At 39.1% G+C, this 104,410-nt stretch overlaps 6 protein-coding genes across 13 annotated transcripts; 4 read left to right on the forward strand and 2 right to left on the reverse strand.

Moving 5' to 3' along the window:
- The first annotated feature begins 24,629 nt into the window (after nt 1–24,629).
- syf2 (SYF2 pre-mRNA-splicing factor) lies at nt 24,630–39,294 on the forward strand. Its single transcript, XM_057859540.1, has 7 exons — nt 24,630–24,681; nt 24,961–25,059; nt 25,542–25,667; nt 35,258–35,375; nt 36,635–36,725; nt 37,283–37,381; nt 38,960–39,294. Exons 1-7 carry the CDS (start codon nt 24,664–24,666, stop codon nt 39,123–39,125), a joined length of 717 nt encoding a protein of 238 aa, XP_057715523.1. The 5' UTR covers nt 24,630–24,663; the 3' UTR covers nt 39,126–39,294.
- On the reverse strand, nt 38,521–47,230 carry rsrp1 (arginine/serine-rich protein 1). 5 transcript variants are annotated; one of them, XR_009067160.1, is made up of 7 exons: nt 47,019–47,230; nt 45,137–45,648; nt 44,872–45,050; nt 44,512–44,557; nt 44,285–44,375; nt 43,729–44,107; nt 42,608–42,693 (listed from the first exon to the last, which is right to left on the reverse strand). XR_009067160.1 is itself a non-coding variant. In XM_057859537.1 (5 exons), exons 2-5 carry the CDS (start codon nt 45,639–45,641, stop codon nt 42,535–42,537), a joined length of 921 nt encoding a protein of 306 aa, XP_057715520.1. In that variant the 5' UTR covers nt 45,642–45,648; nt 47,019–47,226; the 3' UTR covers nt 38,521–42,534. The 5 variants fall into 5 exon arrangements, 3 of the variants coding, with proteins under 3 accessions (XP_057715520.1, XP_057715521.1, XP_057715522.1); XR_009067159.1 differs by having other exon boundaries at nt 43,729–44,375; nt 47,019–47,229; XM_057859537.1 differs by lacking the exons at nt 44,285–44,375; nt 44,512–44,557 and having other exon boundaries at nt 38,521–42,693; nt 43,729–43,806; nt 47,019–47,226.
- Nucleotides 47,231–47,636: 406 nt separating this feature from the next.
- Nucleotides 47,637–49,067, forward strand: mgst3b (microsomal glutathione S-transferase 3b). The gene is made up of 4 exons (XM_057859548.1): nt 47,637–47,895; nt 48,027–48,149; nt 48,375–48,447; nt 48,667–49,067. Exons 1-4 carry the CDS (start codon nt 47,770–47,772, stop codon nt 48,765–48,767), a joined length of 423 nt encoding a protein of 140 aa, XP_057715531.1. The 5' UTR covers nt 47,637–47,769; the 3' UTR covers nt 48,768–49,067.
- A 154-nt stretch (nt 49,068–49,221) lies between these two features.
- Nucleotides 49,222–60,094, forward strand: tmem50a (transmembrane protein 50A). 3 transcript variants are annotated; one of them, XM_057859547.1, is made up of 7 exons: nt 49,222–49,405; nt 54,092–54,197; nt 54,487–54,599; nt 58,356–58,423; nt 58,914–59,006; nt 59,228–59,288; nt 59,380–60,094. In XM_057859547.1, the coding sequence occupies exons 2-7, from the start codon at nt 54,096–54,098 to the stop codon at nt 59,423–59,425; spliced, it is 483 nt and encodes a 160-aa protein (XP_057715530.1). In that variant the 5' UTR covers nt 49,222–49,405; nt 54,092–54,095; the 3' UTR covers nt 59,426–60,094. The 3 variants fall into 3 exon arrangements, with proteins under 3 accessions (XP_057715530.1, XP_057715527.1, XP_057715528.1); XM_057859544.1 differs by lacking the exon at nt 49,222–49,405 and adding an exon at nt 53,041–53,613 and having other exon boundaries at nt 59,380–60,093; XM_057859545.1 differs by lacking the exon at nt 49,222–49,405 and adding an exon at nt 53,515–53,659.
- Nucleotides 59,232–64,177, reverse strand: rhd (Rh blood group, D antigen). 2 transcript variants are annotated; one of them, XM_057859532.1, is made up of 10 exons: nt 64,033–64,177; nt 62,965–63,151; nt 62,741–62,891; nt 62,501–62,648; nt 61,771–61,943; nt 61,559–61,696; nt 61,359–61,486; nt 61,202–61,281; nt 60,277–60,350; nt 59,232–60,175 (listed from the first exon to the last, which is right to left on the reverse strand). In XM_057859532.1, the coding sequence occupies exons 1-10, from the start codon at nt 64,175–64,177 to the stop codon at nt 60,149–60,151; spliced, it is 1,251 nt and encodes a 416-aa protein (XP_057715515.1). In that variant the 3' UTR covers nt 59,232–60,148. The 2 variants fall into 2 exon arrangements, with proteins under 2 accessions (XP_057715515.1, XP_057715514.1); XM_057859531.1 differs by having other exon boundaries at nt 61,359–61,696.
- An 8,284-nt stretch (nt 64,178–72,461) lies between these two features.
- Nucleotides 72,462–98,155, forward strand: maco1b (macoilin 1b). Its single transcript, XM_057859530.1, has 11 exons — nt 72,462–72,893; nt 74,557–74,698; nt 77,448–77,574; nt 78,877–79,000; nt 79,712–79,890; nt 80,725–81,268; nt 93,202–93,360; nt 93,532–93,714; nt 93,816–93,936; nt 94,080–94,254; nt 95,994–98,155. Exons 1-11 carry the CDS (start codon nt 72,814–72,816, stop codon nt 96,194–96,196), a joined length of 2,037 nt encoding a protein of 678 aa, XP_057715513.1. The 5' UTR covers nt 72,462–72,813; the 3' UTR covers nt 96,197–98,155.
- The last annotated feature ends 6,255 nt before the right edge of the window (nt 98,156–104,410 follow it).

The raw sequence follows: 104,410 nt of genomic DNA on the forward strand, positions 1-104,410 counted from the left end.
CATTCTCGTTTGTGTTCTTTCATTGCAAACAAAATAAATGAAGATATTACTACCAAAGCTCTTGTAATTGCAACCATTTCCTGGGAGAAATTGAGCATTATCTGACAGAATTGCAGGGGTGCCAATACTTTTGGCCAGCAGTGTATATTATAATCATTTGTAATAGCTAAGTCTTTTTTTTTTAATGACCCAAAATAGTCACTTGCCCGAAGGGTTACAGGTCTTAATTGTCAACTTTTGAATGGAAGTCCACCACAGTGACCACTGTACCTGAAAGTGTTAAAGAATAAACAGGGCAGTGAGGTGTGTGCCTTGATGTGGATCAGAGGCTACTGCATATCCAGCCATGTCCAAGGGGCCTTTACCTTTCAATGCCTCTTACTGTGTAGCCCCAACCTTTGCAGACTGGATAACTGAAACACCTTGGCAGCTTAAGTAGAAGCACCTCTGGGAACCTGATAGTGGCCCTTGGCTCAGAGGAGCATTTAACCTGGCCAGTGTCAGTGAGATGAATGGTCACTCACCACAAGACCTGACCCTTCCGCATACATGTTATATTCATCTCTACATTTTTGCTCTCAGATAGTTTAAATGTACAATTTCTCTCACTTTGCCCTCATGTGCACTCCTCATCCATCCTATATCCTCTCTTGGGTGTTTGTGGCTGCGGTGCCCTCAGGAGTGGCCGGGCGATACGGAGGATTTACTGTAGGGCCAGTCCGCATGCGAACAACACCAAACACACTAATGAGAGTGAGACAAAGCCACAGGCCACAGACATCCAGTAAACAGCAGACCACAGTCCACAAGATGTAAGCTCTCTCCTCCATTTCAACATGCAGGTATTGAACACAGAGGCACCACCTTTCTCCCAGAGTTTCTTAGTGCTTTCACTTACTTGCTTAATTGACTCCAATGGGCTCATATTCCTTGGTGAGTTTACATTGAGGCAGGGTCTAGTTCTTTCTTTTTATTTTAATATGCAGTGTTGTTTTTAGCAGCCCTTTAATTTTCATCTTAGTCTTTTGGACGAAAATACTTATTATTAGTCTTAGTCATATTTTAGTCATTTAAAAAAATGTGTTCGTCTAGTTTTAGTTAATGAAAACTCAGACAAATTTCATTTAGTTTTAGTCAGCAATTACTCTAAATATTTTGTCCATAAACTTCAAAAGTTTCATTCCATGAATGAATACATTAATAAATAAATAAATGACTTACAACACGTTCGAATGGACATTGACAGACGAGCATATAATTGTGGAGTCTACAAGGACATAACCATCTTTGTGATAATAATACACACTCAGCAGGAAAAAAGTTAAAAAAAATTCAATTAATTAAACTTACCTGGATGCCATGAATTGTATGTAAAAAGTTTCCCAAGAGTTAAATCCTAATGCTAATGCTACAAGTTACATTTAATATGTGATGATCACTCAACACAGACCTTTAAAGGCTAAAGCAACATTGCATATCTAGCCAAGATAAGAAAACGAAACTTACCAAGCAGCACCTGACATGTGTCTCACAAAAGTCTGGAGCCTGGAGAGGACACAAGCTTATTCACCGGCCGGTGAGTAAGCGTGTGTGTGGGGCAGGGGCGCAGCATGTCACATGAGTGACCTGAGCAAACACTGCTATGATGCGTGCTGACTACACATACGATAAGAAAATGTCACTTTGTGAGCTTATGACGGAAACTATGACCAAAATTCTCGTTCTCGTCTCGTCAGACAAAAACTGTTATCCGTCTCGTTATGTTTTAGTCTCCCAAGACACATTTTTAGCTCGTCATCATCATGAAAAAACAAAATATTTCCATTTTCGTCATCGTTGATGAAAACAAAATTGCTGATATGAATAGTGGAACCTCCAAAGGGACAAGCAGTACATTTTTGTGTTCGATTGAAATATTCCATTCCATTCACAATTTATTTTATTTATCTATTCAGTTAATGGAGAAAGTTTGAATCCGTAATAAATCAATCCACCTCTTGGGGTAGAGTATGTTTTGTTTTGAAAAGTTTGTTTTGAAATTAAAATTTGGAAGTCAGAGTTCGGCTGTATTTTATATTTAAAACTGAACAGTAATTCAATTGGGAAATGAATATCAGTTCCTTTCAGACACTCTAATGAGTTTAGACTGGCATATGCAGATGTTTTCATTGGGTCATAAATGTTTCTCCCCCCGTGAGTCATCACCTTATCGTGGTGGAGGGGTTTGCGTGTCTCAATGATCCTAGGAGCTATGTTGTCTGGGGCTTTAAGCCCCTGGTAGGGTCACCCATGGCAAACAGGTCCTAGGTGAGAGGCCAGACAAAGTATGGCTCAAAAAGACCCCTTATGATGAGCAACATTAATGAACCCCAGTTTCTCTTGCCCGGACGCGGGTTACCGGGGCCCCCCTCTGGAGCCAGGCCTGGAGGTGGGGCTCGAAGGCAAGCGTCTGGTGGCCGGGCCTATCCCCATGGGGCACGGCCGGGCTCAGTCCGAAAAGGCAACGTGGGTTCCCCTTCCCATGGGCTCACCACCTGTGGGAGGGGCCAAAGGGGTCGGGTGCGTAGGGAGTTGGGCGGCAGCCAAAGGCGGGGGCCTTGGCGGTCCGACCCCCAGCTGCTGAAGCTAACTCGTGGGACATGGAATGTCACCTCTCTGGCAGGGAAGGAGCCTGAGCTGGTGTGTGAGGCAGAGAAGTTCCGACTAGATATAGTCGGACTCTCCTCCACACACAGCTTGGGTTCTGGTACCAATCCTCTCGAGAGGGGTTGGACTCTCTTCCACTCTGGAGTTGCCCATGGTGAGAGGCGCCGGGCAGGTGTGGGCATACTTATTGCCCCCCGGCTTGGCGCCTGTACATTGGGGTTTACCCCGGTAGACGAGAGGGTAGCCTCCCTCCGCCTTCGGGTGGGGGGACGGGTTCTAACTGTTGTTTGCGCTTATGCACCGAACAGCAGTTCAGAATACCGACCCTTTTTGGAGTCCTTGGAGGGTGTGCTAGAGAGCGCCCCCTCTGGGGACTCCCTCGTTCTACTGGGGGACTTCAACGCTCACGTGGGCAATGACAGTGAGACCTGGAGGGGCGTGATTGGGAGGAACGGCCCCCCCGATCAGAACCCGAGTGGTGTTCTGTTATTGGACTTCTGTGCTCATCACGGTTTGTCTATAACAAACACCATGTTCAAACATAGGGGTGTCCATATGTGCACTTGGCACCAGGACACCCTAGGCCGCAGTTCGATGATCGACTTCGTAATCGTGTCATCGGACTTGCGGCCGCATGTTTTGGACACTCAGGTGAAGAGAGGGGCGGAGCTGTCAACTGATCACCACCTGGTGGTGTGTTGGCTCCGATGGTGGGGGAAGATGCTGGCCAGACCTGGCAGGCCCAAACGTATTGTGAGGGTCTGCTGGGAACGTCTGGCAGAATCCCCTGTCAGAAAGAGTTTCAACATCCACCTCCGGCAGAACTTCTCCCTTGTCCCGGGGGAGGTGGGGGACATTGAGTCCGAGTGGGCCATGTTCCGCACCTCCATTGTTGAGGCGGCCGATCAGAGCTGTGGCCGTAAGGTGGTTGGTGCCTGTCGTGGCGGCAATCCCCGAACCCGCTGGTGGACACCAGCGGTAAGGGATGCCGTCAAGCTGAAGAAGGAGGACTATCGGGCCTTTTTGGCCTGTGGGACTCCGGAGGCAGCTGACAGGTACCGGCTGGCCAAGCGGACTGCGGCTTCGGCGGTCGCCGAGGCAAAAACCCGGACATGGGAGGAGTTCGGCGAGGCCATGGAAAACGACTTCCGGACGGCTTCGAGGAAATTCTGGTCCACCATCCGGCGCCTGAGGAGGGGAAAGCAGTGCACCATTAACACTGTGTATAGTGAAGATGGTGTACTGCTGACCTCGACTCGGGACGTCGTGAGCCGGTGGGGAGAATACTTCGAGGCCCTCCTCAATTCCACCGACACGCCTTCCTTTCAGCAAGCAGAGTCTGGGGACTCCGTGGTGGGCTCTTCGATCTCTGGGGTTGAAGTCACTGAGGCGGTTGGAAAGCTCCTCGGTGGCAAGGCCCCGGGGGTAGATGAGATCCGCCCGGAGTTCCTGAAGGCTCTGGATGTTGTAGGGGTGTCATGGCTGACACGTCTCTACAACATCGCGTGGACATCGGGGACAGTGCCTCTGGATTGGCAGACCGGGGTGGTGGTCCCCCTTTTTAAGAAGGGGGACCGGAGGGTGTGTTCCAATTATAGAGGGATCACACTCCTCAGCCTCCCTGGTAAAGTCTATTCAGGGGTGCTGGAGAGGAGAGTCCGCCGAGAAGTCGAATCTCGGATTCAGGAGGAGCAGTGTGGTTTTCGTCCCGGCCGTGGAACAGTGGACCAGCTCTACACCCTCGGCAGGGTCCTCGAGGGTGCATGGGAGTTCGCCCGATCAGTCTACATGTGTTTTGTGGATCTGGAGAAGGCGTTCGACCGTGTGCCTCGGGGAGTCCTGTGGGGGTGCTCCGGGAGTACGGGGTACCGAGCCCCTTGGTAAGGGCTGTTCGGTCCCTGTACGACCGGTGTCAGAGTTTGGTCCGCATTGCGGCAGTAAGTCGAATTCGTTCCCAGTGAGGGTTGGACTCCGCCAAGGCTGCCCTTTGTCACCGATTTTGTTCATAATTTTTATGGACAGAATTTCTAGGCGCAGCCGAAGCGTTGAGGGGGTCCGGTTTGGTGACCTCAGCATTGAATCTCTGCTTTTTGCAGATGATTTAGTGCTGTTGGCTTCATCAAGCCGTGACCTCCAACTCTCACTGGAGCGGTTCGCAGCTGAGTGTGAAGCGGTTGGGATGAAGATCAGCACCTCCAAATCCGAGACCATGGTCCTCAGTCGGAAAAGGGTGGAGTGCCCTCTCCGGGTCGGGGATGAGATCCTGCCCCAAGTGGAGGAGTTCAAGTATCTTGGGGTCTTGTTCACGAGTGACGGTAGGAGGGAGCGGGAGATCGACAGGCGAATCGGTGCGGTGTCTGCAGTAATGCGGACTCTGCACCGGTCCGTAGTGGTGAAGAAGGAACTGAGCCGAAAGGCAAAGCTCTCGATTTACCAGTCGATCTACGTTCCTACCCTCACCTATGGTCACGAGCTTTGGGTCGTGACCGAAAGAACAAGATCCCGGATACAAGCGGCCGAAATGAGTTTCCTCCGCAGGGTGTCCGGGCTCTCCCTTAGAGATAGGGTGAGAAGCTCGGTCATCCGGGAGGGACTCGGCGTCGAGCCGCTACTCCTCCGCATAGAGAGGAGCCAGCTGAGGTGGCTCGGGCATCTGGTTCGGATGCCTCCCGGACGCCTCCCTGGAGAGGTGTTCCGGGCATGTCCCACCGGCGGGAGGCCCCGGGGACGACCCAGGACACGCTGGAGAGACTATGTCTCTCGGCTGGCCTGGGAACGCCTTGGGATCCCGCCGGAGGAGCTGGTTGAAGTGGCTGGGGAGAGGGAAGTCTGGGCTTCCCTGTTAAAGCTGCTGCCCCCGCGACCCGACCCCGGAACAAGCGGAAGATAATGGATGGATGGATGGATGTTTCTGGACCACATATTCTGCATAGCAACAAGTGGCTACGCTCATGTGTAATGTGACCAAAAACAAAATAGAAAATTGTCTTCCTAGGGAGTTAATAATATTTTTTTGTTGTTTTATTAAAAAGTCATACATGTTTGGTTTTATACGGGCAATATATAACATTGCTGATAGAATTTTAGTATGCAGGTATGTAGCCTACCTAAGTGGTTGGTACACCATAATTTCTTTTCTAATTGTCTTTTCAAACGGCCCAACAAGCATCGAACAGTATTTGATTGTTGAATCGGGCATTAGGAATAATCAATCTCCAGCTTGTCTAAAAGGCTCTGCCGCCATATGCTTCCATTTACTTTAGCTCTCAGTCCTGAGCCGGGGTTAAGTGAAACTACCTGCTGCTCTGTGTCGGGCGATTATTTGCTTTGTCCGCAGCACTGCCAGATCATAAAACACTTTCACCACGCATGCTCTCGAAGTCCCAGAGGTTCATTATTGTTACGCCCTGACATGTAACAGTTTATAGGCACATTTTAATGCGGTGCTGTGACAACTCGCCTTGGTCAAAGGCCAGCATTTTAGCAGTTTATATGAGATCCTTTTTGCCAAAAGATGCCCCTCCTCATACATATTCACAATAGTGATTTTTGTGAGTCTGGAAGTGATACAGTAAATAATAAATAATGAGGTTTCCACTGGCAAATGGGATGTGACATGAAAGAGAACTGGAGGCCTGGCTCTGGTTTCCTGTATGAACGATTGTTAATTAATGTAGCAGACGAAGGTCATCACTCTTCTACGCTCTGAGAATGCCACAAATAGTTCTGGGACCTCATTCATCTGGACGCAACATTGCTATGCATTTTTAAGAATTTGTGTCCATCAGTGGATTTGCAAATTCACCCTTTTTCTATTCTGCTAAAAGGGTCACGTTTGAATTTATTCCAAAGCCCATGCTTACTGACCTCAGGCGAGATGCAGGTTACAGCCTAGATTGGTTGCCAGCCATTTGCCAGGCACATTTGGAAATCCTCTTTTTTTTTTTCTTTTTTACGCCACAATGATGCACAAAGAAAACAGAGAGATCAAGGATTTTTCACCCTCTATTAGTTAGAGGAGCCGTCCATACTGCAAGGTTTCCAAAACCGCAGGTGATTAGTCAACGTCTCTCCGCTTGACTTCATTTGCAAGATTGGAAGATCAAAAGGCCATGTAGATCTTCTAAGATGATCTATAATCACTCAAGACTCCAGAAAGATCATTAAATGCTGTAGTATGAGTGTCTTTGCCCCACTGCCAGTTCCAAATTTCTGCTCCCTTTAGCAGACGCCACTCATGGGGAAACATTGGCGCCTCCCATAGACTGCGATTAAAGTAAATGAATGAAATAAGATACAAGGAAATTGAAATGATTAGTTTTTATAGTAACCACGACGACTGGCAAGGCCCCCAGAGCTTCAGAAAAGGAACAGCTGAGCCAATACAGCAATTGCATTCAACTGTAAATTAGGGTAGACGAGCAAGCAAAGAGGGTACTCTATAATAGCGATGGAGCAACGTAAGACAAAAATTACATTCACTATGCATTCCAGCCCAAGGGTTTCACCATGAAACACAGTCAGCTTTCAAACACTCCAAAATCCCCTAAACAATGTCTGGTTTTGATCACAGACAGACATTGACATTTCTGTCACACAAGAATGTTATTCCCGGCAAAACATCATTTTGACTTAAATTTCAGTCTGAGGCAGTATGTTTGAAATGAAACTGAAACAGTGCTGAAGCCTTGAACTTTGACCATATTTACAGTAAAGACAAAAAACGCACACTGGTTGACTTCCAAGTTGTTGTAATTTCCATAAGATTTATTTATCCTCACGCGATGGATAAAGTATCTATCTGTCTATGTAATAAAGTAACTTTGAGGGAAAAAAACTGTCGCCATAATTAAATTAATTGCTTTTTTACCGTTGCAATAGTCCAATCTACTGAAAATGAATACAAGCATTAGTTTTTCCATATCTTGTTTAGGGAGAAGCCCCTAATTCTGGCTAAATTTTTAGGTGGTAATAAACAAATTTAGTGACACTTTAGATGGCTATCAAATTTTAGGTCTGAGTCAATAACTATGCCAAGATTTCTGACTTGATTTGTAGCTGTAAGTGACATTGGGCCAAGGTGCCTGTTTATCTTTGACCTTTCTGTTTTTAGCCCAAAAATGATCACTTCTGTCTTCTCTACATTTAGCTGGAGAAAATCATTGATTTTATGAATGCATTTACTCAGGGAGACTAAGGGACAATAATCATGCTGGGACACAGAAATGTAGAGTTGTGTGTCATCTGCACAGGTGTGATAGGAGATGTCATACTATTCCATGAACTGAGCTAGGGTCTTGAGTAACATTTTACCTTAAATCACTTTTATAAACTAGACCAATAATTAGAAGTTTATCACTGTAAATATTAATCTATATACTGTATTCATTTATGCATTCATTTTCCAAGCCGCTTATCCTCACAAGGGTGGCGGAGGTGCTAGAGCCTGTCCCAGCTAGCTACGGGTAGTATGTGGGATACACCCTGAATTGGTTGCTAACCAATCGCAGGGCACAATAAGAAAAATAACCATTCGCTCACACCTACGGACAATTTGGAGTGTTCAATCAGACTACCTTTGGGATGTGAGAGAAAAGTGGAGTCCCCGGAGAGAACCCTCACAAGCACGGGGACAACATGCCATTTCCACACAGGAAGGTCAAAGCCCGGGATTGAACCCTTGACCTCAGAAGTGTGAGAGGTGGACGTGTTAACCATTCAGCCACCATAATCTATATATTTTTTTCAATTTGAATTTTAAACATGTGGATAAAGGCTGTTCTCTTGAACACAATGCAAACACGAGTCGAAGCAGTTTGCATGTGTGAGGTTGGCATGGTTCATACGCTTTCATTCCACATGGTTAAAAAAGTTGGGCTGTTTGTGGTCCTCTCCTGAAAGAGTCCGTACTGACATTGGTGTGCAGGTTCAGAAGATAGTATTTACGTCACCTCGACCAACATATGCTCTGCAAGCACAGACAGGGAAAGTATGACTTGGCCATAAAAGGAGCATTTTTCACAAACATTTTGGGAAGCATTCAGATCCAAACCTTCAAATGATACGTTTTGCTATCCTCTGACCCCAGTTCGACGGGGACATGTGAGTTTTTCTGTTTTATGTGTCCAACTGATGGGTTTCCCCATTGAGTACTCCGCAAATAATTAGACACTTTGGAAAACCAAAGCGCGTGCTTGCAGACACAACACCAGGGCAATACGTATGAGAAATCCCCAACCTCAAATATAACATGTAGAACCTGAATTTGGACAATGAATCTGTCATATGGCAATTACAGACTTGCCCAGTCAAAGTGAAAAAAGGGTGGTATCATTTATAAAGCATACTTGGCCAGTCCTCATGGAGTAGCAATTTCAGACATGAGTAAAACTATAAATACTTCACATTAGCGAATGTTTCTCACATCCTTTAAATAAAAATAAAGCAGTGTAAAAGCATTATAATCTTGTGGTTATTAAAATGAAAAACACTGCAATTGGGCAGCTTAACCATGAAGTTAAATGGTATATCCATTAGTATACTACATGTAATAGTCACTCATCGTAATCTCAGTAAAACAAATATTTTTCAATATGCATTTCCATTGCAACTGCACCCTTCATATCCTAAATACCTGGGATTACCACTACAGTGCACCAATGGGGATTGTGTGATTTGTTCCTCTCCACATCTCTCATCACCTGTTTCCTCTCTAGAAGCCACACTTTAGGCGCCACTGGGGCCCAGCTACTTTTCCACCTTGCAGCATAACTACAAAGACACCGGCCTTACAAGATATCTGTGGGCAGCCATAGCGAAAAGAGAAGAGGGTACTTTTTTTTCTTAAACACAGAGGAACAAAAGTTAACACACATTGGCCCTGTGAAAAGCACTCCAGTAAGTCAAAACAGCTGCATAGAAGTGTGTCTTGCTGTGGGGCTTTGTGTGGGTGTGGATGTCATGGCTGATTGCCAAGTTGGAAGCTTCAGAGATTCATACTAGGGCACAAAATGTCGCATGCACTAGTGGCCAAACCAAAACCACCATGACCATAGGGGAAGTGACATCATTCGCTATGGTTTGGCAAGCAGCTATGATGGCATTATAATAGTGATGGCCTGACACTTGAAAAACGATCCAGAAATTGGTTAACCACTGAGGAAAAGGCATGGGGCCATGATGAATGATGAGAGAAGGAGGTGAATGTTATTTAAGCTGTTTGTAACCATACAGGTACTACAGTACTATCAGACCGCGATCGACCATCCAGGAATTTATTTTGAATTATCAGGACATATAGAGACATTTATTTTGCGCAAACCATAAATTCCAATGATTATGGTGAGCTCCCATGTGGCACATTTCATCATATGCTGTATAACAAGATTGTGGTTGCTAAAAGCACTGGATAAACCCAAATAGCTTTGGTGGTCCTTTAAGATGTCATATCCATGTTCAGACACTGAGGGATCTTTATAACTTCATTAAAAATAATAAATAAAATGAAATCATACACCCTTTTATCAAAAGATGAGAGGAAGTGGTGATTCAATGAATAATGTTTTTAACGTCATGCATCCATTTTACTAAGTTTCAAACAGATACAATTTTAAGGCGGTCAAAATTACTAATGATAGTCAGCACTTTCTATCTAGCTACGTACCTGCTCTTTTCCAAACCGTTTATATGCTGTAACGTATCACTGGAATATGTTTTACTCAATTTTTCTACCTACGTAGCATTTCTTTACCAACAAAGTCTAGCCAGAAGCCATTCATTTACGAATGTGATTGCACTGTAGTTTACATATTTAAATGTTCAGATATTAAGATTTGAATGAGAAAAAATAACATGCTTTTTATCTCAAATATTTTGTCATAATCATTTGTTTCAGATGTACTGTAATTATTTTCTGTATAAAAATTAATTTGGTGTTCAAAAAGTCTTTTTTTCAAACTTGAGTCTTGATAAAGAGGGTGTTGTGTTATAATCAGGGCTGTCTTATATTCGGGCTAATAGGGTAGTTAATGACAGAAATCTGGCCTGTGCCTTTTGACTAATCTAAATAGAGACTTGCGTACGTCACCCTCTAGTGGTTAGCCGCCATGACTGAAGTGTTTGCACACCTTTAGCAGCTCAGCATCAGTCAGTGTAAACAGTAACGTTAGCTGCTGTTGACTGTGTTCTGCAGGCAGCGACGTCTTTGGACATCTTTTTGATTGGGAAAAGGCCACCTCCTGAACCACAAGAGAAGCCTACAACCAAGTTCATTCTGCATAATATGTGGCTAAAAGCTAGCAAACGAGGCAACAAATGCTAATGCACTGACAGCATCATAGCTTGTGGCGAACCGTATTGCTAAAGTCAAGAAACCTTTCACAACTGGAGAAGAACTCATTATGCCTGCAACCAAGGATATTTGCCGTCAAGTTTTAGGAGAGGCCGCTGTTAATAAATGTTGATTAAGCATATGGTGAGTTACATTTTCCCTGCAATTAATGTGTTTTTAGCCTCGTTTTGTTATTTTGAGAGGCCGCTGTTAATAAATGTTGATTAAGCGTATGTTGAGTTACATTTTCCCTGCACTTAATGTGTTTTTAGCCTCGTTTTGTTATTTTATATTTAATGTAATTTTCTGCCACACATTGCCCGTCCATGAAAAAAAGGCTCATATCATACTGGTCCATGGTGTGAAAAAGGTTCGGGACCACTGGGCACAGTATAATAAAACAGTTCATATAGATGAAGTAGTGCTGAGAAAAAAAATATACAATTTTTTTATCAGATATTGTAAGCAGTTACTCACAGTGTTACTATTTAATTGAGTATTCTTTCCAACGAATGCTTTTTTACTTGCACTTGAGTACATTTTTGGATGTCTACTTTTACTTGAGTAATGTTATTTAGAAGTAATACTAGTCTTACTGAGGTAAACGTTTTGGCTACTCTACCCACCTCTGCTACAAACACACGTCACAGTTTTGGAATGAATGTGAGTTTCATGTTTTGAGTACTCATCAGTCACCTCTTGAATATTCTGGAAGATAAATGGAAATAAATTACCACTAACTCTCTGCAAAATCTTCCCAGAGTAGTGAAGTGATTAAAGCTTAAGTGTATACCTACTTTACTGTTTTGTTTTGTTTTTTAACTTTCAGATGGATTAGTTAAAACATGTTTTTCCCTACTGTTTCCTACTTACATTGAATGTTACCGTGATGCAACAAACTTGCAAGAAGAATCATTTGAGTGCATGTTCAGATTTTTGCCTTCAGGATGCTGAGGCACTTTACATTCATTGCCGGTGTTTTTCCTGAAGCATCCCAAATGTGTGTTTATATGAAAGATTCAATATTATTGGGATGTCTGAGCTGAATTCAATAGATTCTCCCTCTTTCAGCTACGCCTCTGCTGCAATCCGATATGACAACAGGAGATGGGCATGATCATTCTCTCTGGTGCAGTCCTTTCTAACTTCATCATAGGGGCGCAGCAAACCCCGCGAGGGGCCATGAGAGTCTGAAAACACCCCGCTCCATTACTCAGGCCGAGCGAATAACCTGGAGGTGGAGGGCTCCCTCAGAGGCTTTTGGCTTTAATGGACTCTGTTAAACACATTCTCTCTGCATATTACTTTTAGGCTTGACCCCTATCTGGTTTCAAAAGACTCAAGCTTGTTGTGCCCCATGTTGATCTTTTTTTTGCTTTTTCTCCATTGGTAATAAAAATATTTTTGTTTTTCTTTTCTGTACAAGTAGGGTAACTTTTAAAGATTTAAAAACAGACCGCTTGACTGAAGTTTCTTTAGTTACTAAACTTGCTACTCCATCCAAGAGTGTGAGATTTTAAAATTATATTGATCAAGGGTAGAGCCTAGCTAACAAAAAGTGGTTAGGTATGTTATTCTTCTTTGTCCCACAAAATGGAAGAGACTGAATGATCAGTTCCACTTCCAGTTCTAGCCAATTAGGCATGCACTTCCATATGCCGCTTACCCCAAGATGTGCATTGTCAGCAATAATTTTTCATTTTAACTTGGTAATGGTAAATGTGTTGACTAATGTATAATATATAATGTTCCAATCTTCTCACATACTTCCACATGCCCAATCACTGTCTCAGTGGACAAAAATAAATACAACTGAGCTGTCTTCATGCCCATGTCTACGGAGTTCAAGAGGTACAGTCCTGCTTCTCCACCCTTTCACTTTGATATCCCATCTTGCATGCCTACATGTGTGTATTGTTTTTTTTTTTCTGTAGTGTGCAGCAAAGGTTATACTGCTGAGAATGAAAGTTTAATTACTGTATTTTCCGCACTACAGGGCGCACCTAAAAACCTCAAATTTTGTCAAAAGCCAACAGTGCGTCTTATCATCCGGTGCACCTTATATACAAATCTTATATACACTGCTGGCCAAAAGTATTGGCACCCCTGCAATTCTGTCAGGTAATGCTCAATTTCTCCCAGAAAATGATTGCAGTTACAAATGCGTTGGTAGTAATATCTTCATTTATTTTGCTTGCAATAAAAAAAGCACAAAAGAGAATGAAAAAAAATAAATCATGATCATTTTATACAAAACTCCAAAAATGGCCCAGACAAAAGTATTGTCACCCTCAGCCTAATACTCGGTAGCACAACCTTTTGACAAAATAACTGCAAACAACCGCTCCCGGTATCCAGCAATGAGTTTCTTACAATGCTCTGCTGGAATTTTAGACCATTCTTCTTTGGCCAACTGCTCCAGGTCTCTGAGATTTCAAGGGTGCCTTCTCCAAACTGCCATTTTCAGATCTCTCCACAGGTGTTCTATGAGATTCAGGTCTGGACTAATTGCAGGCCACTTTAGAAGTCACAAGTGCTTTCTCTCAAACTATTTTCTAGTGCTTTTTGAGATGTTTTTTGGGTCATTGTCCCACTGGAAGACCCATGACGTCTGAGGGAGACCCAGCTTTCTCACACTGGGCCGTACATGATGCTGCAAAATTTGTTTGTACTCTTTAGACTTCATAATGCCATGCACACGGTCAAGCAGTCCAGTAAAGCAACCCCAAAACATCAGGGAACCTCTGCCATGTTTGACTGTGGGGACCATGTTCTTTTCTTTGAAGGCCTCGTTTTTTTCCTGTAAACTCTATGTTGATGCCTTTTCCCAAAAGCTCTACTTTTGTCTCATCTGACCAGAGAACATTCTTCCGAAACGATTTTGGCTTTCTCAGGTGAGTTTGGCAAACTCAAACCTGGCTTTTGTATTTCTCTGGGTCGGAAGTGGGTCTTCCTGGGTAACCTACCATAGTCCCTTTGCATTCAGACGCCGACGGATAGTACGGGTTGACCCTGTCTTTCCCTGCAGGACAGCTTGAACTTTTTTGGATGTTAGTCGAAGTTCTTTATTTACCTTCCGCACAAACTTTCGTTGAAATCTCACGTCAATTTGTTCTTTCCGTCCACATCTGGGAGGTTAGCCACAGTGCCATTGGCTTTACACTTATTGATGACACTGTGCACAGTAAACAACGGAACATTCAGGTTTTTGAGATGGACTTGGAGCCTTGAAATTCCCCAACCTACCTCACGAGTTTGCTTCTCAACTCGTCAGACAGTTCTTCGGGTTTCTTTCTTTTCTCCATGCTCAATGTGGTACACGCAAGGACACAGGACAGAGGTTGAGTCAAGTTTAATCTATTTTAACTAGCTGCAAGTGTGATTTAGTTATTGCCACCACCTGTTATGTGCCACAGATAAGTAACAGGTCCTGTTAATTACACAAATTAGAGAAGCATCACATGATTTTTCAAAGAGTCCCAATACTTTTGTCTGGCCCATTTTTGAAATTTTGTGTAAAATGATAATGAAAAAAAAAATCCATTCCCTTTTGTGTTTTTTCATTCAAAATAAATGAAGATATTAATACACAATCATTTGTAGTTGCAATCATTTTCATGGAGAAATTGAGTATTATCTGACAAAATTGCATGGGGGGCAATACTTTGGGCCAGAAATGTATGAATCAATTTTGAACCACAAAGGTCTCACAGCAACTCAGAGCACAGCTCCTTATAATGGATGCATAACGTAACCCCAGCCTCTACTGTAGCGTCTATTCTATGCGCCTTATCATGCTGTGCGCCTTATAGTGTGGAAAATTAGGTAATAACCAACTGTAGGAAAAATTTCAGGATCATAAAGTCAACTCTATTTTTTTTTTTTTTTTTTAGAAGACAAATACAAAATAATGCCAACAGTTTTTGCAAGACTACTTATTCTTTTTTGTCAAACAATATGTATTCAAAGCTTGTTTCAAACCTCAAACGATCATTGAGCGTAAACCCTTATTTTCAGTGATATCGCGAAACATGTTTAACCCAAATAAGTAATCCTTGACATTATCCTGGGTTGAAAGTCACACCACTTGGAAAATGGTTAAATACAAATGTTATGCCTCACAAAATTCTTAAAGCATATAGAGGATCTTTTCAATCCTGAAATAGCTCAGTTGGTAAGCCATTCTAACCACAGAGAAATGGCTCGTTTATCACTACAGCGATTCACAATAGTGTTGCTGTTGACACTTGTTAGATATGGCGTTGGCTTTCTCATCATCAGATTTAAAGTTGGAGAATCACTTCCTTGTGGTCAACATTATAGGAGTCTACCAGTATTTTTTTTTTTTACATTAAACAATTTGTTGGTTCTCATCAGAGCAGAGGTTTTGCTCGGGAATTTATGTTGGTGTTTCTGTACACATGAATATGGATCTCCTTGTGATAGTTTTTTGTTTTTGTTTAGAGTCAAATAGGGGACAATTTGTAGAAGACCGTTTTCTTACACAGCTGTTTGTCCTGGGGTTTTTCTCTGTTATCAAACTTTATCAATAGTGCATTGTTTGGTCAACTGAGAACTGCAGTACTGCAGAAGCTAATCATTTCTCATTACACTTTTAGGCCCTGCTCATGGGAAGTCATTGCCCTAAAGGGTATCATGGGGAGTTGTTGTTTTAAATTTTTTTAACTGCTCTGTGCTTTCATCTAAAATGAGAGCCCCTGTTGTTTTTGTTTGGTAGAAACCAAAGATCATTCGAATTTTGAAGATCAACCGTGAAATGAAATATTGCTTTTTTTTTTTTTTTTTTTTTCTTAATCTGATGTTCAGTAGATTTAGTTGACAGAAAATATCAGGGAAAAGTCTCCCTCTCCTGGATAATTTTGGGTTTGACATGTAGAATCTGGTTTGTAATCGACTGCACCGTACACCTTGATACGTACAGTACAAACCCTGAGTACAAATACATAGTTTCAGAACAATATTAGGTAACATTGTAGAAACTGTTCTTTACTGTACAGTATAATAATATTCAAACTACAATAGTTTGTTAATACATTCCTCTCTTTCAGTGTAATATATACAGTATATATATACATATATATATACACATACGCGTGTATATATGTATATATATATATATATATATATATATACATATATATGCATATATGTATATATATATATATACATATATACACGCGTATGTATGTATGTATGTATATGTATATATACGTATATATACATATATATACACATGTATATATATATGTATATATACGTATATATACATATATATACATGTATATATATATATATGTATATATACGTATATACACACACACATATATATATATATATATATATTAGGGCTGTCAAAATTACCGCGTTAACGGGCGTTAATTAATTTTTTAAATTAATCACGTTAAAATATTTGACGCAATTAACGCAGATGGCCGGCTCAGACAGATTTAAATGACAGTGCAGTGAAACGCTCACTTGTTGTGTCTATGGAGTTTTGCCGCCCTCTGCTGGCGCTTGGGTGCGACTGATTTTATAGGCTTCAGCTCCCATCAGCATTGTGTAATTATTGACATCAATGGCGGGCTATTTGTTTATTTTTTGATTGAAAATTTTACAAATTTTATTAAAACGAAAACATTAAGAGGGGTTTTAATATAAAATTTCTATAACTTGTACTAACATTTTTTTTTTTTTTAGAACTACGAGTCTTTCTATCCATGGATCGCTTTAACAGAATGTTAATAATGTTAATGCCATCTTGTTGATTTATTGTTATAATAAACAAATACAGTCCTTATGTACCGTATGTTGAATTTATATATCCATCCTTATCTTTCCATTCCAATAATAATTTACAGAAAAATATGGCATATTTTATAGATGGTTTGAATTGCGATTAATTGCGATTAATTAATTTTTAAGCTGTAATTAACTCGATTAAAAATTTTAATCGTTTGACAGCCCTAATATATATATATATATATATATATATATATATATATATATATATATATATATATATATATATATATATATATATATATATATATATATATATATATACATATGAGACCCTCAATTTGGCCAACTCTCAAAATTGTCCAAAATGCATGTGTGATACATCATTGGAAAGCTTAAAATCTCACTTTTCTGGGGGAACAAAAATTTTGAACAGGAAAGCATTTCAAAAAAAAAAATTTTTATTAAACACCAAAACCCTAATTGGAGGCGAGAGCAGAATTAAAGACGCCACGATTTTAACGATATATTATCGTGTACTTACCTTGTTTCGATCCAAAAACTCCATATAGGGTGTATCACTGAGTGTCAAGACACAGCTGTGAATGGCCACAGCCGGATTTTTTTTTTTATTTTATGGGTGAAACATGCTGATATGACAAGGGTCGCGATGCAGAAATTGCAGACAACAAGGAGTGGTTGAGATTTTCTTTTTCATATAGTTACCCTTTTAAACATTATTCTTCAATTTTTTTTGGGTTTTTGTTTGGATCGATTATTTATCATCTAACATATCGGGGAAAATGCGGCAGTAACAAAAAAAAATACAATTACGTGATAGTTATGAGGTAGATATCTGTAACTTTTTTACAGACGCCAAATTTGTCATTATAACGTAATTCGTTTAAAAGTTTAAAATATGCGAGTGAATAATTTTTTGTTTTTTTAAACTAAAATTTAGACATCAATTAATGATTCTAAGCTAAAAATGACAGACATTTTGAAAAACAAATATAATTACTTACCTTCTTTTTATGGTTAGGTTAAGACAAAAGCGGTTGCGCGACGTCTGTAAACGGGAGTTTTCAGGGTAAAACGGACAAATTAAAAATAGTTCGAAGGCTTAGTGCGCCATGAATCTGCTAAGGCAGCATAAAGACATTTTGTTCTATCAAACACAGCAGTTCTTTTGGCTTAAAATACTGTACATCAGTTTCTTTTAAAGAGGAGTGCAAGAGCAGAAACTGCTTTTTCAGTCTTGTCTGTGTTTTTCGCCACATATATATATATATATATATATATAAAATATAAAATTTTTATTCATTTAATTATTTATTTACTTTTTATTGACAGAACGTTTTTACGCACCTCTCACATGCATGTCTACTCAAGTGTACTTCCCTCTTATAGTCCCATTTGGCCACCCGCTTAATAGTCATTCAAACTTTTTATTGCTGCCCTTAGAGTTTATATTGTTGTTGTACTTTTGTTTTGATCAGTAATTATGATCATAAAGATGGTGGATCATTGCATTGGATGACAACTCAGGAGACGTCTATGTGCCCGCAATGTACGGGCTGTGTCCCTGTGGTTGCCGCTAGTGGAAAAACCATAATGGCCTTTAATTGGAGGTTTAATTGTATGTGGTGGGGCAAAAGCATTGGCTACAAAACGGGTGGTATTTGAGTGCATAGATACGTGCATCTTCTGTCTAATAAGTTGTTGACATTCACCAAATTGACTTCTCCTTCTTGCCTGTGAAAGGCAAAAGAAGCAAGTCACATCCCAAATTAAAAATGTTATGGAAGATATAATATTAGCAATTTTTGCCAGTGGGAAAATATGTTTACTAGTGAGTAAAAATCGTATATACACGGTTATTTGTAATCACACAAAGATATGTCTGGTGCAAGAAGCTTTATATGGCTAGTATTCGAAATACCTCAGTGCCCTCTGGAAATGTAGTACAGCAACAGAAGCACACACATCAATAGGATGCATTTTGTCTGTCGGAATGACTGATAATCTGATGTGAAGATTGGTTCCAGATGAAAATGTGTTTAGTGACATACGACTATGGAAGATATTAGGAGATCACCTTTAAAACAAATGAATGCTGCAACATTTTGCCGAAACAGAATTATCCTGAATGCTCATAGCTAATATCATGTTAATTCGACACCCAAAATGGCATACAATGTTGCTTAAAACCATATTCAACCAAATCATTACCGTATATCTTCAACAGGATTAACTTTGTTACTTATTTTGAGTATGGCTGTGTACTGTCAACATACTTATAAATCCACTGACGAGGTTCTGTTTTCAGTTCTACTGGCTTGTGGCAGAGTCAACAGATTTAACTGCTTTAATCCATATAACCTGGTAAAAGATTCAGGGTTTGCTTGCAGTGGGAGGCTGATCTAAGGCCTTGTTCAGTCTGAAAGACAAATTCTGATTTATAGCCATCCACATTGAAATTGGAAGGCTCTTTTGTAGTCTGAACACCCATAGCAAAGCAAAATTGAAGATGAGATCTTGTTCATATCTCATTTACATCTCTGAGAAATGAATCAGCAATAATCGAGACCAGAGTGTTTTTTTCAGTTTTCTCAAATCTGTCTCATGAGTCAAGTTTCATAGTGAGCATTACATGAGAAGGTCTTGAGAATAGTTCTACTGGCACAATTTTTCAATGAAGTCTCACAGTTGTCCCCTTTCAAGATCTCACCAAGAGACAACTTGTGTCAATTAAAATGTGTCTCAATTTTATCTCCTTACTTGGAGTCACGATCTCAGTAATGTCTCAGTAAAATATATGGATGAGCAAAGTATTTTATTTCTTCAACTTGCCTCAAAGCTGCCTCTTTTACTGATCTCGCGGAGCAACCTTATATTGTGCCAGTGACAAATATTGCTCAATTTGATCTCCTTCCAGTATGCAATTGCTCATTTTGGGTTTTCAAGATTCTTTCATTGTAAGAAAGAGTAGTGTCTGCTCTGACATTTCCAATCACATCTTAATTCATCTCATGCCAAAATCCGAGAAAATATTATAATTGGTCAAAAAATTAAATAACATCTGGTTCATTTGGTTCATCTTGTTCAATGTAAAAATTAGAGATGAGAAGACTGAAAGTTTAACACAAAATAGTGTGTAGAACCTTAGTCCTCTTGTTTGATGACGTAATCAAAACAGGCAACACGCTGGCTGACGACGTCTCGTTGAAACAACTGGCTCACAGGCAACATGTCTGAGATTTGGAAGTTTTTTTTTTAAATATCAAAGAAATATATACTAGTATATATTATTAAATGAACCAAAATATAATAAATTTTCTTCATCGCTGCTGCACACACTTTCTGAGGTTGCTTTCCATTGATGAGCGGCATCATATCGAGCACAGTGCATGTGAGCCCGTGCGTGGATCAGTGGTAGAGAAGTTGTTCCCCAACTCAGAGGTTGGAGTTCAACTCTCTGTCCTGATTAATTCATCTAAGTATCCTTGAGTAAGACACTGAACCCCACGTTGTTGTGTCAAAAGCAGGTAGATGAGGATGTAGTGTCAAAGTGCTTTGAGTGCATGAAAGGTGCTGTACAAGTGTAACTCCATTTTTAATTAAGAGAATTTCGCTTCTCAAATCTGGTTTTCTCAAATCAATCTCCTTTGTCTCAATTATGTCTTTGCTCATTTTGACTCATCACTTGCTCCTAAGGGTACCCTTGGGAGCACAAACTCAGAAACAAATAAGCAGAGAATGAGATAAATTTGAGATGATCAAATTCGTCTTACGAGACAAGATTAAGCAACAGATGAGTAGCAAATTTTTGCTATGGGCAGTCACAAAGCACAGAAATCTGATTTTTGTGAGATGGATTGAAACCACATACGGAAGGTAGTTTCATATACAATATATATAGATGCCTCTCAGTCTGAAGAGCTCAGATTGGTTTTGACTGTCCATGACGTCACTCTAAGCCAGATGATGACTTCATTGCCAGAGAAACCTGTCAGGTGTGTCAATGATGTGCTCCAGTCTGAACAGACCCAGATCTTATTTGGACACTTGTTAAAAATAGTGGGAACAGTCAGCCCTAAAAATCAGATTTGAGGAGGAATCCGATTGGAATCACATACAGTATGCCTGCTGTCGGAACGCAGCCTAGATAGCAGAACACTGTAGTCCTGATCCCTTTGAACTAAATTTTTCTGTATTCTAAAGCAATTTTTATCAATGATGATTTGTTAGGCTACAGTAAACTTTTCCATTTTGTCTCAGGCTCCAGAATTTGGCAGCATTTCTGGAGGCAAATTAAATATTTTTGTTTGGTGAAATCTTAACTGCAACAATTAACGATGTCTAATGACAACACTTTTCCGAAGTGATTACGTGACCCAGTTGCAGCCTCATTTTCCTAAAGTCAATTTTGTATCACGCTGCCACATAAGTGGTCAACGTTCTAGGACAGCGGTACCCAGCTCTGGTCCTCTAGAGCCCCTATCCAGCTTGTTTTCCATGTCTCTCTCGTTTGCAGGACTTGATAACGATCCTGATTATTTGATTGAGACATGGAAAACAAGCTGGACAGAGGCTCTTGAGGACCAGACTTGGGCAGCCCTGTTCTAGGATATTCAGTGTGTTACAAATCTAGAGTGCCTTTATAGTGTAAGGATAATTCAGCAACTCAACATTTTTTTTTTTTAAATTCTAGCATTCTGTTAAAAGTCAAAGTCAGCTTTATTGTCATTTTCTTCTGAATGTGTTGTTTAAAATACAACAAATTGCAAACATAATTCTTATTTAGGATATAAATAATATAAATTACAGCAGCACGGCATAGGGTTAAGCACATCTGCCTCGGTGTGGTTCTAACTAAGGCGTTAGATAGAGAGAGAGGAAAAAAAAAGGGCTGCGGGTGTGCAAAGAAAAAGATGAAACAAATCAAGTTGTCCCTGGTCACGATCACGTTGGCACCAGCGGGGAAAACTTGGGTGAGATGGAAAACAAGACGCCATCTTAATGTTCCATTCATGTCTGCAGTGCCTCAGCACAAGTCCACTCGACTCCCCAGACTTACTTTGACACATTCACACAAATGCACACTTGCAGCGCGGGCTAGAGTTTGTGGTTCCACTCCAATGACAAGAGGCTGTAGTCAGGGTGGCGACGCTTCAGGAGGAGCTCCTCATCTTGGAGAGGCATGTTTGCGTTGGCCTGGAATTAATAACTTTTCATTTAGTGCGGAAATGACAGGAATAGTAATTAAGGAAATGGAATGATTTTATTGGCCATGATGTTTGTATTAACTTCCAGATGTGAAGCAGCTGCTTGTGCAGTAAGCTGCCTGATCCCCACCCCCCCATGTACAATCTGGATATTTTTTTTTTTTTATTAAGAATAACTTAATAGCACCAGTCAAGTATACTGTTAGGTGCATATTACTGTATGTAATGATCTGAATGTAAGAAAATGTAACATGCTTTTTTGCATTCAAACTGATAAATTCAGTTTGTGTAACATGTGATGGCTAAGTCGCTCCATGAAGTCTGTTCTGTTTTCATGAACGTGTCCCTCAAGTGCAATTTATTTGCAGATATAATGTTACTTTTTGCTTGACTTGTAAAGTTAATATTGAAGAGTGGCTGTTCAGCAATTTTGGGTGGCCTCCACAAGCACATGTGAGATCCATATCATACTGCACTAAAGTTCACTACACACTAAATGGCAGTGACATTATTCCCAGAATCCCTATATTGCCTGGCACAATGCCTCAGCGTATTTAAAATTATTATCAGGCCATACTCCACAATATTTTTTAAGCTCTTCTGATTTGTTTAATGTGCCTTACCCAAATAAAATATACTGTACAATAAATTATGAGCTACATAAATTGTGCAAAAGAGATAAGTTTCTGGCCTCTATTACTGAAAAGTGAAAAACCAAGGAGATGAAGCGATATGTGTATGAGTGCTTGAGCTGCAAAATACTGTATGAGCGAAAACCATGAGTAATGACTTCATTAAAGATGAACACAATGTAACACAAACAATTCATATCTGGATATGCAAAATGATAAATCACATCTCATGCTGTCTATTAATTGGAATGTTGATGACATACCAATTTTTTGACCACTTTCTGCTTTCAAAATCAGGGCACATTTTGGGACATTGTTTTTCATGGTAATAGACAAAGCGTCTCTATTGCTCTAGCCAGAGATGGCAGTGATGTGCACCCATCTGGTTTCCACTGAAAATTCATCACTCCATTAACAATGCCTGTGATCTCAAGGACACTTTAATCCAAGACTGTAACCTCAATTTAATTACATCCTGCAGAAGAGCTCTATTAGTGCAATGCAATCAAATGCGGATTGCATCCATTTGGCAACTCAAATATGCTCAAATGGCTTTTGAAAGTGTTTACTTTTGTCAGTGCGTTGACTCATATTTGAACACCAGTGAATACGGCCCAAGAATATAACTAATACTTATGCTTTTTCTGGGCAAAAACTCATTTACTTGATAGGATGATTGATAATAGTTTTTTCCTTTTCTGAACTAGTTTTTCTTATGGCACGTTCCTGCATACTTTACCTTTTCATGCCTAACTGTACTGCCTTCAATAATGCATGTCTGTCTTTCCTTTCAGCATTTCATTATTTTTCTTTCTATATTTTTTTTAATTAGAAAAGACACATAGATAATGTCCGGATTTAATAACAATTGCAGGCAAAAACACAATGGATAAGTGTAAAACACTTGGTTTCTTCTTGAATTGACCAATACATAGATCACTATATAATGTACACAAGAGGAAAAAAATGTCATAATCTATGTTTCCACACCGAATTTCGTCTAGCAGCCTTTTCCGTTCAAACCTTTCTGGAATACTAACTGCTCGATACACACTTTGTATTTCAGTTTTAAATCCATAAATATGTGGGCAGATGCTAGCATTACAATCAGAACTAGCCATTTTAAACTTTTTTTATTAAACTTATTATAGTTTTAATTCTAATTATATTATACAGTACTAGTATGAATTTACGGTATAACTTTTTTTGAAATTGGACTATATGTGGAAATGTCCTTTGTGACTCCACATGTTTAGTTATTAAAAGTTACAATGATGATGTATTGTGAGTTTGACACACCTCAGATTTGATTTTATAGATAATGTATATAGAATGGGGCTATCAAATGGCTCAAATAGTGGAGCCCAGAGATCAAAGCAAACATGGATAGTGATTTTAGATTTTAAATTTAAATATTTTACTTGCACTGTAAGTTCCTTTAGTCATTTTGGTAAACTGACTTTTTCAGATTTATTTTAAATGTACCTTTAATGAATACATTATGCAGTATCATATCATGTAACATTACATTTACACTATATTATGTGAGTAATACCTAGAAGTAGTATGACTAATTTAAACACTATAAAAATATAGAGTAACAAGTGATAAACAGTAATAAAGCAATTTAGTGGCGGGTTATTGCATCAAGTCAACTAAACAAATAAACAAAATAAAAAATATTTATATAAAAAAGATTGAATATGAATCAGGTCATTTTGAATTTAGCAATTATTATTATTCATGCTTAATAATGCGGTATTCAAAGTAAATGAATAAACAAGTATTGTAGTTAATTCAATAAACATTGACCAACAGAGAAGACAAGGAAGCCCATCAAAGAAGATGGGGGCTGGGGGTTAAATTAAAAAGCGCACAATGAATTTCTTTTTACTCGATACAGGTATTCCGCAACGTGTAATTTATTTAAAAACGTATGAATGATCTATAGTCGTGTAAAAAAACATATAATAATAATAATAATAATAATAATAATACTGTATTCTTATTTTGCGCAATATCCGCTTACGACACTTCCGGTCTTCCTCCTTCGGTGTGTAGAGCAGCAATGGCGTCTTGTAGTGAGGTTTGTGTTTTTTCTTGCAATTCAGCTACCTTTGACAGACAGTATTTTACTTATGTTGTCCGGACATACCTGTGTAACGATAAGATTTTCAATCGGTGATATTATATGTTCTTACTGGATAATTATTGGAAGTTTAGTGTCGTGGCAACGTTGCAATGCTAATGGCGTCTGAGCTCATCTTATTATCAATACGACACGTTCTTAAACGATCTACATTTAATTTCGTCAATATATATTAAGAGTTGTTTAATATATTAACTGTAACCGTATACTTTGCAGGAGAAGACTACACCCGCTGAGGGGGATCTAACCGAAACCTTCGCTTCTTCAAAAAGAGAGGACAGACTTCGAAAGTTTCGCGAGTTACATTTCAAACGGGTAAGACTACAGTGTTGTTTTCTTTTGTCAATCCATCACAAAGTAACCATTGTCTCTCCATTGTTCATGCTTTATGATCATTTTAAAATGTCTGACTAAAATGTACCAAATGAATCCGTTGTACGCCTTCAAATCTTTTATGTAAAGTTAAGCCACGCCCCAAAAGCTAAAAACGTTATTTAGAAACTGAGTTGTTTGGTCGTTAATGATTATTACTGAACATAATTTGGTTTATTGGAACTCACTCAGGATTGTCATCAAAACATAACATTGTGACATCATTGGCAGACCTCAAAACAAACTGTGCGGATGCTTTTCTGATAAACCATTACTGATACACCATTATACAAAATCCCTTGTTGCACAAATAAACTGTTGACGTTCAAACAGAAAAATGGTAAAAACTGAATTTGAACTTGAACATCAACAAACATGCAATTTCTTATGATGGTGATCTGAAAAGTTTTCTATATCTTCTACAGAATGAAGCACGCAAGCTCAATCACCAGGAAGTTGTTGAGGAGGATAAGCGACTGAAGCTACCCTCTAACTGGGAGGCTAAAAAAGCCAGACTTGAGTGGGAACTTGCCGAAGATGAAAAAAAAAAGGTATGCAACATGGGGTTCCCCCATGGTCCTTTTAAATTCTCAAATACAATCAGGTCCATAATTACTTTAACGTCAACAAAATTCAACAAAACAGGATTACCTTTAACTGCAGGCTTTAAAGTGCCCGTGACACGAAAAAGCATTTTTATTTCATAATACACGTGGTATTTTATGCCCCTGAATGATATGGGCCGCTTGGATGTGTGTGGAAGCGATCGCTATTTTTATTTAGTTTTTTGAATCCCGCGCCATGAAAATGAGTGACTTCCGGCTTCGGTCTTGCATTGAGGAGGAGGGCGCTGTGACGTGTACGGTAGAAGACGTCCTCTTCACGCTACAGTGTACTGTTGTGTATGAGGACGAAGGATTCAGCTGATTTTGCGGATTAATACGTTTATTTTTCGCATCACGCCAGCCAAACGGCTGCAGAAAAATCATTCTGTATGAGGGAGAGGCGTATGCGCCTTTTTGGAGTTTCAAAAGGTTCCCATTCACCGTGGATATTTACTGTGGGACCATTGGACTTACGTGAGTAAACATCTTGTTTTGTATTATGTCAAATACGAATACAGCGATTACAAAGTAAACACTACAAACTTCCTTTAAATGAAGGACTACTTACGTTTGATCATTCATAGGCATGTAAAAAGCTCTCCTAATGCTCATTAGCAGCAGCACGTTAGCTAGCTGCACAACAACTCCAGCCACCCTCCTCCGGGGAACGAACTGTAAATTGCTCTCCGCCGGGCGGTTTGCCGATCCACGGAGACAATCGACAACCGAATCGTCATGTCAAATAATCCAGGATAGTTATGTATGATTTTCCGCTTCGAAGACTTTGAAACATCACTCGGTTCGGGTTAGCATGTCGGCTAGCTGTCACGCCTTCTGGTTTGTTTACATTCTCTGAAGCCGGGGAAGGGAAATGACATATGTCCGATTTAGGTGTCATAAAATATCGTTCGGGAGGTGCCACAGTAAAGGTGAAGTCGACAGTTTTGACCATAATGGAGTAATTTTGCCATGTCGTCCTGAATGAATGCCTTTTTATTATTTCATATTCCATTCAGCACAAAACTGTTATTTGTCATGACCATGCCATTTATTTAACAATTAGGGAAAATACTTAGATAAAAAGAATATCCTGTAAAAATATTGAAGTAAAGAGACAGAAACAATGACATTTTGCCGCTCTCTTCATCGCGTTTTCCTCGTTGTGAATAGTTCCCCCTCGACGGGCTGACTGGTCCTTGTCAACCCATTTATATAGCTATTGGTGAAAAATACTTGGATTAAAAGAATATCCTGTAAAAATATTGGAGTAGAGAGACTGAAACAATGACATTTTGCGGCTCTCTTCGTCGCGTTTTCCTCGTTCTGAATAATTCCCCCTCAATGGGCTGAATAGTAAAACCGATAAGCCCAGTCTACCGCTGACGTCATCCACCTGTTGGGGACGCTAAAGCCCTATAATGGTAGGCGTGGCTAACCGGCCGATTAAAAGACTAATTTCTCGTCATCTGTGCTTTGCTAAATTGTTGTATATAGTTGAATCGTCTCAAAATATGATTCTAATTCACATAATAATGCCATTTAAGACTTTTTTTCTTGTGTCATATGCTCTTTAAGCTTTTATATGGTAGAGTATATAGGGTGTTCCAAAATGGTTGACCCCATTCTAAATGTCCATATCTCGGAAACTACTTGATGAATCTTTATGAAACTAAATACACTTTATGTTGAAGGTCATTAGTTTTATTAGTTGGATTTACAAAGAAAAGTACAAATATTTGTTGGCTCTATGACAGATTTTCATAAATGTTCAATATGAGCGCCGCCTGTGATTGCACACATCGAGTCGGTATTTGAGCTCGTGCCAAACTCGCTGTAGCATGTCTTCGGTAACAGTTTCCAGTGTAGCTGTCATTCTCTGTTTTGTTGTTTAATTGGTGCCTTCTTTGCAAAATTTGTGAAGTAGGCACGCTGCACTGTCTTCGGTGACTGAGTCTGAGCATACTCTTAACACGCAAAACGCCTTTTATTTTGAGGTGAACAGCGTTTCTTAACCTGAAAACATGGAAATGCCAAACGTGACACACAAAAACTTGAAACGTTTGTACACAAGCTGTGAAATTTTGAGGTAATTCCAACGAAAGTTGTCAAAATTATTGGCCAATGAAATGGGGTCAAACATTTTGGAACACCCTGTAGTTCCAAACAGGTTTTAGTTGTTAGAGGCACCAAAAATTCAGTGGTCGAAAATTTTTGGCTGAAATGTGACGAAAAATGCTGTATCGACTGACCCTTTTTTTTGGTAGAAATAGCATTACCGAAACTGGCAGTAGGTTTGGCCCTGACAAAAAGCTTGGCAGAGTGCGCTTCCTTTGCTGCTACAAGCAACATGTCAGTTGAAATAAGGTGTTTTGGTTCGGCAAAGGTATTTGCACTTACAGTGGAACAACACGTATTTCATGCGACTTTAACTTCCCTACCTGTAGATCATCTCTCTTCTTCCCCTAGTGCTTCTCAATTATTTTCTGTTACGCCCCACCCAGAAAGGCATAAACGTTTAGAAAGGCGTAAACGTTTCGCGCCCCTCCCCAACTCTCTGCCGCCACTGTAAAAAGTATCATTTGTCTCTAAAATTATTATTATAAGGACACCTCTACATAACATTGTGTCCTTTTTAATATTAAAGAGAAAAAAGCAATATAGATCAACTTAAAGTACAGTGGTACCTCGACATACGATCGCTTCGACACACGATCGCTTCGACATCCGACATAAAATTTGACCCGCCATTTGTTTCCTCATCCGACGACATGCTCTAAATACGACGATCTATGACAGCACCACAGTTTCTTAGTTTTCCCGCAAGACGAGACGAATGGCAGATTTTCTTGAGAGGAATCAACATAAGTTCCAACAATGCTTGTGCAGGTGGCGGAAAAAAGGTGATGCTTACCGTTACCACTGACATGAAAATAGATACGATAGAAAATATGAGCGTGGGGTGTGCATCCGTGATATGACATCCGTAATATGGCTCGCTCAACAATACAGCCGTAGACTGTCTATGACGGTCCTCCTCCGTTCACCAGCCTTTGTAAGTTAAGGTGGCAATGATTATTGTGGTAACATCGCCAAAGAAATCGCCAGCTTTGTCAGGTTTCTAATCATTTATTCCATCAACTTGTGCCTAGTGTGCCCCGTAACAAGTAAACCAAGTGAAAGTGAAACTAAAAAGGCTCACTCAATCAAGTCAGCCACGCAATGCGTTCAGGTACACCACGCAAACACATTCGCCACAAAGTCCTGGAACGAATTAACTTCGTATGTAGAGTTACCACAGTATATAAACTTTATTAACATTGTTTTGTTTGTAACAGAAAAGACAACGTGAATCAATTTACCTGAATTAAAAAAAAATGTCACATCCAAACTACACTCAAGGTACATTTTTTGACTATTTGATACAAAGATAAAATTTAATAAAATAAATGAATCAGAATAAATTGAAATTGATTAGCAACATTAACTCATGACGGCAATATGCAAAACAATTTGACCGAAAAATAAAAATAGAACAAAAACGACAGTGTCGTTGGACAGAGGGACAGTTTTTATTTTTGCTGCAGGCAGTATCAGCTCCTTCGCTATGGTGTGGGTTTATTTTGCACAGAGCAATTTGGTATGCCACCTAATACGATGCTAACAGTGCTCACTGGGACTTATGTAACAATGACAAAGCGGGAGGATTTTTTGCCAATAATCGGCACGCTATCCCTGATAAAAAACAAAAAAACAAATTAAGCGGCTTATCAGTGCGATTGGGGTCTAATATCTTTAAGTGACGTCTTCACTGATTGGGTTTCCTGCTGTCCGCTGCCAACATATTTAGACAGTAAACAGACTGGTCTTTCCTCTTCTCCCAATGTATTAAAAGTCAAAGCCAAACGTAGCTCTTATTTCTAGCGCCCTTTGCTGTGTGCTCTTGTTTGTTTAAAAAAAATACTGCACACACTCTGAAAATGAGAGCGCCACTGCCACCCACTGAGTGGATGTGCAATTACACACACAAAAACATCAGACATGCGGTCTGTTTTCATCAACTAAGTTTTCCATGGTTTATAGATAATATTTGTGTAACTAAATAGTAAAAAATACCAAGCAAAGGTCATTTTTTTTTGACAATTTAATTCACAGGCACGCATGCACACATCAGTTAAAAGCAGCAAGTACTTATTTTCGTTTTTGTTGAGCCATTTTTTTTACCCTTAGATTGCATCAAAATACTTTTGGCGCGTGTTTCCCTCTGATACCTTTGAAGCATTGTGGTAGCTTTCAAGCAGAGTGTTTCTGTTGACCATATTAACCACCTAGTGTATTTAAACCACCCTTACTTGATATTATTACGTTTAAGTATTTTATTAAGGCATTTTTTAGTACTTTCTTCCTGTATTTCTCTAAACAAAACAAGCTGAAAGTGCACTGTAGTACTTAGCAGTGTTTTCCACCAATGAACGAGACTATGGCGGTCGTTTGGGCCCGCCACAGTCTCGTTTGCCCCCCCCCCCCCCCCGCGCCGAGAAAAAAAAAAAAAAAGATAATAATCAGATTCCTCAGTCAGCCGATTACACAGCTGTAGCCCACTCCACTCTACTACCCGCGCGAGCGAGAGTGCGCGTGTGCGTGCGTGCACACACACAGACACACACGCCAACAGGTCGCGCTCATAGACGGGACTACTAGCCTGGTACACCAGACTCATAGCTGTGCTATGCAGGCATGAAAATCTCTCACCTTTCGGCGAAATTCGCCGTTTTGAAGTCAAAAAGGGCGACCTATGTGAATTGCGTAGATCCGAGGAGAAATTCTTTTTTTGGGGGGGGGGGGGGGGGGGGGGTCGGGAGGTTTTATTTAATTGTTATTATTATTATCATCATGTGATTAACTTAGTACGTAAACTGAGCACTTAAGAAATCGGTTATTTAAAAAAGTGACACTTGGTCAGCAAATCCTTCTAGATGCTTCGCTGACGAGAACCAATCATCTGCCCAAGCTGCGTTCCATTTAGGGCTGTCCCAAACGACTAATTTTCTCCCGAATAGTCAGCCGACTATTTTTACGATTAGTCGACTAATCTAATACTTAAAAAAATTTTTTTTTTTTTTTTTCTAATTTAGCTATGAAATTTTTGTTGACGCTTATCAATTCACAAAAAACATATTGGAACACTTAAATTATTTATTAAAGTACAAATAAACACGTAAATAACAATAATAAATCACAAATAAACAATGAGTTAAAATGCTGATATAATTAACTAGTGTAGCATCCCGATTAAAAAGATGGTCTCTTAAACTGATGGTTGACAACTTTTATTCCATCCTTGATGTAATCACACTGTAAAAGCTACGGTGCACACAAATAAAACAACACAATTAGAAATTAACGAAAACTTTTCACCTTTTTCCTTTTAAACCTTATTTATATATCAATGAATTGCCTATATGAATTGCCTTTACCTTAATTTATTACCTTACTATTGACAATCTCTCCCTTAAGTGCAATCACTGTATATACTGTATATATTTATGACCTTTTAACCTTATATAATTTTCTATACCATAAAATAAACCATAACATGAAATAAACCTTTCAGTTAGCATTAAGAACAATACTAATAGCACTTATAGGCCCATTGTCAATGAAGCATTATTATTTAGTAAGGCGACAGCACCCTCTGGTGTACAAAAAATGAAAAAAAAAATTTACAAACTAGGTTACGGCGCTTGAAGTGTTTATTCACGGCCGACGTGCAGCCAAGCTTGGCATTGAAGAGACAGGACGGAAGAGTGTACGCTCCTTTGTTTCTTTGAAATAAGTCAATGTTTTGGACACTCTGGTGCGCTTTTTTGGCTTTGTGCCGCTTTCCCCGCTTGCATACAGAGCATCCGACATTCTGAACTTTCCGCGCATATATTTTTTTAACCCTTCATTAACCGTCGACGGGATGTTGTGCTCGTCGACGGATTTACGTCATCGATGACGTCGACTAGTCGGAACAGCTCTAGTTCCATTATTCCAAACGCGCGCACTCCTTACGTGTACATGGGAGTGCTCGGAGAGCCTTTGGTTGCATTGCAAAGCTGCGAAAACAAAAAGCAGGCCTTATCCACACCGGGGCAGACCAGAGCGCAGCATACACACTTGCCTGTATTTGCCAGCAGATTGAATTTGGTGAGTAATGGTTTCAGTCGTTTTCACATTTTGCGATATAAAAAAGTTACTGCCATTCGTTGCAGCTTGCGTTGAACACTGCCAGAGCTAGCCAAACCTCCCATGAAAAAAAATAGCTCCCGTTAAATTGGCGTCAAGCTTGTGTATTTAGCGGTAATATAAACGAAGAAACACACTGTTGAGTCAAATTAAGCGGCATGCTCTCGGATGAAGGGGGGCGCCTCGTATCGCTCCCGTCGCCACCTGAGACGCGTTATTTTCGGCTGGGACTTGAGATGACGGCCGGTGTCTTGCTCTTTAAAGCTTTTCAGAAATACAGGGATCCCTTGTTTTTCGCGGTTAATGGGGACAAGAACCCGCCGCAATAAGTGAAAACCGCGAAGTAGCCCCCCCCCCCCCCATTTTTTTGTGCGTGTTCAATGTATTTATTCAGATTTTACATTGGAAAAAAGATACATATATATATAAGACATGTTTTTTCACCTTTTTCACCAAAGTATCATTTATAAATGGTTTTCAAGCACTTCAAAATGTAAGAATTATGATAAGTTTTAAACATGTTACTGCCCCACCGAATTATTTTTAAACAAGAATAAAGTAGTAAGAAAATGCTTGGCTTTATTAAATGCTTCATCGTGAGTCTACTCAAACCCTCTCAGGCTTTGTTAAACGGTGATTGACACATGTGCAAAGTTTTTCTTTTTATATATATTTTTTTTGTCTGAAGCAACTTATTTGATTGAATAATAAAGACACAAATGTCCTAGCCAAAATGTGGCCCAAACGCGAAACAACATTACTTCAATGGAAAATGTTTTTTCAATCAAGAAAAATAGTTTTCAAATGCTTTTTTTGTCTCATTTATTTTTGCAATCAAAAACTTTTTTTTTTTATTGAAGTGACTTTTTTGGGATTAAAAGTATATACTGTATTTTGATTGAAGCAACTTTGTTTTTGATAGAAGTAACTTTGTTTTTTGATTGAATAATAAAAACACAAATCTACCTCCATCGTTATTGAGAGAGAAAGAAATTAAGAAAGCTTAAAAACTAAAAGCCACCGGGGAGTCTGTTTTTTTTTTATTTTTTTAAATATTTATATTTCATTACATAGACATGCCTCGTAGGGAAAGGAGATTGAGGGATAAAAAAAGGAGTTGGATGAGGCTGCTAAAGGCAGTGGATACCTCATCAGCTGGGTGAATAGCAGACCTGGTAAGAACAAGTTTGCAAGGATAGTCGGGTATTAAATACAATTATAAACACAATTACAATGTTATTTTTCTATAAGATTTTATGTCATTGCTTTATTAATCATTAGGTGCTAGAGTTGTTAAGTATGGATAATAATGAAATAATAGTTTTGAGAAAACTGTGCTGTTGGTGGCGCAGTGACCATCTGATGTGGTTTGTTCTCAGATGAACAAGTTGAGGAAAGAAGTTTTGATGCAGAGGTTGAAGGAAGAAAAGAGGCAGACTGACTGAGTCACAGCCAGAAAGTGTTGATGACAGTTTTGATTTCTATTCACTGTTGCCCCCTCCCAATCAAAGTATGTCACAGTCGCAGCCAATTATTATCTAAAGCTGGTTAAAATTGAAGTTATGTTGTTTTAAGGTGTATTAAATACTTGTTCATGTGCACCTTTTGATCTACGAGCACCCGCCCCTCCACCGGTCTCTGCACGGCCCTGCTGAAACGCAGTGTGGGTCGACAGAGCTCAATATTTTGTTGGGGTGTACAGTGTACTGGAACGTGTTTCCTCCACACCCTTCTCACCTTTTTAACCCCTGACCCATTTTCATGCCTGGCTATGAGTATGAGTCTGGCCACCATTCAGCAGAAAAAAATTTCCAGGGCGGAGCCAGCCACAGCAAATAGACAGCGGAGCGGACCAATCAGCGACGGGCTGACGCGACGTCGGTAAAGCGACTAGTAACTAGCGAGAGACATTTCAACATATTCAACGTGGCTAGCGTGAGACAGACTGTTGGTTTTAGTGACTCTATGTGTTTTTGGTCATGTAAAATCGAATTTACCGCGGATTGGAACATATTGCCGCTGAGTCTGGTGTACCAGGCTACGGGACTACTGTCTGCTGCATTCTGCTGCATTTGGCGCGATCCGGCGACACCGCATACAGCAATTTATATTACATTCAGTGGTCTAAAAATGCCCTAAAAAGATACACCAGGCTTGAAAATGTACACACACACCCTACCCTGAGGGTCAGAGACCCTCCTACCACAGTCTCCTAAAATCCTGTGGGAAACACTGACTTAGGGTGTCAAATTTGCCATTATTAGGACGTTTCGCCTCTGTAGGATATTTTGGCAGAGCAACGGTATTAACAGGGAACGTGTAGCAAACAAAATTTTTAAGAACAAGAATTTTATGTGTAAAAACAACATGAGCATTGAAATGCTCAAAAGAAGTGAACCCTTTCTTTATAAGAGGAACAACTTTACTAAGTCCAGCTGCAGTTAGTTTGTTATCCAGAGGCGATGAGGGTTCTCGAAAAAAATGTTTTTAATGTCGATGCACCTGCTGCTAGCCTTAATCTTTTATGTTTCACGCTCTCGGCGTGACGTTCTATGGCTTATTTGCTCCTGCTGGTCACGTCCATGTCACGCAAAGTGTGCAAAAACCGTGGAACGTTTCTCTGTTGCTTTTGGCTTGGAAATCGTACTCTTTCGTCCATTTTATGTTAAGAGATATCTGCTGTTTTGGCATGTTGGCTAGCACTGTTGTGAAATTTCTGCGAGGAAATGATGTCGTCAGATAGTCGCAGGTGAAACTTTGTTTTCATTTTATTGAACCAATGATGTAAGACGTTTTTAGCTGCAGCCACTGTTGGCTAATCACACACCAGTTCTGACAACCGTGGAGATGAGTTGCGTCACATAAGCTGAACCGCGGCCCATTTTCTACAAAAGCCGGACAAATAGCGTTCGGCTAATGCTTTGTGCCGGACACATCACTAAAAAGGCTTAGTGTCTGTCCTAAGACCAGACAGGTGGTCACCCTAAACGGCGGCCAATGAAACAATTTATTTTACTGCCTCTAAACAATGTGCGTGCTACAGAGGTGTGAACCAATGCTGTAATACAGAGGGTGCGTGGATTAAAAAGATAATGTTGTATTTGTGAACGTGCGGGGCTTCGGCGAGTCATCCAAATATCTTCCGCAGTGTATGTGCTTGTTGATGCTTTACAGTATTTGTTTTGCGAGCTCTGCTCCACATGTGCCTCGCTACCTGTGTTAAAGAGTTGGCAAATTTTCACTTTTAAATACTTAGTGTCAAATCCTTTGCAGTCAATACAGCCTAAAGTCTTATTTTTTTTCCAAAGGCTTGTGCGGCCAAAGGTGAAGACTACAAAAGAGTGAAACTCCTTGATATCACTGCCGATGATGCAGAGCGGTGGGAGAGAAAGAAAAAGAAGAAGAATCCAGACACGGGATTTGCAGGTTAGGGGCCGTTCAAAACTTGAATGATTAAAAACTTTTCAAAATGTTTTGGTAACACTTTATAATAACTATCCGTTTTACTAGTTAATAGATCAATAGTAAACTGTTGATAAATGATTTATTGTTGATTTGTAAAGTGTCTGTTAACAGTTTGTTAAGCATTTACAGGGTGTTCTTAACCTGAAACACAGTTTGTGTAGAAACGTTTCAAGTTTTTGTGTTTAACGTTTAGCATTTCTATCTTTTCAGGTTAAGAAATGCCGTTCACTTCAAAAGAAAAGGCATTTTGATAAGGCATTTTGCAGGCAGCGCTCATGTTGCACATTTATGAAAATCTGCCATTGAACCAACGAATATTTGTACTTTTCTTTGTATATTTAACCAATAAAACTTATGACCTTCAACATAAAGTGGATATAGTTTTATTAAGGTTCATCGACTAGCATGGGCATTTAGAATGGGGTCAACCATATTGAAACACCCTGTAAATGCTTAACAAACTGTGAACAAATACTTCACAAATCAACAATAAATAATTTATCAACAGTTTACTAATGATCTATTAACTAGTAAAACGGATAGTTATTATAAAGTGTTACCAATGTTTTTTTTTTTTTTTTTTGTCTTGACCATTTTTACTATGCCTAAAATGCATTGAGTTGCAGCCATGCTACTGGCTGATTAGAAATTTGCGTTAACAATCAGTCACTGAGTGTATTTTCTCATTTAGTTCAGAACAGAAACAATTTTTCATTTCTAAATTATCTAATAATATTGTGAACATTGACAGATTTCTAATGACAATGTGACATTTTAGAATCCGCCTCAACATTGTTAAGTACTGTGTTTGGGGAAACAAACTGATGCAGGGAAGTATCCTCACCCAGATAGAACAGCGCCATTAAAGCTGATGTCTTTTGGTCAACCAGCAACACGTGATGCTAGCTGTACTCATCACTTAATGAGTAATTATCCATGTCTGTTAAGTTCAAATACTTGTCTAAAGATAGCTGTTACATGAAGCTTCAAATTGAGCTGGTGGCACATTGCTTTATTGACTAATTCATATTGATTTGCTCATATAAATGCCACTTTTGAGCTGTGTGTTATTGCTAACTTATGCATATGTGGGTGCACACACTAGCACTGACAAGTCTTGGTATAGCTACGATCCTGTTACAAGTTATAGCCACAGAATCTGCTAGTAAGAGTGAACTCTAATGTTTTCTCTCTCTCATATGCCATCACTTTTCACCCAGGTTATGCTGAGGCCCAGTTTAGGCAGTATCAGAGGCTCACCAAGCAGATTAAACCTGACATGCAAAACTATGAGAAACAGCGAGAGGAATGGTGAGTAGGTGTTCAATATTTGCAAGTGTCCAGCAATACCGTATCCGTGTCAAGGAACGTGACCTCTGGCCATTCTTGAATTTTTTCTTAATCTGATTAAAAAAAAAAAAAGATGAAATATGAGCACATTCCTGTTAACATAACCATATCTGGCCAACCATAATCAATCCTAAGGATTTTGCTTGGCTTAATTATCTTAATATTCATTCCATCACATGTGCACAAAGTACATCTTGTACATAAATGACTCTACCAAAGTTTTAGCCTGAGGATAGTGTCATCCTGACGCTACACTGTAATTTAAAGAATTTAAACTCTACATCTCCGGCATGCACACGAAGGTCAAAAAAATGCCTGTAGGGTTTTCCTCCTTTTTAAATGTTGCCGCATGCAAACCGTGAAGGATGCACCGGCTCATTTTGCCCCTAGCCACCCCATCATCTTTCAGCAGAATGACCAAGATCACAATGGTGGTATAGAGAAGCCAGTTTAAGTATGCTAAAATGCTGATTAGCAATGGCTCTGTATTTCTAATTTCTTTTGCTTTTACCCTGCAGTGGTGAGGACTTCCACCCCACATCCAATAGCTTGATACATGGCACTCATGTTCCTTCCCAGGAGGCCATTGACCGCATGGTGGAAGACGTCGAGAAACAGTAAGTTCCAGTCAAAAAACTGCAAAGGCGAGATGTTCTCAACCTCATGTCATTAGGAACCCCTGCCAGAATTGTTAACCATTTCCCACCATTGACAACAACAGCCGTCAATTCATTTAACCCTATAATGCTTGACCCCAAAAATTATCAACAAAAAATTCAAGATTTTTTTTTTTATTTGAAAGCTTTATTTGATCCTTAAACATGATATATATTTCTTTTGATTAATTAGATATGTTATCTAATTTGTATCATAAATGATACATTAAGCATTACATGCAGTTTTCGTGGTAAAACAAATATACCGTAATTTTCGGACTACTTCACTTCAGTGAGGTCCAGAAATGCTTGTATCAAATGTGATACATTTGGAGGACTGGCTGTGAATGCACGTTTCAGTGCCATTGACGGTGCTAGATGTCAAATCCATTTTGACTGGCAGGGGCGATCTGAAGTCACTTCGGGTGTAACAATATGGTGATATATCATGAATGATACATTGTGTCCCTATAGGTTAGAGATATCCTCCTGCCAAAAATCAATATATTATCTTGAAAATTTGTCACTGTTAAAAGAACCAACAGTTTACTACCAAATTTTTCCTTTATAGAGTTTGTCTCTGTTAACTCACTGGCTGCCATTGTTGGTGCTAGACGAGTGTGGTTGTACACACACACTCATAAATGGAATGTGTTAACAATTACTATTCAAACTTCTGTTAAGATGGCATCAGCACACAATTGCCCTATTCAAGTGTCTAATTAAAAGCAAATATATTTCAGATTTTGTAATTGGCTTTTACATGTGTTTGCTGCAAAGTCAACACTACCAAGTAACAGAACACCATACTAAAGTGAAGGGTACTATTATACCTTAATGCCACACGTCAATACACTTGCTTGTACTGGACTGTCTCAGGAAATTAGAATACACAATATTCAAATTTTTTGAGACAGTCCTGTGTATATATACAGGACTGTCTCAGGAAATTAGAATACACAATATTCTAATTTCCTGAGACAGTCAGGAAATTAGAATATTGTGTATTCTAATTTCCTGAGACAGTCCAGTAAATAAAACCTTTCAATAATATTGAATCCCACCAACAGCTGCTGTTTACTTTGGTTAGCCACATACCAAAGTGTCAAAAGCATTACTACTATGCTTAAAAATCCTTGCAGATGGACCAGATTATACTATCCCCTCGGAACTCCTTTGGGCTGTTCTGATGCTTGTTTTGGTAAGGCAACTGTGTACAAATGATGTATTTGGTAAATAAATGTAACAAGGCAGGCTTTTAAAAGTATTTGACATTCAACAAAATATTAAACAATTTAGGGATGTATGACGAAGTACATAAATTGGGTTTTCTGAAGCAATTGACACCTTATGCAAGTAGCTGATAGAGGCCAATGGTCCTTTTGAAGGGATGATCAGGAGGAGTTGCTTGATTTAACCACTACCCTGTTAAAGGAACTGGTTGTGTTTTTACCATTTCATCTTTTCTGAAAGGACTTAAGGTTTTATCAGTGTTTTGTTTAATCATCCTCTTAAGATGTGTATTTATCTGTTGTGCAGGATTGAAAAGCGGTCCAAATATAGCCGACGCAGGGCCTACAACGACGACGCGGACATTGATTACATTAACGAGAGGAACGCCAAGTTCAACAAGAAGGCTGAAAGATACTATGGCAAATACACTGCAGAGATCAAGCAGAATCTGGAGAGAGGCACTGCTGTTTAAGTTTGAATCATGAACTCTTAAAACTGAAGTGTCTTGCTTTTTGTTGTAGATATATTGCATATTTTTCCGTTATGATGTATTTGTTAAATGTTGTGTGTACGGTATAAGAACACGCATTGAAGTATTATTGCCCTTATTTTTAAATAAACAAGTAAACCACTTTCAGTGATTCTTGAGTTGAGAACACAAGTTTTTTGTTTTGTGTGTGGTCTCATGACTGACATTTTGAGCGTGAGAATTGACTACCATTAAAAACATCGAACCTCGAGGCTTGTTGGCTGGCAATTTCTAGCTGACAAATCTGTTTGATGTAGGTGCACTGTGGTAACAACCAACAAGAGCTTAATTCAATTCATTATCATCTACACCATCTCTGTCTGACCAACGTGCCTGAGGCAGGAGCCTTGTGACTGGTAAGATTAATGGCAGGTCATTCCCATGCCCCAAACACACTTCCACTCATCCAAATTTGTTTGATAATGGGGGCATGCTACCTTCGACAAGGGCACACGGAGTTGACAGGCCTTGTTTCTTTCTACATGGTGAGATGAGTTTTCCATTTCTACATGGTGAGAAGAGTTTTCCACTAAATATTCAATTGTGCACATGGTTCATATGACAATTCACTTTCACTTATGTTTTTGCCAGTTTCTCACATTCTTTCCACCTCCTGCCATTAGTGTACCCCTACTAGATAACCACTGATTTGAATTACTTGGCGACTTCGCTACAAAGATTTGGGTCGCATGACTCTTGTCAATGGCTCTTAAACCGTGTATGAATGCAATGAAATATTTTTTTTTCTACTTGATAGTTTATTTAAAAAGCTAACATCAGCTAACCTTGAGCAGTTAATTTAGTTACTATATTTTAGATAAGTGATGATTTACAGCGGGGGATGGCTGATGAGAAATTAAGAAAAACGACATGGAATGCAAGCGTGGCTGCCGCTATGCTTAATAGCAACTATGGGAAAATAGTGACGTTTAGTGGACATGATAGAAACTGCAAAAACGTTCAGTGTGTTGAGACTGGTTGGCCCAATCACAAATTCAAACTCCTAGAATTGGAAGGTGGCAGAGAACCTCATGACTTTTGAGTGTACTATATTGTGTGATATTCGTCTATCCCCCCCCCCCCCCCCTCCACACAGGGGCGCTGTATGGGGTGCAACTCAAGTTGTTTAAGTGGTTCAGAATATTTTGCAGATAGTGCTGCGGAGCATCTGGAGTTTCTTTTGAAAACCCATCAGTGGTGTTGTCCGAGAGGTCCTCCAATGAAATCCATTCTTGTTTAGTGGATTACATATAGCTTTTCATTGGTGTGCAACAGACTGATGAATATCAAGGTTTATAGAGACAAGTCAAATCGCTTCACCTTCATGCATGTTAAAAAGCTTCAGTAATACTACACAATTAGAGGGGTCTTATATTTTTGCCAGCATGACATTCGACACCTGTGAGGGATCCTATTTTGGTGAAGGATTATTACTTACGAATTTAAGATGTGTCAACGTCTGAAACCAAAACGGGGGTCAGCAACCCGCGGCTCTAGAGCCACATGCGGCTATTTAGCGCTGCCCTAGTCGCTCCCTGAAGCTTTTTAAAAATTTTGGGAAAATGTAAAAAGGGGGGATTTTTTTTTATTTATTTATATGGTTTCTGTAGGAGGACAAACAAGGCACATTCTTCCAATTCATTAATATTGTAATGAAGTTAAACTTGAGGCAGCTTTGTACAACAGAGTATGCACTGGGCACGTGGTGCGTCATTCTCTGCAGGATGCACTGCAGGGAAAATAGATGTTTACTAATGAAGGCTCATTATGTATCTGTAGCCAACTTTTTTTTTTTTGATGGTAGGCTAATATAGCTAATATGGATACAGACAGCATGTGTTGCCTCCATTATAACTTAAAGGCTTTTTTTTTTTTTTTTTGCGGTTTCAGACGTTTTTTTTGGCCCAATATGGTTCTTTCAACATTATGGGTTGCCCACCCCTGGCATAGATGAAAAAGTAATAATTGCTTGTTCAAAACTGCTTCTCCAGCACTTTCCAGGACCACATGGAGGCTAAAGGAAATGTTTCCCCATTGACTGAATGGACAATAGATTACACAATTGTCCCTATTATCACTTATAAGTAGAGGATTTAAATTCTTTGACAATTACTATATGTTGAAAAAAAAAGGACAATGTTTTAAAGTCTTTGACAGAATTGCTATATGTTGAAAAAAAAGGACGCTTGAAAAATGTATATTTATACAAATTATTTTGCCACAAAAACTGACTTGTTCCTATCTAACAAGAATCCTGGCAGTATCATTACCTCTGAGGCCTTTTGTGGTTAAGCACAGCTTTCAACATTTTGGGTTGCAGACCCCTGGCATAAATGAAAAAGTAATAGTTGCTTGTTCAAAATTGCTTCTCCAGAAGTTTCCAGGACCACATGGAGGCCAAAGGAAATGTTTCCCCATTGACTGAATGGACAAGAGATTACACAATTGTCTCATCACTTATCAGTGCAGGATTTAAATTCTTTGACAGAATTACTATATGTTGAAAAAGGGACAATGCTTGAAAAATGTATATTTATACAAATTATTTTGCTACAAAAACTGACTTGCTCCTATTAAACAAGAATCCTGGCAGTATCATTATCTCTGAGGCCTTTTGTTTGTGGTTAATCTATTCCATATTTTTAAACTTAAAAGATAACCAAAAAGTACAAATATTTCCACTGGGCAGAAAAAGGTGCAACGCGTCAATAATTGGCCAGGTCACCTGTGTGGCCACAACCACAGCATCTTATAAAGGAACCCAATTCGGCCATTTTTACTCAGGAAGATGGGTTTTTCAACACACTTCCTAAAACTTAACCACAGGATATGCCAACACCATGTGACACCCCATTGAACAGGCTTGCCTGCACTGCAGCTCGCTAGGTTCCTAGTTCAAGATTACAAATTTAGAAAATTTGTTGTACTTTGTCCATCACTTCCACAATTTATGCTTATGGTTTTAAGTTGTTTCTTTACCGTCAGCCTCTATGAGCAGTACAGCAGACCAAAGTCTCAAGCATCTCCATTGTATGCCTTTCAAATCTTGAATGCAGATTTTTAATCTAATTTCAGGCTGTATTTGACATTGTTTTTTTTTTTTTTTCTTTTACACACATCGCAAGGTAATTATTCTAGAGCTCTCACAATTGACACAAAGGTTTTCCATCAATAAATACTTTATTTGAACAGCAAAAATACAGGACTAAAGGGAAAGAAATAATCCCACCTCAATGATTTCTTCACTCCTTCCAAATTATATCTCAAATCATCTGAAAGAAAATGTCACTATGAAACAACTGGTATTTACAAAATATTTACAATATGTTCAGTGTCCTCTTGGTGTTCCACTTTATTTTGACTTTTTGCGGACTTGTTTACGTGCCCTGAAGGACTTGCTGTTCATCACTGGGACCCAGTGGCCATAGGGCATGCTGCTTTCATAGGTGTCCTCTCTGGGTGTTACCTTGACAGTAGTTGGTACAGCGATGGTCGGCTTGGCCACACAATTCTAGGGGAAGACAACCATATTGAAATGAAACCTACTACTACCATAGCTCTCTAAATGTTACAATTACAACTGCAGTTTAAACAATAATACTGAAGTACAGCACTTTAGCGCGTCTGTATTCCACACTTTGAGAATCACTGCTCTAACATGAAAGGGGGAATGTCAAAGGCTACTGAAACATTTGCTTCATAGTTTTTTGTTTGTTTTTAAACAATATCCTGTCATCCACACCAATCTTCTCTGGATTAGTTTCTTCACAGGGTAGTTAGCCATTTAATTTTAGAATCTTCATTGCCTACAAAGAGTTTTTACATAAATTTAACACTGTCACAAAGTGCGCCGTAGCCAGCCTACGGTCTTTTACATGTTGGGAGTGTATTTGTTGAAGTACGCTTGGGAAAATTTTAGATCAGTAACAACTTTGGACAGCGGTTTTGCAATGATTTGACGAGCAACTGACAAAAAGACCTACAATTTTTTGTGCATTCTTGTTTTGTTCCCCACATTACTGCAAAGCCTAGTAGTATAAGTCGCTGAGGCAATGGTTGCAGCTGTTGAGTATGATAGACAAATTCAGCCTCTAAACTCAAGTAGCAGCAGCAACCAGATTTATCGAACCGTAGGTCAGTTTTGTTTATAAAGGTCCTTTCATTCCAGCTGTTTAGTTTTGGACAGAGTTTGTTGTGGTTGTGACAGCTCTAAGGTGATACACAGTTTTTTTTAATAGGACGCGCACTCCAGCAGTCTCGTCTTTTCTCGATTTAACACTGGTACTTTTGAATTTCGATATGCTGATCACGTTCACTTCCCACAAGGATCATCGGCGATGTTTTTGTTAAACCTAATGGTTATGTAATGTGCCTCCATTTTCACGCATAAACATATGTACTCGGTGAAAATATGGGCTCAGCTTTTCCTAAATACTGCTTAAGCACCTTTGTGGTCAGATATAACGTTATATGTGGAACACCCTGTATAACCTCCATATTATATAATGAACAATATTGGCGTGCCGGAATGTCTACGGTCACTTACATTGATGCTGAAAGTGATGGTTTTTGTTTTTGTGGTCATCTTTGGATTGATGATAATGGCCTCTGCTTCATTGCTCTGCTTTAGAAAGACAAGAAAAGCAGAGCTAGTTATGGGTACAGTAAGTATTGAAGATTGAACTTAAGACAATTCTAGCTTCTGACAATATAAAGCACTTGTACTGCATAAAACCACATGCACATTTACTCTTGTCACGACCAACTTCTCGGCAGACGCCTCATGTACCAACTTATCTTTGGCATATGGAGACGACTTCTTCATCTGGTTCTAGTTTTCTTGACAGGAATAGTCACTATAAAGCACACGCCCGCGCTCCATCAGCAAGCGGTGGCTTCTGATAAATAACGATGACCCATTTCAACTGCAAACCATAGATACATTTGTCATGTCAACACAGTACTTCCCGTAGAACGCAGTGAATCAGTCCTCTAAATTTGCTTGTCTTATAGTGTACATTTTTATGTGTGTCATTTATGTGTGCTAATCCAGGTACAGAATAGAGAACGCAGTGTGTGTAGGACAAGAATCATCAATCAACCTTTTACGCAAACTTATTGTCGTCACCCAAGTCACATGACAGCCTTTTATTCCCAGGTGCCGATGAGTGAAGAAGATCACTGTCATGTTATCTACGAAGACAGGAATAAATACAGAAAGTATGTGCATTCCCTCAGGATTCCAAAAGGTCAATTCAATAATCAGGAAATACATCACAATGCCTTTTTTTTTTTTTTTTTTTTTAATTTAAATATTGTGTTGACTTACACGCACACACCAGCTGGAGGTTGTGTGGGCTTCCCCAAACGTTATTCTAGTGCAGCGAAAGCCAAAATTGACTCATTAAATTGCTAATTATAATTACAGTACATAGCAGTAGGTCTTCATTGTGTTATTCAATACACATCATTCTCATCTACTTGGACTTGGAAGTTTCCACTTCAATTTTTTAAGTACTGTAGCTGATGACATGAGGCAAACAATGTGCCTCAAATGATTGGCAACATGGTTATTTATCACTTACACCTTCAAATGATTGGCAACATGGTTATTTATCACTTACACCTTCAACAGTACCCTGACCACTCCTACTGTTTGTGTGACGCATTTAGCAGGGCTGACACCCACCTGTGATGACATCTTTTCGGGTCGTGGTCTCACCCTTGGCTCAGACTCTGGTAACACCCAGTCAGGCTCCTCAATTTGCTCTGAGAGTATCGGTTTCACACTCTTAGGAAGCTCCAGTTTCTCCACTCCAAGCAGTTTCATGGCATTGGTTTTTGCAGCTTTTAAGAGTTCTCTCTTATCTAAGCGAGGAATAAACAGACATCAGTATGTGTAATATAGGTTATCAGTGTGGACATTTTCCCTGAAATTGGTCTGTTAAAATTACCTTCCAAACTCAAGCTGACTGAACTCCCTGAGGATCTCGAGGGGCTTCTATAGGATCTGGATCGTGATCTTGGAAACCTATTAAAATGAGCCTGAGGCCTGCTGTATCTGCTCCTTGCCAGTGAAGACCTTGAGTGGGACCTGGAACTGGAGTGTCTACGGTGCCTGTGATACCTGTCCAGTGATGGTGAGCGACTGTAGGATCGAGAGTGTGCTCTGTAGTGGCGTGAGGAACGGTGGCGGCTGCGGCTGTATCTACGATGATTGCGACAATGGGAATGTCTGTGGCAGCGAGGATGAGAGCGGGACCTGGAACGAGAGGAGGAACCACCGCTGGATGAAGACCTGTGACGGCCCCTGTCACTGCCAAAAGACGAGGCAGGGCTGCTTTCATAACTATTCCTGGAGTAGTAGGATGAGGGGCTGCTCTGATCAAAACTTCCACTGGTCCCATCACTCTGGTGAGAAAGGGCCATTGTCAGGTGAGAGTCTTCTCCCTTGGTCATTGTCTATCTGGAATGGGGGAGAAAAAAAAACTTTTGTAAGTCATTTGTTGCCATTGACCACTATTCTCATTAAATAAATTAAATTGGGAGGGTTATCAGTGAATGATCTGGTTTCAGTGACATTTAGGGTGATGGACTGAATGAACGAGTAAGGACAGCATTGTAGATTTTCCCCTGTGGGTTCAAGACAGCAAACAATATACTGCTGCCTTCGTGTGTGCTGGGAAAGCGGACGCTTCCTGCTTGCTAATTGATCATTACAAGTACGTCCCGTTTATGTGCTTTTGTTGTCATAGCAAGGAGGAAAAAAAAAAAAAACATGCCGGACAGGGACATCATTTTGGTTTGTTCCGTGGGCAACTTGCTGACAATGGCATATACTGTATCCAAGTACATTTACATGAGTGTTCCACTCAAGACAGCCAAACAAGTGCTAACCTGTTTCTTTCGCTATGTGAAACTAAAAATGATCGCAAAAATATTTTCATAACTCTGTACCCTACGTTATTATGAAGACATAATCCAATAAGCACATCGACGATAATTCTTCAACAATTTATCCGCAACTCCTTGCTCGGTCTCCGCCATTTTGAAAAGTATAATGTCGTCTTATCTCGGAAACTCTGGTATCATAACATTCCCAGGTTTCCCGTAGAAAATACGACTTGAGGGGGCGGTAGGGTTAGGTTTATAGCACTTGCAATTTTTTTGAGTCGACATTTTTTATTTACTATACTTGCACCACCGCGTGGAGGCAGTCATTGTTAATGGGTGCCGATGGTTTGTGTTGCAGCTCAGCGTGTGTAGTTCTAGTTTGCTGTAAATCCATGTGTCAAAGAGTGTGAAATTAGTAAACCATAAGAAAACAACTTTTGTATGTCGTATAAGCAACACGCCCGCGCATTCTTATATACAAAGTGTGCGACCTGGTTACTTGTTCTGTCCGCGTGAGCGTAACATGTGTTGCGGAAAGTACTAGAAAATTCCAGGTTACGCAAGCTAGCGATAGCTGTAGCTCTAAACATGACATGCTTCGAAAATCCTGACCAGGTTTTTGCTACTTCTGGACCAGCATACAAACATTTTTAAATACAACTCCTAAACACTGACGCATTCTTATATACGAAGTGTGCGACCTGGTTACTCGTTCTGTCCGCGTGAGCGTAACGTGTTGCGTAACAGGAAAGTACTGGAAAATTCCAGGTTACGCAAGCTAGCAATAGCTGTAGCTCTAAACATGACATGCTTCGAAAATCCTGACCAGGTTTTTGCTACTTCTGGACCAGCATACAAACATTTTTAAATACAACTCCTATACACTGACTCACAAAATTACTATTACCAAACAAAAAAACCAAAAACTTTTAAAACCCTTACCAGTCTGTCGCTTGACTGTAACGAGTATCAGGGTGACGACGTTAACAAATGTACACTGCCTTCCGCAAACTAGCCGATGAATCTAAGATCATAAACAATTGTTTAGGATTATTAAAAGTGCACAAGCTCCGCCGTCGACGTGTTGCTGTTCGAATGACTGGACTAGGACAGTCCAACGAGATTTGAGCGTGTGGAAAATTCCAATCACGTGATTCTTCTTTGTGACGCCCTCTCCTGGCGAGATGTCCGAAATCGTTTAAACTCGTTGTCATAAAAAATAAGTATGTCACTCCACTTCAAAATAGATGTTCACCATTTTCACTTTAACACGAGTATATTAAACGATCTGTCGTATGCATCGTCCTCGAAACGAGAAACAAGCTCACAGTAAAGGCTGAATGCACAGGGCGTGATGTGCGAGCAAAATTCACACTCTGTTTTGTGAATACAGCAGGAGCAGGTCATCAAAGGACGTCAAGAATGTAAATATTGAAGGCTATTCGGCTTCGACATAATTAAAAATATATATATAAGTGCCATCGCCCCGTCCCTAATGGGGAAAAAAATAAACAAAGCTTATGGAAAGTCTCGCGATAAGGCGGGTTAGGTTGCTGAAGCAGATGTCGCGATATTTTATAAACTCGATTTAAGTAACTACGCGATCATACCTGTCTGGTAGCCTTGTACTCGAACGCCTTTATCTCTGAAGAATTCTGTGCGATCTGGAAGTGCACCTAACAATTGACCAGGGATGGATATTCTAACTGTCTTGCCGTCCAATTTTGGATATGTCATATTCACTTACATCTACAGCTGGATTATGCTTGCATATCTAGCTATAAAAGTTGGAGGAGCCAGGAAGAAGTACGACGTTAAGGTAATTTTTTATTCATTTCAGTGGACTTGTTTTCTGACAATGCGAATAAAGATAGAGATGCATTTTGTTGCTTGTTTTTATGAATAAATGTATTGTTTTCTTATGAACTATTCATGTCACTTGTGTTGTAGTACCCTACAATGTACAGTGACAAAGAGCAAGTGTTCAACTGCATCCAGAGAGCCCATCAGAACACCCTTGAGGTTTACCCTCAGTGGCTTGTTTTCCAGACCATCGCAGCCCTCGTCTACCCGGTTTGTTATATTTTTTCTATGGTTTTTAAAGACACTTTTCAGAATTCCTTAAATTCAACCATCAGCCGTGTGAGCGCCATATGTGGGGCGGCAAAAGTTAATCTTTGCTCTCTGATACGATTTCTAATGATAACGGCCTCAAGGCAAAGGCACTGTCACAATGACGAAGCAGATTTTTACTGCTCTGGATTGTAATATTCTATTTTGTTGATTCCCTTTCTTTAGTTATCAGCATCAGTGTTGGGAGCTATTTGGGTTACCAGTCGGTTTTCATATGCCTGGGGCTATTACACTGGAGGTAAGTCTGATATTTTCAAATTATTGTATTTTATGATATTTATACAAATTAGAAATAAACTCTTGGTTTATTTACCAAAACTCTCATAAAATTGCTAATTTTACAGATTGATCGGATGAGTTAAGGTTGAGGACACAGAACTGTTGAAATTTAGGAAAATCACGAAAACAAAACAAAAAAAGTCCTTTAAAATGTGAAATGCTGTCTGTTTCGTTACAGATCCCGCTAAGAGAATGAAAGGTGCCTATGGCTATATTGGATACTTTGGAGTCATCTTTCTGTCCATATCTGTAGCCTTGCAGTTGCTTCGAGTTTTTTGAAATCTTTGTCACAAAATATTCCTTTCATCTTTTACTCAGTTATACTGAGTAGCATGTTGCTCTCACATATTTTAGTTTGTAACACTGAACTACAGCTATTGAAAAAACATCTTATAGTCTAAAGATTGCACTGTTTTGACTGATGGATTGACATAATTACTGTAAATTCAAAGGAGAGGACAACACCTTTATGATTTGTTACCATCAGAAGTAATATTGTTTCATATATTGAATCAAAACATTGCATTTTTCTGATGTGTAATAGTGGAGAAAATAATTAAAAGGCAGTATTTCCTGGAAGTGGCTTCTCACCATCGCCAGTCAGTGTTGATATTTTTTAAGCCAGTACTGTCCTTAACCCATCAAGTATGAGTATCCCAGATTGTCCGCTATTCCTCGTAATGTAATACCCATTGCTCCATGAGCGGGTACATTGAATTAATACTCACTTTAATAATTGTTCTATACATTAATTTTGCTCGGAAACTAATTTCAGGTTTCGGCTGTACAAACAGGACGGTGAGAAAAGAAGGCCTATTTAAAAGATGACTGCATGATGTAGGTAGTAGACCCAAGAGGTGAAACTGCCTTTGTCTGTGTCATAGGATAGAGGAGAAAGATCGCAGCAAATTGAACAGGTACAGTACAGTGGTATGCATAAGTTTGGGCACAGCTGATAATTTTTAAGATTTTCCTTTGTAAATCACTTTGAAACAAACAAGAAAAAATCAGTAAAAATACATCACAGCAAATGAACAGTAATATTTGAGAAGTGAAATGAAGTTGATAGGATAAACAGAAAGTGGAATAATCATTGAAACAAAAATAGGCCAGTGTATAAATGTTGGCACCCTTGTAGTTTTATTGATTAGAAACTAGTTAGTTGAGTAATCAAGTCAAATTTTGTTTATTAAGCTGACTGATTTTGGCCTACATACACATGTGTAGTCAAACATAAGAAAGGGTATTTATAGCAGCAAATTGCGCTATGCATCATCTCTGAAGAGTGGAAACATGGTAGCCTCAAAACGACTGTCAAATGATCTGAAAGAAAAGATTATTCAATGTCGTAGTGAAGGATATAAAAAGTTGTCAAAGAAATTTCAGCGGTCAGTTTCCACTGTGAGGAACATAGTAAGGAAATGTTAGCCCACAGGCTCTCATAAGCAGAAGCGAAGGCTTATGAGAAGAGTACAATTGAACCCAGAGACTAACTCCAAAGACCTACAACATGATCTTGCTGCAGATGGTGTCACTGTGCATCGGTCAACTAGTCAGCGTTGTTCGCGCTAGGAGATGCTGTATGGGAGAGTAATGCAGAAGAAGCCTTTTCTCCACACTTGCCACAAACAGTCACTTTAGGGGTGCCAAAGCACATTTTTTTAGGTGTCGCGGAACGGAGGGGATCGCAGCGCAGAGCCACAATGACACGATGGTTGAGATTTCTAAATGTATTTATTCAAATGAGACTGATAAAGGCTGGGCAGGCAAGAAGCAGACAACACTCGGGGGAACACTGGGTCCAGGTCTCGACGTGAGCGTGTAAATAGTTCCTGGGATATAAGAAAAATACATGAGCTGGGGATAAAAAAAAGCAAATACTCAAAGCAGGTGAGATGCAACTGACACCAAAACCAGACAAGTTTATCAGGCGACAAGGTTGAGCATCCACTGGCTTTTAAATGGTTGCCCTATTTGTGAATTCTCTCATTTATCCAGGTCATCATTCACAACTTGACTCTTGGCACTGTCTTTGAAGGTATTTTACCTCTCATCCAAGCAGGCTTTATCACCATGCTTAGAAACTAAGAATTCTTGCAACATGCAAGTATTTATTCCACTTTCATGGATTTATCCTTTATTTTCAATGCCACTTGTCATATTTTTAGGGAAAATACAGCATTGTAGTACGTTTTGTCAATTGAAATTTGACTAACATGCTATAGGACATCTTCAGGGGTCAAGTGGGAAATTTTTACAAATTCTCTTCATTTTTAAAATAAAACTTAGAATTTTGTTCGTAAATCTATGCCAGCAATGTATAGTAAGAGAACCATATATTGATACATAAGGTGTGAAAAAGTATGCTAAATTGCCATTGAGTTTCGTTCTGAGACGTGTGGTAATCTAATGTTCACCATTTTTTTATTAATTGGTGATGGCTCTGAGTTATTTTTTTTCATATGTAAAATGGATGGCACTGACTCACTGCCTTGGCTTAAATAAAGGCTGGCACCAAAGGTCCATGCTGTAAGTTTCCTCATCGTTCGCAACTTGAGGACTCAAGCATATGCAGTTTAAGGAGGGGCCAGGGGGCCCCCCGGTGGCCTAAAAGTGTCATTGCATGTAATTGACTTCCCTATATATGATTTTAAAATAAAGAGTTTTCCGGTAAAATATTGTCTATTAAAATGGTAAAGCAATAAAACAACAAAAATGAATGAAATTAACAAAAAATATATATATAATGGGTAAAAGTTATTTTTCGCACAGATCATGTGACTAGCATCTTAGATGGTCATTTGCTTTGGCAATGGTTAGCCAAAACCACCTGAGGACCGAAAATGGATATACGTAATTTTTTCAAACCTAAACTTTCAAAAACGATAACAACTACTGAGCAAGAACCAAGGATTCAAAATGTGGACCATGAAACGCCAGAGAGAACCGCCAAAATAGTGAGCGGAGTTTCAATTTTACCCCACTAAAGACGTTAATTGTACAACTAACTGATCCACCACCGGTGGGCGTACCATATTCAATAGATAACGTTCTTGGCGAAAATTATTGGTGTCCTAAGCAGCCTGATTTAGAATTCCCCTAAAAAATGATGGGGAAAAAAAAGAAAAAAAAAACAATCATTTTCAACTTATTATTATAATAAATATTCTTGTAAGTTAATTTTACTGCTGACACTGCGTTTCGGGGTCATCAACATGTTGTGCCCCCTACCCCAAAAGTCAAACTCCGTCTATGAGCTCAAGTCTTATTTAGAAATTACAGTCTGCATTCTTCAGCTTCTGTCAATATATTGTTTGTAATTAGGCTCGAGCGTATGACGTGGCACTCGCGAGGTTTCCGCCGCTATCGCCATTGTGGAAGCGAGAAACATAAGCAATGAGGCATTTCAACACAGGTCGCTCTTTAAAAATGGTTGGAAATTATTGTGGGGTAAAGAATTGCAACAACCGATCGAATAGAAAGGAGAATGTACAGCTCGACGGAACACCATTGAGTTTCTTCCGGATCCCTACATGGAGAAAAGGCGAGGGAAAGCTCATATCTGAACTTACCAAACGTCGAAGAATGGCATGGGTGGCCTCGATCAGAAGGAAGGGCATAACGTTTGATTCTCCAGTTACACACTGAGTTTGCTCTATGCACTTCCACTCCGGTAAGTTAATTTCGTTTGTTTACGCAAATTTCAGTAACTTTACGCCCTAAGTCGGCCTGTTGTTAGCTATTGCTAAAGCTAAACAACTAGCATGCATACATGTGCATTGTCTTCATAAGACATAATTCATGTCGTTGCTAAATGAAAAAGCTGTAATATTTTGACGTGAGAGAGTGGCAAAGAATTTGTACACAGGCTACATTTTATGCAGCAAAAGATTTGTACATCCGTGGTCACAGACTAATGTAAACACACATTGCCTACCTTTGCTAGAAAGATGTGTTGCCGTTTGCTATGGTCATAAAGTGAAGATCCTGCACCCATCCGCAGCAAAACTGTTCGTAGCTTTGTAGCGATTTGTAGTTTCGGAATTGCTGATGAGTGTAGTAACATATACCAAACACTAAATACAGCATGATGTCCATTTCGCGTAGTGGTGGAAGCTTGTCGACATCTTTATTCCATTTGTGTTCGGCTTGCTCGTGAGGGTCAACATTTTTCACATCCTTAAAATTGCTCACATATCTGTCCTTCGCCGTGGTAACAAGTTTGTCTCTGTATCGAACTGGCAAGTATTCCTTACTTTTTTCCATCTTTGGTTGCCGCTAAGTTTAAATGTCCCGTGATGCTTCCGCAATGGTTGCGTTGTCGCAAATCTCGCATGATCCCGTGCTGCTGTGACGTAAACGCTCGAGCCTAATATGTTTAAATAAATGTAACTATAATGAGGAGGATATCAGTATAACACCTTGATGCAAATATATATAGTTTGTTAGCTAATAACACATTGTTACTTAATATATAAATTATCCTTACATTGTACTTTATCAATTATTCCTATACTCACATGTGTTATACAGTAGGCCCTACAGTAGAAAGAAGTTGATATATATTACAAACATACTTTAAATAATATAATGGAAAAAAATATTTTTCAAATGGGTAATGAAACCTTTATTGATGGCTTTATTTCAAAAGTCCTGTGGGTCCTAATGGCCTCGTGTGACTCACATGACGTCTGAGCATACAAAGCTCATCGAAGCTTTGAATACCAGGAACTGACGATCGAAGACCGCGCAGGAAAGATCGAATAAAACCCTTTCGGAGTTGAAGGTCTGGTCACCGTGATATAAACTCTAGAGGAGGACCAGTAACCATACAATGTTGGGATTCGACTTGTTTTGATAATGTAAAAACTATAGTATGAAGGTAACGACGACAATGATAACAGTACATTAAAACACTTTTTATTCAACGAAAAACGTAATATTGTACGTTTATCATGAAATTCTGTGTTGTCCCAAAATCCTTGAAGGCACCAATATCAATAGCTGCTCAGTGTTTCCTCGCTCAACCGACTGTGTGGGTGAACTGCGCATGCGCTTGACCGAGCTCTCGGAAGCAAAGTCGGGTTGATCCAAGGGGTCCACATCAAAAAATCGAAAATAAAAGGTACTTACCCATTTCAAAACGGCTCAACAGTGCGTAATGATCGCGGGTGTGTATGTTTTCCCTTAACGCCGTCGCTGTCGAAGGGGTTTTGTGATTGTTTTTAGCGACGTCTTTGCGAGGAGGCACCTTAGAGGAAATGTTTGCTAGTATCAAAGCGACGAACAAAAGAATCCTACGTCGCAGTCGCGTTTATTTCTTCAGTCTGACACTTATTTCCATCATTGTTTTGAATGCTCTTCTCGATAAGTTCTTGTCAAATGAATGTTGAAGAGTTTCTCCTTTCTGCCTTACAATTCGTAATCACGCCGTTTTTCGTCCTGATATCTAACAAGAGTTAAGCATCATATGCACATAGTATTTTCGAACCAAGGTAGCTTTGTTTTTTGTTCTAATTCACGTTTTAGTCATTCTGTGTCTTTGCACAACTTGTTTGGTAACGAAATGACTCTTTTTGGATGTGCCTTCCTCCGTTCCTCAGAGCCATGTCAGGATTTATTGACGGAATTCGGTGTGGAGAATGCGACTGCAATGTGGATTGGGGTGAAAGAAGAAACACTGTCGCATCTATAGCTGCTGGAGCTCTGGTATTTCTCATTTTTGAAACCACACTGCCCCTAATTTTTAACTGTTAAAATCACTGTACACCTACCAACCATCGCAGTCTGATGACATCCACTGATACACAGGCATTCATATAGAAATATGTTTACTAATGTTTATTTTTTGTCAATATTGTACTGACAGTGAAATCTGGTGTATGTCACAACTAACTGTCATACATTACCAACATAGGTGTAAATGAGAAACATCTTGTGACACACTCATAGACATTTAGTCATTTTATATCATTGTTGGGCTCTTGTATCATTGCAGTTCTTTACTGGCTGGTGGATCATCATAGATGCTGCAGTTAAATACCCAGACCAGGCTGAATTTCCCCATGCTTATCACACATGTGGAGTCGTCGCAACATTGGCTTTTCTCATGTAAGAGTGCCTTTACAAACACTTTGTAACTCCTCAGATATTTTGTATTATTTGGTTTGTTGTACCGCATAGTAAAAAATTGACTACTTTTCTGTAGGTTTTTATTAAACATTTAATGTACAGATGTCAACAATCCATTTCACACAGATATCAGAAATGAGTGAAAACACTGGTATCCTTTCCAAATACCCGTTGCTAGTGAAACTGTAAAGATAGACTACTTACACACAGAGTGGGGATGACTGCTTTATATTTAAGCAGTATAGTTGCTGGGCATACTACTTGTGCTGGGTTGTTGGGGCCAAGGTTTGTTAAATCGACACATAAGAAACTTAGAAATCAAGGCTCTTTCATGATTTGGGGCCGCCAACTCAGTGGTTTAACATTCGCCGCCATGGGCCGCAAGTTGTTTTTGCTCCCCTGAAAAATGGTTGAAGTTGTTAAAATTGAGTCAATGTGAGATTGCAGGACCACATAATTCTCACGCCCGAATACTGTTTAACACAATCAATAAGTAGTAACGGCTAATCAACAAAGAATTAAAAAAATACAATTGGCTCCTAGACATGTGCCCGTATGACATTTTGACAGTATGATAACCCTAAGCAAAAACACTGCGGTTTTACGGTATCACTGTATTGCAATTATACCTCTAGAAAGTGTTATTTGGAGATGTATGGGTTAAAAAAAGCCATTGAACAGGATTTTTGAATTATTTTTTTTCACAACATTTTCGAATTGGAAAATCAACATGAATATAATGTTAAAATAAATAAATTAAATAAAAAATAAATAGCTGAAGTATTCTTATAGACTAAACCCACAGCCACAGCTCAAGTTGCTCAACAGTAGAACAAAAATAATTATTTTCCATAAAAAAGTAAAAACACATCTAAATAAATTTTATAAATATGTGTATGTATATATATATATATATATACACTCACCGGCCACTTTATTAGGTACACCATGCTAGTAACGAGTTGGACCCCCTTTTACCTTCAGAACTGCCTCAATTCTTCGTGGCATGGATTCAACAAGGTGCTGGAAGCATTCCTCAGAGAATTTGGTCCATATTGACATGATGGCATCACACAGTTGGTGCAGATTTGTCAGCTGCACATCCATGATGCAAATCTCCTGTTCCACCACATCCCAAAGATGCTCAATTGGATTGAGATCTGGTGACTGTGAAGGCCATTTGAGTACAGTGAACTCATTGTCATGTTCAAGAAACCAGTCTGAGATGATTCCAGCTTTATGACATGGCGCATTATCCTGCTGAAAGGAGCCATCAGAAGTTGGGTATATTGTGGTCATAAAGGGATGGACATGGTCAGCTACAATACTCAGGTAGGCTGTGGCGTTCCAACGACGCTCAATTGGTACCAAGGGGCCCAAAGAGTGCCAAGAAAATATTCCCCACACCATTACACCACCACCACCAGCCTGAACCGTTGATACAAGGCAGGATGGATCCATGCTTTCATGTTGTTGACGCCAAATTCTGACCCTACCATCCGAATGTCGCAGCAGAAATCGAGACTCATCAGACCAGGCAACGTTTTTCCAATCTTCTATTGTCCAATTTCGATGAGCTTGTGCAAATTGTAGCCTCAGTTTCCTGTTCTTAGCTGCAAGGAGTGGCACCCGGCGTGGTCTTCTGGTGCTGTAGCCCATCTGCCTCAAAGTTCGACGTACTGTGCGTTCAGAGATGGTCTTCTGCCTACCTTGGTTGTAACGGGTGGTTATTTGAGTCACTGTTGCCTTTCTATCAGCTCGAACCAGCCTGACCATTCTCCTCTGACCTCTGGCATCAACAAGGCATTTCCGCCCACAGAACTGCCGCTCACTGGATATTTTTTCTTTTTCGGACCATTCTCTGTTAACCCTAGAGATGGTTGTGCGGGAAAATCCCAGTAGATCAGCAGTTTCTGAAATACTCAGACCAGCCCTTCTGGCACCAACAACCATGCCACGTTCAAAGTCACTCAAATCACCTTTCTTCCCCATACTGATGCTCGGTTTGAACTGCAGGAGATTGTCTTAAACCATGTCTACATGCCTAAATGCACTGAGTTGCCGTCATGTGATTGGCTGATTACAAATTAAGTGTTAACGGGCAGTTGGACAGGTGTACATAATAAAGTGGCCGGTGAGTGTGTATATATATATTATATATTGCAGGCACTTCACTGACTTTAAAGCTCCATCTCAACATTTTTAGAGACTAGTTCATTTTCTACATATTTCTCTCTCAGTCCAAGTTACGATGCAGGGATGTGAGTATGTTTACCTTTTCTGGGTTAAAATATCACTACTACTATTAATATTAATTAGTTGAATTTTAATACTGAGCGAGCAAGAGACCGCGTGTGTGTATGACTCGTATCATTATTTACACATTATACACACCCACCCTCTCTCAACACAGAAAGTCACCAGAGAGAAATAACACCACATTATGAAAGTGTTATTTTGAACAATTGTTTACAATGGCGGAAGACTTTACAAAAGTACGCTTATAGTGAGGATAGTGAGGAAACAAGTTAGCCGTCTTGGCATGCTAACTAGCCACGTTAATAGCTTCATTAACAAGCTTACATTATATAGTATTTGTTTTACCATCGCTAGACACGCGAAACGCGCTGGGGTGAATTCGTAGCTGGTGGGAAACGTTCATGACAGCGTTAACTTCATGATGGAGGTGTTGCCTGCACGTCGGCTGTCCTTCCTGCTCTAAGCAGCTGCCTTCTGTTCCTTTTGGGTAGCCCAAAACAAAACTCCCATACTAGAATTTTTTTAGGGGTTTTTGAAAAGGCACTGATGTAGTTTCGACAGCAACAGCAGCGACAACAGAGCTACAACCAAAGGGGGAGGAGTAAGCGCTGCCGCTCCAAGCCATTTCTCGCTGCATTTTTGGGACATAAAAAATAGCTAATACCGTACTACTGTATGAGGGGAATATTTTAGTGGTTTTGAAACCGTGACATTTTTATACCACGGTAAACCTTAAAACAGGTAACCGGCACATGCCTATTGGCTCCATTTACTCACCTCTGACGAAGGCACACTGGATCTAACAACATAAATGACAGTCTAACTCTGGACAGTTTGTAAAATTATTGATTCATCAACCCAACATGAGTGTGGCAGTGAAATCTCTCTTTTGCTCTAATCACTGGCGCTCGCGCAACCACACATTACACACAAACAAGGACCCAAACGGGCCTGCAAATAGCTGCCAGAAAAAATCGATTATCAAATTAGTTGGCAACTTATATATTGATCAAGTTAATCGATTAGTTGTTGCAGCCTTACTTTTATCAAACCAGTTGGTCGGACAACCCATTTTACACTGATAAATATCTGACTGGCCTAGGTGACCTATGCTGCATTTGAATGCCAAAGCGAAGACTTCCATTAAGAGGCGTACATTAATTGCCCTAAAAGAAAAAACCTTCATCAACATTTTCAAATGCACCTAAATTTTTCACTCTTTAAAAATCAATACCACTTCCTGATGCATTCGGACATTGCTCTCACAAGGTCTTTAACAGAAGGTAGACTAGCTCTGCATCTCCCTCACATAATATTATTGCATCCAATGTCTGCTCGCCCTCCAGTGCTTTCTTACTGGTCAGTTGGTACACACATCTTTCCACCTTATCTTTGTTTCGATTAAAATACCTAGCTGTTACAAAAACACTCAACAGTTATTGTTACTAAAAGTTTGTTTACATTTTCTTTGTTTAGGATAAATGCTGTGTCAAATGGCATAGTGAGAGGTGACAGCTACAGCGAAGGTTGCATAGGACAGACAGGTAAGTAAATGGGCAACATGAGCAAATAAACGTTTACTGGAACTTTATTCTGTAAACTGCATGCCCAAACAAATCCAGTACAAGAACTTTATCAAACTACAAGAATGATGTTGATTAGTCTTGATTTACATGAGATGTTTTTATATTTTGGCTACCTAGTGTATGTGGATAATTGTGACAACATAATAACATCTCAGTGTATTATCGCTTGGTACGTAATACTTCAACAACCCCAATAATTAAGACTTATTGTGAGACTATTACATTTATTATTGTGTCAATAAAAACGGAACATTCTTAAGCTTTTTTTGTTCAAATACAGACATTTCATTAGCCACGAACAACCATCCATCAGTAAACTATCTCACTAAATTGTGCGTGTTTTATCAAATTTTACAGCAGTGGATTTTGTGGCAATCCTCATATTCTAGTACAACCTATTCAAGCAACAGCCAACCAGAAGCACAGCCTTTCTTATCTTACTTTGCAGGCGCTCGTGTGTGGCTCTTCATTGGCTTCATGATGGCTTTTGGATCCCTCATTGCCTCAATGTGGATCCTGTTTGGAGGTTTTGTAGTGCCTCGTAAGTGAACATTAAGTTTTGTTGTGTTAAATTTCAAATTTTTAACAACAAAGTAGTTTGCAATTTGTTATGAAGATACTTTTTTCCCAAAACAAAGTAGTTACTAAATGATTGCAATTCTGCTGTTGAGTTGCATTTGTTTTCTTTTTAATAATAAAGGTATCTAAATACATTTATTTCCAAAATTTCGTTTTGAATTCTGTCATTCTTTGTTTTTCCAGAGAAGCCAGTTGTGTACCCAGGTATTGCGGTTTTTTTCCAAAATGCATTCATTTTCTTCGGGTAAGTGTATAAGCCGTAGTGACATGTTTACTACTATTTTGATCTCCATGAAGTACTTGAACTGATATCACCCACCTTTATTATTCACCAGGGCCCTGGTATTCAAGTTTGGACGCACAGAGGACCTGTGGCAATAACTGACTGTGTGTATTTGGCCGTCATTGTTATACACTGCTTTTTTTGTTATATGAAACAAAATGCCCCAGGCTTCAGTGGTTATTCATCACCTTATATGTAGCCTTTTTAGCATTCGAGATTGACATTTAATTTATATTTTTGTCGCCATTTTAAAAGGCTAAATCATAACCAAGCACAATACATAGGCTCATTGACAGATGAACTGTTGCACATTTTGAAATGTGTATCTGCCCTGTGCAGCTGCGTTGTTGAAGATGGTATAAAACTTGTGTTTAATATGTATTTTGGGAATACTAGGGCGAAACCTGCTGTGGGTATGCTAATGCTTCCCATCATTTTATATAACTTGTCAGCTGAGTGAAAACAATACATTTTGTGGTGTATAAAATAACTGGGGGAATTACCGTGATAATACGTACTGACAAAACTTGTCATGAGAGATTGTTTTTCACTGAAAGAACATCAAGTGAGCTCTGAATCTCGTCATGCGAATTTATTGTAAAATAGTCATGGGCTTGCATAGCTGAGTTGAGGTCATCATTTGTCACAACTGTCTGGTAGATTTACTTGCTCGATGTGCATCCATTTCTTATGTTTCTACAATGGACCTAGTCTTTGGCTACCTTGGCATAATTAAACAATCATATTGAGCAGGAAACCCATTGTGTGTTTGGCTTTTGTAAATCTGGTGTACACTTGAATCAAGGGTCAGACTTCTCAAGTTACTTGCGAACTGCAAGATGCTCAAACTGAAAAACAAAAGTTGGTCTTTGAGGTTGCACTTATGAAACATTTTTCTGACCAACACATTGTTTTTTTTGTTTTTTTTTTTACACAGATGTTTTCTTACCATCCAGAAAGCCTGGTCATCAAAACATTTTTTATCTTGGGGGGGTCTCCAGATGTCCCACTTAAGTAGTACCCCTTCGAACATAACCAGATGAAGAGAGAAAAATATAAGCAACTTGTATTAATTTGGCACTTAAAATTTCGTCCCCATTCTTTGTACTGCTTATCCCCACTAGGGTGCAGATGTAATGAAGCAACTCCCAGCTGACTTTTTTTTTTTTTTTTTTTTTTTTTTGCAAAGGGGGGCTACACCCTGAACTGGTGGTCAGCCGAAACTCTTTGACCACATACACAGTGACTGGGTTTGTCTGCAGCAGACTAAACTGTGTGCTGCTCATGTGAAAAGTCCTTAATTATGAATGAAATAGCAAAGCTTGCGCTCATAGACATGCGCAAATCTGTGGGGGTCAAGTTAGTATCTGTGAACAACTAAATTACGAACCTACATTTTACAATGTCCACAAATTCTACTTTTGAATGATAATAAGAAATGGAACACCCCGCATCTAACTATCAATACGTGATTTATTTGTCTACATAAATTATATGGGTGCTTGCTTCAACATGCCAAAAGCCATGAGAGAGCTTCATAATAGAAACGCTAGTCACCAATACAGCCATTTGCCCAGCAGCCAATGAAAGCGAGATAAAAAATTAAATGTTCAAATTTGATCCAGTCAGGCACATAATGGGAATCTGATTATTTACATAAGCAAGAAGAATGACAAACTAAAATAGCTTGAATAAGGACATACAGGACATTTTCAGTGGAAATTGACAGTATGACATCGAAGGTTATGAAAAAAAATGATATAAAATATTAAAGAGTGTTTTAAATTTTGGCTTGTTATCATGAATTACAATGCTCTAAAATTTGACCAATCTGGTTTACCTCAGGAACTACATTGAATGAATACTAATGGTACCTGTTATGATCCCCATGGTCAGGCTTACAGTTATTGTGATAAGGAGAACACAAATGTGAAATACAGCAAACCGGATCGCCCTGCAAACGACAGACCATTTACGTAGTGGCATGTTGTGCGAGTGTGAAAATGTACCATTGTGCCAAGGAATTCTTACGTTGTGTGATCATCAGACTGTTTAATCTGCAGAAGGAGGTGTGTCAGCCATCCCAGTAGGCCAGGCAGTCCATGTGTGCTCAGAACACTACACGTATCATGACACTCGAAGGCAAACAGCATGTGGCTCTGATTAGGAAAACACAGTATGGTATAAGGTAGACTGATGATAAATTGACACATGAATACATTGATCACCACCTTGAGGTATCGGAATCCAGTGGTTGACACAGCAGCCGCAGTCAATCCAATTGTCATGGCCTCCCATGGGTAACGTATCACTGACATGGAGACCCCGACAGCAACACCACCAGCAAATATGCATGACTGAAAATTGGCCTAATAGGCGAGTGACAATGCAAGCTAAATGCCCCTGTAAAGGTATTTGGCCCAAAAAAATCAATTAAACATACTGGATGAACTTTTCCCTCTGGACTGGAGAGAGCAGACACCGCAAGAGATGCTACAGCACTTACAGCCAGGGCCAGGTAGGTACTGCACACTGACCTCAATTTCCTCTCAGGAAAATGGTCGTCTACAAGGACTGAGTTAAAACTTGGCCAAAACATCCAGAGGAACACAGTACCTAGAGAACCGAATGATAAGGCACCCATAGAATTATTTCAGCGCATCCTCTGCATCAACATATAGCACCATCCTTTGCACTTCCTCTAAACCGACATTGTCATCTTTTGTGGTTCTCTTGATTTACTGCCATTGGCTGATTTATTTTCTTTTAGATTTTGCCAAAGTACCGGCATACTGTACTAATTTGCAAACACTGAACATCTGCAATGTAACGGGGTTGTTCTTTAGGTCTTGGAATAAGTTTTGGGACATTGGCACAACTCTCAACTTTTTGTCTCTACAGTAAACACTTTTGAAATGAAAATGGTGTGCTTTATTTTCATTGTAGACTCTCATCTCTAATTCATTTCACAGTATTTGGATGTGAATGCACTCAAAAAAAGTGCAAAGGTTCAAGACGTTCAATCCAAGTTTACATATTTAAACATCGATGACATGTCTGCATGAATACATTCTTATGAAATAGCATTTGTGTCCTGAAACCTCAAGTCACAAATAGCCAACACATAGACTTCACTATTAATTATTATGAAGTCTATGGCCAACAATACATACCTAACATGGAGAACAATCCAGCTTTGCGGTCAAGTTTCTCCTTCTCGAATCCCTGTTCTGATTCTTTCCGATAGAGGATCCACGTCAGAACAAGACCAAAGAATGCACCAAAGATGTGAAGTACCATGATGCAGTGTGTATTCCGTGCCTATAATAAGGCAAACATCTTGTGAATTCATTGCAAAAAGTGATTAGGCTATGCTGCTATTTTGTAAAGTCAATTAAAAGAAATTTGCTTACCGAGAGCAGAGTCTGCAGAAGCCACTCATTCAGGACAAAGCCAAACACCTCCAGTAGGGCCATTAGAATTAGCTGGACATGATTCGTTTTGCCTTGTACAGCCCCAATTGAGATAAGAACTGAGGCGGTGCACATCTCAGCAACCCCCAAGCTATGTCAAAATACTAATTAAATTAGTTTTGTAAATTATTTGTAATTAATTACTTTAAAATGTGATACAATACCTTCTCAGGCTAAGCTTAATCTTCCCACTGTAATACCAAGACTCAATACCATTTAGTATGAGTGCCCACTGGGTGGCCATGACAGCAATAAGAAAGCTGAACCCTGAGGCACTAAAACCATAGCGGACCAAAAAAGAACTCAAGAAACCAAAACCCAAAAAGACCATCACATTCAAATCCTGGAACACTGCAAAGGAGAAGAATTACCATTTTAAATAGTAGCCCCAACTACAAGACAGTCAACACATACTGTAGATACTACATATACAAGTAAATGTTAACCCTTTATAAGGCAAGTAAGTGACTGTTTTGTTTTGTTTTTTTCTAATTAAAAAAAAAACCCATAAAGACCTGGCATCCACACATGAAAACGTCACATTTTGGGTCATTGTAGGCCACAATATTAACCTTTGGTATAAAACTGGCCTATATGACCCCAAATGTGCTGTCCGCATATTTAGACATTAGGTCTAAATTATATATATATATGTATATATATATATATATATATATATATGTATATATATATATATATATATATTTTTTTTTTTTTTTTTAAATGAATATAACATTAATGGTAATATATTGTATATGATATTTTTGTGGGTAATTAAAATGATAAACAACAAATGTTTAGCACAAAATGAATGAAATTTAATTAATTAATTGATTGATTAATTGATTTTAATTATTGTATTAAATTCCATAGTATTTAAGTCATTGCTGCCACTGAGAATGATTGACGTCTAATTCATTTAAACTGGAATGACTGGCTCTGAATGCTCCTGTTTCAGACTGGGAGGGCTATCAACAATCATTCAAATCTTTCAGTCAAAATTGATTGGCTGTCTACTGACATCAATGGCAGCCAATAAGTTAAATAGTGTCCTTTAAAGGATTTAAGTATTATTGCATTGGGTGAGGACACGCCAAATGTGATTCATTTGATTTGTATTAGTTGACCATACAAAATGAGCCATTTAAGTTGTACATTTCCATTTGTTTCCTGGTGCATAAATACATTACAATATTTTCTCAAAAGTGTATTTCACATTGTAGATTACTTACCTGGGTAGAAATTGCTGAATATAATCCCATCCACATTGCTTTCTATCTCAGTGGAGAAGTAATACAATATAATAAAGCCTGTTTGCAAGAAAAGCAACAAAGGAGCCAAACGAGAGCGCACATCTGGGGCGTATTTAGGAGCCATTGCAGATTACTTTGGTACAGCAGTCGCATGTTTCACACTGATGATATGAAATTGGGTGCAGCCCAGTCTGCAACCCCTTGTTATCAGTTGCTTCATGAGCAGAGAATGAGAAAGAAAAAAAAACTACCTTTACCTCTTTGATTTAGAAAAAAAATTTTTGAATCCTTTATGGAATTTTGTTGTCATCATCATCGGTATCATTGACAATCATTGACAATTACAAAATGTGATATGATTTGCCTGAAGGAACCAAAGAAGACGACAAAGGCAGACGAGATGAAGCATATGCTTATCAGTTTCCCGTCCCCCATACAACTAAAGACGCACACTCAGGCATGGTACATCAAAACTGTAGAATAACACAGTCAACAATTTGGGTTTAGTAACTAAGCGTCCAGTCAAACAGCTCGATTAATTTTAGGACATTTTTGCATCTGTTTGCTGTGGAACATTTTGTTGTAGCTATGTGTGTGACATGTTATCACAGCTGGTGTGAGTAGCGACTCAAAATGAGGTGTACATGGTGGCAACAATTGGCGCACACAAGGTCACTGTAACAGTTTCATCAGACAGGAATGTATGAGAAAATCAAACAATATGCTGTACATATTTTATCCCAAGATTAATGTCTCCACAACGAAAACATGCTTATTATTCGTTTTATACAGTATCTTTTCCATATACTCAGTAAACTAGACAATTGAATCAGGAGCTCGGTAGACACAGCAGATAATTATGTTTTTACAATTGGGGATTAGGAGTTCAATTGTAATACATTCCAGGAGATTGTCAATCATAATTGCAACACCCCCTCCCCCTTAGATGCCTGATACTTTTGTGTCATGTTATATCCGTGCAAATTAAAGTCAGAGCCTTTGTTGTCTTTAGTAGCTAATCCTTAATGTGTTCGAGATTCTTGTAACTCCTGCCATTGATAAGTTTCAGCTACCGTCCACATCCACGAGTTGTTATACTGGTCGGCTGTGTAGTATTTACAGTTATCCAGCTATTGTAGTCAGTTGGTCAGTTGATCCTTCCCAGCATTTAAAATGTGTGAATGCAACTGGTTGCTTTTGGATGGAATACTCGATTTTTCCGGCAAATACTTGTTTATGAATAATTGTATTCATGCTCCAGTGCTTCAAAAAAAAAAAAAAAAGCTCAAAGCTCGCTGGAGCACATCCTAAGCAGCTGCTCTAAAGCTCTAGGGGGAGGGCCAGTACCGTTGGTGACAAGTACAGGTGCTGAAGATGATAACTGAAGCCATGGCTAAAACAGGGGCCAAAAACAGCAGCAGTGAGAAACAATTTGGCAGGAGGAGAATCACCTTTGTCAGGGCTAGAGAGCAGCCACAGTCACAGCCTAATTCAGCGTCAGGGCTCCTCACCTCTGCGGCGGACAGGGCGCTACAAGTAGACTTGGGCAAGCAGCTCATATTTCCAGTCCAAGTCACAACAACTTTGTTGAGGCCAGACATCATGCTTACGTCAGTATCTTCAAGGCAGGTGCTATTGTTAGAACTGACAGTTCCTTGGGAGGATTGCATAGAGGAGGCAAACGAGCAGCAGCGGGCTGAGTACCAGGAGCTGTCGAGCAATGTCAAAGAGGAGGCTGGAAGGCACACTGTGAGCCATTGAAGTGGGGTGTAGGGGCTTTGCTGGCCGCTCACTGTGCAATGTGTTCACTCTACTTGGCATCACAAAAGCAGAGAAGAGGAAGGCCATCAAGGTTGCCATGAAGGCAGCAGACCTCTGGCTCTGGATTACGAGGCGTAATCTGTGGGGCAATGCTACTGGGAAATAAACCGGGGTCTGATCAACCCTGGGTGGGTCACCAGAGGGAGGGGTTACGACGTTGAAAGACACGAAACCCCTGATGATCTCAGGGACATCACCAATAATATCTCCCAGTGCATCCTAGGATGTATCTCAGTTATGAGAAAAACAGGAACATCTTCAGACTGAATTCAAAACAGCTACTTAAAAAAATAGACAGAAAAAGTATCTATTAGACACGTGCCGTTTACCGGTTTCAAGGTATACCATGGTATGAAAATCTCATGGTTTCAAAACCTCAAAAATGTTCCTTCATATATTCCCTACGGTATTAGCTATTTTTCATGTCCCAAAAATGCATGGAGAAATCCCTCGCTTGCAGCTGCAAGGCTCAACCCTCCCCCACCGGTTGTTGCTCAGTGTCATTGAGTCAGCCGTGCTACACGATGGCTGGAGGAAGTAAAACTGAACTTTTTCCCCAATCGAAAAAAAACGAAATCGCTGGTATGGTAATACTTCAGCTGCAGAAAAGTTACAGACGGCCGCAGCTTAGAGGAAGAGGGCCAATCGACATGTGGAACATGTTTGCGGAGGGTAGCTGCCGAGGAGGCAATAAATCTAAATGATTTCGCATTTATATAACATTAAAGGTTAACAAACACCGTCATGAACGTTTCCCACCAGCTACGAGAGTTAACGCCAGCGTGTTTAGTGCATCAATCGGTGGTAAAACGTGTTTTTTTTCTCTGGTGACTGTCTGTGTTGAGAGAGTGTGTGTATAATGTAAACATGAAATGGGTCATATACAGGTGCTTTTTATGGTAAATGATTCTATTATTTTTGTTCTGATATTAATAATGCGTAGCTGTGGCTGTGGGTTTACGCTCACCTAAAGGATTGTATTTATTTTAATTAAATTTAGAATATTTCAGTTTTTCTCAGTTTCTCAGTTTTTCTCAGTTTATTTTTTATTTTTACTTTTTTACTGTAACTTAGTATTATACTTATGTTCCAGTTTGCTAAGGTTTTGAAAAATAAAAATACAGTTTAATGTTTTTTTTTTTTTTTTTTTTTTTTTGAACACAGATATCTTAATGTAACACATTTTAGAGCTGTAATGGCGTACCACAAGCAATACGTCCCTTCCGCTCATTAATATTCATGACATTAGCTACTGTTGCTAAGTAAGGACAAGCCACCGTTTGTCCCTAATAAGAAATGAATGGAAATCGTGTACGAAGGAGATGTTTACAGAGTTAAACCTACCAATTCTCTCCGAAAATGATGTGCCTGGTGCCAAATTCACTGGCAAAGATGTGGAAGAACATAAAAATGTTCTGTTAAAGAGATGGCTTTAGTGTCGAAGGCTGAAAAAGATGAAAAAAAGCGAGCCGACCTAAGCATAGCTTTAGCTTCTTTATCGATGCGACTGACAATGACATTCTCCTGTTTCAACAAGCTATCCTTTACCATCAGCCCTGTCTTTCTTATATATCCTCTGGTTGTCCTACGTCCTATCCTACGTCTCTTACCGTCTTACCGTGGGGGTAATTTAGTTAGCTTTGTGTAGCGATCGCAAATGCTACTCAGTGACAGCCAACGAACACTTTTAATTTTTTCATTGATAACACATCTTAATCCTATAATTTATTTACACTTCCCCCTTACTAAAGTTGTTTTTTTTATATATATAACAGAAACGGTAACAGTGGCAGTCAGATACCAATGTAATTCTTTTCAGGTCATTCATTGTCAGACAGAAGCAGTACGGCACAACGTTACGCAAAAAAAATAAGTTAAAAATATAAAAATGGCTTACCTCTTTGTCCTCTGAAAGACCATGCCAACCCAACATAATGTTTACTGCATATGAAACGTCAATGGATTTGCCGAGCTGGTGTTAAAGTCCGCGCAAGTTGATTCGGTCTTCACATTTTTTCCTCTCGAGTTTTTGGTTTCCGGAAACGTATGAAGAAAACATCCTTCATGTGTCGTAATGTCTAGAGTCATTTCTACAAGTTCCAAAAAAGCAATGCGTGATCGGAATGTTCGTTTTTGAAAGATTACTGGAGAAAAGTAGCACTTTTTACGTTGGGTCTATGCGAGGGCGGGGTCTATAATGTCCCACTTCAGCTTTACTTCCACTTTACAATGCAACGTCACGGACTAAAAATAGCCTGCGTGCGGTACGCCATTGCAATACCGTGAAACCATGATATTTTTGCTTAAGCTCAACAGGAGGAGAACGACCCGAACGTGCAATCCTCTGCTGTCGAGGTCCCATCCAGCCCCAAATCCTCGCACTCCAAGACGCCACCACGCCGCCAACTCCAGGCTAAGGCCCCATCCAGCCCCAAATCCTCGCACTCCAAGACGCAACCACTCCGCCGACTCAGTCAGGCTAAGGCCTCATCAAGGCCTAAATCCCCACAGTCCCGGAAGCCACCCCGCCGACGACTTAGTTTGGATGGAATAATGAGTCAACCTGATTGGGACTCCATGGATCTAGATAGCAAGGTTAACCAGTCTCTTGATCTCCTCAAGTTCATGTCTTCGCTTCCACCCTGTGCCTGTCATACCCGACAGGTGCCAGGGGAAGATGGCAACAAACCAACCAGCCTGCCCTGGAATTCTCTCGGGGCAAAGCCAAAGCACTAAAACTCTGGAACTACACGGTATTATCCTTCTATGGAGGAAGCCATGTTTGCGACACCAATATGATGTGCACCGGGTCCAGGCTGTGACAACATTACAAAGACTGTTCTGTCCCAGCAAAAGCCGGGGCCTTATGGAGTACAGTATGTATGCTCAACAATCCCAGTGGTGATAAACAACAAAAAAAGGGCTAGGCTGGTGAGAAATAAAAAACGTTCAATCAACTCTGCCAACCTGTTAAGCATAGTATGTCATTCCCAAAACTCACCAGTGAATCCAGTCTGGCATCTCCAATTGGCTCTGCTAAATCTTTCTTAATTAATGATTTTATCAGCAAACATAACCTTGACATGTTGTTCCTAACAGAAACTTGGTTAGATCAAGATAAGAGTTCGACAGTTCTGATTGAGGCAACCCCCACAAACTTCAATTTCTTTAGTGCGCCAAGAACCCATAAGAAAGGAGGTGGGGTTGCCAGTCTGATCAGGGACAGTTTTCAATGCACGAATATTTCATGTGGTCAGTTTGATTCCTTTGAATATATTGTCATTCAGCTAAAAAGCCCTCGCAGAGCTGCCTTGGTAACAATTTACAGACCACCGAAGTTTAACACAATGTTTTTTGATGAGCTTACCAAAATACTGTCTTTCGTCTGCATGGACTTTGATTGTGTTGTTTTAGTGGGTGACTTTAACATTCATGTTGATAATCCTGAAGAAGGATGTGCTAGAGAGCTTTTAAATATTTTGGATACATTTGGTTTATCTCAGCAAATACATTTGGTTTATCTCAGCATGTCACAGTTCCAACACATAACAGAGGGCACATACTGGACTTAATAATATCCAAAGGTCTTAACATCTCTGAGGTCACAGTGAGTGATGTTGCTCTGTCTGATCACTACTGCATTATGTTTAAAATGACCACCCCTGTCCATCCTCTGAAAAGGGAAACAGAGGTGATTAGGAAGCGTTACATAAGTGATAACACATGTGCGTTATTCACACAGGCCTATGCCTCATCATTAACCCCTACAATAGCTCCAGTGGAAGAACTTGTAAATAGTTTCAGTTCCAGTGTGATGACTGTAATGGACACTATTGCCCCGATTAAGACAAAAACTTTGTCAAGAAAGAAGAGGTCACCCTGGAGAAATGCCATACTAGCTATAAAACAAAAGCAAGTTTGTAAACGAGCAGAACGCAGATGGCGAAAAAACAAACTCCTAGTTTTTTATGATATCTACAAAGAGAGTCTTCGCAAATACAACCAGGAACTGAAAAATGCTAGACAATCATATTTTTCAGAGATCATTAGTAGAAACACCAACAATACTCGCACACTATTTTCTGTTGTTGACAAACTGACAAACCCACAAGCATCAATACCTCAGGAATTGGCATCTGAGGTGTCCTGTAATAATTTCGCAGCATTCTTTACACACAAAGTACTAAAGATTAGACAGACTGTGTGCAACTCCGGATTAACAAATGTTACACTAAACGCCTCCCAAAATGTCCCCCACGTCAATCTTAGACAGTTTAGCCTCCTGGACTATGCCACTTCAACAGAAATTGTGTCGAAATCAAAGCCCACAACATGCTGCCTTGACATCCGCCCTTCAAACTTTTTCAAAACTGTTTTTCATTGCATACCCCCAGACATACTTCAGATTATAAATACTTCCCTCCAAACAGGAGAGTTTCCTCAGACTTTAAAAACTGCAGTAATAAAACCTCTCCTAAAAAAACCTAATCTGGATGCCTCAACCATTAGTAATTACAGGCCAATATCAAATCTGACATTCCTGGGGAAAATTATCGAAAGGGTTGTGTTTGAACAGATCCAGACTTTTATGATGCAAAACAATCTTTTTAACTCATTTCAGTCTGGATTTCGGCCACAACACAGCACCGAGACCGTGCTTATCAAAGTCCTAAATGATATTCGTCGGAATACCGATGCAGGCAAATCATCTGTTCTGCTACTATTGGATCTCAGCGCCGCATTTGACACGGTTGATCACAACATACTACTCAGCAGATTGGAACAGTGGGTAGGGCTTACTGACACTATTCTTCAGTGGTTCACATCCTATTTACATGATAGAGATTTCTTTGTGTCAATTGGAAACTATCAGTCAGAACGAACCAAATTCACGTGTGGAGTCCCTCAAGGGTCAATTGTTGGACCACTCTTATTTAACATCTATATGCTTCCGTTAGCTCAGATAATGGAACAGTATGACATCTCGTATCACGCCTATGCAGATGACACACAACTGTACATTTCTGTGTCCCCACATGATTATAGTCCCTTAGTCTCCCTGAGTAAATGCATTCGTCAAATCAATGAATGGATGTGCCAGAATTTTCTCCAGTTAAATGTGGAGAAGACAGAGGTGATCATTTTTGGGCCAAAAAAGGAAAGGTCAAAGATAAGCAGCCAACTTAGCACAATGTCACTTACAGCTACAAATCAAGTCAGAAACCTTGGCGTAATTATTGACTAAGACCTAAAATTTGATAGCCATCTAAAGTCCGTCACTAAATCCGCTTATTACCACCTAAAAAATATAACCAGAATTAAGGGGCTTCTGACTCAACAAGACATGGAAAAACTTATGCATGCATTCATTTTCAGCAGATTGGACTACTGCAACGGTATATTTACAGGTCTTGATAAAAAATCAGTCAGGAAACTGCAGCTAGTACAGAATGCTGCAGCCAGAGTCCTCACAAATACAAGGAAGCTGGACCACATTACACCGGTTTTGAAATCGCTACACTGGCTTCCAGTGAGTCAAAGGATAGACTATAAAATACTACTGCTCGTCTACAAAACACTTAATGGCCTTGGACCAAAATACATGCTTGACTTGTTAGATTCCTATGAGACATCTAGACCCCTAAGGTCGTCTGGAACGGGTCTTCTGCATGTTCCAAGAACAAGAACCAAGCAGGGTGAGGCAGCATTTAGTTATTATGCTCCTCACCTCTGGAACAAGTTACCCAAACGTCTGAAGTATGCTCAAACTGTTAGCTCCTTTAAATCAGGGCTAAAAACGCTTTTGTTTGGCACTGCATATCCATAACTGTCTATATATTTCAACCTACCTGCCTTCTATTCCTCTTGTGCTTATCTCCATTGCTGATTTCAATGATTATTAGTAGTAGTAGTTTTTGCTTTATTTTTATTTTTGTTTTATTTTTATGTATTTATTCTTATTCTGTGATTAAATGCGATCATTTGTCTTGGTTTTTACGTTGTGTTGATTTAAATGTGATTTTTATGGTCTTCATGTGATGTAAAGCACTTTGAATTGCCTAGTGTTGAATTGTGCTATATAAATAAATTTGCCTTGCCTTGCCTTGCCTTGCCTTGCCTTGCCTTGCGGTGATCATACTGTAAGAATCTCATACCGGCACATGCCTAATATCCATATATGTAGATATGTTGGTAAACAATACTTATTTTAAGTTAATTACACTGTTATGACAGTGTCATAAACTCAAAATGACAGTATTACGTACAAGACGGTTCTAAATCTAATGATATCATGCTTACTAAGCAAAATACGTGTTTATTTTTTAAAATCAAGCATTAAATATCGTTTGAGTTCATTAATAGAAACAAAAATATATATCTACAGATACAAAGCCTAAATATACATTTTACTGTATATTTATATGTAATGACACGAGGTACTGGACATTTTCTGATTAAAAGACACCTTCGGAAATGAGCTAAACAAATCCCGCCTTCAAGTGCATCTGATTGGCCAATGAGCAATACCCGATTTGTCCACAAACAACGTGATTGGCTTATCGAGGAGACTTTACACACGCCACTGTTCTCTAGTCATGGCAGAGGGGAAGTGTTCGAGCCTTCGCCTCGCTAAATAAATGGCTCGTCTCGGTATCCGTCAAAGAGAGAGGCCTCGGTGAATAGATTGATTGGATATTACGAACGTCTGCCAACTCGAAACACGTAAAATACAGCGCGGCCAGGACACAGTGAGCCTGCGCTAAGAGCAAAAGAGGAGGTTCCCGAATACAGTCCTTTATTTATTTCTTTGTTGCCAGTCGGGAAAATAATTGCGGCGACGTATACTCCCGCACTTCATTTGTTTTCGTTGCCCGTATACTCTAGAAAACTGGATAAGATTACGGTGGTTGCTCGTAGGCCAAAGCCAAGTGGAGGAGGATGAAGCGGCGCAATGCGGACTGCAGCAAACTCCGACGGCCGGTAAAACGGAATCGAATCACCGAGGGTATATACGGCAGGTAACTTATATGGAGGTTGACTGATTTGTCGTCCTTACAAGAGCATATGGGAGTGCTCATTCAAACTGATAAGGGCTTGGTAGCTGTAAAACCAGCACGCCTGGCAATATTTATATTGATAGAAATGTATTGCTACCGCTAACTAGCTGCTATTGATAGCTTAGTGTACGCTAGTTACTCTGTTTTCGTTGTAAATCGCAGCTAGCTGTGTGTAGCTAGCACTAGGCCACACAACAGCCTGTTTTGGACAACACAACAAACCTGTCTTGCAGAGCCACATTATTAGTTCGATAACGTCTGCAGTGGACTATTTGGACCGGGCTTAATCGACCCTGACAATTTATACTGTCAGCTAAGGCCAGTTGACATCTGTGGGCCAAGAATAATTCATCCGCTTTGCTTAGGTATTTTATAGTCACCTGGATAAGGTCTTGTATACTTTATAACAACATACTACGTTACTTGGTATTATGTTTCGCTAGCTACACATTTAGAAGATTAGGCTGTCTTGCTCTTATGCTCGACTGTTGCGTGAAAGGGTTTAGGAAATTGATTGGTTGATCGCCATAGCCACACCTGACAGGTCAAACCTCTCTCGACTTTCTATATATGAACTGAGCCAAATGCTAAAGGGCAATCGTTGCACATGGTTCAAGTCCTTGAAATATTGATAAGGTACACTGCACTACTTTCATTTAACTCATGGATTTCACATTGCATGACTCAACCAAGACTCTGCAACTTCAGAAACGATGAAAAGAACTTGAACATGCAGTGCAATATTTCAACACGACCAGTTCATGTATCTCCAATTCTAATGTTTGATTTTCCATGCTGTCAGTGTCAATCAATGGTCACCAACTTGGTGCACGCGGGACCTCATTAGAAGCCTGAGTGTGTTCTTAAAATAGCTCACCAGTGATGGAATATTTATTTCCTCGGAATGCTTTAGTTGTGATCATTTGGAAATGACTTTTGGAGATTTTTAGAATTATAATTTAGAATACTGACGTTTCTCATCTTCTTTTGTAAGTCCTTGTTGTTACTTTGAGGAATCTTACATACGTGAATCTGAATTAATAATAATTACAATGAACTGTACCGTATTTTTTGGACTATTAGGCGCACCAGAATATGAGGTGATCCATCAATGAAAGAATTGACTTTCATACATAAGGCGCATTAGTGCACCAATGTACTTAATTTGTCATTTCTTTCTGATGACATTTTAATTATTGTTTTATTTATTTATTCTTCACTTTCTTTATTGCTTAATGTACAGGTTTAATCAGTGTATCATGAGTACTCTTCTGGAGCAGTATAATACAATTATGCTTCAACAAAATAGTTTCGAGGTCATTAATCACAATCAGAATTCATTCATAAGGTACTGGTTTACAAGGCGCACTGCTAATTTTGGGGGGAAATTAAGGATTTTAAATGCGCCTCATAGTCTGAAAACTACAGTAATTTGAACACATTTATTGCAGAAAAGTGTGTCCAATTGGTAGACTTCCGCATTAATCACTTTGTAAGAGGTCTCAAGTTCAACAAACAAATTGTTGGTGACCTTTACTGTAGGTGATCGCTATAACATTGTCAGTAGTCAAAATGGTTTCATTATACGTGTATTTTTATTCTCATGCATCTCCTATTTTTGCAGTACTTTCCTGTATCTGAAGTTCCTGGTGGTGTGGGCATTAGTGCTGCTGGCCGACTTTGTTTTGGAGTTCAGGTTTGAGTACCTCTGGCCGTTCTGGCTCTTCCTCCGGAGTGTGTACGACTCTTTTAGATACCAGGGGCTGGTGAGTTGATATTTATTAAACCTTCATAAAACTTGACATTCTAGATGCAAAACCCGCTTCCAGAATGAGCTAGAAATAAATTGTTTTTCCCCCATTTGAGGAGCAATTGTGCTTATCAGTGACATTATCTGAGGAGCAACAATCTAATTATGAGGTGCCATGGTGTTGAATAGACAACAATTTAAACAAGTATCATCATCACGAAGAGATGACGAAGCGTAATAATAGAAGATTGAAAAGCCATGCTGATTGCGAAGCTATTGTGACATGTAATTGCAAAACACTGGAATTAGTGCTTGGTTCACAGCTCTTTCAAAGAAGGCTGGTTGGAACCACATAGACCACGTGTTGGCAAATATGGTATTTATGTGATTTAAAAAATATATATACATATTACAATATCTTTTTAAAAGCACCAATCAGTCTAAAATTAAAATCTCTGACCACCACCAAAAATATAAAAATCCAGTATCAGATTTTGTTTTTCCCATTTAAATCAAATCAACCTGAAATGACATTAACGATATTCAAAACTCTAAATTAGGGCTGTCCATATCAAATTGTTTTAGAATCGATTATCCTTTCGATAATTTTATTGATTAATGTAATCTGGTAAAGATTTAGTTTACATTAATATGCACTGTTAATTAACCAAATATTGTTGTTTATTTGCTGTCACGCAATTATAAATTTCAATACAAGTGTAAGTCCATTTAAAAATAAACAACATCGGTGAATGTAATTTTATTGATATTACAATTAACTTCTTCAGAGCAGTTGACCTGGCTTGCGTCACATGTACAGTGGGGAGAACAAGTATTTGATACACTGCCGATGGGTTTTCCCATTGGCAGTGTATCAAATATTTGTTCTCCCCACTGTAAGTGTGCTTTACAACACGTCTTGTTGGCAGATTGTCTCTGTCCGTCTACCTGTCACATATCTAGGCAAAATAGGTCTACATGTTTTTATGGCTTTCACTTATTTTTAGGATCTATTATATTCCCTTAAATAATTGAGTAATTGGATGCCACACCCAATGGCCCGCTGGAAGAACCAGATTGGCCTTTTGCCTGCACTTAAGGGTGCTTATCAGACAGTCAGGAGTTGAGCTGGATATCAGCCCGATGTAACCAGGGTAAGATGTTGTGCTCAATTTCAATTCATCAGGGATGCACTGAAAATTCGTTAGCCGAAATATGATTAAAATTGTGGTGCCAACCTTGGTCAGAAACACCTTTTTCACTTAAACATAATTGGCTTTCCGGTGTGTTCTTTAAAACAGCGTTTATTTAACTTTTTTTTTTTTTTTTTTTATTTTTTTTTAATTGCTGTGGACCGTTTTCACATGAAGAAATATTTTGAAGAACCACCATGGAAAACCATCCAAATCAAATGTTAAATGGAAACTCAGCATTAATGTAAATGTAGCTGTTAAAATCAGTTTGAGCCCTGCTCGTTTTTTTTTTTCTTCAAGTAGCCGGCCGCTACACCTCATCTTTTTTCCCCCGTGCTGTATGGTGTGACATAAGACAGGATAATAAATATTTTTTTGTTCAGCGTTTCTATTTAATTTGTGATTTTATCATTTTTTATGCTAGACTTGGATAGTTAGCAAGTCTACTGTTCTAATTTTTTTCAGTAAAATATTTCCACACACTTGTGGCATAGTAAAGCTATGTGGCCACCTTGTGAGTTACAGCGCTGGCTCTCAGCAAATGGTTTGCAGCCTCAAAGTTGGGGACAACGTGCCTAGCTTGTAAAGTGTAAGATTTTTGTGCTTGATCATCAGCCTGAATTATCAAAAAACTCGAACAAGTTTTAAAATATTTAGTTCAGAATTCAAATGGCGAATTCCTCTTCCTCATTTAATTTTATTTTGCATATTTTTTTCTAAAATATGTAAAACTTGTTAGTATATGTACGCACATATAGGGCAACTCGCGATCCACATTGTAGTGATTGAATGATACCGTTTTAAAATCAGAAGGAGGTACTGGTAAAATCCTTTTTTTTTTTTCCAAAAAATATTCCTTCCGTTATGAAAGGGATTTGTAACAAATGATTGCAGTATTGCAACGTTTATAAAATTGATGACAAACTACAATTTTGCTATTCTGGCAAGTAACATGAAGTTGATGATTAGCTTTTGTGGGCTAGACAAAATAATGTGGCTTAGCCCAGGAGATCCATCAAAAAGAGTAAAGAGAGCAGCGATGACCCCACTTGCAAAGAGCTGATCGGTGTGCCTTTTTTTTTTTCTTCCTCTAAATGATTTTAAAGTGTTGGTGCCCAATATTTCCTAGCTCGTCTCTTTGGAACAGCAATCAAAAAGCAGGTGACTTTCAATCACCTTGTCTATTTGTGAGCCTCTAAGACTTAGAGCAATTAAAAAATGTTTTTTTTACTTGCTTTCTGAAAAAATGCTCGCAGATGCAACCATTTTGGTCGTTGTCTCGAGGCCTGTGGGAGTTGAATCTACAAGACAAGTCAAAAGTATTGCCAGATTCATTCATGCTAAAGTTGTATTTGTGAACTGTAAACAGTGTTGTGTTCCCAAAGTTTTTAGGTTAAATAGTGATGCACGAACATCTTTCTTGCGTAGGTTTGGTGTCTAGTTCCAAAATGTAGAACGTATCCAAATTAAGTGAGCTGCATCCTCAGGAAAATCGTGGGGACCTGCTTAAAGATGTCTTTTACCCTCCCAAATTGAATTGATGCTAATAACCTCTTATATTCTCCTCAACAGGCCTTCTCAGTATTCTTTGTGTTTGTGGCGCTTTCTTCGGACTTCATTTGCCTCCTCTTCATCCCAGTGCAATGGTTGTTCTTTGCCGCCAGCACTTATGTATGGGTGCAGTATGTCTGGCACACAGGTAACACCCCCTTCTGTTTTCATGGTTAAATTGCGTACATATTATAAATAACTACTGTACACATAGCTTATAATGACCAAGCATGCTCCTAAACGAACGGCAAGATGTGATGGAAAGGCTCATGGACTCTTCAGGGGTTTTAGCGAATATTCTGTTTTTTGTTTTTGTTTTTTCCAACTGAGCAAGGACAATATTTGCATCCAAAAGTCTGAAAATTATTTTTTAGTTCCTTATTCAAAAATAATCCATAACCTCTAGATCAAAGGCCCGGAATGTTAATGTATTTCATTTCTTACAAGTAAAGGCTCAAAACATATGAACTTATGCACACCTCCAAGTTGAAGACTTCTTACAAACCTATAATGCCTGTACAAGTGGGGGAAAAAAAAAAAAAAAAAAAAAAAAAGCTAAAGTTTGTTTGTGTGATGTTTGGTTTTAGAATCTCAAAACTTCCCTAAATTGCAAACAATATGTTGTTGACCAGTGTGGTCAGTTATTTATCATAATTTTAAAAAGATCAAAATTCTCCACTGTAATTGGGCAAAGTACGGCTGTCCCGATCACATATTTTTGCACCAGAGTCACCTGATTTTGAGAATCAGCCGATACAGGGTCCCGATTTGATACCGAAAAAAAAAAAGAAATTGTTTTTATTTGAACAAATGTTCCAAACATGTTACATTACTGTGCATTTTTTACAGTATTTTTCACTTTTTCCAGGAGTGTTGCCGAGTATAAAATGTATAGATTTCTGTATCTTTTGGGCAATGCCATTGTATTTCTTAATTATTTTGTTACGTTTTAGCCCCTTAAAAGTTTTTAAAAATAAATAAATAAATAAATTAGGCCTGAATGGTATTGGAAAACATTAACATTGTGATATATATTGTCAAGGCTCTTACTTACTTATGCATTAGTTGCACTGGTGCGCCTTACTTTAAGGTGCACCAGCATTAAATGTAGGCGCACCCACATTTTTCATTGCATCACCCTTAACGCCATACTTTTAATCACTCTCCATAGCGTTCATTTTCATATGAGTGAGTCCACTCAAATTCACTAACACTTTGACAAAAAAACATAAATATATTTTTAAAATTAAAAACCCGATCCTTTTCATGCGATCGGATCCTCTGAAAAATGGCGCGATTTCCTATCACGTGAAGAGAGATGAGTAAAACAAATTTAATACAAGTAAAATGAATATGGATTGCAGAGGTATACAACCTGTCAGAGTTTGAATTTATCACTTGTATTCATGTTTAATGCATGGAGATATTCTTATGCCGTTTTTGTCCTCAGAGAGGGGAGTCTGTCTACCCACTGTGTCATTATGGATCCTCTTCGTGTACATAGAGGCAGCCATCAGATTCAAAGACCTGAAGAACTTCCATGTAGATTTGTGTCGCCCATTTGCTGCACACTGGTAAGCCACTGCTGTTTCTTAACTGTTTTAGGGCTGAAAGGAATTTAATTTGCTTCTAGTTTGGTTCAATTCCAAATGTGAATATGCCACCAAAATGCTGAGCATTAATGATTATGTGAAGCCAGTTGGGGACTTGCTTTGACACATGGTGTGTGTTACATTTAATGCTGCAGACCTTTTGCGAGTTTTCATTGAAAATCACTAGTTTTTCCAAAGGTTAAGAAACAAATATACTTGAAGCATGTTTTTTAACTTGTTAACAGATCAGTGTTTCCAAATCTTTATTGAGCCATTTCACATCAAGTATATTACAAAAAAAGAAAAACCTCACAGCAGTAACAAACACAAGTGTCACAAAATATGATAAACAGGACACTTGCCATTGATTGGAATTGTGCTGCCTATCAGTCTAAGCCACTGGCACAGATAGATGAACGGTTTATGTGATAAATCATCTTTGGAGCAAGTAAATGAAATTAGATAAGTCACCATGGCGCACCTAAAGATATCTAATAGCACATTGAGTCATGGCAAAAATGGATTAAAAGTAGTGTATTTTTTACTTTGTGGTGTGTGGCCTAAGACTTTTTGGAAAAAAAAAATCTTGACAACCTGCTAATTTTTTAGTTGAAAACATTTTTTTTTCTCCTTAACAAAGATTAATTAAAAGTTGTTCAAACAATGTTGTCTTAAAATCCTTTTTTTTTGCAGCATTGGCTATCCAGTTGTGACGCTGGGCTTTGGGTTTAAGAGCTATGTGAGCTATAAGATGCGCCTCCGGAAACAGAAGGACGTGCAGAAGGAGAATGAGTTTTACATGCAGCTCCTTCAGCAGGCTCTGCCTCCAGAGCAACAGATGCTCCAAAGGCAAGAACGAGACACAGAAGAAGGTGAGATTCCAACATGCATACTACTGTATATTATCTATGCATTTTGTATACACCAAAACATTTATTTTCAAGTAATTGTAAACTGAATCGCAAAGCAGCCCTATTTTTACAACTTCTTATATCACGATTGTACTATTGTTGAAAGAAAAAGTAAATGAACTTTTTGTTAGAATAGGTTTGTCGAATGGGACCTCATTCTCGTCAGATTCGAGGTTAATAATAACAATAATAATAGCATTTTAGATGGAGAGGGGGTTGTCTTTTTTTTTTTAAATGCCTCCCCAAAAACCTCCACATATGCATGTTGAAGTTTTGAATGCACGAGTACCTCAAGAAAGGTCATTGAAGTAAGGTTTTAACAAACTTGGAATGGTGAAAAAGATGATCAACGTTCAGTCTAGGATCACAGTACTGTTTTGCCAGGAAGAAAAGGCTAAAATCATTAAACGTGCAGGTCTGATTTACAGCTAAATGAAACGCCTGTTTGAGGTTATTGGTGCTGTCAACTGACTACTAATTCTAACGTTTCAGACGTTGTCATTGCCATTTTAAATGTTGAATGACGGTGTTAAAGAGAAAATCTAAATATTTGACTTAATCAGATAACATTTAGGCAAAGTTATTTGAAAAAAAAAAACTGCTAACAATGTATATACTGTAACATTGTATGTGCCCTGCAATATTTTTTTTTCTTTTTGTTTTGAACTTTTGCCCAAAGTTGAAGTCGTAATTTCAATTATCATAACAGTTTTAATTTTTACCAGTTGTGTATAATGATGGATATAGACCTGTTTTAATATATGTGACCTCTTGTTAATCTATACGTTCTTACAGCAAATGCTAAAGGAATATCTGAAGTGGACACACCCCCAGTTTCACAGAATGGCGCCCCTGCCAATAAAAAGAACTCGGCACCTTTACCAGAGTTAGAGTATAGAGAAAAAGGGAAAGACGGAAAAGGTGGTGGGGACGCTAAAAAGCAGCACAACAGCAATAGCATCCTGCCATCATCAGTGGACTCTAAACTCCAAGAGATGGAGTACATGGAGAACCATGTAAACAGCAAGAGAACTGAACTCGGCAGCACAGAAAACTTGTTGCTTAAAGAGGACAATAATTCCTCCTGCTCATCCTCATCATCTTCCTCCTCCAAAAATTACAAAAACAGCAATGCCACAATGCTCAACTCCTCTCCCCGTGGCCACAGTGCCACCAATGGCAGTGTGCCCTCCTCTACGCCATCCTCCTCCTCCACAGGAAAGAATGAGAAGAAGCACAAGTTAGCAGTGGGAAAGGGGACTTCAAGTGGCTCCAACAGAGACCCTACAGACAACTGTATTCCCAACAATCAGCTGAGCAAGCCAGAAGCACTTGTTAGGTAAGCACACACACAATGTACAAATAATTATTCTTATAAAACCGCTATAATTATTGTTCCCAAAAGCCATTTTTGAGCACCTGAGGCACATGATGCCAGTGACTTAAAAAAAGAACCACAGTCCCCAACTAGTCATGTATATAAAAGTAACAAAAATCTTCTGTTCTCAGGGTTACCGCAGGTACTTAAAAAGTCTTAAAATGTCTCAAATTTAATATCCAAATAACCAAGGTCTTAAATTTTCATAAATTTAATGGAAAATTGCAGTAGGTATTAAATTTCCAGCCAATGCGTTTAATGCCAGAGAAATCCCTGTAATCCGCAGTAAAACTTCTAATGGTGTGTATTTGTTTTTTTTATGGTTGTGCACTAAATACGAGACTTTAAGATTAATATATGTTGTCTGCAAAACTCTGCGTACGTCAGCGACTTGAGTTGTTGCCATGATGCCATTTCCTGTTTATTCACGTTTGTAGAGATTAGCGGGAATATGCAGGGATCGGGAAGTGTAATTGTAATCAAAAATGGATGGAAGATTATTTATTTAAGAGGTGGTTGGCACCTAGTGAAAATAACAGTGTGCGGTGCAAAGTCTTGCAAAAAGACTTTTTCGTGAGGGACAGTCGGGGTCAAAGCCGCCAAGTCGCACATGAGAGGAGAAAAACACCAGCTATTTTCACAGTGAATTTTTTTTTTACTATATCAGAAATTGTTGTGGCATGTTTTTGTCCTAAATTATATTTTAAGGTCTTAAAAATGTTTTAAAACTCATTAAATTTGATTTTTACACTCACCGGCCACTTTATTAGGTATACCTGTCCAACTGCACGTTAACACTTAATTTCTAATCATCCAATCACATGGCGGCAACTCAGTGCATTTAGGCATGTAGACATGGTTTAAGACAATCTCCTGCAGTTCAAACCGAGCATCAGTATGGGGAAGAAAGGTGATTTGAGTGACTTTGAACGTGGCATGGTTGTTGGTGCCAGAAGGGCTGGTCTGAGTATTTCAGAAACTGCTGATCTACTGGGATTTTCACGCACAACCATCTCTAGGGTTTACAGAGAATGGTCCGAAAAAGAAAAAATATCCAGTGAGCGGCAGTTCTGTGGGCGGAAATGCCTTGTTGATGCCAGAGGTCAGAGGAGAATGGCCAGGCTGGTTCGAGCTGATACAAAGGCAACAGTGACTCAAATAACCACCCGTTACAACCAAGGTAGGCAGAAGAGCATCTCTGAACGCACAGTACGTCGAACTTTGAGGCAGATGGGCTACAGCAGCAGAAGACCACGCCGGGTGCCACTCGTTTCAACTAAGAACAGGAAACTGAGGCTACAATTTGCACAAGCTCATCGAAATTGGACAATAGAAGATTGGAAAAACGTTGCCTGGTCTGATGAGTCTCAATTTCTGCTGCGACATTCGGATGGTAGGGTCAGAATTTGGGGTCAACAATATGAAAGCATGGATCCATCCTGCCTTGTATCAACGGTTCAGGCTGGTGGTGGTGGTGTAATGGTGTGGGGAATGTTTTCTTGGCACTCTTTGGGCCCCTTGGTACCAATTGAGCATCGTTGGAACGCCACAGCCTACCTGAGTATTGTTGCTGACCGTGTCCATCCCTTTATGACCACAATGAACCCAACTTCTGATGGCTACTTACAGCAGGATAATGCGCCATGTCATAAAGCTGAAATCATCTCAGACTGGTTTCTTGAACATGACAATGAGTTCACTGTACTCAAATGGCCTCCACAGTCATAAGATCTCAATCCAATAGAGCATCTTTGGGATGTGGTGGAACGGGAGATTCGCATCATGGATGTGCAGCCGACAAATCTGCACCAACTGTGTGATGCCATCATGTCAATATGGAGCAAACTCTCTGAGGAATGCTTCCAGCACCTTGTTGAATCTATGCCACAAAGAATTGAGGCAGTTCTGAAGGCAAAAGGGGTTCCAACCCGTTACTAGCATGGTGTTCCTAATAAAGTGGCCGGTGAGTGTATGATGGTGCAAGAACCCAGGTTCTAAATTCAGACCGTAATTGGTGAATGATGAAGTGAAATAAATGTCAAAACATGCCCAGGAGAAGTATGGGGGGGTAGCGGGTTAATATTGAAAATGCCTGACCCCTGTGCTTGCTGACAAAGCCTTCATGGAGCACAAAGTTTTAACAAAGTACCTGGGGAAAAAAGTTGGGTTTTTTTTCTTGTTATTTGATCAAGTTATTATGTTACTGTGTTAATACTGGTCCTTCTAAAAAAATTAGCATATTGTGATAAAGTTCATTATTTTCTGTAATGTACTGATAAACATTAGATTTTCATATATTTTAGATTCATTACACACAACTGAAGTAGTTTCATGCATTTTATTGTTTTAATATAAAAAGTCAAGAAAAACCAAAAATGCCTATCTCAAAAAATTAGCACATTTCATCCAACCAATACAAAAAAGTGTTTTTTAATACAAAAAAAAGTCAACCTTCAATTAATTATATCAGCCATGCTCTCAATACTTGGTCGGGAATCTTTTTGCAGAAATGACTGCTTTAATGCGGCGTGGCATGGAGGCAATAAGCCTGTGGCACTGCTGAGGTGTTATGGAGGCCGAAGATGCTTCGATAGTGGCCTTAAGGCAGAGTTATACTTCCGCGTCAGACCTACGCTGTGAAGGAAGAACAGAGTTACGACCCTACGCCGTAGCCTGACGCGCACCTCTCGAATCTTCTAACCTTCGCGTCGCGTAGACGTGTATGATGTGGCGAAAACGGACTGTGATTGGTCCGCTCAGACTGGTTCCGGTTTAGCGCGAAATCCACCACCATTGTAGAATAGAATCAAACATTATTTTCTACACGCAAAAATGGACCAAGCCGACGGGAGTATCATCGAAGAGCAAGTCTCGTCAAGACATTATTGTGATTGCCAAATGGCATGGTCGGCGATTGGGGGGAAAAAATAAAAAATGGAAGAACCACCGAGCCGTGTATGTTCGGAATCGAGTGGCCACACGAAGCGGTGACCCAGTCGGCCAAAAACTGCCAACTTTTTATCACTTTGTCGTATTTTTGTTTGGTGCACTGCATCATTTATTGTGTACATATGTTTGTTGTGAGTCCGTGACTTATTTACGTGTCACACTTCAAGTATATGAAGAATATAGCACAGATTTGGTGTCAAAAGAGTTGTTTTGATCTTTAATTTTCAATAACAGACAGTTCACACACGATACATCATCATTGATTGAGAGTGCCTCGGTGCTTTTTATGATAACGTTAAAATCAAGGCTCCCAACGCAGTTTGGGAAGTTCCATAGACGCCAGAAATCTGCAATGGCTTCCCACTGGCTGGTTGTAGGACACTGCAAACAAATCGGGCTTGAGTGCTTTGCAGACCTTGGACGCAGTGCTCGACGCCAGTTTGAAGCTAGCCGCCACAGCTAGCTCTCTCCACCCGAGTCGAAAACTCTCTGTGCGGCATCAAAAGTCGGCCAGACCGCCTCGAAACCGTCTTCTGCGTCGCCTGCCCCTCAACATTTGTATGTTCAATATTTATTCAGTGTTGATGAGCAGAATATTTACTTTCAAGAGTTCTATCTTGCATTGTTTATTTTTTCTCCGACTAGCGGAAGTCAACAAGCATGCCCCAAAACCGTACAAACATAACGCCACACCCTTCTAGTGGCTTGGCGGTGAATTACAGAGCAACGCGTTCCCTCACTGCAGAACTATCGAATGTCGAATGACGCCGTAGTCGCTGCGCCGTCACCGCAACGCGGGAGTATAAGCTCAAGGGCTTTAAGCTCATCCACAGTGTTGGGTACGGTGGCTCTCAACTTCCTCTTCACAATATCCCACAGATTCTCTATGGGGTTGAGGTCAGGAGAGTTGGCAGGCCAATTGAGCACAGTTATGCCATGGTCAGTAAACCATTTACCAGTGGTTTTGGCACTGTGATCAGGTGCCAGGTCGTGCTGAACAATGAAATCTTCATCTCCATAAACCTTTTCAGCACATGGAAGCATGAAGTGCTCCAAAATCTCGTGATAGCTAGCTGCATTGACCCTGCACTTGATAAAACACAGTCGACCAACACCAGCAGCTGACATGGCACCCCAGACCATTTGGTATTTTCTTCCTCCAAACTCTGGCACCTTGATTTCCGAATGACATGCAAAATTTGCTTTCATCAGAAAAAAGTACTTTGGACCACTGAGCAATAGTCCAGTGCTGCTGCTCTGTAGCCCAGGTCAGGCGCTTCTGCCGCTGTTTCAGGTTCAAAAGTGGCTTGACCTGGGGAATGCGGCATCTGTAGCCCATTTCCAGCACACGCCTGTGCACAGTGGCTCTGGATGTTTCTACTCCAGACTCAGTCCACTGTTTCTGCAGGTCCCCTAAGGTCTGGAATCGGCCCTTCTCCACAATCTTTCTCGGAGTGCGGTCACCTCTTCTGGTTGTGCAGTGTTTCCTGCCACACTTTTTCCTTCCCACAGACTTCCCACTGAGGTGCCTTGATGCAGCACACTGGGAACAGCCTATTCGCTCAGAAATGTCTTTCTGTGTCTTAGCCTCTTGCTTGAGGGTGTCAATGATGGCCTTCTGGACAGCAGTCAGGTCGGCAGTCTTGCCCATGATTGCGGTTTTGTGTAATGAACCAGGCTGGGAGTTTTTAAAAGCCCCAGGAATCTTTCGCAGCGGTTTTGACTTAATTAGTTGATTCCGATAATTAGGTTAGTAGCTTCCTTAGAGTACCTTTTCATGATATGCTCATTTTTTGAGATAGGGATTTTTGGTTTTGCTTGACTTTTTTGCCAAAATCATCAATATTAAAACAATAAAAGGCTTGAACTACTTCAGTTGTGCGTAATGAATCCAAAATATATGAAAGTCTAATGTTTATCAGTACATTACAAAAAGTAATGAACTTTATCAAAATATGCTTTTTTTTTTTTTTTTTTTTAGAAGGACCCGTTATTGGTGTTAGACTTCTACCAATACTCTTTAACCTTTTGTGAGTAATGACAAAAGCATTCAGTGGAGCTGAAACGAATACTCGAGCAACTCGAGTAACTTGAGTTTAAAAACTGATCCGAGTAATTTTATTCACCTCGAGGAATCGTTTAATTTTACCATCTCTAAGCATCACATTTTGCCCAGACTACTTTTAATGCGGGACAACGCGCTGATGTCACGTGCGTAGAGGAAGAAACAATAAAATAAAAAAAAAAAAACTTACCGCAGCCGACAGCCGCTACAAACTACCCCAACGTTGCTAAAAACTATGCCCGCATGATGCTAGTGTGGTAGCAGGTAGTGTCCGATGCGTATCATAGATATCGCATGCCAGGTGTTATTATTCTTTTATTGTATTGTAGTGGTGGTGGCATATTGTATTTATTTTACTTTTAACTTTTATATTTAATTTTATGTTTTTAGATCCTTTTTACTCTAGCACTTTTTACTATCCTGCACTTTACACTTATCTTTGTTACTGTGTTGTTATGGGCGCTGGAAACCAATTTCCCTGAGGGAACTCTCCCAAAGGGATAAATAAAGTTTATTGAATTGAATTGAATTGAAATTTAGGACTAGATGCGAAATGACAGACTCGGCCGCGTCTGGGCAGCGTTAGTAAAAAGCTGCCATCTTTAAGCAGTAGACTTCTCATCCCTAATAAATATAACGTTACTGTCACTCGCTCACGTAATGTTAGCCCTTCGGAGGGCTAGGTTTCTATTGATTATGACCACTGTCGATGCGTGGCTAACGTGTCTTACATACAGGCTTATTTAATCTATAAAAACACAGCTCTGTAGAGGGATAAGGGTGTAAAATTAAAACATAATAAAGCTAACTGTCAGTTTTAGCTCAGTAGTCATTGCTGAATAAAACACCAAGTAGCACTGGTCCCTAATGTGCTCCAATACGCAGGTATCATACATTTATTTTGAACACTGCAGAAACTCAAAATCCTATCAGTACTTACAGTTTAGACTAACTTAAAACTTAACTAGAACTTAAAAATAGCTTGACACAAATGGAAATTAAATTGAAACACGTGGGAAAAACACATAGCTTTCAAGTGATGTGTGTTATCAAGCGTAATTAACATTTTTAGATAAGAAATGTTTTTTTTTAATAAGATCTAGAAGTTTTTTGAGTGAAAGCAGTGAATTTTTTTTCTAGTCACATCTTAGATGCAATTGTTGGCTGTTTTCAACAATGTACATCAAAAATAAATACATTGATTGACTGAAAATGGTTCAATATTGGATTAAATGTCTTTTTTTCTCATGTATATTTATAATTGCTCTTTACCTAAAGTTTTATCCGATTACTTGATTAATCGATAGAATTTTCAGTCGATTACTGGATTACTAAAATATTCGATAGCTGCAGCCCTAATCCAGTGTAACATCTAAACCATTTGACAAAATTCAGGGGTTTTCCTGGTTCAAATTGAAGCAGAGGTGGTAAGAGCCTGTCCATGCGCCATGACATGCATGTATTCTGGAATTTGGTTTTTACAGATGATATACTCCAAAGTTAAAAGTTCCAATGAGAATATGACTTATCATGTTCAAGCATTCTTTCCTTAAAAGTAGGGGTGCACGATATCCATTTTTTGAAACAGATACCGATATCGATAACTTCCTGCTCCTCAAAGTAGATATCGATAACCGATAATAAATATATAATTTTTTAAAAATGTATATTCACCCGAGTTTTTGAATACCTGGAGGTTTAAAAAAATTATAATGGTGGATTCAACATAGATTTTTTTTTGATCTCACCAGAATTTTCATAATGACATGAACATTATTATAAGGAACAAAACAAAGACAAGAACAGTCTTGACTTCAAATAAAGTGCCAATATTTATTTTTTCAAATAAATATAATTTGAGTCAATCAATTAGTCAATATAATTGAAGATGTGTTTCCTGAACAATGAGGACTGAACTAAAACATAAACCCAACAGGTATTGTGCTTTGTCATCAGATAAAAATATTTGGTGCTACAGGAGAGTGTTGTGGTCTTGGTCCATTAAACAACTTTCTTAACCTGGGAGACAGGTTAGGACAGCAAGCCTATCAATAACCAAAAGGCCTCTCAATAACTTACTAACTTATAACTAACACTGTAAACATTATATAGTAAAGTTTATCACTCATTCCTCATAACAAAAATATGGTAGAACAAAAAGGATTAATGGCTTGCCTTATAATCAATATAAACGGCGGTGAGTGAACCCATATTCGATAAAGTAAGAGGTTTATTCCCTGCATAGTATAAAATCCTACCAAGCATGTTAACAGGACTAACATTACACGACAATTATTATATGTATGTATAGCAAAGCACACTAGCTTGAGCTACTAGCCTTAAGCATTAGCTGGCTTCTATAACACAACAACTTATGAAGTTCTATACATATGACCCTTCACCACCGAAGTAAACATATATTGCACATCCATATGTTATAGTAAACATAAATACTTACAGACATATATTTCCGAGGTGGAAACGTAAGTAACAGAAAGTATTCACAATTGTCAATGCTACGGCTAGACACAGCACTGTGTAATGTGAATGAGTTTGTGGGCCAAATTATAGATGCAGCGAATTATTATGACCGGCAGGTGGCAGCAATGCCCCGCAAATGGTCAACTGATTTCCTAGCCAGCGAGCACAGTTCATACTGTATTATTGGTCCTATTAATCATGTTATTGGATTTATTGGGATGACATCATAGTTCCTATTATCGGACCAATAATTAGCGTGCACCAGTACTTAAAACTATATACATACACACACGTATCAGGTGCCAACTTTAAATTGAAAGCACATTTTATCCACAAATCTCGCAACCAAACCTCCTGTTTTGCATTCTGTGGAACCTCCTCATGTATTGCTTGTAGTCCAATGCTCCTGATCTAGGCCATCATCTCCTTCAGTTTGTTGCTCAGTTGTCTTCAGTGTAAACAAAACTATTCATTGTACATTAAGTATTTTTGTATTTTTTACTGATACAAACATAAAGAGTGATAGTGTTTTCAATCATATATTACAATTTTGACTGCAAGGCTTAGCTCAGCACATTCTGAAGATACAAGCCACAGAAGCACTGTTCCAGGGATTCACTCTGAATAAAAGCTTTGAAAACAAAGATGAATGAAATTATTCAGTAAAACCAGGCTGCTGAACCAGACTGTGATGTACAGTATGAGGTGAGGATGCTCTCAATGGTGGCTGTTTAGAAGCAGAGCTGTAGATGTATTCTTACTCTGAACTTCTTTCTTCTTCTTCTTTTCGGAAATGAAAGTCTTTGTTAGGCTGTTTTATGGATGTGATCAGCATTTTTTCCCCTATTTGATGATATTGCTGGTGTGGGTACCAAGGAGTTTGAATGTGCTAGTGATGGATATGGAATCGCATTTGATGAGCACAAGAGTTTTGGATGACTGCTTGTGCTGTCGACTAAGTTCTTTTGTTTTCGATATGTTAAGTCTGAGGTCTTGGTCTGTGCACCAGGTCGATTTGTGTGCGGTATCCGGTTTCTATGTTGTTGGTGATGACTCAGTCCTACTATTGTTGTGTCATCAGTATATTTGTAAATTTTGACAGAGCTTTAGTGGGATATGATCTGGTTAGTGTAGACTGACAAGAGCCAGAGTGAAAGAACATATCCTTGGTGTGCGCCCGTACTGGGGAATATAGGGGAGGATACGTTGCTGTCAATCTTCACCCTCGGTTTCCTGTTCCAGGGAAAGCTATGGGTCCAGTGATAAATACGTTGATTGAAGTTCATGTCCATTAGATTATTAAATAATTTATTAGAGTTCGAGTTATTGTAATAGGTTATACAAGGATTCCTCGCTACTTTGCGCCCTCAGTCCATCGTGGATTTTTTTTTTCCCCAATTAAAAAATACATGAATAAATAAGTACAGTAATTTTGTTTAGATGTCCCGATCAGATCATGTACAGCCTCTCACCTCTCCCTCGTTACGCTTTTCCCGCTCAACAAGCAGCTGCTTGTTAAAGTTGACGTTGAGTGACGGCTCAGAAGCTTTGATGTTGCCAGAGAAGCTTGGGAGCGCTATCTTGAAAGGCGCCAAATGTATGAGCTCATTGAACTTGTTAAACACTATTTAGTCTGCTGTCGCATCTCATTGTACATGTAAGTGAGCAGCGTGAGCGGATTTGAGTGGAATCACTTAAAGAAGCATTTAATAAAGACAAGATTTTTGCTATTTTATTTTAGTTTAAAAAATAATTCAGTGGGACAGTAACATGTTTAAAAAATAAAACTGAAATTATACTTTGGGGAAAAAAGAGGAAAACATGTCTTTTATCTATGTATCTCATTCCAGTGCTAAATCAGAATAAATACATTTAAATTTTCGATTATCGCGAGGGATCACTGTAGTACAATAAAAAATATAGGTGATGCTGTACTGAGAAAAAAAAATACACTATTGTTAAAAAAAAAAAAAAAAAAAATACCCATTTCTAGTAGTTAGTCATTACTTGAATTATTCTTTACATAGAATACCTTTTTGCTTGTACTTGAGAAAAAAATTTTGGATGACTGCTAGAGTAATATTAAAGTAATGCTACTCTTACTTGATTTTTTGCTACTTTACTCACCTTTGCATAGGACTCAAAGGGTACCCTCGCCTCACCCTGTCCTGCATTCTGACCCTAGCTATCACCAGTCCCTTGTGAATTACATTCAGATCTGACACAAATTTTCACTCTGTCACCACTAGGAGTGGGAACCTCAGGGCACCTCACGATACGATACGATTCGCGATACAAGGCTCACGATAACGATTATCTCACGATATCACGATGCAGCGATTTTCGATATATTGGTCAGAAATTGGATACATGACATTCTACGATACAACTGTTGAAACGGGGGGGAAAAAAAGATATTTAAAAATAGAAAAAAATACTGTTTAAGTCATTTATTAAACAGTGACACCTTTTCTGTGCAACATTGCTGTAAAATATAAATCTACTGCAAACTGTGCCCCTGCACATATAGAGGAAACAAACCACAACCACTGATATCGCTTGGAAAGATCATGATGAATCGCACCCTTAATTTCTTTAAAGTTTTAAATCTTTTTTAAAAAATAAATAAATAAAAAGTGCCATAGGTGTCAGCAGTTGAGCTTGGAGTGGGGCAATGATAAAATTGGTGGGTCTTTTCTTCGTATATGACCTTATTTGCTTGGTTTGAGCACTTCCACTATCTGCTTCAGCATTTAAGATGCCAGACTTGCTCAGTCACAGTCTTCCTCACCTTAAAAACAACAAAATAAAACAAAAAATATTAGCTACTTCATAGCTTTTGAGTTAAAATCCTGATTTTCTTTTTTTGTGTTGGAAGTATCGAATTAAAAAAAAATATGAATTGAATGTATAGAAATTAAAAATGCAATAATTACCTATTTTTAATATGTAAGCAACATTAATTATCATGCACATCACTTTATATATCTTGGAACCTATTCAAACCATTTTTATAGCTTATTGTATCAAAATGACAGTAATAACAGTTTGTGTAGTAAACTAGATGGAAAGTGGTTCTCAAATAATATCAAATAAATCGGTAAATTCATGTGGGCTTGTTCGATATTCATTTTCATCCAGTTTAGGGTCCTGGTTTATTTTATATCATTCAACACCAAATGTCATCAAAATAATACATGTAAATTAAAAAGTCAATTACATTGCAAAACTTTCTTACCTCAAGTGATGAAAGCTAAGCTCACAAACTCCTGTGTCCACTACGTCACCAGCTACAAGTGAAACTTATTTTTCTAAGACAATTCTTGCATACAGCAAAGTCCTTGTTCACCTTACTTCCTTTCTTGTTGGTGTAAAATCTAAAGTGTGTCCCCATGTGTGATTTGTAGCAATATTTTGCTCATTTTTTCCTCCACCGTTCTCACGGAGCTTTTTTCTTTTTTCAACCTACTTGGAGCTACATTTCTTCTTCTCTAGACGACTTGTGCGCACTTTACCCTCACCGCCACTCCCGAGCGCCCCTAGTGGACCGCCAAGGAATTGCTCAACAAACATTGAGCAGTTGACAGCATCCTTACTCCATTGTATGGCCAATATGTTAAATAAAAGTATCGATACTTGGCGGGAGCATATCGATAACCGATCGAGTTGCAAAACATCGCGATATATCGCTGTATCGAGATATTGTCACACTCTTAGTCACCACTCTGAATTATTACATTTTAACTGCCTTTTAGGTTAATTTCTCTGCTCTGTTTCCCTTGGACTTTTGACTATTCTCCTTGCGGGGTCGCATTTTAATGTCGTGGCTGATTTTGCCTGCCATATCTGCAATGCTCAAATCATAAATGTTACTCCAGCACTGAGGATTTTTAGTGTTTGAATAAACACAACATGCATTGATGCAAAAAAAAAAAAAAAGCAATATTTACCTGTTTGTACCATCTGTCAGGGGAAATTCAGGATGTCGACAGCACCAACTAGTGAGGGGAAAAACTAGATTGATTAAATTTCTTCTTTGGTAGTAATTCAGTTCTTTCTGACGAACTGTTGTTGATATAGCGCCTCCTCAGTGGCGCAATGCTGCAACTGCAGTCAAAACATGTAGCTGCTGCAGAGGGACGTCAATTGTTCAATCAACACATCTGAAACTTTTTGTTTATCAATCACTCAGGCTGGGGGTGGCACAAAATTAACTGCTGCCGGCCACCATTTCATATCAACAGGGATACCATTTTTGTGTACCTTTTTTGTGGCACATAGTCGTTGCTGAGAAGGCATTAGTTAGTATATAAATGCATAAATACTTTAAAGTTGTTTGTTGCTGTGTACTGGGGTCAACATTTGTTTGCAAGTCTGCTCATGTTCTCTTGTGGGGCAGATTGGAGCAGGACGTTAAGAAGTTGAAGGCAGATCTGCAGGCAAGCCGGCAGGTGGAACAGGACCTGCGCAGCCAGATTGGCTCTCTTGGCAGTGCTGAGCGGTCAATACGCACTGAGCTGGGTCAACTCCGCCAGGAGAACGAGCTGCTGCAGAACAAGTAAGTGGCTTAAGTATTTCAGCTTGTCGCAAAATGCGCAAGCTTGTGAGGGTTTTGGCTTATTACTTGAAGGCATATTGTATATATAAACATCAGTAATGAACAGAAAAATCCTCACAGCACTCCACATTTTTAGTAGTCAACTGTTTGCCTGTGTGTGTGGAATTGTAGGCTCCATAATGCTGTACAGGCAAAACAGAAGGACAAGCAGGCTGTGGGCCAACTAGAAAAGAGGCTCAAAGTGGAGCAGGAAGCTCGCACCACTGCTGAGAAACAGCTCGCAGATGAAAAAAAGCGTAAAAAACTCGAGGAGGCTACGGCAGCCAGGGCAGTAGCCCTAGCGGCAGCTTCCAGGTAGTTCAACATCCAAAAAGTTATTTTCTGCTACTTGATACTTTAGAAATATCTGTTCATTGTCATTTGTTGGTGTCAATTGAAGTCTTCCTACTTTTTAGAGGAGAATGCACAGACACACTGCGACGGCGGATCACAGAATTAGAAACTGAGTGTAAGAAACTAACCCTGGACAACAAGCTTAAGGAAGACCAGATCCGAGAGCTTGACTTGAAAGTCCAGGTAATACAGTAGTTTTATTTTTGAAGTATGTGGTGCAATTAATACACAATTTTGACTACTTTAAATACCACTGTTTTAAAACCTGCAATAAATGCAAAGGCTGATGCTTTCACCCTGATTGTGTATTATATGTAACCTTTCAGGAGCTTCATAAATACAAGGAGAATGAAAAAGATACAGAAGTGCTGATGTCAGCGCTGTCAGCCATGCAAGACAAGACCCAACACTTGGAGAACAGCCTTAGTGCAGAAACTAGGATCAAACTGGACCTCTTTTCTGCACTGGGAGACGCCAAAAGACAGCAAGAAATCGTGCAAGGTCAGTAGTTTTGAAGACCATGTGTCTATGTTAGCATGTCTAACATAAAAAAACCTCTACTGATTTAGTTTGCACACATTAATGACCTAATTGATGAAAAAAGTGACTTAAAACCATTATAAGTACCATATTTTTCGGACTATAAGTCGCAACTGAATATAAGTCGCACAAGCCATAAAATGCCCAACGGAGAGGCAAAAAAACATATATAAATCGCACTGGAGTATAAGTCGCATTTTTGGGGGAAATTTACTTGATAAAATCCAATACATAGAACAGATGTCATCTTGAAAGGCAATTTAAAATAAAAATACCATAGAGAACAACATTCTGAATACATGTACAGTATGATCATGTTACATGATGCAGGAACAATATAATGCGAATGTACTGTCCTCACCAGGACACTACGGCTTGGTCCCGGCTATACAGCGAGCTAAACTCCCAAAATGACGATGCTGGACGTTCGTATAATTGACTGACTTAATTTTGACCGGCGTTACACCATCATTTGAAGAGTGAAACTAAAAATAGAAATAATACAAATCAATTTTGTCCTCGATGCCAAACAGGTTCGCATCAACGTAAATAAATAATAATTAGCTGCTATCATAGCAATGACACAAACGGTTAGCATGCGTTCGCTAGCATTAGCACATCGTTCAAACAAACACACAACTGGCTCTAAGTGTCGGATCGCGGGTGGAAAACACACAACAACAACAGAAAAGATGACACGCAGGCATTGCCTCTGTAGAGATATTTTACAAGCAATAAACAATGAACGTAGGTTCGCAGCGGTGTTTTTCTCTCTCTCTCTCTCTCTCTTGCCCACTCGCTCAGAGCTGCGTAGCTGTCAGTCTTCTTCTGGCGTCTGAGCGCTCTTTTTCACGTAAACAAGTGCGAGTGCGCCCCCACTTGGGCGTGAAAGCACCACAAACTAAAAGCATGCATTTCAATATAAAAAAAGCCAATAATACAATTGAACACACATTGCCAAAGGCAGAACACGAAAGTGGTGGCAGAACACGAAAGTGGCCGGTATGTTAAGGTAACATAGCTATTAAGAGTTATTCAGATAACTATAGCATTAAGAACATGCTAACAAGTTTACCAAACCATCAGTGTCACTCCAAAACACCAAAATAACATGTGAAATGATATAATAATGTGTTAATAATTTCACACATATGTCGCTCCGGAGTATAAGTCGCACCCCCAGCCGAACTATGAAAAAAAACTGACTTATAGTCTGAAAAATACGGTAAAAGTGCGAATGCCAAATGTGAAAATGAAGTGAAAATAGCTTTGGACCAGATCTGTAAACAATTCTGAACTCAAAATTGTCTACCTATATTTATGTAAATATACTATTATCAAGCAGGTTAACTTGCTCAATAATCCTGCTAGCTTTCAAGTAAGTAGGCTACATATTGCTAAAAGGGACAGCACAAAGCAATGGATTGAGATAAGGAAGCAAAACAACAAATTTATAATGAATGCGGTTGCCAACAAGTTCACCTATTGATTTTTATCAATTTGTCATGTCAGTCCTATTTGGGATAAAAGATTGTCCTGTTTTCTGAGTTGACTCTGACAGATTTAGGCTTAAAAAATGCTGACTAGCTCATTACGCTTCTGATGCACCAGTTTATCAGGGGATGAGAAATCTAGTCTAAAAGCAGCTTCTGTCACTGTGTTTATGGGATCATTTTTGACTTCTTTGTTTGTGTCCTTAGGTCAGATGCTTCAAAAAGATCAAGAAATAAAAGATTTGAAACAAAAGATAGCCGAAGTGATGGCTGTCATGCCCAGCATCTCATACACTACTGACACCAGCAGCATGACCCCCGTTGCTCCCCACTACTCCTCAAAGTTCATGGACACCAACCCTTCCGGCTTAGACCCCAATGCCTCAGTTTACCAGCCACTCAAAAAGTGACTGTGTTGTTCTACACTTCTCTCCATTCTCCCTTTTTTTCTTTTACTTTTCCCTTGCCCAGAACCTTTCAATCTGCTCGGCATGTCTGCAGCTGAGAATGTTCTTCTTGGGTCTTTCTTTTCTTCTCGCCAGGTCAGAAGGATGTTGTATTGTGTGTAGTTAAAACAAAAGATGAAAACAAAAAAAATTAATCGGACCACATCGCCTATTTTGTTCTCTTCAGTGTTTAGTGAAACCTCACAGATTTGAGTTTGTATCTAATGTACATCTCAAGGATTTTGCTCTCTGTTCTGACTCTTGTCACATACAACTCCTGGCCATAGGTAAATTACAATTAGGCCCTTGTGAATATTCACATTTTAATTTAGGAGCGTATCACAGGATTCCCGTCAAATGGATCGTTATATATTCCACAGATGTCTTTATCTCAACGTAGCCAGAAAAATTCAAGGAATGTAGTGCAAATTTAGCACAGATTCATTAAGTGGTGTTTTTTTCTTTTTTTTTTCTTTTTAATCCACAACCAGACTGATGGTAAGCAATGAATTGTGCTGTTACCGGGTTTAGTGTATATTTTTTTAAAGATGTGCAGCTCAGTCCGTTTGCTCTTTTTCCAAAGATTCAAGCCAGATGTGTGAGGTCTTTGTCAATGGAGAGAGAGAGTCTTGCCAATATTAAAAAACCTCCTCCTCCTCACTCTCAATTCAGAACTGGTAAAATGAAAATTTAAACTTTTATAAAAGCACTTCATGTTAACAGTGCATAATCTGTTAATATTTCAGTATTCCAGCATTGCTCAAGATAACAATGCCTTCCTTCGGTAAGGACAACCCCCCCAAACAATTAAAAGAGGATTCAATTACATGATTAGTCTGAAAGCCTTTGTCAAAAAATGAGAATTTGATTCCGCGCCGTGAACTGGCACCATTGTTGCCTTTAGGCTGATTTTAGTATGTATTTTCTGGCCAATATAATACCAGAAGCTCTTGTGAACAGAAAGAAAATTTGTCTGTTGCAGAAGTTATGATTTAAATTTCAAACTTAAGAAAATGTACACTCATCCCACTAAGTGCTTTGGCATGTCACATTGTTTTTGGCCCTGTCAAAGAACTCATCTGCTGCATTTGAAACTCCTTCACTCAGTTTAGCTGATACCCCCATTTTTCAATTTAGAAATTCTTGCACTTAGAAAAGTATTCTTGTTTGAAAGGGAAAAAACTAAAATGGACCGTGCAATTAAAGAGAGTTTTGAAATGCCAAATCTTAAAATTGCTGTTACTTTAATTGATCCTCCTCAGTTGGTGTGCCAAGAAAGCAATTCTAATTTCCCTAGTTGTGTGTTCAAGAATGTATTTCAAATACATTGGATGACTAGACTTAATCAATTATTACTCATATGCAGGTTGCTGGAGTGGTGACTTTTTTGAAAATGACTAGTTGCCAGCAAAGGGACTCAAAACATCTGATTTCTACTTATGAATGTTACAGTATTTACAAATGAATTTTCAAAGTTCTTTCCTAACTACACATCGTTTTCCCTGCAGTGAGCAATTGGTTTGAGTCTGATAAGGTTTCACCATCATCTGAAATGGTCATTGTTGTGTATGTGGGTTCTCACCTTCAGTATATATATATTTTTTGGGTTTGATTGCTGTCATTGGCTTTTGAAAAAAGTGTTGTGAAAATAAGTCTAGACAGTTGTTGGTCAACTGATTGTTGAAAGTATAGAAAAGTGTTTTGTTTTTTGTTTTCTATGCCCAGTCACTGCTCTTCCCCATCCAGCTCTGACCTTGGCTGCGCTCTCGCTCTGAGGTTTACAAGGAATAAATGTTTTCTTTTTCTTGCAGAATACAAGTCTCCAAGTTTTGTTTGTGGGTGTGGCTTTTTAATAAATCACACCAATTTAAATGTGCAACTCATAAATTGTATCCTTTTGACTTTTGAAAGTGAACTACTAAGCACTGTTACAGTACACTTTCATTTAATCCACGTACATGACCATTTCCATTAAAAAAAATAAAAAATAAAAATAAAATATATATATATATATTTTTTTTTTTTACGCGCAACATTGTAATCATTAGAATATTACTTACCTGAAATAAGGTTTACGCTTGTGAGATTATGGTTTCCTTCAGCCTGACGTCTTGTAGTCTTTTGCCACTAATTATGAAGGAATTATAGAAGACCACAATTCACCAAATATCAAATTGCTTAATCTGATACCGGGCAAACTAAAAGATAATTTTGTTTTTAACCCCGATGCGCGTTTACTTGTTGCAGCCACTAAGAGGCACTATATACAAGCAAATATAGACTGACCTTTTTTAAACAGAACTCGAACATCTTAATTTGGTTTTGTAAAACACTTAAAATTGACATTTATTCTTGTTACTGGTTATTGGTGCACATGAGAAACTAAATTCCTAGACGTTCCCACCCGAGGTAACCTGTTTTGAGATTGAAATCATTTGTGCAAATGAATGAGGAATGAGCCCATGATGGACTCCATACTTTCATATCCGATTACTCATCTGATGCATTTAGACGCGATAAGGAAATACATTGCCAAAGAAGTCTTGATCAGCACAGTCACATGCAACGTTTGCCAAAAGCATTTGATAAAACTGCACAGCTGCAAAAAAAAAAAAAAAAAAAAAAAAAAAGTGGGGGCTCAAATGAGAAAGAATGTAAAAAGTGGATTATGCATAACAGATTCTTCCACTTGGAACATCTACTGCAGGGGTGTCCAAACTTTTTGCAAAGGGGGCTAGTTTTGGTGTGGTAATAATGTGGGGGGCCGACCTTGGTTTACGTCCTTTACGTAGAACAATATATTTAAGCAAATTTAAGCTAGCCCTTCTGTGTGTCACATTTGCTTTATTATTTTTTTAAATTAATAATATCAACAATCTCGCAACTAGGCTTTGTGGCGTTCTCTTTCGATTCTCGGGTTCTTGCGAAATACTGCTGCTGTGAAATTAAACTAGCTTCAAGTTGCTCTAATTTCTCGCTACGTATCTTCCCTGTAATCTTGTCGTACATGTCAGCGTGTCTTGTTTGGTAATATCGCCTCACATTGAACTTTTTAAAAACAGCGACTGTCTCAGGAAATAAGGCGGACACAGTTTTTGCGTATTTTAGTGAATAGTCTACTTTCCACCAATCCCTGAAGCGTCAGCCGTCGCAGTCAACTTTCTTTTTTGTGTTGTCACCATTTTAGAAAATTGGGAGTTAAGGGTCACATGGGGTAATGTTGCTTAGAGTGCTGCTGCCTTTTAGTGGTTAAATGAGGAGCAGCATTTAGTGTGTAAGCTACTTCATATGATGGTAGCAGTACTGCTGACCAATTAAGTCTGTGCGGGCCATACGTTATTGATTTTATGACAGAGGCTGGGGGCCGGATGAAGTTTGACCAGGGGCCGCATTTGGCCCCCGGGCCGGACTTTGGACATGTCTGATCTACTGTGTTTTGTATTAAATCCTCTGAATTTTGCTGCATGGTATATCACATTTTATTCCAACTCGCTTTGTTTGGCTGAGGTTACATTGTAGAAATGATTCTGGAAAGGGCCCCATTCAAACACTCTCAAAATCCTTGGTTTAACATCCATTTAGTAGTGTCTCCCTTAAATATGGATTCCATACTCCTTTCACCAAGTAATTTGGAAGCTATGTGTAGCCTCATTTGCTTTTGTCATACCATCTTTCATGACTATGGTCCTTCTCTTCTATTTAAGACAACTTAATTATCATTGTATCAACCAAATTTTTTATAATGCGCTTAATTCTAAAGAAATAATTTTGTTTTGTTACTGATAACAAATACAGCACTTGACCAAGTACCTTTCACTGACTGAACAGTTACCATGACACATTAAAGGGACAATTCACTCATTGATTTGTTTCAACCATAAAATATGTTACAAGGTAATGTGCTGAAAACGTGCACAGACTGAGAACAATTGAGTGCTGAATCTCTGAGTTATAATAGTAAGGTGTCAGCCGGTGGTGGATGCATACAGTCAGCTGCAATACTGCAAAGGGCCTGCTAAATTTCAAGTGAACTGCAGCCGACCATAGACATTTACTGATGGCAACTGTTGCACGAGGTACCTTGACTGCTTGCTGGCGTGCTTTCTGGAGTCTCTGCTTTATACTGACTGTTTCGCTCTTGCTAAGCCCCGCTGACGAGAGAGGTGCTACACCTTGTGTTCATGAAGCCTCGCTGGCATGGTAGATGAGTTCTGTAGGCATGTGAATCATCAAAACAAAGTATAATCCTTTATAAAGCAAGGTATGCCAAAAAATAGACATTTGGCACTCAAGCCATAGTGTTTTGAGCATAGACAGCAGACTAGAGATGTCCCGATCCGATATTTGGATCGGATCGGACGCCGATATGGGCAAAAAAAATGCGCATCGGTATCGGATCGGCCGACACGGAAAAATTCCGATCCAGACTTCCGATTCAGTTTTTTTGAAAATCCGGTCCGGTTTTTCCAGCGCACCGATATACATAATCCATTCCAGTTTTTGCTTCGGTTTCCCTAAAATCCGGTCCGCATTTTACGGCACACCTTCAACACACTACATTACCGTCTCCCAATTTACCGAGAGACTTTATCGGTAAAAATGTCAGCTGTGTGGGATCATTTCACCTTAAAGGACGACAAAGACGAAGAGGCAGAGTGCAACATATGCCATAAAGTCAAGCGTGGTGGTAAAGCTGTAAGAAGTTGTAATACAACCAACCTAATCAAGCATTTAGCGACATACCACCTCAAACAATATAAGGAGTATGTTAAGAAAACCGAAGACAAAAAGAAAGGTCCTACGCAACTAACACTGGCAGAAACTTTTGCTATGCGTGACAAACTGGCACTCGACAGTCCCAAAGCCCAGGGAATAACAAGAGTCATTGCAAGAATTCATTGCAAGAAGAAGAATCAAGAATTCAGAATTCTGGATGACGAGCCATTATTTCTCGTGAGTAATGACGCATCATCCAACACATTATGCTGCATTCCAGAGAAGTGGGAAGTCGGATTTATCCCACTCGGATGGTACCAGTTCCGACCTCAAAGCGTTCCAAGCAAATGTAAACAACAAAGATGGCTGATCGCGACGAGGTGTTTTTTATTCTGGCCATCCAAAGACATTTTGACCTCCAGCGAACCTGCCTTCCTATAAGCGATCAAATAGTAGAGGAAAAACTACGGCTGGGTTATAGCCCACACTGTAAACTGCCTTTTTTAACTTACATCCTTTGCTGATCGTCAATATAAAACATAGCACAACAAAGATAATTCACTGTATGAGGAAAAAAATACATGGCGTCTCAAATAAACTTGATTTACTTCATTATTGTGTTATCATTCGTTTTCTTGAGCGCCATTTTGTCCAGTGACGTCAGATTGAAACAACTTGGAAGTCGGGGTAGTTATTTTTTCTCCGACTTCGCGACTTGGACCTCCCAGTTCGAGTGGAGTTCCAATGATATTTTCCTAGTAGGAGGTCGGAAAAGTCCGACAACCCACTTTTCTGGAATGCAGCATTAGAACCACGGAACAACATGCCCAGACGTCATTACATCCTTGAGCGACGTCCCTACAGCAGACACACACACCTATAGAATGAGACATGTTGGGCCAGCATTAGTTTTCCTCATTTTTAAGCCTTATTAAATATGGTTAAGATTTTTTTTTTTTTTAAATTCAGATTTGGCAAGCTTGTTAACAATACTCTTCTCTTCGACCCAATCAAATAATTTATGGATGTTGAGTTCCATTGGAGTATCCCTTTAACAATACTTTAATATTGTTAGTCCCTAATGTCGGCATTAAGGGACTATTGTGTAACTGTTAGTCAGTGTCACCAGTTTAAGAATGGATTGGGAGATGTTATGCAATACTAGGCGTCCCTTGGGACTATGAGCCTGCATCTCTCTTCTTTCTAAGCTTGTCAGCCTCTCTGAAATCCAGTTTTACTTGATGGTTTTTTTCCCCCCACCCAAAGCCCTGCAGTGATCATTTCCAAATGACCAAATGAAATCTATGATGGATGTGTCTCTTAACTTTGTACTTTTTACTCCTCATTTTTGTCAATCCGATTACAAACATTAAATGCCAATGACAACATTTTCTGTCAAATATTCGCGTGCTGAGATGCAAAAAAAAAAAAAAAAAAATATATATATATATATATATATAGTGTATATATATATATATATAAACTGCAAAGTAGGCTATTGAATGACTGCTGAGATGGCCAGTGGATAGCTGCTAACAATCTTTTTTTATGTTTAGAAACTACACCTCAGAGGAACTAGGGAATAATAAAACAAAAAAAGAAAATAAGGGAGCTCTGTAAATCTGAAAATAAAAACACTTCTGCTCGAAGAAAATATTTGTGATGAGATAATTTACATCCAATGATAAAAGCAATAGCAGCTGTTTGGACCACCAAAGACTTCTGGGTTCTTGTACATCCAGAGAGCTGATGTTGCACTTGACACATTTTGTCAGCAACGAGTTTAAGCTTAATGTTATTCTTCTGAGAATCACTTGCTGTGTCAAATGTTATATTTTACACCGTTGACACACCGGTGATTATTTATGAATAAATTATTTACTACATACTGTAGAATGGACTAGAAAAGCCCTTTATTGTCATTATACAGTTGTACAATGGAATTGTGGAGCATCTCCCTTTACAGTGCAGGACAAGTAAAAATCTCAAAAGTGGCTTGCAAGAATAAAAGTAACATCTAAATAAATATAAATATGTATGAAGTGAAGTAGCAGCAGTTGACAGTGAAGGCACTGTATATTGCACATGAATATTGCACATAAATAGGTATTGCATTTACATGCAGCATTACATCAAATACAGGTTTTCATTGTTTTGTTGGTATTGGAGGAAGGCCACTGTTCAGATGTCTGAGGAGTCACTTAAGCAAAAATCTGAATGTCAAAATCAGAGTTGCTGTAACGAAACGATTGCTGCCAACCCAACCAGTCAAATTGGACTGGACGTCTATTGTTTTGTTGGTGTTATAGGGAGAGGCCACTGTTCAGATGTCTGAGGAGTCAAAAATCTGAAATTCAAAATCAGAGTTGCTGTGAGAAAACGATTGCTGCGAGCCCTTCCAGTCAAATTGGACTGGACGTCTATCGCTGTCATAAGCACTGAAACATGACCATTCATGCTACCATCCTGATTACAATGAAGTTGATGTCTATTGCTGTCAATGGCAGTATATGGAATATTGTGATTTTAAGAGAAAAACACTTGGTAAAAAAAATAAATAAATAAACAATTACATTAGGGCTGTCAAAATTATCACGTTAACGCGCGGTAATTAATTTTTTAAATTAATCACGTTAAAATATTTGACGCAATTAACGCACATGTCCCGCTCAGACAGTATTCTGCCTTTTGTTAAATTTTACAGCAAGGCTTTTTGTGCTGTCTAACAGTGAACTCTTGTGGTCGCTTTGCGACATGGTTTATTGTTGTCTTGCCAGTTCAATATGGCTGCAGGACGTCTCGGGCTGACGCCTACGTTGTAATGTTGTGCTTATATGATCCTTGGACAAGATTTGTCCGTAAGTATGGTTGTTGTAAATAATGCACATATTATGTTAGTGAGGGAAATGTTATATTTTTTGTATGAGACGCTTTTTGTTTATGTTTTGTGAACCTGTATAGCGTGCTAAGCTAACGTTGTTGCAAATGCAATGCTTGTGTACTTTTTTTTGGTAGTTTTACGACGGTCTAAAGAGGACAATGGTTTGAGGCCATTTTATTAATAAATCAGATGAAAAAGAAAGAAGTCTGATTATTATGGCGTCGTTCACTAGCTGTCTAGCTTTGGAAAAAGTAGACGCTTCGGAGTGAGGACAACATAGACAGATTTAAATGACAGTAGAGTGAAATGCCCACTACAGTCCTTGTGTACCGTATGTTGAATGTATATATCCATCTTGTGTCTTATCTTTCCATTCCAACAATTTATTTTACAGAATATATATATAATTTACAGAAAAATATGGCATATTTTATAAATGGTTAGAATTGCGATTAATTACGATTAATTAATTTTTAAGCTGTAATTAACTCGATTAAAAATTTTGATCGTTTGACAGCCCTAAATTACATGTAATTTATGTGTTTACAATACTATCATTCCACCACCCCTGGAACTGCTTG

The sequence above is a fragment of the Corythoichthys intestinalis genome, chromosome 15, assembly GCF_030265065.1.
Source record: "Corythoichthys intestinalis isolate RoL2023-P3 chromosome 15, ASM3026506v1, whole genome shotgun sequence".
Classification (NCBI taxonomy): Eukaryota; Metazoa; Chordata; class Actinopteri; order Syngnathiformes; family Syngnathidae; genus Corythoichthys; species Corythoichthys intestinalis.

Excerpts from the sequence above, each read along its gene's own strand:
- syf2 (XM_057859540.1), top strand. Across the intron at positions 35,376-36,634 it reads TCCAGACACGGGATTTGCAG|GTTATGCTGAGGCCCAGTTT; the intron begins GTTAGGGGCCGT and ends CTTTTCACCCAG. Across the intron at positions 37,382-38,959 it reads GTGGAAGACGTCGAGAAACA|GATTGAAAAGCGGTCCAAAT; the intron begins GTAAGTTCCAGT and ends TCTGTTGTGCAG.
- rsrp1 (XM_057859537.1), bottom strand. The coding sequence starts at position 45,641 with ATGACCAAGGGAGAAGACTCTCACCTGACAATGGCCCTTTCTCACCAG. Across the intron at positions 45,051-45,136 it reads AGTCAGCTTGAGTTTGGAAG|ATAAGAGAGAACTCTTAAAA; the intron begins GTAATTTTAACA and ends TTCCTCGCTTAG. Across the intron at positions 42,694-43,728 it reads CCATCACTTTCAGCATCAAT|AATTGTGTGGCCAAGCCGAC; the intron begins GTAAGTGACCGT and ends GTCTTCCCCTAG.
- mgst3b (XM_057859548.1), top strand. The coding sequence starts at position 47,770 with ATGGATATTCTAACTGTCTTGCCGTCCAATTTTGGATATGTCATATTC. Across the intron at positions 47,896-48,026 it reads GGAAGAAGTACGACGTTAAG|TACCCTACAATGTACAGTGA; the intron begins GTAATTTTTTAT and ends CTTGTGTTGTAG. Across the intron at positions 48,448-48,666 it reads CTGGGGCTATTACACTGGAG|ATCCCGCTAAGAGAATGAAA; the intron begins GTAAGTCTGATA and ends GTTTCGTTACAG.
- tmem50a (XM_057859547.1), top strand. The coding sequence starts at position 54,096 with ATGTCAGGATTTATTGACGGAATTCGGTGTGGAGAATGCGACTGCAAT. Across the intron at positions 54,600-58,355 it reads GCAACATTGGCTTTTCTCAT|GATAAATGCTGTGTCAAATG; the intron begins GTAAGAGTGCCT and ends TTCTTTGTTTAG. Across the intron at positions 59,289-59,379 it reads AATGCATTCATTTTCTTCGG|GGCCCTGGTATTCAAGTTTG; the intron begins GTAAGTGTATAA and ends ATTATTCACCAG.
- rhd (XM_057859531.1), bottom strand. The coding sequence starts at position 64,177 with ATGGCTCCTAAATACGCCCCAGATGTGCGCTCTCGTTTGGCTCCTTTG. Across the intron at positions 63,152-64,032 it reads ATTCAGCAATTTCTACCCAG|TGTTCCAGGATTTGAATGTG; the intron begins GTAAGTAATCTA and ends TCTCCTTTGCAG. Across the intron at positions 62,892-62,964 it reads ATTAAGCTTAGCCTGAGAAG|CTTGGGGGTTGCTGAGATGT; the intron begins GTATTGTATCAC and ends ATTTTGACATAG.
- maco1b (XM_057859530.1), top strand. The coding sequence starts at position 72,814 with ATGAAGCGGCGCAATGCGGACTGCAGCAAACTCCGACGGCCGGTAAAA. Across the intron at positions 79,891-80,724 it reads AGAACGAGACACAGAAGAAG|CAAATGCTAAAGGAATATCT; the intron begins GTGAGATTCCAA and ends ACGTTCTTACAG. Across the intron at positions 81,269-93,201 it reads AAGCCAGAAGCACTTGTTAG|ATTGGAGCAGGACGTTAAGA; the intron begins GTAAGCACACAC and ends CTTGTGGGGCAG.